Source organism: Pyrus communis, chromosome 5, assembly GCF_963583255.1.
Source record: "Pyrus communis chromosome 5, drPyrComm1.1, whole genome shotgun sequence".
Classification (NCBI taxonomy): domain Eukaryota; kingdom Viridiplantae; phylum Streptophyta; class Magnoliopsida; order Rosales; family Rosaceae; genus Pyrus; species Pyrus communis.
Window position 1 is genome coordinate 16,690,087 of NC_084807.1, and position 144,179 is coordinate 16,834,265.

General features: G+C 37.6%; 7 protein-coding genes and 1 long non-coding RNA gene across 12 annotated transcripts; 6 read left to right on the top strand and 2 right to left on the bottom strand.

Annotated features, from left to right (window-relative positions):
* Positions 1 to 36,885: 36,885 nt before the first annotated feature.
* Positions 36,886 to 38,776, top strand: LOC137734997 (uncharacterized). Its single transcript, XR_011068596.1, has 2 exons — positions 36,886 to 37,125; positions 38,104 to 38,776. It is a non-coding gene; the product is annotated as an uncharacterized lncRNA (long non-coding RNA).
* Positions 38,777 to 39,871: 1,095 nt separating this feature from the next.
* On the top strand, positions 39,872 to 45,564 carry LOC137734995 (C-terminal binding protein AN-like). 3 transcript variants are annotated; one of them, XM_068474346.1, is made up of 8 exons: positions 39,873 to 40,611; positions 41,440 to 41,608; positions 41,702 to 41,832; positions 42,488 to 43,279; positions 43,414 to 43,461; positions 43,563 to 43,676; positions 44,624 to 44,716; positions 45,033 to 45,564. In XM_068474346.1, exons 1-7 carry the CDS (start codon positions 40,009 to 40,011, stop codon positions 44,696 to 44,698), a joined length of 1,932 nt encoding a protein of 643 aa, XP_068330447.1. In that variant the 5' UTR covers positions 39,873 to 40,008; the 3' UTR covers positions 44,699 to 44,716; positions 45,033 to 45,564. The 3 variants fall into 3 exon arrangements, 2 of the variants coding, with proteins under 2 accessions (XP_068330447.1, XP_068330446.1); XM_068474345.1 differs by lacking the exon at positions 45,033 to 45,564 and having other exon boundaries at positions 44,624 to 44,968; XR_011068595.1 differs by lacking the exons at positions 44,624 to 44,716; positions 45,033 to 45,564 and having other exon boundaries at positions 39,872 to 40,611; positions 43,383 to 43,461; positions 43,563 to 43,600.
* A 6,681-nt stretch (positions 45,565 to 52,245) lies between these two features.
* LOC137734314 (uncharacterized) lies at positions 52,246 to 52,590 on the bottom strand. Its single transcript, XM_068473604.1, has one exon. The coding sequence runs from the start codon at positions 52,588 to 52,590 to the stop codon at positions 52,246 to 52,248; it is 345 nt and encodes a 114-aa protein (XP_068329705.1).
* A 5,514-nt stretch (positions 52,591 to 58,104) lies between these two features.
* LOC137735608 (protein REVEILLE 3-like) lies at positions 58,105 to 66,659 on the top strand. 2 transcript variants are annotated; one of them, XM_068475041.1, is made up of 9 exons: positions 58,105 to 58,568; positions 59,754 to 59,811; positions 60,852 to 60,975; positions 61,058 to 61,231; positions 61,354 to 61,482; positions 64,691 to 64,800; positions 64,946 to 65,005; positions 65,909 to 66,025; positions 66,105 to 66,659. In XM_068475041.1, exons 1-8 carry the CDS (start codon positions 58,267 to 58,269, stop codon positions 66,014 to 66,016), a joined length of 1,065 nt encoding a protein of 354 aa, XP_068331142.1. In that variant the 5' UTR covers positions 58,105 to 58,266; the 3' UTR covers positions 66,017 to 66,025; positions 66,105 to 66,659. The 2 variants fall into 2 exon arrangements, with proteins under 2 accessions (XP_068331142.1, XP_068331143.1); XM_068475042.1 differs by having other exon boundaries at positions 61,064 to 61,231.
* Positions 66,660 to 67,082: 423 nt separating this feature from the next.
* On the bottom strand, positions 67,083 to 74,171 carry LOC137735607 (uncharacterized). Of its 2 annotated transcripts, none has more exons than XM_068475040.1 (11): positions 73,793 to 74,171; positions 73,167 to 73,275; positions 72,940 to 73,038; positions 72,590 to 72,789; positions 71,581 to 71,774; positions 71,250 to 71,355; positions 70,817 to 71,121; positions 70,010 to 70,435; positions 69,509 to 69,587; positions 67,767 to 69,401; positions 67,083 to 67,408 (listed from the first exon to the last, which is right to left on the bottom strand). In XM_068475040.1, exons 2-11 carry the CDS (start codon positions 73,232 to 73,234, stop codon positions 67,245 to 67,247), a joined length of 3,276 nt encoding a protein of 1,091 aa, XP_068331141.1. In that variant the 5' UTR covers positions 73,235 to 73,275; positions 73,793 to 74,171; the 3' UTR covers positions 67,083 to 67,244. The 2 variants fall into 2 exon arrangements, with proteins under 2 accessions (XP_068331141.1, XP_068331140.1); XM_068475039.1 differs by having other exon boundaries at positions 73,438 to 74,171.
* Positions 74,172 to 80,164: 5,993 nt separating this feature from the next.
* LOC137735037 (large ribosomal subunit protein uL5c-like) lies at positions 80,165 to 82,645 on the top strand. The gene is made up of 3 exons (XM_068474397.1): positions 80,165 to 80,479; positions 81,081 to 81,281; positions 82,152 to 82,645. The coding sequence occupies exons 1-3, from the start codon at positions 80,231 to 80,233 to the stop codon at positions 82,482 to 82,484; spliced, it is 783 nt and encodes a 260-aa protein (XP_068330498.1). The 5' UTR covers positions 80,165 to 80,230; the 3' UTR covers positions 82,485 to 82,645.
* An 813-nt stretch (positions 82,646 to 83,458) lies between these two features.
* On the top strand, positions 83,459 to 87,123 carry LOC137733953 (sphingoid long-chain bases kinase 2, mitochondrial-like). The gene is made up of 12 exons (XM_068473174.1): positions 83,459 to 83,710; positions 83,807 to 83,883; positions 84,527 to 84,580; positions 84,671 to 84,730; positions 85,073 to 85,150; positions 85,330 to 85,376; positions 85,465 to 85,505; positions 85,622 to 85,706; positions 85,804 to 85,918; positions 86,021 to 86,143; positions 86,275 to 86,375; positions 86,595 to 87,123. Exons 1-12 carry the CDS (start codon positions 83,515 to 83,517, stop codon positions 86,722 to 86,724), a joined length of 1,107 nt encoding a protein of 368 aa, XP_068329275.1. The 5' UTR covers positions 83,459 to 83,514; the 3' UTR covers positions 86,725 to 87,123.
* A 45,650-nt stretch (positions 87,124 to 132,773) lies between these two features.
* LOC137735017 (probable serine/threonine-protein kinase At1g01540) lies at positions 132,774 to 135,968 on the top strand. The gene is made up of 7 exons (XM_068474369.1): positions 132,774 to 133,484; positions 134,355 to 134,459; positions 134,545 to 134,667; positions 134,779 to 134,949; positions 135,054 to 135,183; positions 135,279 to 135,488; positions 135,577 to 135,968. The coding sequence occupies exons 1-7, from the start codon at positions 132,931 to 132,933 to the stop codon at positions 135,604 to 135,606; spliced, it is 1,323 nt and encodes a 440-aa protein (XP_068330470.1). The 5' UTR covers positions 132,774 to 132,930; the 3' UTR covers positions 135,607 to 135,968.
* Positions 135,969 to 144,179: the final 8,211 nt, after the last annotated feature.

A 144,179-nucleotide genomic window follows, 5' to 3' on the forward strand; every position in this document is an offset into this window, starting at 1 on the left:
ATGACGCTTTAATCAATGAAGCCCTGGTATTTGTTGCAATCGTCGGAAAGCTTCGAAATGAAGAAAGCCATTGATGAGGACTCGAAAAGTTTCTGGGTTGAGAGTTTTTGGGTTTTCTAGGATCGAAGGCAAAAGGGCAAGATGGGTTTAGGATTTCTGAAAGCATAGAAGTTTTGAGTAGAGGATAACAAAGTATTTATAGGTGTTTAGGTGGAAGATCATCAGTTTTTTGAAGGGTAAAACGACTGGAGGATTTTATAATCATGATGAGAATTAAAAAAAAAAAAAAAAATCCAGGCAAAGAGACCAAAAAACTCGCGGATTGAGGATGCACGTTTGCATGTGATGGTGAATTTAATGGTGAAGAGACATTTCAGTGTTCACACATTTCAAGGGTCATTATTCATGGCAGACAAGTAGGCTTAGGAGTTGCCACGTGGCAGGGCATCTGACAAATTAAGATCGTGCAATCGTGTTTTATAAATGCACCTGAGTGATGGGATATTCGTGACTTTTCGTAGTCTTCCAAAGATAAGTTGAGGGTTTGATTTCACTTCTTCAAGGTCAAAACCCCGCCAAATGGTTCTTGGCTGAAGACCTCAGAAGCGAGGGGGTAATGTTTGAGCCCAAAATATTGGTGTGGGCCGAGTTAGGAGTTGTTCTTGGTCGGGCAATATGGTTCTAGAATTATCGCGAATTTTAGTGGGCCATTCAGTTAAGATTGGTTGAGTCCTAGTATGAGACGGACTGATGGAAAGTCGAATCTTAGCATAACAAGGAGTCTCAATGGGATGAGGATGTTGAGATTTGAGAAATGAATGTGGCCGGATAAAGAGTTTGGTTCAAAGTCCTAATGGAGGAAGGATTGGCCGAGACTTGGTTGGATCAGGATAAAGAATCTTAATCCGAGTATAGTTTTGGTTCGGCCATGATGAGATTGGCTGCTATAAATAAGAAAGGGGTGCATCATTCTAAGCCCCCTCCAATTCAACACACAAACTACCCTGGGCAAACTCTCGCTCTGCGTGAAACCTCTCAAGCACCTTGAGATTTTTTCTTTTTTGCCAACACACCTTCAGTTTGGATAAACAGCATTGTGAAGGCAACCGGCGACACCTTCAGTTTGGATAAACAACATTGTTGTCGTATAATTAGCCGTCCACGGAACACCTTTAATTTGGATAAACAGCATTGCGCTGACGCCTACTGATTACCTATCCAAGTCTCGGTCGAGTAGGATTTTCGAATCCTTATTGGCAGAGGTCACCTCATTAGCCTTCTCGGCGAAGTGAGGTGTTATAGATTACTAGGCTCGGTACATTGAACGTCGAGTTGTTTTATGATTGGATACTCACAAATAAGTTTTAGAGTTCGACATTCTGACGGCCGAACCACATTCACTATCAAGACATATATTTCTTTCAAGTATTTGTGTCCATATAGTCTAGTGCCGATTCAGCGTGCTTATACTCTCACAAATATAATCACTATGACCGAACTCGGTGCTGACGATCCGTGAACTTTTCAGAACTCGCAGCCTTGTCTTCAGGCTTGAGAACCCGAAGGCCGAGACGTGTTCCTTCCTCGGCCACAATCGCAAGGTCAAGAAGTTAGCAGCACGCCTAACGCAACATCAACTCATTTTACTCCCCGGCCAAGCTTGGCCGACGAGTTGGCACGCCCCGCACACAATCGAAGGACATAGTTAGCTTATTAATTACTCAGTCTGCGCGCCACGTAGGCTTGGTAGTTTTTAGGGTCAACAACTACATTAGTATGAATTTAAAAACTATCATAATTATACTTTTTTACAAAATTAGATTACGCGTAAATTGAATTGTGTAGTGTTAAACTTATTTTTATTGTTTTACTGTGCCTGAAAATCATACCATTGAATTTGTTTGAATAAGATCTTTAATATGAGTCCAATATTGATTATTAAATATTTTTATGTTAGTACTTGAAGGAGATCAAAAGTGCAACATTCAACAAACTTAGAAAATTGATCTCCAATGGCTAATTAATCTGGGTTGTCCATTTGGCTTAAAAAATTGATCCGTTGACAATTTAAAAGAGTGAGTCGTTGGATTCTTTATAAACAGAACAAAAAGTTGTGGAACTCAGTTTATAAGTATCACACTCGTGAACTCAATATATTAGTATCACAATTAAATTTTATGACCTATTGTATGAGTTTAATAAATTAGTATCACAATCAAAATTTTCACCCACCAATGGTGAATCCAAAATCTATTATTTGAGGAGTCAGTAAGAATAGCGCACACAGTGCATAAATTTTTTTTTTGACATAAGGTGTTATATTATCGAGTCTTATTAGGCATGAGGTTATTTGTCAAGTCATATTGTACACCTATCAAGGTCTCATCTTCATGAGTAACTCACATGTTTCAAGGTTATTCCCATATGAATGCTTACTAAAGGAATACACTAACAAATTGATTAATCTCATAGCATCCCGTTAATACGTTTGTCCAAAAATGATGATACTTTGTTCATTCTATGAGATTACCATTTCATTTACTTTGCATGTTTAGATAGTCTTTTACTTCATTTTTTTTTCCCTACAATTGTGATCACAACTAACAAACAAGGCCAAAAGTAAACAGCATTAGAATTAGACTGTAAACCAAAACTGACACACCACGATCGAAATCAAGGCGTGCTGGCCATCACGACCCCAACCGAAATCAAGACGTGTTAGTCACACCTTGATTTCGTTCGAGGTGTGTCAAAAAATTTCGGCCAACTAATAATTATAAACAAGTAAAAGGATTAATAATAAGAGAGGAAAGGTCGGCAAGCATCACAAGCGTAGCGTGCAAAGCATCCCTGAGCTACACGTAAATTCAAGTATCCCCTGCTGCCTAGCAGTCCAAGCTCCTCTTTGAGACATTTTATAAAAAAAATTGTAGGGCAATATGTGAAGGGCAACTCCACCTTCAAAAGGGCAATACTCAAGTCATCTATGGAAATTCACCGAAGTTCGGTGGGTCAATTGACTCCCCTTGACCCTAAGTGGGTCCGCCCTTGCCACCCACTATAAGAGTGTAATTCCTATATGATGAGTTCAATATATTGGTATCAAATTCACTTTTTCTAGCTTAATGTGGAAGACCTAAGGGATGGAGGAAATAAATTTGTATTAAACTTGTCATTCACAATATTCGAATTTAAGACATTTCATTTAATGTAAAGAGAAATATCACTAAACCAGTGACAAAAGTCTTTTAAATTATCCTTACAAAAAAATCCAGAACTACTATTTGATCCAAGTGTGACAAAATAAATGTCTATAAACATCAAAATGTTGTATCAAAAGAACGTAGTGACATAATGACATGCCCTTGCATATCTTAGTTTAAAAGTTGGGCAATGGCTGAACTAAGCTAGTAAAAGCACTCTGACAACTATATGTTTTATACAAACTGTTTTAAAGAATTCATTTGGAGTAAAAAAATGACTAACTCATCTTTCTTATTAGTGCGAACTTCCTTTGTCTCCCTTTGTATTGATAAGACAAAATGGTATTTGTGTAATGTCTTACGGTTGAAAAAAATAATCGAGAGGCCATTTCAATTACCAAATTTAAATACTCTTAAGATTCAGAACAAGATAAATGATAGATTGTTGTTGATTCGATTTTCATTTCTGTTAATTTGAGAAGCAACTGTGGTTTGCTATGCACACGTCTCCTATTCTTAAGCTCCTTAGTTCCCTATTTATATGGTTCTAATTTTTTTTTACACAATTAACTAGCCTCATTAGACTAATTTATCCATAATTAAGCATGCATTGACCCATAATGTTTCCAACAACTTCAACATGGTCAGTTGCCTATGCCTGAAACGTTTACAAGTTCTAGATTCAAACTTGAATCCGGTGTAAGCATGGTATGGCAATATAATAAAGAATGATGATAATGATAAGTACCTAACTATAATTTCTTTCAGAGAATAAGCACCTAACTATAGGTGATAAGCACCTAATTATGTATTGTAAGTAAGGGGTAGGTTTGGTATGATTCCACCCTCAAATTGAAACGGAACCAAAAAATATTAGCGGTTCGGTTCGGTACGGTTCCATTTAAATTTATTGAAAAAACCGTACTGCTCAGTTCACGACGGTTCCGGTTCAATTCATGCTTGTTCTAAATAATGAATCATTTGAATCTTTGAGACATATATTTAGAGCACATAAAAAAGTCATAAGATTTTTATAATAAAAGATAGTAAGTGGATCACAAAATGAAGAATATGCATGACCAATCATAAAGAATGACGAACTACAATAGAAGAAGATTTAAAAATTAATGGCACCAAAACTTTACAAAGTTGGTGAATATTATTCGTATCAACAATTCACAAAAACAAACACATAACTAACAAATTTAGCTTACCAAACTCATTCTAGTTATTAATTTAACAATCTAGTGATAGGAGCATATTTAGGTGACTTAGTTGGCTTGTTTTCGTGCATTAATGTTGTTAGTTCATAGTTATTTTAGTAGTTTAAGCTATTTTCATGTGTTTTTAGGTTCACATGGCTAAGGAAGCAAAAAGGTGCATTTTGGAGCAAAATTGGACTTGGAATGGATAGCATATGCTTGGAGCAAAAGGAATGGACGAAATTGAAGACCTAAAGGTGTGAGGATTCCTAATCACAAGAGGATTCCCAATCACAAGAGGATTCCTAATCACAAGAGGAGTCCTAATCAAATGAGGAATCCTAGTCAAAGAAGGTTTCCTACTTGAAGTAGGAAAGTTAAGCTAAGGTTTCCTATTTTGGTTTAACCTTTCCTAATCTTAAATGTCCTTAAATTCCAGCAAGTTTGAAGTTACCTTATGTATTTTAGGACACAAATAAAGCTTCCCTTGCAACCCAAGTGCCTTGCCGTGGCCTTCCTTAGTGTCTCCCTTCCTTGCCGTGCAAAGGAGGTCCATTGTTGCCTATTCTAAGTCATTAAACCACATTCCTATTTCACCCTAGTTAATGCCGCACCTCACATACCTTTTTTTTATCTCAAATCCTTGCCTAATTGTAGCATTTAAATCACATTCCCTTTCTTGCAATCCAATGCCCCAGGTGACCTTCCCTTTCCCTTTGATTTCTGACTTTGTGTTTCCTTTTCCTTAAGGATTTGGGGTTAAATCCTTTCCTAAACTATGTAATAAAACCTTAGGATTCTTTCTTCCATATAAATACCAAGGCCGCACCTTTCATAAATCCCTAATCACTATTCCATACAATCTGCCCTCACACACACAGAAACCCTTCCTTGCCGCAGCCTTCCATCAATCCTTCCACCATTCTCCTACTTCCATACCTTCACCCAAGCCTCCATACACCATCCCCAACCTTTGCCGCACCACCCTACCATCCTAAATTCATTCAAAAACCAGAAAATCATCCACAAACCACCCTAGACCTCTTGTGCTGTGACTTTGCAAGGAAGAAGAGAAAAAAGAAGAAGCCTTGGACGTCTGTGCATTCAAGTTGGAGTGTTGGAACGTTTTTAGGTGTAATCTATCTTTTGTTTTCAATGTTTAATTCTATTTTCCTTTGTTTTGTTATGAACATGAGAGGCTAAACTCGTTTTAGCTAGGGGAGGCTTTGAAGCCATGATTACGTTTATAATATGAGTTGATTAAGTCCAGTTGTGATTTCATAAATCGTGAATGCAATTTACTTAACCGTTTGATGGATAACTTATTCTTGTATGTTGATTAGGGAGGCCTACTTAATTTGCATGCTTGAATTTGGTGCTAGAATATAATGGAATTTCACATAATTGTCACAAACTTATATTCACAAGTAGTTAAGGTTGTTTTCACAATCATGTTAAGTAAATTCCTAGCATGAGTATCATGATGTCATAGTTACAAGTGCTTTGTCAATACTTATGATTTCCATTGAACGTAATGATCTTTGATTGTATCTCTATTATGATGTCATGTAGGGAACTTTTGAAGAATGCTTTGGGTTGTCGTATGATGTCATCCAATCCAATAACTTAAGGGAAATCTGAGGGTTAATTAGTGATGTCACGGTTAATCTGGGGTATAGAGGTTCATGGTTTATCGGAAAAGCAACTGGAAATCAATTTATGTTGAATGTATCATGTGCGGAGAAGTATCCCTTGGCTATTTAATCATCCATTGATTTTTCCCAAATTCGTCAAAATCTGTTTTAAGTCTTTAATTTACTTGTTTTTCTCTTAAATTTGTCCAAAACCAAATCCCTTTTACTTACTTGTTTCAAATCTGTCCAAAAGTGTGTTTTCGAGTCTTTTGAGTCAAAATCAATTGTATTTTCGTCCAAATTAAGTCCTAGAGTCTAAATTGAGTCTTTTTGATTGTTTTGAGTTGTTTTGAGTCTTTTAAGTTTGTTTTGAGTCATACAAGTTTAGTTAAGAGTCTTTTGAGTTTGTTTATGTGTTTTGAAGCTTATTTTTACTTCTTTGAGTCAATTTTCATTAGATTAGCAATCCCTCCTAATCCCCGGCCTAGAACGATCCCTACTTATATCTATACTACAGTTGTCAAAAAGAGAGTTTAATTTGAGTGCTATTATTTATCACATCATCTAGAAACGAAAGATTGAAGCACTTTTGTTAAGAAATGGGATCAAACGGTTGAAATTCACAAAATTTTCATAACCCAATTAATTATTTGAATTCATGGTTTGGTTCAGTTCGGTTCTAAGCGGTTCCGCTAACATGAAAACCGAAACATGAACTGGTAAGAATGGTTCTATCCGGTTCTTTAATCTATGTTGATTTTTTTTGTCAACACTGTTTTTTATAGTTTATTTTATTGTGGTTTGATTTGGTTTCGCGTTAACACAGTTTTTATACCCACCCTTTGTACGTTTCAACAAATAATTTTCTTTGGATGGATCATTTTGTATATAGCCTTTTTCTCACTTAGAGGTTCACATGTTATTAGAGTTTACACTTTAGATCTCCATTTTTTTTAGTGGTCAAATTAAACTTTAAACTAAATTATAAGGACAATTATTCATCTTTATATATATTATATTTATATTATAAATATTATTATAATATAAAACCAACAACCCCTTTGGGGTCACAAGCTTCACCAAAATTTTTAGACAAAAATGTCTCCAAAACAAAAAAATTTAAAAGCAACCCAAAATAATGTAGGGGTATTTTCATCATTTTAACAGTGTTTTTTCAATCATTAATTCTTTTTGTACAATTTTTTTTTTAATTACTACCTCACAATAGGCTAACAATAATGTGATTCAATCAGTTGTTCATTAAATATTATTTCTCTAGTTTTAAACACGTTCAAAACATCTTAAGAGCTGTGTAATGCTAGTTATAAAAAAAGGTATTTCCCACGCGAATAATAATGTAATTAAATTCGTTGTCAAATATTTTTTTTGTTTTTTTTTAAGCAAACGATATTATCTACACTAAGGGGAAGGGGTGGCTTTATCCTCACAATGAGCTAGCATTAATGTGATTCAATCAGTTGTTTACTTAATATTATTTTCTATATTCTTAATGTAAATTCAATAGAATGTAGATGGAAATTGACAGACCGATTTTATTATATGAATTCAACTTCTTAATTAGTTTACGAGGAGTTTCTAATATTTGCACTCATGGATACGTAACATGCCAACTCACTTTTTCACCTATAAAAGTTTTGTTCCCTTGTGTCACTTTTAACCATCTTCTATAATATATCCAGTTTTACTTTCTCAAAGTTTCTTATTTCGGGTTACTATCCTCTTCGGATCATATTTTTCCCAATCATCCGAATCAACCAACTAGCAGCAGCTCGGCTGCAAAAGGCTTTCTTCATTTCATGAAAATTTAAAATTTTCATTTCCTCAATTTAGTTTCAATTTTTCAAATTTTTATTTATTAATTCATGTTAGCACAATTATAATATTAATTCATGTTAGCACAATTATAATATAAGTGCCAACATGGCTGGAAAAGCTTATCCGACAAAGTTGTCAGAACGGGGCACAAATGGACCACTGTTTGTGCTTGCCTCTCTGGCACAAACACACCATTGTGCTCTTTCAGCCAAGGGCACGCCCAAAGAGGCACATATACAATTTTTGTTGCTGCACTGTTGCTATTGATCTATGGGCACAATTTTTAGGCCTCTAATGGCACAAATAACTTTTTGTTCACAGTGCCCATATTTTTTGTAGTGTTAGTTGACCATAATTTTTAGTTTTAAAGTTTGTATTGGTTTTAGTAATAGGTTTGCTTATTGACAAGTGATTTTCACACATCATTTTAGCCTTTCAGACACCTCTCTTTATTTTTTGACCATTGCATTGAATAAAATCAAACGACAACAACGGCCAAGATTAAATATAGATATCTAAGAGGCTAAAAAAAGTGTGTTTTTACCATTTCTCTTGTACAATATCCAGAACAGAAAAAATAATATTTTTTTTCAAACAAATCTTAGCATTTTCTTAAAAATTATATTAAGGAGGACTCATTTAAAATTTTTGCACAATACCCCCAAATTTTCAGAAACATCCCGAAAGAATAATTGAGACTCCACGAGTAGAAAAAGAAAGCGTTACACGATTACATGTTTAAACAATCCCACCCACTTAGCCCAAAAGAAAAAATCCCACCCACAAATTTATTTATGAAAGCACATTATAATACGTAACTATCATATACTTCAGCCAAAATCTATCTTCTTCTTATCTATCTTCTTCTTATTATTCTTCTTCTTTTCATCATTTTACCTACCAATAAAAGTAGTCGTCTGGCGTTCAAAAAAAAAAAAAAAAAAAAATATTAGTCGTCTAGTAATAATGAGATTATTTAGTCCAACCTCTAGCCACCCAGACCTAATCAAAATCGAGTAAATAAATCATTGATATATGTTACCGTGGATTCAGATCCTCCTCGGACCTGTCTCTTCGAACTTTCTAGCTCAAGTTATCTTGGTTATTGATTAAAAATTATGTGACCAGGAATTAAGTTTAATTTTTTATTTTATTTATTTTATTACGAGTAGTGCTACACTTATCATTTATTTGTATCATCTCTCTAATGAAGATTGGGTCCACATGTGTTTTGTGGGTCCTACCTTTGCTAAAGATATGTTACAAACAATGATACAAATAGATGGTAAAAATAACATTTTCGTTCCATTGCAGACCTCTTTATTCCTCTTTCTCTTGATCCTTCATATTCACGCCTCCATCCTTCTGTCTCTCTCTCTTGTTTTTTGAATTCTTTCTCCCAATTCTCACAACATCGTCCATTGTCGAGAACCAAAGAGCTGAAAATCAAAAGACAATACTTAATGTATGTGGATCTTATCTCTATTAGAGAAAATGTACATATAATAGTACAATTAGATAATAAGAGTAGTATTTTTGTTTGTGGATATGATTCTCTCTAATATTAAACTTCCAACAAAAATAAATTTGCGCCACGTTTAATTTAGTTGTTTTTGTGTTGCAAATTCTTCTCTCTTTACCCTTCTTCTCCGTTCCTCTCTTCCAATTTGTAATCAGACCAATCAACAAGTACTAACGAGGGTTTGGGTGGCAATTCAAAGAAAAAAGAAAAAAAAGAAGTTAAATGGGCTTTTTTGAAATCATCAGGGCACTAGAGAGGAATAAAAAAGAAGGATATGAACAAAAAGAGGAGGAAGACAAAAAGGTCGCTGTTGCATCTGACAAATGAAAAAGAATTGCAATTATTTTAGTCGCACGATCTACTTGAATGGCTAGTTGTAAACGGGCTGCGGCTTCTCATAAAAAAGATTCTGAGAGGAATTAAATCTTATTATAGTAACTTATGGAGATCCTAAAAAAAAAAAAAAAAAAAATTACATGAAATGAGTTCATCGTCATGTAACGTTTTGATTCAATAATATTATCAGATAAAGAAAATTTGCACGTGATAATACATTATTTGATAAAAAAAAGGCTACGTGATAATGAATACGTTTTATAAATCTTTCTTATATAAAGAATCAAACGTCATTTGCTTGATCCTGCAGTTGGTGATGGGCTTCTATATAGTCTAGAGATTTCTATATTCTATTTTGTTGATGTCCCTATAATTTGAATATATATTTGCTTCGATAGCATTTTTTAAAATTATATGATGAAAGGTGATTATTTTTTTATTTTTTATTTTTTGCTTTGAATTATTTATCTTTGTTTTTTGAACCAATAAAATTTTATATTATTTTCTGCTGCAGCTGTGCATTCTTGAAAATTCGGGTGATGACATTGGCATGCATGCAGCATGCACATGTATGCCACCACTACGGCACTACTTGGCCCTCTTTAATTGTTGTATCCGGGTAAGCAATTCTTTTAATTTTCTCTTAATTCTTTTAATATCATTGACATTCTTCTGAGCAATAATGTTATGGTGACATCTGTTTTTCCCTTTGATTCAAGCGAGGGAATGAAGTACATCCTTTTTTTAATATGCTCTGACATTGACTAGTAGTTGGCGGGTAGAAGGGCCCACAAACCCTCTGAGGTCCCAATTTGACTATCTACCTCCGACACGCGCCACCGAATTGCGAGTGTTGAGATCCGGGAGTGAACTGAAAATTAGAATGATACGCAAGCGAAGAGGCGGCCCACACACTGCGTCAGATCGTCATTTTCATAGCGGCCCTTTACAGTAGCAAGACTGAATTTTTCGCTGTTGTCGTTGAGAGTACTTTTTACCCAATTAGTAAATGGGAATTGCATATTTTTCCGTTTGTAGGGTAAATAGTGAAGGGTAAGCTATTTAATACTTCGATTTAGTAGTTTTTTTTTTTACTTATAAATGAGAGATTTTAAGTTTGATTCTCGTCAAAAGTGAATTTGAACCACATTATTATTAGTCAATTATGAGGCTAAGCCCACCCCAACTCTCTAATGAAGATAATATCGTTTGTTCAAAAAAAAAATAATGAAGAATAATGTTAGAGAGACCAAATTTCTAAACCAAATTTTGTAAACCAAATGATATGGATGTAAATGAATGAATTATTACTTTAATGATGATTAATGTGCTTATTTCTTATTAGTGACATATAATTTGGTTTGCAAATTTAATTTCATCTGATTTGTAAATTTAGTTTAAAATTTGATCTTTCTATCATTGTCCAATAATAAATGCTTACGATATATGAAAGGAAGGGGAATGATATGCAAATGATTTACTTTAAAGAAATGGCATACAAAATGAAAATTATTTCTTTGAATATGTAGCCAAAGACCATCATGGCGATTGGATTGTGGACAGATGGTTTTTTGAAACAACACGGGATTGTGTGCTCAGTCCTGCTGTTTTCTTATCTCATTCTCCTCAAAATTAAGTTTGGGGGAAGCCGTGATTTTAATCTGCTGGGTGTTGGGTTTTACGGCTCAAAATTAAGATGATGTAAAGAATTAGGTTTGTGTTACTTATTTGGTTTTGGTGTCCTATTTGGGTTTGGATTTTGACTTCTTAGTTGGTTTCCTTGGTGGAGAGATTTTGTTAATTACCTATTTGATTAGGATTTGTATTTACTTCTTATTAGGATTCTTACTATAACCTAAGTCCTATGCAATATAAATACGACCTTAGGTTTAGTGTATTTTGTGTGCCTCACCATGGCTTAGAGAGTTTTCTCTAATTGGGTTTTAGGGTGGAGGTCACCGTTTGGAATCATGAGTGCGTGGCAAACGCGTGGCTCATTCGTGTGGTAATTTCGTGAGAGTCAATTTGTGAGTTTGTGAGATAGAGAGCAATTTGGGAGAATCTTCTCCATTTGTTTGAGTTCTCTACTCATTTGGTTTAGGGTTTGTAATTTGTGGGATTTGGGCTATAAGAGTTTAAACGCTTTTTATAATCTCCGTTTGTTTAGTGAAATTCCTCACCGTACTTTGCTCGTGGATGTAGGCTTTACGCCGAACCATGTAAATCTCTTGTGTTAGTTTAAGATTGTTTGTTTTAGTTTTCACCTACAACATTGATATTGATACTTTGTTAAAATTCGCTTCCGTTTGCGCATAAAAGTACAACACTAGGGACACTTTCAAGTTATATTGATAATATTAAAACCTAAATTCCTTTATATATCACGAAAACTATACATTTCAGACATCAAAAAAAAAAAATTGTTAACATTTTGTTTTGGGCTAAGAAAAAAATGACCCAATAAGAAAGACCACGATTTTCGACCCAATAATGATTCCTCAAGCTAATTGGCTCCCAGCCCAGTAGAGCATTAATTCAACCAAGTCCTAATAGTAGTAGGACTGTTAAGGGGTCAGACTCAAGCGCGGCTCGGCTCAGTCGAGTCCTAATTGAATTGAGGTTGCTAAAGATTAGGCTGAGTTTTGATAAGATTCACATCTTTCTAAGGATCATAACCTATGGTTGACCATATAAGAATGAATTAAGTGTACAGAGACACTAGGTTTAGAATCCTAGTTTAAGTCAAAGAAGCCAAGACCATATAAAAATTGAGTTTCGGCTAGAGAAAGGATTAAAGGGATAAAGAGAGGATATCTAATTGATTGCCAAGTAGGCATAGTCCTATCATGACTCTACCTTGGTAGACTTGAGTATCATGAAATTCACTCCTGTGAATAGAAGTGGTTTTGCAACATAAAAAGCCCTCTTCAACTAAACAAACTACTCAAAAAGCTTTATGCGAAACATTTCTCACAAGCTTGAGAAAAATACTAATTATCATAACCCTCTAGTCAACATATCTTCAGTTTGGATAAGTAAACAACACTGTGTTGACAACCACTAAGCACTGCCTACATGTGCTACTTTCTACACAAGCTAAACTCTTACAATGTTCATTAACGAATATCAAGTCTTTACAACCTTTGGAACAACTACACACATCATGAGATCGAATCAGAGGTTCCAAAGATTGTAAACCTAATTCATCCGTTAGTACAAATTTATTACTTTGTACATGTGTTTTTGTTTGATTCATTGAAGGAAATTTCATGTTTACAAACAGATCTAAGAGTGAGTCAAACAACAAATAATTAAAATATTATTTAATTTTAAACATTTTTCTAAATTTAGCTAACAACTATTCACATAATTATTTTAACTTGGACAACAATTGGGTACTGACCACCTATCTTACTCACTATGTTATGTGGCCCAATAAAATTTTAACACATGTCCATTTAATACTCTCTCGAACTCTTCACTATTTTGATAAACAAACACTAGCCTTCTCCTACCTTTACCCCCTCAATCCTCTGCCATGACAAATATACAAATCCCAAAAACCTTCTCCTCTTTTTACTCTGCCCTTCCTCAGTCTTATCCCCGCCTCCTCCTTCTCCAACCTTCTTATAACCTCCCTCATTCGTTGACCCCATCCTTGTCTATTCCAACCTATCTTCTCCCTCATTTCCTTCCTCACCTGACCCTCAAATTAAACATTGTTTTCAAACTAAATTTAGGCTCAAATCGAGGAAAAAAGGTTGGAGAAAGGAATGGATGTGTGCTTGACGAGGACAAGAAACGTTGACAAAGGAGAGAAGGATTGGGGATGAGGGTTGAGATTTGCGACGTTGGCAGGAAGGGAGGAAGAAGAGAGCCTGTGTTTAGTTACAAGAGGAAGAAGTGAGGTTGTGTTTGGTCGCAGGTTCAAAGGAAAAGTTAGTGTTTGGTTACAATACTTCGAGAAAGTATAAATGAACATGTGTTACAATATTACTAGGGCACATAATATAGTGAGTAAAATGGGTACTGACCAGTCATTACTTAAGTATTGTCGTTTTAACTTGAGATATGGCAAATCTCCTTGGAGCACGATTTTTTGTGATTCTTAGGAGTATGTCCAATATTCATACTTAACCGTTAACTATAAGACTAGAAAATCATCTTATACGATGAGCGTCTTTTAGATTCCTATTGGATTTTTTTTTTTTTTTTTTTGTAATGAATTGGAGAGTATAATTGCTAGATTCTGGTGGCCTAAAGGTGAAGGCCGAGGTATTCATTGGAAAAAATTGGAAATTCATGTGTAAACACAAAATTGATGGAGGAATGGGTTTTGGAGAATTATCATGTTTCAATCAAGCTCTTTTGTGTAAACAGGGATGACGTTTGTTGGAGTTTTCGAATACGTTGGTTGCTAGAATGCTTAAGGAAAGTTATTTTGTAAATTCGGATTTCATGTCAGCATAGTTGGGCTTGGGTCTATCTTATACGTGGAGATCAATTTTATGGGGGCAAGAGTTGCTAGAGAAAGGTATGCAATGGTGAATTGAGGATGGTAGGCTAGTCCATGTTAATGGTCATACTTGGGTATTGCGGGATTATAATTTCTATGTAACTGTTTGGATCCAAAATAATACTTTGAGCCGAGCCCATGATTGTTCTAGGTCCAGTAAAAAGTATCTAGAATATTCCCACCTTAGGCCTGGCCTAATAGACTTCAGCCGAATCTTATCAGAAGATGATTTTGTCTCGATAAGGGTGAAGTGGTCAAATCCTAGTACAATAAGGATTCTTCAGAAGCTAAGGATCTTTCGATTCAAAAAAGATGCCGAGAGTCAAAGGTTGAATCTAAGTGATTTAAGATCTTGGTTCAGAATCCTATAGGAGTTAGGATTGGCTGAGACTTATTCAGATTAGGTTAAAGAATTCTAATTCGAGTGAAACTCTACCTTGGTCATTAAGGAAATTGCTACTATAAATAGAGAAGGGAGTGCGTCATTCAAGACCCCTCTAAATCAACACAAAACTACCCTATACAAACTCTCGCTCTACGCGAAACCTCTCAAAGACCTTGAGATTTTTGTTTTCCTTTTTCTCGCCAACACACCTTTAGTTTGGATAAACAACACTATGGAGGCAACTGGTAACATCTTTAGTTTGGATAAACAGCACTAGAGTCGTAGAATCAGCTGACCAAGGAGCACCTTCAGTTTGAATAAACAGCACTTCTTCGAGACTGATTTGTTATCTATCCAAGTCTCAATCAACAAGGAATTCCGAGTCCTTGTTGGTAGAGGTTATCTCATCAACCTTTCCGGCGAAGTGAGGTGTTACCGGGTTATTACATTTGGCATATTGAAAGCCGAATTCAATATTGAACTTTGTAGAAATAGAAACCTTGTCTTCAAGCTCTAAAACCCAAAGGCCGTGACGTGTTCCTTCCTTGGCCGCGGTCACAAGATTCAGAAGTCATCAGTGTGCCCAACGCCACATCAACATTCATTTTACTCCCTAACCGAGTTTGGCCGACGAGTTGGCACGCCCAGTGGGACCCAATGCGAAAGCTACAAAATTCATGACCATTGAGAGATGCTCAATAAAAAAGAAAACAACTATGGGTAAATCTACTTCTTGTTTAGCACCTATAGTTCAAAGTCCAGTCCAAGGTAATGTGTCATAGGCACATGATCTCCCTGTTGTCGTGACACCTTTTTTTTTTTTTTTTTTTTTTTTTGAAAGGGTAATATTTTGTAACCAAGGGCAGAAAATGCCATAACATTCATTAGTCCAAAGGCAAGCTCAAAGTGAGGGTCTCTAAAAAACCTTACCTGGAAAAAACCAATTGGGAAAAATTCCAATGAGGGAAAAGAAACTGAGCAAGCCAACAAAGACTACATCAAAACATTTGAGTAGTTACAAATTTTGAAATTAAAATATCAGTGAGCCACAGTAGGCCTACTTCATTCCAAAAAACGAAATCTTGTTCATGGATACCTTGTTGCGCAATCTGATGTGCAACTCCATTCCCATGTCTGGGGATGGCCCGAGGGATCAGACATAGGTTCTGAGATAGCTATCTAATCACATCCACAAAGAACCCTTCAGGCACCGCATGGCTCACCTAGGGTAATAAATTGGATGGCGATTTGCCAATCTGATTAAACCAATAAGGGGAAACCATCCTACATCAATGGCAAGCTCGAGCCCCGTTTGTAGCCAAAACAGGGACTAGGCATAGAGATAGCCCCCTTAAGACCACCACGAGAATCACGAATAATTGCACCTACACTATTCCTACCATCAGTCAAGTTCACTGCACCATCCACGTTTAGCTTGAACTAACATCTTAGTGGTGGGAGCCATATAGAACTCTGAACTTGTAAAGGAACGCTCATATGATGAGAGAGAGAAACATCTCGGAACTCCACGACATAGTCCTTCACATGTGATGCGAGAATTATACGCACACAAATTAAACCCTCTTTTTGACAATTGTAGTATAGATATAAGTAAGGATTGTTCTTAACCGGGGATTAAGAGGGATTGCAAAATCACTTGGAAACTGACTCAAAAACGTAAAATAAAGTTTAAAACACTAAACTAGACTCAAAGAATGCAAAACTAAACACTTAAAACACTAAAACAAACCAAAAGATTCAAACAGCACCCAAAACACTCAAAACTGCCTTAAAAACACTTTCTGGGCAGTTTTGAGCACTATGGTGAATTTGGACGAATTTGTGTAACAAATTGAATCAAAACACTTATAAACACAAACTAAGACACTTTCTAACTAAATTGGACACTAAAGCAAAGGGGGATTGAGGTTTTGACGAAGTTAAACTAAATGCACAGATTGTAATTTAAAGGCAGAATGTAAATATGAATTTGATAGAATTGAATGGATGGGAAGCTAGCTAAGGGGTTCATCTCCACACATGTTATACTTGCATATAAAACGATTTTCAATTGCTTTTCAATAAACCATGAATTCTCAACGCCCCAGATTAACCGTGAATTGCACTAATTAACCCTCAGATTTTCCTAACGTTATTGAATTGGATGATTGCATACGACAACCCAAAACATTCCCCACAAGTCCCCTACATGATTGCATAATAGAGATACAAGCAAGAATCATTAAGTTCTATGAAAACCATAAGCATTGACGAAGCACTTGTTACTATGATTGCATGAAACTTATGCCAAGAATTTACTTAACGCGATTGAGATCATCAACCTTTACTACTTGTGAATATAATTCCATAACGATTAGGTGAAATTTCCTTATATCCTAGCATCCAATTTATGCATGATAATTAAGCGTGTACTCTCAACCAACATATACAAATCAATGTAATTCACATAGATAAGTAAATTGAATTCACAACTTATGAAACACAATTAGAAGTAATCAAATCATATCGCAAGCATAAACATGTATTTCGAATCCCCCCCCTAGCCAAGGGGGGGTTTAGTTCCTCATACGTACAAGACAAAAAGAATTGAAATTAAACATTGAAATCAAAGGAAAAGAAACACCTAAACATTCCAACAACTCAAACTTGAATTGTATGAACGTTTAGGCCCTCTTCTCTTCCTCTTTGTTGCGGCACAAGGTCTAAGGATAGGTTTTGGGGTGGTATTTGTATGGAGGAATGGTTGTGTGATGGTGTGAAGTGTGTATGAATTTCTGGAATGGTAGAGGAAGGCACGGCACAAAGGGATTGTGTTGGTGTGAATGGCTGATGCACGGCTAAGGAATTCTAAGGGGAAGATGGTGTGTAATGAAGGGGTAGATACTTAGAAATGAAGGGGTAGTCACGGCCAAAAGCCAGTCCTCCTTGTTGGTGAGGGAATGCATGGTTTTATAGGGAGAATGGGAGAATATGTGGCTGAATGATTAAGACTGCATGTGGCTCAATGATTATGGGTGCATGTGGCAGAAATAATGAAGGGAATGCATGTGAGATGACAGCTAGGTTGCTTGGTGGAAAGCTGGAATTGCCAAGGTTATGCACGGCAAAGGCTTGTTTGGGTGCATGTGGCTGATTTAAAGAATGGGAAAGCATGTGGCTGCAAGCTAGGGTGAATGATGATGAATGCATGTGGATTAAAGAGGGAATATGGAAGTGAATATGCTGAAATGATAGAATGGGAAAACATGTGGCTGCAATCATGAAGATTGAATGGAATTGGTGGGTACGACTGAGATGGAATAATGTTATGGTGGTTGCTAGGGTGATTTAGGGTGAAATAAAATATGAATGAAAGTGAATAAATCATAATAGGGCTGCAAGGTTAAAGGGCTAGGGTTTAAGTGCATAAAATGGACCCAAAATGCTCCCCCTTGCACGGCAAGGGAAGGGAAATAGGGTTAAGCCCACAGCAAGGTTGTGTAATTGGGCTAGGGCCATTGTTTTGTGTCCTAAAGTGCCTACAAAGCCTTCAATTTCGTCCAACACTTTGGCTCCAAGCATAAGCTATCCATCCTTAGCCCAAAAGTGCTCCAAAAGGCTCCAAAATGCACTTCTTTGCTCCTTTAGCCCTTAGAACCTGAAAGCATACGAAAATAACTTTAAAAGACTTAAAGAACTAAGAAATAACAACGTAAATGCACAAGAACAAGCCAACTAAGTTGCCTAAATATGCTCCTATCAACATGCTAGATTAACACCTCAAGATCAACACATTGGGATTCAAACAAGAGTTAGTTTCTAGCAAACCAGAGCCACCAAATTCCAGTTGCAAATAGAGGAAGAAGCAGGGGAGGGGATGAAGCCCAAACATCCATCAACCAATCAATAGTCATATCTGTACCAGAGCACCACACCGACCTAGGGAAACCCAATGTCTCCCAGAACTTCTTTCAAAAGCTACAATCATAGAATGCATGAAGAGTAGTTTCCAAGGCCAAGAGGCATCAGGGACAAGTCACATTGCCAACAATTTGACGCCATCAGAGATTTTGGCGTGAAGGAATACACTCATTAGCGACCCACCAAACAAGGTGAGAGACTTTAGGCATAATTTTCACCTTCCAAATTTGTTTCCAAAATTGGTCCAAGGATGTCCTGTTATGTGTCTCTACTCCATCAATCAAGTCTCTATATACAAGGGTCACCCAATAACCACTTTTAACAATGTACCGACCATTTGAGTTAAAGTGCCAAATCTGGTGGTCATTCTTGTCACCGAGCAAGGGAATTGACAATATAGCATCTGCCTCATCTTGATCAAAATTTTCATACACCATAGCCATATCCCAAGGGCCATTATCTGAGATAAAAGAGCTAACCATTGAGTGAAGTGGCAAGTAACGGTAATTGAAGATCCAAAATTCTAAAATTCTAAGCAACATGGCTCTATAAATATAATAATAGATATGAAATTCTTCCATACAAATACAAAATAAGAACCGGCAATGGGGGCGTGACAAGGGCAGGGCCTTTGAGGTTACGGAAACAAAGAGAACAAGGCTCTAAAAGCTGGTTTGGTATTGCTGTGCTTTGAAAAAAAAATTGTTTATGTTGTGCTATGAAAATAAGCAACTATGAAACAAAGCAGTAGAGTGTTTGGTAAACTTTTTCGTAAAAGTGCTTTTGGAAAAAAAAAATAATAGTATGATAGTGTTTGGTAAAATTTTATGTAAAACAGTTGTGACTATGTGAAATGACCAAAAAATATATAATACTAGATGTGCCATTAATTTAATTTTCTTAACAAATAAAGGTGAAGTACTAAATATACTTTATTTTTTAATATAAAAATATTTATAAACTTTATCTTAAATATTTATAATTAAGAAATTAAAAAAAAAAATTCACATGTGAGGATAAGATGGTCATTTCATCCCCTCAATTTCATCTCTTCCGTAGTCACTCCCCATTCACAAACAAAGACATCATGAACTGAAATTGCATCTGGGTGCGCAGTTGAATTCTTTGATTGAACTGCTCTTTCTTCTTGATTGATGCTGCTCCTTCCATCTTTCCATTTCGGTTTTAGATTTGGTTTTTGTTTTGGATTTTGATTTTAGATTGATGCTGCTCATCATTTATCTTGTAGTTTAGGAATAGAGGTTGAAGTGTTGGATTTGTTATGGGGATTGGATTAGCAATTCTTAATTTAAGGACTTAGATGGATAATGTTTATCCTCTTTCAACCAACAAATTGAGAAATGGGGGAGATAGAAAGGTTTCACAATATATAAGTAATCCAACAAAACCAGAAGAGCCCCACCATGGTTTCACAATAATATATCTCTCTCTCTTCATTTTAACAAACAAACGATTCCCCTCCTGAAATTTCTCAATCCTCACCCACCTGCGTACCCTTCCCCTCTCCCTCGCGTTTCGTCCCCCATATCGAAACGCACATCTCATTTGACGGGGAGATCACCTCGCAGCTCAGAACATTTGCAATTGACTCACTCCTGTCTGGCATTTTGGTCCTTCAAAACAATTTGAACGTCATTTTGTTGTTTCTGGATCGAAGAAAAATGTTTTCTTTGTCTCACTGCGTCTTCGATATTGTACCTTTGAATCAAAGGATCAGTGTTTGTTTGGTGCGATGGTCAAGGTCAGATCGTCATCATCAATCAGATTGAAGTTTGTAACCCGACGTGTTACCAAGTTCATTTATTTTTTACTGTTCATCCATGTTTTACCAAAATAAGCTGTTTTGCAGCTTCTGGTTTTCAGCTTTCTTTTCACCGATAACTTTGAAAAAAAACTGATTTAAAGTCTTTACCAAACACTTAAAATGCACCAACTTTTTTTCATACCCACTTTTTTAAAAAGTTAAGCTAAGACAAATTAGGGCTAAACCGCTCCAATATGAGTTGGGTCGGGTCGACTAAACCAGTCACTGAGAAACTTCACAGTATGAATTAACCAAAAATCCATCATATTCATATCCATAATTGCATGCAGGGATGAAAAACAAAAATGTAAAATAAATTCAAAACTCAAATCCATAAGCAACGAGGCGAGATACAAAATATATATGTCAGATCTCATAAGATATAAACTCGAAACGAAAAAACACGAACTCAAATATGATGCATGGGTGGTGTTGGTGTTTTTCAAAGAAAAAAAAAACAAAGGAAAACCCCATATATGAGAGGAGTGATAGAGAAAGGTATAGAGAGACCCTAATCCAAAATCCCTATTTTAGAGACCGTTTTCAAAAGCCCTAATTCAAAACCCATATTCAAAATCACTAACCGAATTCAAAATAAAACAATATCCATGAACTTTGGTTGAGTTTATTGCATGAATTTCTTACCTTGTGCAGTGAGGAGGAGTGAGGACTAAGACCAAGAGCTCGATTCAAGCGAGGTGGTGAGGATAGTGGGTGGAATTGCGATTCAGGGGACGAATTCACAAGTGAAGATAGGTTGAGGACTGGTGAGGGTGGAGTCACGATTCAGGCGACAAATTTGGGTGATCCCACTAATGTGGGAGGATAAAGGAAGGAGGAAAGCTCGATTTGGATTTGGGCGGAAGAGGCGAATCGGGTGAAAGAGACAATGAGAGTAAGGTGAGGTGAGAGTGAGGTTACTAGGGTTAATTAGAACAAGTCCAGCGGGGGCTCCAACCCGATAAACCGGCGTCATTTCCTACCCAATAGCCCCAGCTCCTTACTCCAGCCCATGCGGGCGATTGGGCTGAGAGGGGCCCAAGTGAGAGGCCCGGCTCGAATCGATGGTCCGAGAACCTAAGGCCAAATGATGCATGGCTGACGTCACATTATAAAATTAATAAAAAAATGTAAAAAATTAATAAAAAAAATTAATAACAAGTGTAAAAAATGAAAAAAAAAATGTAAACAATTAATAAAAAATTTGAAAAAAAATTAAAAATTAAAAAAAGAAAAGGATTTAATTTTTCTATAAATATCTTATCATTATATTCCACCTTACACCACAATTTTATATTTTCTCAAATACTTTGGGTTGTAATTTCTTATTCAATGAAACGTGGTACAACGAGACCGATTAAAAATCATATCCGAAATTTGAAACAAAATTATTTTTTATTTTGTTATAAAATAAAAAATACTAATATTTTATTGCATATTGTCATGGCTATTTAGTTTAGGAGTGAAAATGCAAAACGCAATTACTGTTCATTAAAGGTAGTTAATGTTTACTGGAGGCTATTCAATAGGAAGTTGCCATAGGGGGCCTTGATACGCTGAAGTTGCTCTTATAAAACAACGATTTGAGATTTAAATCTCAACCAATCCAACGATCCACATAATTTTAAAATTAAATACATATAATGTATATGTGTGAGACCGAAGTAATCCATTTGGTAAAGAGAGAAACGGCTGGAAGAGAGAAGTGTGTGTGGGTGTGGGTGCGTTAAGGGGGGAGAGAGAGTGTGTGTGGTGGTGCGTTAAGGGACCCCGGGGGGGGGTGGGAGAGAGAGAGAGAGAAAGTAAGGTGTGAGTCATAAGTCTTTGAAAAAAATAATATAAAGAAAAAACTGTGTCTTTTGAAGTAATATGACATAAATAATCTATTTAAATCCATTGTTTTGAAAAGGTTGAGAGAGAAAAATATGTGTGCCAACTTTGTAAATAATGGGCACATTAGTTTGTGCTCTTAAAGGCCATTTTTTTGTAGCGTAAGAAACACTCAAGTCAAATTCATAATAGCCGTAAAAACATAAAATTCTTTTCCCTATAGGTGGTATGAGTGATTTTACTGACTTAATAATAGTATTATGAGTTACGAACTTGTAGGTAATATATGAGAGTGAAAATCACTTACCTTTCCACTATGTGGGCGCATGTTATTTATATTTTTACACAAGATGGCAAATAATACTTTGTCAATCAATTTATAAGAGTACAAATATCATATCAGCACTTTCTGGGTTGGGAATAAATTTTAGGCCCATATTTCACATGACACATCCTTAGTTTCTAGAGTTCGTAAATCACATGATGGTGATCAAGGAATACTGAAATGTTTTTGTGAGTCTTCCCAACCTCTGAAATGATGAACTGTCATGACAAAACCATCATCTAATCCCCTTTTAGAAAAGAAAAAGAATAACATTATCAGCAAGTTCGTTGTATGACATTTATGCTGTGTCGACACAAAATGAGACACTAGTGTGAGGTTGTATGGGTTTTTTTTATCAAGGTGTGAGGTTTTACGTTGTTTGCACGAATAGCGGAAGGATTTGTAGTGGCAATATTTTTTAGACTTGCATGATCATCTTCTTTTCTAGAGGTCTACAAATGTATCAGTTTTATGCCTAAATTATATTATTGAATAACAAGCAGAGTAAAAACTAATAACTGCTCTTGTTCTAAATATTTTTTTAATGTATTATACGTGATATTAGGAGAAATAATAATCAAACACATGACCTCAAATGCATGAATCATGAGTGAATACTCTTATTTACCAGAATTCCGAGTTGAACTTAATGTTTGCATACATGTTGATAAAGACATCTATAGAATGAGAGCAAAGTATGAGGTTACTATCTACGGTTTAAGAAAACAGTAGCAATTCCAATTGGAACAATGGTCTCTTGATTAAAAATTTATGACCATTGGTCCCTTAACTCATCAAAATGTCCAGGTATGGTCTTTTTCGTCAACTCCATCAAAATGAGTCATGTTGGAAGGACCGTTGTACATTTGGGTTAAAGCTGAGGGACCATCGCTCTAATTGGGTTAAAGTTAAGGGACCATTTGTCCAAGTGGGTAAAATTTGAGGGACCATTGCTACAATTATTCTCATTCCATTTTCTATATTTGCCCCTTGATTTAGCTTCACGTGCATGACACGTGACTCATTTTGACGAAAATTCTAACGAAGTCGACGAAAATGATCATTGTTGCACGTTTTGATGAGTTAAGAGACCAACAATTACGAATTTTTATTTGAGAGACTATTACTTCAATTGAATTAAAATTGAGACTATTTACACAATTTCTTCCTACACATCAAGGAATTGCATTAAGATGGCACAATAAAAATTAATTACACTAGGTAGCTAGCTTAATTAGGAGTTAGTTGTTAGTGTTGAGTCTGTTCCACTACTTTTGAGCTAACATTTCGGTACTTACAATGTTATTAGTGTTGAGTCTGTTGACTGCCTGTTCTTTTCTGGGAGTTTTGATAGAGTGTATTTTTACTCAATATTATTTAGTGTGGTATATATTTATCATTTTATTTATTATTATTAGATGAGTTTGAATTTTGAAATTTGTGCTTATCTACTACATGACGAATCTTAAAATTCAAACTTATTTAACAATAATAAATATAATGATGAGAATACATCACTCTAAAAGTAGTAAACAAAAATACTTCCGTTTTGATAAGGTGACAATCGATGTGTAGGAATCTTTTGCTTTCTAATCAATCATGTAAGTTTTGACAATTCTAGACTAGGCTGAGTAGCCGCCCGCCTTTTTTGCATGGCTGCCTACGTGGAACTTGAGGTGAGGTCCGTGCCTTTGCGAGGGTCCTAAATATTTTCACAAATATATATATATATGAGATGGATCTAATTAAACTCCTCCAATACTTGAGTTAATTAAGAGTGTTTACTCTTTCATTAAGATTCCGAGTTGATTTAATTTATTTTCTTCAATTATGGTTTTGTATAAAGAATCAAATAGCTTAAATCTCATGTTTGATTTTATTGTGAGTTCAACAGGCAATTGACGTGAAATGACTCATTCTTGTCAATAACTTTGTTGTGGGCGAATTTTGATGCCTTTCATGTAATTTTCTTTTATCTCAAGTACAAAAATTGAAAGCTAAAAATACAAGGTGGGACCACTATCCTATAAGACTATCTCCAATGGTTGGACTAAAAGCTAAATATTTTAGTCCGAAAAATTTAGCTTTTAGCCTAGAAACAACTTTTCTGTTCCAACCGTTCTAGTCTAAAATTTTAGTTGGGGATTATTAAAGAATGAACTTAGGCTTTTTTTTTTGTTAAATTAAATTTTTTTAAATAAATATGTAGACTATCGTAAATTAATTTTATGAACATTTTAATCTAAAAAAATTTAAATTCCGATACATATTGGGTGAAGTCTACTCCGATTTCTGGGCTAAATTTTGGAGGGAATTTGGCCTTGATTTAGCATTTAGCCCAAATTTTCCCCTTGGGTTGGAGTGGGTTTGGGGGGAAATGTTGGGGGGTAATTTGGCTTTTAGCCCACCATTAGAGTTGGTCTAAGGAAATAAGAAAACTTTGTTGTCTTTGTTATAATACTATAATTTTTGGGGCCGTTCCTTCTTTAGTTCCTCGTTCATGGGATCTTCTTTCAACTCTTTGATTCCTTATTTGTTAAATTTTGTGTACAACAGACGCCCAATATTATGGTTAGTAGTATTCATTTTTACTTGTAAATGAGAGATTACCAAGAATTATAGTATTATACCAAAGGCAACAAAGTTCTCTTTATTTCCTTATAAGATAGTGGTAATAATGTCGTTCAAATCAAAGGCTATACTTTGTTGCCAAAAGCAAGGATAGTGGTATTATACCAAAAGCAAACGATATTCCTCTTTAATGTCGTTCAAATACTATACTTTGTTGTCCTTGGTATAATATTATAGGTTAGTAATAATGTTGTTCAAACTAACCCATTATGAAGCTTACCCTACTCTTCTACTCTCTTAATGCAGAAAATATCGTTTCCTAAAAAAAAATAAAAAAAATAATTGCTGTGTAACAAACACTTACCTTGATTTATGAATGTATGTGGAGTGGGCATTGGCTTAGCAAGGCAGGAAAGCTCATTAGCAGCATGGTTGGGCCACATATGGGCTTCGTTCTATATCAATTCATACAAACAAAGTCCAATGGGCCTGCCAACAACCTGCCCATTAAATTTGGGCATGGATTAGCACCGCTTTTAAGCACAGTTCATCGTGAACGAGATAATGAATGCTGGAACTTTGTTTAATGTTGTCTGGAAGAATTGGGAATACGTAACTCAACAATAAACAAGGGTCTCAAGTTCTTGGAATTGGCGACCTCGCCAGGCCATCCTTCTTTGAATAATATTTAGAGGTTCAAAAAGACGCTAGGTGCTAGTCAAACGGTGGGCTGGAGCGTAGTGTCTAGGTGGCTAGACGGGTGATGAGTCAATTTCATATTATATATTTTACCGTATTCTTAGTATGTTTTGGTAATTATTTTGGTAGAATTTTAATACTTTGTTTTATATTTTTAATATAGGACATTTGAATTTCTCTGGAGCAAAATGTGATCAAACAGACGAATTTTATAGTGATTCACGGTGAAGGATGTTCATGTGTCTCTTGGCATGTTCGTGTCAAAATTTGGGATTTTTCTACCAAGCGGTTATTTTCTGGCGATGGAATAAAGGAGCAGTATGCACTGTTGGAAATGACGTTTCTAGGCTTAAATTGCATTTTTAGAGCCCAGGATAACCTCTAATGGGTTCGTGGCCTTCTGGAGAAGTGTTTAGAATATTCCAAACTTTAAATCCTGCTATATTGGGTAGGTTTTGGAGTAGTTTAGGGGTCCAAAACGTGGCTGTTCAGATTTTAGGTGAATTTCATCATTTAATTTAGGGTTTTGTTTCCTATTTTATTCTAGTATTTAGTTTCCCAATTGGATTGGAAGACCTTTGTTTTAGGAGGATTTAATTTTTACTGGGTTAAATAAGCTTGGCCAGCCCTATTCCTAGTGGCTACTTCTTCTACGTGCATTCTGAAAGGGAGGAAATTGGCCAAGCGTAGAAATTTTCAAACTTTTTCATTTAAAGTGTTTTCGATCTTTTATTAATTCAATAAAGAACTTTGTGATTTTTATTATGAATATGCATAACTAATTCTTTTTTTGCTAGGGTGAGGCCACATGCCTTAGCAAGAATATGTAGTTTCTCTTCAATTTGCTTATGATTATATGCATGTAGGTTTTCGAATAATTAATCACTGGTTTATACTGTCTAAGTGTCTTGATGATTCACGACCATTAGAATGTTTAGAAAATTAATTTGATGCAATTTTGGTCTGAGGTTGGTACTTGAAAAGGCTTCTTGTGATTAATTTGTGTAAGTCCACTTAGGATGAATACCATGTCTTAAGGGTTGTATAGCTTTTCAAAAGGTTTCACAAAACTTAATGAGTCATTTATGTTTAGATTTGATCTGAATACCACAGACGGATTGCATGCTTGATATACGCTCTATATTGGGGGTCCAAGTAGGCATATATTAGGAAAACCTAACCTTTGAAATATGCATGTATAGGTCATAAGTAATTGGGAGAACCATATAGGATTGTTAAGGTGACGGCGGATCCCCAATGCTTTCTTAATTTGATTTCTACAAAATTGTTTCCTTTTTCCTCATCTTTAATATTGCATATTGGTTTACTTTTATTAATTAAATTCGTTTTTATTAAATTAGGTCATAAAAATCATCTCAACTTTATGTTTTACAATAATTATTTGGAATTTTGTTTGCTTCGAATTATTTAATAATCCATGTGGAGAACGACCTTGCGAGATTCATTTGTACTACAATAACCTTGTCATTCTTGCAAGTATTATAGGAGTTTTTAACCCTTTTGCGTGTGTGGTAAAATCCCTATCAACATGCCTAGGAGGAATTTAGTAAATTTAATATATATATATATATATATATATATATTGTATATAAGTGTCTATTTGTACATAAAAGACACATAATTGTATACTAAATCGCAAAATAAAATGACATGTAGGTTATAAATAGAACATATTGAAAACATGGAAACAAGTATATAATTAATGTTTACCCAAGTATTCAACAAGTCTCATACATTTTATTGAAAAACTAAAATACAAAATGAAAGTTATCAATTTTCTATCTAAGTGAGAGTCAAGACCCAGGTGGCACCTAAGTGGGTTTAGGTGCAATTTCTTAATTTTCAAACGCATAGGGACTAATCATGGTGATGGCCAACCGTCTAGCGCCTAGGTGGAAATTTTTAGAACAATGCTCAATGTTCTTAGTTGATGTGGCTCAGTAAAAATTGCTATGTGTTCTTTATTTTCTAAAGCTGAAAAATAATAATAACATGTTTGTTATTTTTTTAAAAAGTGATTCATTTTGGCGACTAATTTTGTTGATCTATTTCTCAGTTTCAATGATAACTTGGGCAAGGTTAGCCTCTTTGCTTTTTCTGTGTTGGGTCACTTCCCGTTATTTTATTCAATTGTTCATGTTGGAGCAAGGTACTTTAATTCTCCATCAACAAATAATCTTGAACACATTAAGCCTTATACACCATCTTTGCTTGTCATCATAAGAGCAGGGGGACCTACAAGAAAGCACTCTAATGCTCAAGTCAGTGTTCGCTCAAGATGCTTGTGAAATATAGAACGATCTCAAACCTCCCCATTGTTTCTCTAACACACCCTTATGCTGGTGGGATTATTAGCCTTTCATAAACATTCAAGTCTTGGGGTCCAAGTTCCAATGTCCTTCTATTTCTCCATGTTCCATGCAGTGGGTGCAAATTATGTTGCTTGATTGTAGCTCCACTCCTCGTGTGTGGCATGCTAATGGCTTGTTTAGTGGAGGAATAATAATAAATAACATCATAAGAATATGTGTGTGCACAAATAGGGATATATGTGCGCATGAATAAGGATATGTGTGTGGAGGACGGATATATATATATATATATATATATATATATATAATACTAAGTAAATGTGAAAGAAAAATAATAAATAAATAATTGGGAAAAGTGCCAGGGAGCAAGCTTAGAGAATTGGAAAAGTGATCGATAAATGCTTTGGTTTTAGCAGAGTGATGTTGTGTAAACTGAGCCAATTTCGGTGCAACTTGTCTTTTTTTTTTTCAAAAAAAAAAAAAAAAAAAAGGGTGTCAAATGTCTTTCATAAGTTATGCAAAGAGTGTCAGTCGGCTTTCGTAAGTGAGGCGAAGAGTGTCAGTCGACTTTCGTAAGTGAGGCGAAGAGTGTAAGTTGACATTCGTAAGTTAGGCAAAGAGTGTTAGCTGGCTTTTGTAAGTTAGGCAAAGAGTGTATGTTGGCTTTCGTATGTTAGGCAAAGAGTGTCAATCGACATTCAAAAAGTGTCAGCTAGCTTTCGTAAGTTAGACAAAGAGTGTCAGTCGACTTTTGTAAGTTAGGCAAAAAGTGTCAATCGGTATTGTAAGTTAGGCAAAGAGTGCCAGCCAATTTTCGTAAGTTAGGTTAAGAGTGTTAGTCGACTTTTATAAGTAGGCAAAGAGTGTCAATTGGACTTCGTAAGTTAGTTAAAGAGTGTCAGACAACTTTAGTAAGTTAGGCAAATGGGCAAATGGCTTTAGAGAATTAAGAAAAGAGTGTAAGATGACTTTTGCAAAAATGAAAGTGTCAGATGGCTTTGGAAAATTTAGTTTTAGTAAATATGACTTCAGAAAAAGTGGCCATAGTAAATTTGGCTTTAGTAAGTAGTTTGGCTTTAGTAAAAACGGCTTTAGGCTTTAGCTTGGCTTTAAAGAATATTATTTCATGGGCCTCATGTGATCGAAATCTCAATTTTCCCCTATTTTACACACCAATAAAAAAGGGAAAAAATGGGCATTATGGGAGGATGAAATTCGGTTTTGACTCATAGGCCAATACCAATCATCTTAAGAGATGGTGTTACATAAGGCAAGCCTATGATTGTTAGACTAAAGAGAAAACCCTACAAGAAACATGATAACCTGGCGTGTGCCATGACTCCTCACTCTTGCATAGGAATGAGAATTTGTATGACGTTGCACGGAGAGCTCGAGAAAGGTAGAAGGAGGCAAATAACTACCTCCACTATGGAAGACCATTAAGAAATAGTGAGTGAGGGACATGTTGTGGTATTTGCTCTCCAAGCGTTAGAATTCTATATATGTGGAGAGGAGAAAAAGAGTAAGGTATGCAATCGAAACCCCTAACTAGAGAATACAAATTCAATTCATTGACTTAAGCGTTGGAGTACCTTTTGCAGGTACCCTCCCCCACCTTAACGAAGCTTTGGAGAAAAAATATTCAGGGTCGCTTCTCGACACGGGATTCGACGAATGAGCAGATTATAGGCAAAGAAGTTGTGGAGGAATTTCTTCGTGTAGGAAATCTTTCTCCAACAGTTCACCTTCACCTTCTCAATTTTTCCTTTTTAATGAGTAATGTTAGGTAGACCAAATTTTTAAACCAAATTTGCAAACTAAATTTAGCACGTTAATCAACACTTAAGTAATAATTCAATCATCAACCCCCACATAATTTGATTTAGAAAATTTGATTTAAAAATTTAACTCTGTTGCAGTCCTATTAGATTAGGAATGTGATCATGTAAATCCTATCATATCTGGGATATCCTTATGTGATTCTACCAGATCTCTTAGATTAGATATTATCCTATTAGTGTTATAATCATATTGGAGTAAGGAACTTATATTCCCTACTACTATAAATAAAGGCACAATGAGGTGGAGTAACACACACCTCACAATTACACTTCTCACTCATTCTCTCTACTGTGTGGCATCCCCTCTCTCTATGTTATCTTTATAATGTTTAGTAAATTATGCTTATAATACGTTATTAGCATGCTCTTGACGCTATTAAAGAGAGTTTATTCTTCAATCTGGGGAGTATTACATTTTAATCATTCCTTTTATGATTAATTTATTATTTTGTTGAATTAATCTAAATGCTATTGATTCAATTTAATTTTTCTTTGTTGAACGTGATACAATGCATTGGATATGCAATTTCGGCTTTCCAAGAAAGATCTTCTACAAATTCAAAGGCTTTTGTTGTTTTCTGCCAATCATGTACACTCAAAATAAAGGAAGAAATTTGAAACGACCAGGAAGCATGAAAACATTCTCCATGATTACGTCCATGAATGAGTACGATTCTAAAGTTTATAAATCCAATCGAATTTTGACTGGAGAATACTTTTCCCGTCCCTCTATGTTTCCAACTTGCTCCTAAAACGGTAGCGTAGAAAACAAAAGTTTACCAAATTCTCGAATCTGATTACTACCACAAATGTGAGAGAAATGTATAGATTCAGCTTCAGCTTGAGTATACCGAACAGTATAGACCCAGTTTGGCTGGAGTTTACCGAATAGTGATACCTAGTTTCAGCTAGGGCCCACCAAAATGTATTTTCTGCTTCGGCAGAGGCGTACCGAACTGACCTCTCCAGCTTCGGCTGGAACCTTTCAAACCCAAGTCTAGGTCTGTCACTCTCACAAATTTCGAGTTTGTTACAATATATGGTAGAATCAAGGCCTGCCAAGGTGTGGCATCATGCCTGAACCGAGATCCTTGACACCTAAGACTTAAAACTTAAAGAATAAGGAATAATGTTCCTGAACCTCAACCCTGTAGAATTTACATTTGTTTTGATATGAGAGATCATTGGTTATGCACTTCTTCTTGCCCCTACCAATGTCATTGAGGAGTACCATTCTCATAGTCAATATGCGAGACTAATTTTGCTCCACCAAACATCATTGGAAGAGCAGAATTTTGATATGAATGGCCTTGTTGGCCAAATCCCCCTAGTAACTTTGGTATACTTTGTGAACATTTTTCTATGTTCTTGGGTTATGGATAATCTAATTGATATTGTCCTCGAATATAAGTTAATTGAATCATGTTTCTAATACATGTGACCGAATTCAATTAAACATGTGACTAGGTACGAATGTGGGAAAGTTAGTTGTATGGATGAATACAATACTATGCGCACGAACTTTATACCTAAGTCACATCTCTAGCAATGACTTTAGGTCTATCCAACCTAATTAAGAGCATTGGCATACTCCTCATTGTATGAATGGTACTAAATTTGGATCATGTGCTACAACGCATCTCCTTGCCTTAAGTAAGGATCATGTGCTTACAAGCACACTTTGCCAAGCCTGCTCGTTGGGGAAATTGATTTTCTAAATCATCTATAACAAAGATACGAAATGACCTTATTTTCCTAGTGGATTCAAGGGAATATATATGGACTAATCTAACCAAAATACGAACAATATAAATACTTATGGCTTTGGTTGATGAATAGACAAACTGGTCTCATATTTATCCACACACATTGCTGCTAAACTTCATGACCGATTTAGGGGTTCACCACCCTCATTATCCCATAAAGTTTGGAAGATTGGATAATGCCAAATATTTTATGTCAACAGTTTTCGATAAAGTATTGCATGTCTTTTGGGATAATTGAACATTGAATTCCCATGTTCACCTCAAAACAGCCTCGCAGATTGATCATAAAGCGCAATTTCAATGATCGCCCGAATCTTAGTGAATGCACCAAGCTTTCGGTTTCTGCCTAGGGTTATGCAATCCTGTACGTATCTATGTTGGTCCACCTCGAGACCCATTACCACCCAACGTATTTCGACATTACATTTGGTTACTGGGTATGAACTTGACATTTCGTACTTATGCATTTGGGTGTGCATTCCATGTGCCAAGTTGCGCCACCTTAACGTACCAACATGGGTCCTCACATAAAGTTATGAATCTTTGTCGATTATGATTCTCCTTCGCACTGACTCTCTTAAAGCCTTTTCAAGCGATCTCTTTACCACTCATTTTGTAGATTCTCACTTCAATAAGAATGTCCTCCCACTATTAGAGGGAGATAAGAACATCAACATTCCTGTAGAACGACGCGAATTTGCGTTGACGTTGCCCACTATGTCTCATCTCGATCCCTCTATCGCATAAGTATGATAAGTAAATGCAATGTATTCTAGCTTTCAGAATATTGCTCCATACGCATTTATCTGATCTAGCTAAAATGACGAGATAATATACCAGTTGCAAACATGCCTACAAGGATAAATGTACATCTTATAAATCAAATTTCTTTCCCTATATCAACTACTCAACCAAATATAATTCTCAATTATTTAAGGCTGCATCTAACCCTATTAGACTGCCTACGTACCTTTAGTGGGATCAAGCCTTTCTAAGTTCACAATTCAATTCCAACCCAATTCCGAAAATAAACAATTAATCGAAATATCCAACATTTGTGTTAATAATCGAAATACGTTAAATAGATACCAAAAACATAATTAGAATAATGAAATTCACATAAAAATGCAGTATCGGCTCACTGGCCATGCGTCACCGTAGGCGTGGCCGTGCATGGTGGTTTCTGGTAAACGGAAACCCCAAATTTCGACGAACTCTAAAAATTACCAAATTTTACAAGGTTGTAGAACACAACAAAGGGAAGAACTTTTATACCTGGGCCGAAACCTAGTTTGGCCAAGAAACACCTCAAATTGCCCTCAAACCGCCAAAAACCCTTGATTGTGGGTGTTCTTGATTCATCTCCAAAACAGCTCTGACGCCCTAAAAAATGCATTGGCTTTGTTCTTGAGGTTAATGGGAGTCCATTGATTGTGGTGATCGACGATAACCGTTGTCGAAATCACTGGAAAAAGGGGAAAACCGCAGGAAAACCGGGGACTTTAAGGCTGTGATTTGTAAAATTGGGTTAAAAATCGAGAAATATAATACCACACGGATGTTGGGCTCGCCAAGAGCTTTCCATAGACATCAAAATCACCTCGAACGGATGTCGGATGTGAGAGAAACGACAGGGTCAAGAAACCGAATCGGACTACCCAATCACCCTTAAAATGGGTCGAGAAAAAAGGGCCTAGTTGTGTGTTTCTCTTCCCCCTCCTTTCTCTCCCTCCTCCTTTTTTTTATTGGGCCCATTTCATCCCTCATTTTCCTTATTTCTCTCATTTCTCTTCATCACAACCGTTCATCTCTCTTCTTTCTCTTCTTTTCCTTTCATCCCAGCCACACACGTGGCACACCTCATTGCTCCAGAAAATCTGGAGTCTTCTAGATTATGGTCAAATGACCATTTTGCCCTCAACTTTGATCGTTAATAACTCATTCGTTGTAACTTCGTTTCGCAAACGGTTTTTGGCCTACACGCTCATAGGGTCATCCTCTATTCAAGTATATCAAGAAATACGATAAAATATATGAGGATAAAAATAAGTCCTCATATAATTACATTAAGCCAGCTAGGGGCATTTTCATCTTTTCCACTTAATGATAAATTTTACGATGTAATTTATAATAATTTTCGGAAACAAAACTTTAAAAGTTCTTAATTCAATTTTTAATACCCATAAATTGATTTATTTTCTATTTTTCTTCACATATTCATATATTTAAATTTTCAGGGTATTACAGGTATGCCGCTCCTAAAGGACGGTTTGGCCGCCCCTATTGGACGGTCTGATACCCCGGCGGATAGCCAATCAACCTATCAATCTGAAGTACTACAGATCACTTAGTTCATAGGATTCACTTCCCTAGAAGAGGAAGATCATGACGCAACATGAATCCATACTCGATCTCTGTCTCAAGGCATTTCCATCTCATAAAATTAATCCGGATTACTCCCGAGACTTGAAGTTCTTAGTCCAGTATGCTAGTTTGGATGAGATAATGGAATTAGAATGAGATTATCATCGATGATGTTTTCACTTACATGGTAGCTACCGGCATAAATGAAAAGCAACGATATCGAACCGTGTTCTGTTGATTAGTGACAATGTAGAAATGATTAGACAATTGAAATTACAATCCAAGTTAAATTCCTTACCAAAGTGTGTTTGTACCTATCATTCCTACATTGCCCAAGTAACCCTGTTATGTTACAAGTAGGAAATGAAGCGTAATGAGATGAATGAAATAGTGCGATATGATGCACGCCTTATAGCACAACGTTTCTCTCAAATGCCATGTGATTGACAACAACATTATGAAATGTGGTTAGTGTTTCTCCATGGGAATATTAATACGGAGATTTACATGTAAGTTCTCGAATAATTACATGTACTGGTTCATATAGTTCCAGACCACAGAACACTCTCTCAACTTGTTTGAGGCGTTCACTTACGGATTGAAGCAATCCCACAGATGTGGTATACCCGTCTAAGTGATTATTTGATTAGTTAGGGATATCCATTACATGGATCTCACTACGACTTTAGAAGAGCTTGAAAAAACTACCTCACACCTGAAGAAGGAATTTGAGATGAAGGATCTTGGGAAAACTCGTTTATGCCTTGACATGAAGATGTTACCTTTGAGTATACCTATGATCTTCCATACGCTATATCCAAATGAGACCTTTGAAGAGGTTATGGAATCTGAAGTTCCATATCTGAGTTCAACTTTGACCTTTTTTGTACTTAGTTCATTGCGTTAAACATGACATCTTCTTCAATGTTGATCTATTGGTAAAGATGCAGCTCCGCGCCATCATATAACCCCTGAATTGGTATTCAAGATGTTTTTCCGCTATGCTAAAAGATACTATGGATTTGGGCTAATCCCAACGCATCCCGAGCGGATCCGACCCCCTGATCCTAGGAATGATGTTTGCCTTATTTGTTATGCTGATGCATGTTACTTATCAAACTCGCACAAGGCACATCCTTATGTCTTTACCATTAGGGATATCGCAATATCTTGGAGGTCTAAGATATGACCTTAGTTACGAAATCTTTGAATCGTTCCAAGACTTACTACACTTCAAATTACCACTCGTGAGACATGGTTGAGAGTTCTTGTTGAGCATATTTGAAGTACTTATTGTTTTCGTCCATCGTTGAGTCCCAACAACGATCCATGAAGACTATGTCACATGAATCCACCCGACGAAGACATGATACATCAATGAGATCAACACCAAGACATATTGCGTCTACATCTACATCAGCAAAGCATCAGGAGATTGAAGTCATGCAAACCAATCCCAGACAACCTTGTCGACCTCTACACAACGTTATTGCTAAAGTTAACCTTCTAGAAGCTTGTCAGAGGAATTGGTATGCCTAACTATTCATATGCAATGCTTGTAGTTCTCATTTGGAAGTTTTGTCAAACTCAGGGGGAGTATCCAGAAGTATACTCACTTGACCTTAATGTACTCTTTTTCCCTAAGCTTAAGAGCATTTTTCCCACTGAGTTTTGCTATCTAACTAAATTTTGACAAGGCACCCATCCTGGGCTGGTCATACCCTTGTGAGATTCTTTATTTGCGTCCAGAAGATGTTTAGTTTTGATTTAATGCAACTTCTCACTTTTCTCCTTAGTCTATGTGTTTTCCCCCACCTTGGGTTTTACTATAGCGAGGTTTTGTGAGTTTTACCTTTTATGCATTATTCCGTTGTTTTGAGACTCACATTCGCTCATTGTGCCGACGAATTTATCAATTGTACTTACTTCATCGTTGAAGATCTGATGAGTCATTTGTTTGACTATTTACACATTCAAAGGAAAGTGTTGATGTCCATTAGATTAGGAATGTAATCGTGTAAATCTTATCATATCTGGAATATCTTTATGAGAGTCTACTATATGTCTTAGATTAGATGTTATTTTATTAAAGTTGCAATCCTATTGGGGTAATGAATTTACCTTTCTTACTACTATAAATAAAGGCACAATGAGATAGAATAACACACCTCACAATTACACACTCTCTCAGTCTCTCTACTATGCCGCACCTCCTCTCTCTCTATGTCATCTTTATGTTGTTTAGTAAATTATGCCTACAACAAACTCCCTATTTTAAACTACAATTTTATGCTTCAATTCTATCATATATTGCCAGTATAGCTTAATCGTGAACTCAAAACTAGATAAGTCCAACATATCCACTCTAATTATAGCTTAACTGATTCAAAATGCAAAATACGATTCAGCACGAACCACCAAAGCGAAACTAAAGAGTACCCAACATCACCGTCACTAATACAACCCTAAACCCTATTTGCCACAATCATCTCTCTCTACAATTAAAATCTGACATTAACATCCGAAATCAAGCAATTATTTTTCCAAGATCATACATAATAAAAAAATAAAAATAAAAAAGAAAAAGAAAAAGGTACAAATCCACCTAAAAAAAACGGAGAAACGACAAAGATTTTTCATTTGTTTTAACGACGTGTCACGCACGGATGACTCCTGCATGCATGCTGCACCCATCTTTAGCCAATCACCTCACAAGTACAAAATTCCAAATCCACGTCATCAATCTTTCCCATGGATTGCTACATGGCCGCCTCGATCAATTCGGGTTCTTCCTCGTTTTTTTCTGCCGAAACTCGGGTCTCCGCCCCGTCAATCGAGGTTTATATCGCCGGGTGTTGCTCCGGTGTGCCTGTGATATTGACAAAAAACATACAGCTGAGTCCGAGGAGGAAGGCCCCCCAGGCACGCTGCGCTCGATGCCATTCCAGAGGATGAGGAGGTTGGGAAGGAGCACATCAAGGGCTGTAATGGGATGATTCACCATCGGAAACTTCAGGTATTGAAATGTTGCCATTGATTTGTAGTTGAAAGTTTTGTTCTTTATTTGGATTGAATTTAATATGGTTTCGGTAATCGTTGGTAGCTACCTTGTGAATTTGTGAGGATTTTGGTGGTGGCGGTTGTAGAGAATTTAGATTTCTGATTAATTTATGTAGGTGGGAATAATTCATGTCAAAGGATGCACAAAGCATATATGGCTATTGTAGATGGGAAATTGTGTTTGCAAGTGTAGGTACATGTGTATGAGGCTCTTAAACTACGCTTTTGATTTTGATTGAATTGCAGTGTTTTGAGGCTCTTCAAAATGCTCCATGAGTCGCTGTTCTGTCGAACATACTTATTTAAATTAAGGGAATGTTGCTGGTAAGTGGGATGATAGTATAATCCGCCATTACAGCTACAGGGGACCGAAACTTTGTAGATAATTGTTGTGGATCATGTATTTAATTTATTGCTCTCAAGTTTGATCCAGTACATTTCAAAACCTGTCGGTTCATATCTCATAGATTATTTATATCACTTGGAAACTATCCATTTTGTGGTTTTCTAAGTGAGGGAGAAAGGGTTGCGTTAGGTTTTTCCCCCTCTAGATATGGTTATTGAAGGTTTCTGTTAGGATGGAAATGTTTGTTGTTTCTTTGATAACTTACCTCCCATTCTAGGGTCCTTTACTTCAATTTTTTGGTGCACGTACACACGCGAAAAATATAGCTCATTGGGGGAATTGCAGCTAGATTAGCTTCATTTTGCAAATGCATTAGTAGCGGTATATGTTCTTTTTTCAGTGCGTTTTTCTGAGCATATGATTCCCAAGCTTTTGTTGGCGATTAATCTTCCTGCATTTGTTATCGTTTTGGGTTGGGTTAGGCTTTAGCCCCATTACTTAGCCAAGCCTCTGCACTGGAGGAAAGAAGCATATTTATCATCTGTAGTTTTAACTGACTTGGAGTCCTTGATTGGCGATCGTATGCAGATTACAGACTCTGAAATTGAAGAGTATGAGTCAGAAGGGAAAATTGGACATCATTTCTACTCCGATGAAATGTACACTGGTGAGAACGGCCAACTCACATGGTTCAATGCTGGTGTTAGAGTTGGTGTTGGAATTGGCCTTGGGATAGGGATTGGTGTTGGATTGCTCATGCGTTCCTATCAAGCGACTACCACTAATTTCCGGAGGAGGTTTCTCTGAAGTTGATAATCAGAAATGCTTTTGGGAAAGTCAAGGGGAATACAATAATGAAATATTGAAGATTGTGAGGAAGAGAGAACGGCACGAACACAAATCTGTTGAGCATGAGTTTTTGCAGTCAGGTTGGAAGTTTACTTCACTCCAAAGGCCGGTTACTGGACCATTGAAATGTTGTTTCAATGAAACATCGTCACGGTGACAATGTGGAGAACCAGCTTAGCCTTCCGAGGCAGGAAAAAAAGCTTTGAAGATCTGAGGGAGCTGTAGGTAATAGCGAAGACTTGTTTAGCAGCCGGCACAAGCTTGTACAAGGTTTGACTTTGCTTTCTTGAAGATGCATGTATTTGTCTATTTTTTTCATATCTTGTAGAAAATTTTGCGGTCCTTGGAGATGGTTGGGAAAGTTCATATCATGGATGTTTTTGTAGATAAATGTAGAGTTGCTTCACTTGTACTGATGTGTTTTTATTTTCTCGCTCATTCCTCCGTTTAATAAAATTCGATGTGAGAAAGCAGTGCGCAAGCTGTTGATGAATAATTGAATTGTTTCTTCTTGCTCTGTAGCCTGTAGGTAGTAGATACATATGTTTTGTGATGAGATTTTGTATTTTACATGAGATTATCATATGTCATTCATGAGACTTCTTGTGTACAACTGTTGTACGCAATGCCTTTTCTGCGAGGTGTTAGTACAACCATGATTCAGAACCCAAATTATGCAAGATGTGTAGCAGCCAAATCATATTCCCCTCTAATCCAATAGTAATATACCAAACGAAACAAACTAAACCAAAGTTGTACTACAATTACTCACCCACGCTCGATCGCTCTCTTACCAAGACTCCGAATGGGTTAACTTTCTCAATACCAAACTACTTAGTAGTCCACGTGCTAAGCTGGATTTTCTTTTCTGGTGGATATGCATCTGGTCATTTTATAAGAGAACTGTTATCAACACTTTCGCGAGAAAAGTATATAAAAATGTAAACTGAAAATTTTAGAGTATTAATAAGAATTCTTTTTGTTAGTAACGGGCAATAACCAAAATAAAATGTTGGAAATAGTAATTTCAAATTAGTCAAGCCAGATAAGGGTATATTCCAAATCCGTAAGCATAAGCTCCATACTTCCCATGACTAGGACATTTTTATGGTGCTGCTGGCCGGACAGGATCCTCTCCTAATGGATCCTCATAACCAAGCGATATGGGCTGTTAAATGAAAATTCAACGGCTACAAATATAAGGTTCATTTAAAGTTATAATAATTATAACTGTTGGATTTTCATCCAACAGTCCACATCCCTTGATTATGAGGATGCTCATTCTTAGATTAGGAGAGGATCCTGATCCTGCTGGCCGTGGTACGTCAAAAGATACTGCATTCCTTTCCCTTTCCTAAATAAGGGGAACAAAACAAAACAAAAAAAAAAAGTAAAATCACAAAAAAAAAATTTAAAAAAAAAAATAAGTGTTGGGGACATGAGGGGAATTTTGGAAAATGAGAGGGGCAAGTAGTGGGTGAACAGAGCGGCAGAGCCAAAGAGGAGTAGGGGGGTGCAAGGATGGCCACTCGAAGCTCTCAACTCTCCAGCAAAGAAATGAGAGCCATCACTGGACTTAACCCCAAGAAATGCCCAAAATTACAAGCGTAAAACCCTAATCCACCATCACCACCACCACCGACCATGAGCACCACCAGATCCCCTGTGACAATGCCCCACCGTAACAGCCCTACCACCTCACCCTCATCGCTTCCCTTGGTCATCACTCTCAATTGCATCGATGATTTTGGGATGGAGCAGGACTCCTTGTCCGGCGTCGCCGCCGTCGAGCACGTGCCGCTCAGTCGCCTCGCGGAAGGCAAGATCGAGTCTGCCTCCGCCGTGCTCCTCCAGTCCCTCGCCTACCTCCCACGGGCCGCCCAGCGCCGCCTCCGCCCCTACCAGCTCATCCTCTGCCTCGGCTCCGCCGACCGCGCCGTAGACTCGGCCTTGGCCGCAGACCTGGGGCTCCGGCTCATCCACGTAGACGTATCGCGCGCCGAAGAGATTGCTGACACGGTTATGGCGCTCTTCCTCGGGTTGCTGCGCCGGACGCACATGCTCTCCCGCCACACACTCTCCGCTTCGGGATGGCTCGGCTCGATCCAACCGCTGTGCCGCGGGATGAGACGGTGTCGAGGCTTGGTTTTGGGGATTATCGGTAGATCTGCGTCGGCTAGGTCTCTGGCCACAAGGAGCTTGGCCTTCAAAATGAACGTTCTCTATTTCGATGTTCAAGACGTAGAGGTACTGATTCGATCAAATTTAGTTCTCGGAAACTCATATTCAGCTAAACTGAACTAAAAATCGATGTTTAGTGGCTCGAAGAGTGCATCTTTTGAAGTTTGTGAATTCATTTTTAAGTTTTAACATTTGAGTAGCTGAAATATGTGACATTTGAATGTGCGTTTTATTGTTCATATTGATATTGCTGAGACAGTGAACTTCTTTCTGATGTTTATTGAAGCATATTATGATGGAAAATGTGGAAAAGTTTGGGTATTCGATCCTAATCTACGTTCCCAACCTAAAATGTAGTATAACTGTATAATTGACTATGAATCTGGTAGCGGAAAAAAAAAAAAAAAAAAAAAAAAAAACCGAGAGAGAGTAGATTTGGTTCATTTTGATGTTTGAAGTTAAATTGTGGTTCATTAATATTTTCTTTTCGGATTGGAAATGGGTTAGGTTTATTGGAGCAGAATGCATTACTTGTCGAGAAATTGTGGACTTTTAGTTTTTTACGTATTTAATTGTCTATTGGGGTGGTGGGTACACGTTGATGTTTTAGTTGCGAAGTACTGCTTCCTCGTATCCTAAAGATTATATGAATTCTGGAAAGTATAGTGTCTTGAAATGGTTTCACTATATATTTTTCAAATTAAGCGACTTGTAAACTTAATGAAACTTCTTATGGAAATAAAATTGTTTTTGTCACTTTTATTGATGGAAATTGACTAAGAATTGGCACTATGTACTTTTTAGTTTGGAACTAACTTTAGCGTCTCATATTTGGTTCTTCTGGTTGAATTTATTATGTACTGTATAAACGTTTTGCCTGATACAATATCTCAGGTGAATGGAAAAGTGAGCAGGTCTCACATAAGCTTTCCGCCTGCTGCCAGAAGAATGGATACACTTAATGATTTATTGGCTGCAAGTGACCTCATCTCACTGCACTGTGCTCTGACGAATGAAACAGTTCAGATTCTAAATGCTGAATGCTTGCAGCATGTAAAGCCTGGTACATTATTCTTCATTTTGATCCCTGTTTAAGGAGTTTTGTGGTCCTTGTATTTTATATTAGCATGGAATGATTTTAAGTCTTGTTGTGCAGGTTCATTTCTGGTAAACACAGGAAGCTGTCAACTATTGGACGATTGTTCTGTGAAAGAGCTTCTGATTGATGGAATTTTAGCTGGTTGTGCTTTAGATGGTGCTGAAGGGCCACAATGGATGGAAGCATGGGTATGCTAACTCTTTGTGGGCTATCTATATGTTACCATAGGCTGTGTAACTGTGTCAATTTCTGGCAAATACTTGTGCTTGATTGCTTCAGTGTGCTTTTCATTATATCCAGTTAGTCTAGTTCCTCTTTCACTCCGTTGCTGGAGTTTTTGCCACTTTCTTGCCATGTTTGAATGTCAGGACTTGCTCATAAAAGCTTGGGAGCTTTCAACTATTTATAAACCATATTCTCTTGCGAACTGTACGCATTAATAGGCAACTTATTTGTATGTCTGGTTGTTTTCTTTCTAGCCTCGCCCATCTTCTCATTGATTGCCCACTTGGTATCTGAATTATTAGATGTAGATTTTTCTTATAGGAGTAGGAAAAAAAAATGCACCTACATTCTTAGCATAAATTGTCCTTGAACTAACATGTGGCTCTGTAGCCTTTCTTTGAAACCACATGGTGTTTTGTGTGCTGTTAAAATGTGATAAGATAACTTTTGGGCATGAAAGGCAGAAGGGTATGGAAATTTCACCTGCTTCTGGATGATAGTATATTCTATGTATTTTTCGTCTTTATTCCTACACATGCATGAATGATGCCCATCAGGAGCATCTTAATTCGATATACCAGGTTGGTGCTAAGATATCTTATCATGGGTTTACTTCAGGTAAAGGAGATGCCCAATGTGTTGATACTGCCACACAGTGCAGATTATAGTGAAGAAGTATGGATGGAGATAAGGGAGAAAGCTATCTCCATATTGCAGACATTCTTTTTTGACGGGATTGTTCCAAAAGATTCTGTATCTGATGAGGAGAATGAAAGTGAAATAGGTGATAAAAATGAAGAGTCGGATAAGCTGGACAGAGAAAGTAACTTGCAGCTATCCGTTGTTGAGCAACCAACTGAAGTCAATCATGCAAGTTCAGAAAGCTCTCAGAATAAAGAAGCTATTAAATCCAAGGGGTCTCTTAGCCAGCACCAACTTTCAAATTTATCTCAAAGTGCCACTCGACCTGATGTAAGACGAGGCAGATCAGGTAAGAAAGCCAAAAAGAGGCATGCACAGCAAAAAACCCGGCAAAAATCAGATGATCCTTCACGAGAAATAGAAAGTACCTCGCAGCAGGAGGAAGATACAGCTATGAGTGGAACTGATCAAGCGTTAAGTTCAAGTTCTCGGTTTGCCTCCCCAGAGGACTCGAGAAGTAGGAAAACTCCAATAGAATCAATGCAAGTATCTCGTTCCGAACAGCTTCAAAAATCTATTAAGAGGCTCAGTGGAAAGCCTGGTGAGCTGTTGAAGGATGGGTATGTTGTCTCTTTGTATGCAAGAGATCGTCCCACTCTCCATGTCTCAAGGCAAAGAGTTAAAGGTGGTGGTTGGTTCCTAGATACTATGTCAAATGTAACAAAAAGAGATCCTGCAGCGCAGTTTCTCATTGTTATTAGAAGCAAGGTAAGTATGCAAGAACTCACTTATTCTCTTGGACCTAAAGACCTAAATTGTAAGCCTTTTATTCAATCTATGCTGACTACTGTGTTAATTGCAATCTGGTTAGCTGATATGAGATAATCGATTCCTTATTATAGGACACAATTGGTTTGCGATCTTTCGCTGCTGGTGGAAAGTTATTGCAGGTAATATTACTTTGAATGAGATTAAAAATTGATCTTAAAAGTTGACTACCTGACTATTTAAACATCTGGGATTAAAATCAAGTGCTACATTAACATTGCAGATAAATAGAAGAATGGAATTTGTCTTTGCTAGTCATAGTTTCGATGTCTGGGAGAGTTGGATGTTGGAAGGTACCTTGGAGGAATGTAAGCTGGTTAACTGTAGAAATCCTTTGGTAAGTTCCTTTACTAGTTATTTTATGTAGTTGCATTGCATTCTGCTTTCAGGTATTTTAGATTGTGAATTTGACACTACGTACATATTTTTTGAATGTAAAAAACACGTACTTGAGTGTATTTTTTTTAAATTCCGTTTTTCGTACATGTCTTAATGATTTGTTGAATTGCACTTTTTAAAAACTCCAACGTATGATACAAGTAGGTACGTACTTTTCAAGTTTAATACTCTAGACACATTTTTCAATAATACATATAAAGTTCACGTATTTCTATATTTATTTTTAACATATTATTGGAAAACAAACATAAATAAATATTAAAATGTAAAAAAAGGCCAAATTTTCAAAGTATCGTTTTAGATAAGTTGCTGAATAATACATGTATGTATTTTTCACGTACTATACTGTTCTGTAGTTTACCAACTATGGTGCACAGTGAAGAGCAATGGTAGTTCTATAACCATAGGTGATTAAGTTTTCTTTGGACGAACATCTCTCTTCCCCCAACCCCGAGCATAAATAAAGAAGAAAACTCTCCTGTTTAAATCTTTGGTCTCCCGAATCTATTATTTTAAATTATTTTGTGCTTGCTTTATATTTATTTTTAAGGGTTATACATTAACTGACCAGGAAACAATACTATAAAAATTTGCCTCTTGTTCTCCAGACTCTATGTTGTAATTCTCTGCCCAAATAGTAGTAGAAGTGCTAAATTGTGAGGGTTTTGTTTGGCTAATTAAGTCGAGCTTATTATTCAATGAAGGACGAACTTATTGTTCAATGAAGGATAATTTTCTGATGATTTGCTCTTATGCCTCAGAGTGAACATTTTCTGTTGTCAATACTGCATATGTTCATTCCATGTGAATTTCATAAAACTATAATTATTGCTGCCAATTTCATCCCTCTCATCTTCCGAATGCTTCATTGATACAAAACTGTAGGCTGTTTTGGATGTAAGCATCGAGATTCTGGCCACCGTAGGGGAAGACGACGGGGTTACACGCTGGCTTGATTAGACTGCGACAGGAAAAAGAGTAAGAATCCTAACTTTTTCATTCTGATTCTTTCCTCTTTCTGAGGCTTGTATCATTTTAAAACAGCTTGAAACTTGTAAAGCGTTCTAATTCTTATTATTTTTGGTTCTCTACACTTCCTTTTTTCTCTGTTTTTTCCGGGTTTTCCTCGCATAATGTTATGAGCTGGTAGAGGATTTGTGTTGTGGGTTATTCAGCCTCCAGACATGAGGTTCATGTATTGTGTAATGTATAAGTGATATCCTTTGTTCCGAGGGATGGCGGTTGTATAACTCATCTCTCAGGGAAGTTTCTCCATCATCGTACCAATTTGCAGATTTTCGATGTGCTTATTGTGCGGAATCCAGAGCTGTGACGTGATGCAGCATTAGCCTTACTAAAAATCTGTTCGATGTTTGTTGTCCACAAACCATATCTGCCTTCCTGTTGGAATTGCTGTTATGTGCTCGAATTCATTTGAGACACGAGCAAAACTCGTGCAAGTACTTGGAGTAAAGAGAAATTTCTGTTGCCCTTTCACTTTGACCCACATTGCAACGATAACCATTCAAATTTTGAGTGCAAAGAGAGGAACTCACTGCTCTGCGAAGTTTATGTCCGCGGTTCTATATTATGGACGGGGTACGGGGGTAGTACAACGAACTCGGGTTAAAAACACAAGTAATCAATAGTTTTGTTACTGAATGGCCCCTATAAGCAAACTAAATTGCAATTTTCTCTTCGTTTTTCTATTATATTTGTCTCTTTATCTCTCTTTTTGTATGAAATACTTTAGTTGAAAAGCCTTGGTTGTCTTTAACCGTACCCATAGTATCATGCATCCACTCTTGACATATATTGGCATAAACTTTGGGCATATGTCGACATAAATTGGCAGGTGCCAACTAGGTGCTTGATGAAATAGTCCAATGAAGCTTTTTGGTTAATATTATGACCCTATTGTTTGAAAATTATGACTACGCCACTGCTTACAAATATGATAATCAAAATGCCAACGACTAAACCACATGGCTTTTCTTAATTAACCATGCAGTTTAGTTTGACCAACTAAATTAATACTCCTTCCAAGTATGTAAAATTGAATCAAGATTCTCTCTTGAGCTTAAGAGGATTAGCCTCTTGAGCAAATCACACGGACTGTTGATTTTTTATCCAACGGCTATAATTGTTATAACTTTTAGAGGGGCTCCTTGTTTGTAGCCGTTGGATCAAAAATCAACTGCCCATGTGATTTGCTCAAGAGGCTCAGCCCTAAGCTCAAGAAAGGATCCTGATCCTGTAAAACCAACATGTGGGTGCAAATTTCTTCATCCTTGTTCTTAGACAAAATTGCACCTACAAAACAAAAACATCTTTGGTCAAGGCCAAGAGCCTCACGTGCCCACAATGAATTTAAAAGGGGGGGGGGGTGGTGGTGTGCGCTTTGGCCACAGAACCTCCGATGCCAAAGTTAGAATTTTTGGGGAAAAGTGTTTGAAAAATTTAGAGAATTTTAACAAGAGAATTGGAAATGAACTTTGAGGAAAAGAATGAGGTTTAAATAGGAGAGTGGCCGGCCTCCTAGGGTGAGAGAGGACCGGCCACCTAGCCTTGTTTGTGGGCTAGGTTCTTGATTTGTGTTAATTTGGGAGTTATGGAATAATTACCTAATCAATTAGCTAATTAATAGAATAATTACCTAATTGATTAGCTAATCAATATAATAAAAAGGAAGATTTTGGGAGTTACATTGTGGAGAATATTGGATGAGGATGGATGAAATAGATTTTGAATTGTTACCTATTTTGGGCACTTTTGACTTGGTTGTGGGATGATTGCATGCTGCTCGCGCGTAGAAATCCTGGTATGCCTCAAGGGTATTTTTGTCCTCTTATATCCAAAAATCCACGTGTCACCTTGTGATTATTTTTGGCCCCATAAATGCCCCCACACCTGTTGGGCTGCTCGTAGGAAAGGGCAACATGTGTAGAGATCTTCCTATTTTAGGAAACTTAGGACTGCTTCCTATTTTGATGTAGATTCCTTTTTTAATAGGAAATTAGATCCTTCTAGGAAAGGGAAATAAATTTCTCTCAAGGCTTATTTAAGTCCACCTTAAGTGGGTTATTACATTAACTTTGAAGAGCGATTTATTCTATCCTACAAGAGAGAGAGCTCAGAGGATATTTGTTCCCCCTCCTCTAGCAATCTTCTACATCTTGCTCGTGCAAAGGACCGTCTGGCGTTGCTTTCTTTGTCTTCTCCATGCCGCACCGATGTAAGAAAAATTTAATTTTTCTTGTCTTCTTTTTGGATAGTGCTGTCGCAGGGCAGCCGTCGAGGTGGTGTGACACGTTGGCTGGCAAGGGCCAGGAGTCGGTTCGGCATGGGCCGAGGATGTGTTGTGGCAGGGACCACTGTTTTAGGCTGCTCGACTTGGCTAGAGCCAAGGGCAACTTGTGCGGCTAGGGTCATGTCCTTTAGGCTCTTAGACTTGACACGGGCCAGGCCGGTGATTGGGAGAAATGAGGATGTTGCGAGCCTCATGGGCTGCTGAAATGCTGGATATGCAGGCCTCCTGCCTACTAGTCTGAGAGGAAAAAAATGAAGGAAAAGCCAATATGGGTTGAGCTCTCCTGCTGAGTATCGTGAATGGCGTTGGCTGCTTAGTCATCTTCGTTGAGAAAATGTGGGCTGCTCCCGAGAGAGGAGATGAATAGGATCAAGGGGATGCATTGGCTCGTCCAATCGTTGTTTATGGATCCCGCTGTAAGTGAAGGTGGGAAAAGAGATTTTCCCTGCCTGCTCAAGAGATGCCAACTGAGAAAAAACCAAAGACTTCTTCCGCTGCTTGTGAAGGTCCGCCTACTGCCGAGAGGCTTGTGATTCACATGATTTCTTCCAATGGAAAGAAAAATGAGGCTGCTAGATCTGAGCATGTGGCGTCTGCCTTGTCGAGAATGGCTTATACAATTATTGATAGGACTGCTCAGCGTAAAGGTCCTATCATGCCCCTAGTGCTGAAGTCTATACCAAGACGTGCATTGGGAGCCAAGTCCAGTTCACCTTTAGAGAGGTATGCTATTATGAAGAGCTATAAGGTAGACTCTGCTACTAAAGTGGAGCCAATGCCCACTTCCTCTATTGTTGAGATTGATTTGCCTGTTGGGAAGGAGGAGACTGCTCGCATAGGCAGCTGTGAGAAATCCACTAAGCCTGTTTTAAGGAGGCTGCTAAGATCTGTGTGCTCTTGAAAGTAGATCTGCTTAAAGACATACACTTGTGCCAAGTTTGTTGATGGCATTAGAAAGGTTTGTTTGCCCAAGTTCATTTGCGAAGCATACAACCTAATATAGAAGGACTGCTCTGCTTGCTATGATGCAGATATAGCAAAGCTGCTAATGACGTGGTGAAGACTATTGCAGCTTATTCCTCAGCCGAGGAGATCAAGAGGTTGGACTCTGAGCTCGTTGCTTTGAAGGGGTCTAATATTTCTGCCCCTACTTCTCTGCAGCTTGAAACCGCTTGCTAAGAGATCGTTGACTTGAAGGCTAGACTTGACGCGATCCAAGTTAAGTATGAAAGTGCAGAGACGAAGATTGGATGTTACATACCTTAGATTCATGATATTGAGTTTGCAATTTTTGAGCTTCATTTCGTTGCTTATGTAAAGGATGAAGAGTTGATTATTGCTTATAATCAAGTGATCCACTTTAAGAAAATCGTCGATAGGCTTGAACCCCAAGTGTTGGAACTTCAAGGTGTACTGAAGATCAACGAAAGTCTAAAGAAGGAAGTGGATGAGCTACAGCGCGCCTATGTTGGTTTGCTCGAAGAGAATGTGCAGCTGAAGGGTGAGAAAGATGGGCTCGAGGTTTCTAGACCTTCTTTATTCCTCCGAAAGACTTGCTTGCTTTTACTTTTAAGGCTTCCATTGGTGAAGTAGTTGAAGAAGTTGGTGTATAGGCTAAGACAGCCGTGGGTGAAGCACTGGATGATGATGCTGCTAAGAGCGTCGCTGCTGATGAATGTGTGGTGACTGAGTAGTCGTGGGATGTCCAAGCTACTAAAATGTAGTTTTCTAGGTAGCTTTTAGGATTTTCTTTGTTTTTCCTTGTAGTTCTTGTTTTTCTTGAACTCCTTCGGCCTTTGCTAGTTGTTTATCAACATGTTTTCCTTGATTTTCTTCATCTTTGCTTATTTTGTTCATGCCCTAACCTTTAGACTTTATAGACCAGTGGCAAGCATGCTACTTTTCTATAAGCAGATAGGCTCGCATAGCCTATGCAGCCGTAGGTGTTAGTGTAGAACTTTGCAAAGTTGTTAGCCATAGGGTTGGCAACCGAATGTCTTACTTACAAAAGCAGACAAGTCCGCGTAACCACTAAGCTGTTAACCTTGGCTTTCTCCAATTTCGTAGGTTGTGTAGTAAGTATCACAACACTTTAGAACTTAGTGTAAGTTGTTCCGTGCTTGGCAGAGGTGAAGCTTATCGACTACGTAGCATGTCGGCAGTGGATAAAGTTTCGTATATGCACGCTAGCTTGTTTAACATTTCACAAGAATGTGCAGTTGTATAAGTCTAGCGTGGCTTTACTGCTCGAAGGGCAAGCTGTAAGCAGTCTTCTGGAAACTGTAGGCTACCTTAGTGCACTCGGTAGTAGCTTTAGGGCTCTAGGGCAGCCGTCCATTGGATGTACTGCGTAATGTGCCCCCTCCGTCTCTAGGGCCCAGTTCTCCACAGATTAGGCCAAAAGACCCAAAATCCTTTAATTAACTAAGCCTTGAAAAAGACCATTGTGGCTACTTCTAGGAATCCCAATGCAAGCCATCGTGCATCTAGTTATACTAGGGCAGCCAGGCTCATCCACGTCTGGATATTCGGAGTGTAGAGTTCATCCTCCCGTCTTGGAGAGTTGACCCATGTGGGTGTCGAGGAATTTGTTTACCCTTTCGCACTGGAGAGCATGGTTGGTCCTTCGAGAGGCACAATTCCTGCGATGAGTCCCTAAAAAGGGCATGGTCTTCTTTTGCAGTGTAGGAATGATCAGTTGTTATAAGCATGCAGCTAAGCCAAGTTGTGATTACTTCTAAATTCCTCATTGAAAAAGAGTGAAACAAACCAGAGCTTAGCTATAAAGTAGAAACTGCATACCAACTGGATAGTCCTCGGCTTGTGAGGTGGTGCTCGTCGAGCTGCTTGAGTCTTCGGGCTTTGATGTAGTGCGAGGTCACATATGGTACTTCTTCGTATTGTAGGCGCTCCACTATTTTTTTGATCTTTTTGTCGTTTCATGGTGGTGATGGTGTAATTAATCTTGTCGCCTACTCTGCTGATCTTGTACGGACCTTCCCAAATGGGATCCATCTTTTTGGAGCTTTTTCTGTGGGCAGTGATGAAAGCTTTTCTTAGGACTAGATCTTCGGGCTGGAACTACGGGATCTTGGCCCTTTTGTTGTAGCTGGAGAGGAGTTGTTGGTAGGCTGCAATACAGGTGATGATCTGCTCGCACTTCTCCTCTGCTAGATCTAAGCTTGTGGCCATCTCTTTATTGTTCTGCTCAATGCTTGGTAGTAGAGCGATGATACTTGGCTTAATGGCATTGGAATGAATGATTGCTGCTGATCCAAATGCCAAAGAAAAATGAGTCTCACTGGTTGCTCATCTTTTGGTGGTGCAATATGCCCATAAACATCTGAGGAGTTCGTCTAGCCAATTTCCTTTCTTGTTGGTGAGGGATTTCTTGAGGCAGTCGAGGATCATCTTGTTGGATACTAAGGCCTGCCTATTGCCTTGAGGATATCTTAGTGTGGGCATGTGCTACTTGATGCCATACTTTTGGAAGAACTTCGCCATATCTTTGCCCACGAATTGCAGGTCGTTGTCAGTGACGATGGATTGAGGGATGCTAAATCGACAAATGATGTTCCTCCATATAAAGTGCTCTATGTCCGTTTAAGTCGTGGTCGTCTTGGGCTATGCTTCTACCCATTTGGTGAAGTAGTCGTTTGCCACGATCATCATGCATCTGCCCCCAGTAGCAGGTGGTATAAGTTTTACCAGGTTGATTGCCCACTGCATAAACGGTCAATGACTCGTATGTAGATGTAGCTCGCTAGCAGGCAGTGCTGGTATAAGCTTATAGCGTTGGTAGCAGTCGCACTTTTATACTAACTCCTTAGCATCTTGGTGCATGGTAGGCCAATAGTAGACTGCGTTAAAAACCTTCTATGCTAAGGATCGACCTCCGAAGTGATTTCCACAAACACTTTCGTGGATTGAGCTTAGAATCTTCAAGTCATCCGGAGCCGCTAGACATCGGAGATGTGGTCCGGTGTAGGATCTTCGAATGAGAATGCCGTTCCACATGTAATAGCGTGTTGCCTTGATTTGGAGCTCCTAGACTTCAATCTTTCCGTGGAGAATGTGCCATTGACCAGGTAGTCTACAATGGAATCTTGCTAGTTTGGAGTTGTACTAACCTGTGACACCTCGGCTACTGGCTTTGCCTCTATGCTTGGCTTGTCTAGATATTCCTTCAAGATATAGCGTTTAAGTTGGTGGTTGAAGGCAGAGCCTAGGCCGGCTAGTGCATCCACGTGAGCGTTGTCTGCCGTCAAGTCTTTTGCCATTCGAAGGCCTGCTAGTAGGGTTTCATATTTTGTTTCATTGTTGGGTACTTTAAAGCCTAGAGTGATTGCTTGTTCGGGTATCGAATCGTCTAGGGTGACAAAGACTACACCTGCTCTCGAACCTTTGTAGTTGGATGAGTCGTCGACATGCAAATGCCAAAAGTCTCCATCGGGTAGAGCAGGTGCGGCTAGGGTGTGCTCGGTTGCCTTCGAGGCGTCATTAGGTCGCTCTGTTGCGTTGTGAATGCATGACAGGGAGTCGTGGAGTTGGGACCATGTTACACATAGCAGGAGATGCTCAATTGCCGGTATTGGACCATTTTAAAGCTAAATTAGGGTCAGTTAGGGCCGTGTGACGCGCAGCTGGAGGTAGTGCTCAACTGCCGATACATGTTGCTTCTATGTAGAATCTTTTGGGGCGACGAGGACAAAACTTGCTTCCGAGTATGTCTTTCCACTGTTCGTATGCCATTGGCGTGTCTTTTGGGCCGAGTTGTTGTGTTCATCAGAAAACTTTGCATCTGCTAGGGTCTACGCCTTTATCTTCGGGCGTCTGGATTGAGCGAAATAATGCATCATGAAGATGATTGCATGCGTTTGAAGGTAAAACTTGAGCTTTCGGGTTGCAACAACTATCGTTAAAGTTAGCTTTTGAATTTCTGATAGCATCGAGAAGAGTTTTTGAACTGTGGAATATAGGTAGTCGGGCTTCCACGTCTTCTCGTATGATGGTAGAGCTTATTGCTGCTTCAGATACCATCAAACATATGAATAAGTCCTCATCTGCTTCCAGTTTGGATAATATAGAGGTGATGTTGGGTACTTCTTCAAGTCCTTGAATGTGCATTGGCGAGCCTCGTCCCAAAGTGTATGCTTCTCTGCTAGAGCGAAAGAGTCTGCTAGAGTTAGATCTTCTTTCATATCAATTTTCTTAATAGCAGGTGGTCTGGTGGAAGTCCTTTTTGGAATGCTACTCTAGCTATCGAGTCGTTGCACCCAACTATCATTGCCTTCTCTGCTTTGAACCTCTTCACATAGTCACGAATCGACTCTTTTGGGTTCTTCTTGACGTTGAACAAATGGTCGGACTTCTTTTTGATCGAGCGATATGATGAATATTCTTTGGTGAAAACCAAAGAAAGTTCGTCTAAACTCTGGATAGATTGTGGTGGTAGGGTGTAGAACCAATCTTGTGCCTCGCCTTGTAGAGTGGTGGTGAATATCTTGTACATGAGATCATCATTGTTTCGATAGAGGATCATTGCGTTTCAGTAGTGCTTTAAATGTCTATCCGAGTCTTCATCCCCTTTGAAAGATATGAAATATGGCATAATGAACTCGCGTGGAGGCTCTGCTTGCTCGATCTTGTCCGTGAAGGATGACCTACTTATGTTGGTCATGTTCCGTCGTAGTGCCTCGTCTGCGACCTCGTTGCATTGAAAATTACGCAATCGCTCGGTCAAGAGTCTCTCTACTTCTTCTTGAATTTGCCTTTGTTGGGGGTAGTAGAGTTCTCGGCTGCCTTCAGCCGTAACTTGCTGGTCTAGGCTGCTCTTCCATGTGTTTGGGTTGTATATACTGCGGCTGCTGGTTAAGCTTGAGCCGGATTGAGTGACTGCTTCTTTTTGTCCGTCGCGCTGCCTACTCCGATGTAAGGTGAATGATGCTCTTTTTGGGCTTAGCCGCGAATAAACACTTCGCCTAGAAGGTTGTTCATGTTGACTATCAGAGTGTGACCCCAATCGTGAATGTACGCTCGTATGTGGGCCTAGTTGAGAGTGCACGCTCCTCCGCGCTCTAAGATGGGAGTATACACTATCTCGGGGGCCCAATTGGGAGTGTACACTGCTCGAACGCTCGGTTCGTGGCTGGTTGAGTGGCTGCTTGTCGGGACACTGCTGGAAAGGTTCTTTGTCTCCTTTGTCTTACTTCAGGACACCTCGTTTGGGGCACGTTGCATCTCAGTACGCTGTAAGAGCTGGTTCACCAAGGTCGTCTGCTGTGCGTGGGCACTCGTCAACTCTATGACTTGTCAAGACAAGTGTTGTTTTCCATTTAAGTTAGAATAGCTTGGAAGGAATGCGTCTCCTTAAGCAGTGGAAGTGTGGTAGACTCCGGGCACGAGATTTGAGTTAGGAAATGTCAAATCCGCAGAAAAATATGGTGAAAATGCTCCCAGTTCGATTGTCAGTTTGGAAATTTGGAGCCAGGACGGTTGAACTAATCTTGGATCAATTTAGGTCTTGGAAGGCCACGGGAGCAGACTAGGCCTTAGGAGTAGGCTGGGCCACGGGAGTGGGCTGCTCGGTGAAAGCAGGCTGGGCCACGAGAGTAGGCTGGTTGGAGAGAGTAAGATGGGCCACGGGAATGGGCTGCTTGGCATGTGGCACACATGGGTGCGAGGCTAGAGCTCGGCTTGGCAACGCGTTGGGCTTGGAGTGACATGGCTTAGGCCATGGTTTTGGTGTGATGGGCCTTAGATGGCACGGCTAGGGCTTGCTTAGATGGCATGGCTTGCGCCGTCGTGGTGGTGCCATGGACCTCGCCGCAGATGGTGGTTGTGGTGGCCACCGCAGTGGTTGCCATGGTGGAGCCCTATAGCGATGGTGTGTCTCCACCTATGATCACATTTAGCCTCGTGGATCACCACAGTCCCATTTCTTGAATATTGGAATTTTCACTTGTGGAATTTTCTAAATTTCTAGCCATTGTATTTCTCTTTTACGTTTTATCAAAGAATCTTTGCAAATAAAAATTTCTAATAATAAGAACGTACGAAAAATATACAAATGGACAAGAAAAAAATAGAGAAAAACCTTTTATGCAAGAGTCTTTTACGAGTGTGTGTACTTCAATTCTCAATGAAAGCACCAATTTGTGGATGCAAATTTCTTCCTCCTTATTCTTGGACAAAATTGCACCTACAAAACAAATAACACATTTGGTTAAGGCCAAGAGCCTCATGTGCCCACAATGAATAGAGGGCTTTGGCCGAAGAACATCTGATCCCAAAGTTAAAATTTTGAGGGAAAAATGTTTGAAGAATTTAGAGAATTTTAGCAAGAGAATTGGAAGTGAACTTTGAGGAAAAGAATGAGGTTTAAATAGGAGAGTGGCCGGCCTCCTAGGGTGACAGAGGACCGGCCACCTAGCCTTGTTTGTGGGCTGGGTTCTTGATTTGTGTTAATTTGGAAGTTATGGAATAATTACCTAATCAATTAGCTAATTAATAGAGTAATTGCCTAATTGATTAGCTAATAAATATAATAAAAAGGAAAGATTTTGGGAGTTACATTGTAGAGAATATTGGATGAGGATGGATGAAATAGATTTTGAATTGTTACCTATTTTGGGCACTTTTGACTTGGTTGAAGGATGATTGTCTGCTGCTTGCGCGTATAAATCCCGGTATGCCTTAAGGGTATTTTTGTCCTCTTTTATTCAAAAATCCACGTGTCGCCTTGTGATTATTTTTGGCTTCACACAACTAATATTAATACATGAGTATTTTGCCCATTAAATTAATCGTGTGGTTAACATTTGATTTGATAATTAAGTCGTTAAACTAATCGGGTTTACTGGTTTAGTAGTTGCCGAATGGATTGGGCTTCTCTCGACTATGCTGGTAAGAAACTCTAGAGCTTTCCTTCCATGTCTTTATCTTTTGGAGAACAATATATTATATTTGAGAGATACTGACGTCATCTCAGCATAGCCCTTTGAGTGAAAACAATAAAATGTTTAATATTATCTTCTTATATAAAAAGCCGACATGTATTTTGAATAGTGATTTTTGTCATTTTAATAGTGTTTTTTTAATAATTAATTGTTTTGTACAGTTATTTATTTATTTATTTATTTATTTTTAATTAGTACTTCACAATAGGCTAGTAATAATGTGATTTAATCAGTTGTTCATTAAATATTATTTTTTCTATTTTAAACACGTTTAAAACATCTTAAGAGGTGTGTAATGCCGATTATAAAAAAAAAATTTCGCACCCGCATAATAATATGATTAAATTAGTTGTCAAATGATTTTTTTTTTTAATTTTTAACAAACGATATTATCTACACTAAAGAGGAGGGGGTGGGCTTAGCCTCACAATAGGTGAGCAATAATGTGATCCAATCAGTTGTTATTAAATATTATTTTCTCTATTCTTAATGTAAATTCAATAAAGACTGATTTTATTATATGAATTCAGCTGTTTTGATTAATTTCACGCGCGTACATAAAAACTACTTGTTACTAATGAGGAGATATTATCTACATTTGAAAAGGCCACCAAAATGAACTTATTTATTATGAAAAGTTAAATAAAAAAAGGAGGGCTAATAAAGATTTTTTTTTTTTTTTGGGTGGTTACACAATGATATGGCAAGAGAAGATTATTACCTTGCTTGCAATTTTTTTTTCAAATGTTAAGAGCAACTGGTGGTGGAAGGCAAGGACAAGGGCATATAAGTTGTCTTTTGTGCAACTTAACTAGTTTTAAAAGAAAAAGAGCTAGGGCAAGTAAATATTTATTTTTTATTTTATTTTTATACTTTGAAAATAAAACAAGGGGCTTTTGGATCTAGGTCCAAAAACTTAGGTAGTTTTTGAGACCGAGTCCAGTTATTCAATTACATATTTTGATATCAATTTTTCCCTTTCAGATAAAAATATTTAAATTCTTTAATTTTTTTTATCATTTATTCAGTTTTTAAATTTTGAATATTTAAATATTCAAACTAAAATATTATCTAGTAACTACCTACTATTTATGAAGAAAACAAAACAAAACCAATATAATCTAGTAACTACCTACCTATTGTCACATCCTGGCTCAGGGTCCACCACATCCCGAGCCCGCTCCGCCACCGTAGCACGATATTGTCCGCCTTGGGCCCCGACCACGCCTTCACGTCTTTGTTTCTGGGAACTCACACAAGAACTTCCCAGTGGGTCACCCATCATGGGAATGTTCTCGTGCGCTACTCACTTAACTTCGAAGTTCCCATGGAACCCGAAGCCAGTGAGCTCCCAAAAAGCCTCGTGCTAGGTAAGGATGAGAATATACATATAAGGATCACTCCCCGGGCGATGTGGGATGTTACACCTATTGTATAGGAAGAAAAATGCTTTATACCTACAAAACAGATATAATCTACCCGCAAAACAAAAATAAAGTACCTATTGTATTGGAAGAAAAATGCTAGAAACCCACATGGCGGAACATAGAAATATAAATATGATATAATATACCTCCATTAAAGGAACGAATTTGGAGGGAAGAACACAAAAATATCACCCATGAAAAGAAGAGACAAAAAAGAGGAGGATTGATAGAGGGAATTGTTTGGAAGAAGGAAAAAAGGAGGGATGAAACGGACTGGGGGTTGAGGTGATTATATGGCTATAACTAATCCTACAATTAAGGGATTAGTTAAACCACAAATAATCTCATAATTAAGAAATTTTGTATATTTACTACAATTCGTAGGCTTAAGGGGTAAATATGGTACAAACTACAAATAAACATACATGGAATCTCAATTATTGGACCTATTTCAATGAAGTGGACTAATTCTACTAATGGCTCACAAAATTGGATCTATATCAAGTTACCCCATAAAACAATTGTATAATTCTAATAAATTATTTCAAACATAATAAATTTGATGAAAAACATATAACCAACTAGAAATTGAAACAACAATATAAAAAAATCTAATTTTGAATTATTTTTCCCTATTTCTTTTTTTTGAAATTCTTTTCTTTCTTTTTTTTTCATTTTTTCAGATTTTTCTTTTATAATTTTTTCTTATTTCTGGTTTTTTGTTTTTTTTTTATAAGTTTTTAATGTTAGATCAATCTTAGGCGTTAATTTGAAATCAGATGCACCAAATTGCGCCACATGACGAACCGTTAATATTTTTAAATTTTTTTTACTGTTGGAGCAATCCACGTCAGCTAGTTGTTGGAGGTTTTGTGATATCTGATACAACGGGGCCCACCACTACAGGGTTTGTCGGGTCACTATCCTTTTGGGCACGTGTAACACATGTGTCTGAGATAAAAAATAAAAATAAAAATAAAAATATTCTCTGCCGTCATGCTACGTCAACTTGTTCGAAGGCAACAAGCCTGGCTTGAGAAGGTTGGGCATTTGGGCTGGCAGTAATTGGCCGACCACTTGCTCTTGATTTTATGGACTGCTAGAGAGATTTTTTTCTAGTTAAAAAGCAATATTGTTGCTTTTACCCTTATCTTTTACCAACAGGTGAAAATGCGCTATTATTTTTCCATTACCCAATGGTAAGGTGACTGAAGACTATTGCCCGACTCTCCACGTTTGCCACCCTTGAAGTTGAAGCTGCCCAAAATCTCTCATTTTTCGTTTTTAATTTATTCTAAACTATGACCAATTACATCGTTAAAAAAAAGGGGAATTTTTAAATGAGATAGCAAGGGCACTTGCCACGTGCCACTCCGAGTATGCCCAACACATACTTTGATACCATATCTATTTGCCGCCACGTGTCCGGTCATACCCAAGTTGGTAATATCCATATTTCAGTGTCCCTGCCTACCTCAACATCAACGAATGCAAATATTCATATTTCTTCTAACTCATAATTTACACTTTTATTTCAACAAATGCAAATATTCATATATATATTTTAATATAAAAAAAAAATCTCAATAAAATATTATCGTTAAACGGTCAATATCCACGTATAAATATGAGAGCAAAATGGCCCAAAGGCGGTTACATTCTAAACCACATTTCATTTCCTACCAAAATCACAAGGCAAAGCAAAGCAACAAAAGCCACCACAATTCAGAGGGAAAATTTCACTTTTTTGTGGTTTATTTACAAACTTGATAGCTTTCACTACTTGTATTTGATAATTTCAGCTTTCGGCTTGTAGCTTTTAGCTTCTAGCTCATGGTGTCTGTGAATCCAAACCCACCTCAAGGTTTCTACTTATTCGATCCCATGAATACCAATATGGGTCTTCCGGGACTCAGTTCTATGCCGCCACCGCCGCCGCCGACGACTGGTGCTGCTTCAGCTACGGCGGCGACCAGTACGACTGCTGCCTGCACGCCGTCGTCCGCGGCCGCAAACGCCGCGTCGATGTCGGCGGATGATCAGAGCAAGAAAATCCGGAAACCGTATACGATTACCAAGTCGAGAGAAAGCTGGACGGACCAGGAGCACGACAAGTTTCTCGAAGCTCTTCAGCTGTAAGGAGTTGGCTTTTTGTGTTATTTGTATTGTTTCTTTGGTTTCTGTTTGGTTGCTAGGAAATTTGGGACAGGGTATGGAAAATAGTTGAAAAGGCTGCTTCTTTTTTAATCTAATTAAATAAGAATTAAATGGAAAATCTTTTCTTTCAGTTAATGGCGGAAAATTTGGGATTGGGATGGTGCTTTTTGTTCTGTAAAGGATTAGCCCATTTCTTATTAAACAATTAGAGAATTGGTGCCTATTGAAGGTCCTTCAGTTTTCGGATATTTGCTACTTGTAATGTTTGATAATTTGATGGGTTTTGTATGTGAACTTGTGCTAATTAGATTAATTTTGCTAAGTTGGAGCTAAAATTTTGTCCAAGGGATGTCTTTACGGGTTTGTATAGTGAGTGAGAGATCAGGTGCTCGAGTGTAGGTAAAGACTTGCATGTTGTCGAAGAATGTTGTTCTGAACATTAGGCTGTATCTAAATTAAAAATCTTGCTCTAGTCGATCCAGTTGATTGGATTTGTTCATTCCAGTGGAATGTTATGTTATGTAAGTTGCTGATCTTGGAATTTGAGGAATTCAAAATCCCAATTTGGAATTTACAATTAGGTCTAGTTCTTGATATTTGTTATAGGTTTTACAAGGTACTCATTACATAGTTTGCTATCCAAGAAAAATAAGATCAACGAAAGGTATCAGGTCGTACTGAATATAATACGATTCATTATTTTATTTCCGTTTTTAGATTTGTTGAATAGATGCCTTGCTTCAGTAGGTTGTTGAAAAAAACTAAAGAAAAGAGACTAGCAGAAAAGTTAAGTGTAAGTTATGTATGTCAAAGGTGGCAAAGGCCAATTTGAGTCAGTCCCCAGTGATTAACGACAAATGGATAATCTTCAAAATGTATGTGTGTCAATGGAATGTCTTTATAGGCCGTTTTTATCAATTTGGTATTTAGTTTCTCTTCTTCTCATGGTCAAGATGTATTACTGTTGATTGTGACCACTTGACATAACTGGTTTATGTTTAGCACAATATACATGTTTGCATGAGTATATGTGTCTATACATCTTTTATATTTGTGTGTGAGGTGTGTGCATGAGCTACTGCGCATGTAAGCTTTTCGGTTTTAATTCATGTGAATTGTTCCTCCATTATACATTCTTATGTTGTTTGCTTGGGTCGACTCAGATTTGATCGTGATTGGAAGAAGATTGAATCATTTGTTGGCTCAAAAACAGTTATCCAGGTGACTACTTATCATAGTCAGATATATCATGTATCTGCGTATAGCAAAAAATAAAAATACAACAATATGCTTAATTTTTTATTTGAATTCCTTTTTGCTTTAAAGTTTGTATAATTACTTAAAGAGTGATGCTAGATGGTTTTTGTTGTTTTACATGTGTATAGTGAAACGCTTGTAACTTGTAAGTGATCTCTTGTGGGTACTAGAAGGATCTCTAACATTTTTATTGGTTCCGCAAATTTCATTTTGTAGTATTTTTGTTGATTGAAGTTAGATAGTTGAGGCAGAAACTGATTATCCTTTGAACTCGTGGATAGTGAACCAATATGGAGAAATTCTAAGTTAACAAATTGTCAAATGACATAAAAATAAGGGCTACCTACATTTTACACCCTCTAGGTTTGAGGTGGTATTCAAGGGCCATGAGGTTCTATTTTCTCACATTGCACCCTGAGGCTTTGAAATTATATCAAAATATACCTTTTGTCTCGCTGAACATTCAATCCTCCATTGAATTGATGAGTTGTTTTTGTCAATATAATGCAAATATAGCTTACACGTTAGTCCATATAAGAGTCTTAAGCTCACCATGTCGTCAATTTAATGAATGATCCAATAATCAATCTGACCAAAGGCCGACATTGATACATTTCGATACCTTGTGGTGCAAAGTGAAAAAATTGAAATTTCATGGCCTATTTTGAAAATCATCCAAACCTGGAGGGTGTGAAATCTAGTCAGCCCTAAAAATAACATCCTTTTAATCATGTGTATGGATTTCAAGTTCACTATTTCAAGCATGGGGTTTGCTTAGCATAGAAAAATAATTAAAACGAACAGTTTGGACAAGGTGACAGAGAAATACAGGCCTCTGCAATTCTTATCTTCTCTCCTCCTAGAATTTAGATACCATCTGAGAAATTGTGTCTTAGTAGGCCCTGTATCTACTCTGTCTTGTAATCTTTCTTTTGGCTGCATTTGAATGCATATGTGAGTCATGTCTTCGTTGTACTAAGGGCAAATGATATTCCTGTCTTCAGATCCGTAGTCATGCACAGAAGTACTTTTTGAAGGTTCAGAAGAAAGGGACAAGCGAACATGTACCTCCACCTAGGCCAAAGAGGAAAGCAACTCACCCATACCCTCAAAAAGCTCCCAAAAGTGGTCAGCATAGTCAACCATTGTTTCTTGTCAATGCTTCTTATGGTTTTGATTGAATTAATGCTCATAAGTTAATATCTGGCAGCTGCAGTTGTATCTCAAATAGCTGGGCCGTTTCAATCTTCATCTAATTTGCTTGAACATGGATTTGTCTACCAGCCAGATTCCTCATTTGTGCTTGGAACTCCAGTTAATGCTGCAACGTTATCTTCTTGGAGTTGTAATTCTGTGCCACCAGTCAACATGTCACAAACTAAAGGTTTCATTTTTTTTTCTGCCTGCCTTAGTGATCTAATCTTGATCAATTTGACCATAATAAGTTGTTTTCCCTATCTTGTTAAAATGTTACTTTTTTCCTTTTTTATTATGCTTTTTTCTTAGACGAAGGAAGGTTATCTGGGCCAACTGTTACACATAACTCTTGCTACAGTAGTAGCAACGAAAGCAACCCGATAAATTGCAAAATGCGTGAGACAGTTGATGGAGTAGGTCCTGGCCAGCCACAAAGAGGTAAAATTCTCCCTTTTTTTTTTTAATGCCTCTTTTAGGTGCTTGAATTAAGAAGTCTTAGGGCTAGTTTGGGTTGCTGTGCTTTTCTTAAAAAACTACTGTGAAAAAAGTAGTTAAGTGTTTGGTAAATTTTAGTGCTAAAAGTGCTTTTAGCAAAAAAAAAAAACAGAAAAAAGGTTATTGTTTACCTTCTTTTTGCTGTTTTTGACCCATGATTTTGAAAAGAAAAAAAAACGACTTTCTTTTTTCATTTACCACACAATTAAGATCCCAACTTTTGTAAGAAACTACTTTTAAAAAAATTTAAGCAATCCCAAACCAGCCCTTGTTGTGGTTAAAGTTATAATAGTTGCTTAAGGAGGCTCTAAACAACCTAAAGGCTTGGCCTCATCCCGTTTGGAGAATGACCCTTATGGCACGGCGTAGTCAATTATTCTTGCAGTTCAGATAAGATTCGGACCGCCACTTCTCTGAAAGCATGGTTCTTGCCTCCCTCTCTCCTCCCTCCTTGGAGCTCGTCCATTCGTTGAGCGATCCCTTGCTCTCACGTTCGAATGTTTGCTGGTCGTTTAGGCCGGTGAGTGAGATTTCTGCTCATTGCAGTCACCTTCGGGGTTCTTCGCACCTGGATAGTACCAGGATCCTTGTGCCCCGGCCCTTGATCAAATAAAGCTGCCCGCCCTATGACCCACAATTTAAAATGAGCCTTGCGACGAGACGCGGACATTCCCCATGTTGCGGTTCCCTCCGGTCCGTTCCCAGGTTGGGTTAGGGGAACATCCGAGCGATTGCCTTTGCGGATCCAAACGCGTTCACAAGGCGCACAATAAAAATAAGACCAATAGAGACTTCATAAGGGATCATTTGAGTGGCAGATCATAATGCTCCTAGAAAGGCATATTCTGAATATAGAGGAGTGAAAGTTCCCAACAATCAACGAGTTGATCATACCCTTCTTTGAACCATACGAGCATGTCCTCTGCCAACCCCCCCCACCCCACCACGCTTACGGCTCTATACCCCTACCCAACTTGCCCCGGCCCCCGATCTTCCCTTTCTGTTCCTCAAGGAGCGGATCGTGGGAGCATGGGGGGGAGGGGGGTGGTATCTGCTTTTGACTGATAGAAAGCATCCCTTTTGTCTCTCCTGACCCACAAAAAATAACAATTGAAAAAGTTGCTCTTGCCGCGTTGGAGACATCTTTATCTGAGGAGGCGGCTTCGTCGTCCGGCTCCACATAAATGATATTAGGATCGGCCGGCTCATCCTCGGAATCCGAAAATAAAATAGAGACATAACGGATTGTTTCAGTGACATCTAATCAAACTGAATAGGATTTGAAGAGTTGTCACGGTCATTCACATCAATTTCAGCAGGCAGGAAAGGCGCGGAAGCTACCGTTTCTAGAATGCAAGCAAGGTAGCTTGCTTACTCTCCTAGTAGTGTACGTTGGCGGCAAGGAAGGAGGCATTGGGACCATACTAAAGTAAAGAGGCATTCGGGAAGCGACTAGTCACTTCTGGTGAAGCTTCTAGAAGGCCAACCACAGTATCTAGAGAGATCCATATACCAGTCATGGGCGATAGTGAAGCTTAGAAAGGCTGAAGTAGTAGCTTCTAGGACAAAGTCAAGCCGATACGATAGTCAGGCGAAGGGAGCGAGACCAAGCCGAGCCACTAGTGGGGTGGCGAAGGAGGCCTACTATACGTATACTGGATTAGTAACCAGTAAAAAAAAAAATCAGTGAACTATTGAAGCTATCAATGTGATTGATTAGACAAGTACCAAGGGCTTTCGGTAGACTTCTTTCATTTCTGAATTTGCTTGCAAAAAGTCCTTGCATTAGTATGAGTTCGTTGATCACGTAAGGCCGATCTATCTTGATGACGAATTCCACGATAATGAGAAATAGAAATTAATTGTTCGATGTCTGCCCATTCTCCCCTCTTCAATTCCCAATGAACAACATGATCTTGACCTATCATTTGTTCAATTTGGTCGATCTAATACTTAGTTAACTCTTTTATCTTTATGTTCCCACCAATGTTTTAAAAAACTAGCCTCAGGGCGCGCCTAGGGCGCCTTTAAGGCTGGGCGCGAAGGCCAACGCCTCTGTTTTGAGGGAATGGGCAGAAGGCGTCACCGGAGCCGCCTAGGCAAGCCTTAGGGTTTTTTTTATTTTTTATTTTATTTTCTTACTCCCAAACCCAAATTTTCGGTAGGTTTTAACTGCCTCATACCTCTTCCTTGCACCATCGTCTCTCTGCTTTTTTCTGATTTTTATTTTTTTTATATAATGGATGTGTGTGTTGTCTGCGTGCATTGTTATATGTTTTCTCATTGTGCTTTTCATCCTCTATTTTATATGTATATATAAAATATAATAAATGTATATATATTTATAATATATGTGTGTGCTTAGGTTGATTATTGATTAATAATCTTCTTGTTTTTAATATAATATATGTGTACGCTCAGTGTATATATTAAAAAATTTAGGTCCCGTGAGGCTTCGCCTTACGCCTAGGCCGGGCTAGCCCTTGGAAGCCTTGCCCACACCTCACGCTTTTAATACACTGGTTCCCACTGATACCTAATCAATAATGAACCTGAATGGCTTTTCTAGGTCCAATTCCATCAATTTTTGCTGAGGCAATTCTTACTTGTTCATCGGCAACTGATCTAGCTCCTGAAATATATGACATTCTGGATCCTTCCTTTTACTAGTCTTCTCGGCTGGAATAAAAAATGGGCTGTCTCCTCTCTGACGATCTTTTCTATAGGTAGAACTGCAGTGAGCGGTCTAAACTTCGACCCCTATTTCTTTCTTTCTTAAAAAAAGTAAAATGAATCTAGCCAAAAATAGACTCTTGCAGAAAAGAATCAAAATAATATGATGTGCTCCTTCTTGTCTATAGATCCTTGAGAATGTATTACCTGCTTCATATGGTTTGGCAATATTTTGTCATTTCCTATAACAGCACAAACCATGGAGGATAATCAATGTTCCTAGCTCTGTGATGTCCATGTGATGCTTTTAGATGCCCCATACTGTACACGGGTCCATAATCTTCTCCTTCGGCATGTTCGGAGTTGAAGATGATGTTTACGTGCAATTGATATGTTCCTTGGTGTTGCAATGTTTATCCTGCGTTTATGACATTTTTTGCAGTTCTGTTGGTATTAACTATAGTTCCTGTATATGCAGTTTTGCCAGATTTTGCTCAGGTGTATAAATTTATCGGAAGTGTGTTCGACCCCAGTACAACTAATCATATGGAGAGGCTGAGACAATTGGATCCCATAAATTTGGAAACAGTAAGTCAATTTTAGAATCTCTGTAACCATTATTTTTGGCAATCATATCATCAAAAGGGTTATTAGAGCCCTATTTCTAAAAGAGTTGGATGGTCTTGCTCTAACCGCTAAGTTTACTGAGGTGTTCTATTTTGCTCCTTCCCAGGCATTTTTGCTGATGCGGAACCTCTCCATTAATTTGACAAGGCCTGAGTTTGAGGACCATGTAAGTATTCGCCGTCTCAACTTCTAAGATCCAATTGTTTGCACATTTGCACAAAGAGGCAACACTCTAATTGTTTGTCTTCTACGGTCTTAAAAAATTTCCAAACCTTCGCACCTCCCAATAACATTTTAATTTTTGTATGACAGCTGTAAACTGAACTTTCATCGTTGCATTAAGAATAAAATAACAGTCTACTTCATGAAAATATAGTCGTATGTCAACTTAACTCACAAAAAGGTTAGTGTGTGGTGGCTTTACATGGTAATAGTTGATTGGTATTATTTCATCATGGAGCTCCAGAATCTGAGGAACCGATGTGTCTGATAGAGAGAGGTTCAATCAGTTTAAGAATGGCATGTTCAGCCACTTAGTACTACGGTCTAGTGTTATTCTTTTTACTTGTAAGTGAGAGGTCTTAAGTTCGATTCTCGCCAAAGGCGAGCTTGAACCACATTATTGCTAGCCCATTGTAAGGCTAAGCCCACCCCCTCTCTTTTAGTGTAGATAATATCGTTTGTTGAAAAAAAAAAAAATGGCATGTTCATATCTTTTGTCCGTGATTGAACTGTTGCAAATTATACCCTATTCTCATTGGCAGGCAGTGGTTGCCACTCAAGTCCATGATCTACTCTACTCAGCTGAACTTGTAAAATGATTATAGGAAACTATAACATCAATTTTGTTGCATAAGAAGATCCAATAGTTTGAGCATGCACGCTCTATCCATCTGAAAAGTTCTTTAATTTCTGACTTCAGGCAAACTTCTCCGTGCTTTGCTTGTGTCTGTGAGCCTTCTAGGACGCATCACGTCAATACTTTTCACTTTCTAAGATTGGTCTCTTTTCTAGCTTCGACTATATAATATGGTGTATTTGCAACTAACGGTTCTCTTTATCTACACAGAGAAAGGTAATTGAATCGGATGGCGCCAGCTCAGTCAAAACTAAATCCAATGGCAATTTCAACTTGTCTCGCATTGTCAAATCAGAGAATCCCATCCTATCTTCTTGAGAGATGAAGGTAAAATGGAAATTTTAAACTCCTCAATATTTACAGCGAATATCCGACCCATGCTGACTCTTTTACCTACGGATTTCAGGGCAGAGTGTTGAACGACCAAGTTCGCTAACAGTTAATAGCGCAGAGTGGCTTTGTATATATGTAGAATACACGGTTTTGAATACATGTAGCTTGTGAGTGGACCAAACCCAGTTTTGTGTGCAGACCATACTTGTAATTTCGTCATGAAGGAATGTGGAATGATACAGCCAACTCCAGTGTTTGTTCCGGAGGCCGTCTTGTATAGTGTTTCGAGGATGTTATCGTTGATTGTGGACTCTATTTCGTTGCAATTGTTGTTTTTCGGTTTTACATAACTGGAATAAAAGTAGGACCTCAAAATGGTGCCAAACAAGGGAAACCTGCTACTGTTAAGTAGTTTCCCCGTCTCCGTCTGAAACAATAAACATTATGCAGAAAGTTCATACCTCTGGTCTTTTTGACGTTGAAGCTTCTCCGGTTATGTCCGGTCTGAATTTAGATTATAAGCTTGTTTGGAGGTGATTTTAAAATGGCTGAAAGCGTTTTTGATGAAAATATTTTTGGAACCAATTCTTAGTAAATATGCAAATGAATCCCGAAAAAAACACCTAAACTGCTTCCTGGAAGAAGCACTAGTGTTTTTATTCATTTTTGCCATTCTATTTCGTTTTCTGACGAGATGAACGTTAGTGTGGAGACGGAATCGTGAGTTTTAGATATTGCTAGTATGTTTGGGTAGCTGAATTTTCATATTATCAACGAGAAAGGCGTACATTTGGAGGTTCGGGACTGCTTCAGTAACTAGCATTCGTTAACCCAAAATTTAAGTGCTTCTTGAAGTTGCTTTTTCATAAAGCGTTTCTACAATCTAGGAACAATTTAGCCTCTCCCTAGAAGTCCATTTATTTTCTTCATTCAATTCGTGTTTAAATAGTGGCATACAACAACCTAAGACCCAGATATATCAGTTTGTCACCCTTATGCTCTTCCTTGTGGCTTTCGGAAATCAAATAAGAATATGAGAAACATAAGGTCATGAAAAATGCATTAATTACACCACCTGCCCTCAACATATCCCATTTCAAAGAAGCAAAATATTAAACACATCGCCCATTCCTTGAGTTGCACATGCCCATTCAAGAGGACTCTGAAATCTGAGTACATTGAATATACACAAGTTTCAAGACATCCGAGTGGCCTATCTATACCCGAAACCCATGTCAAGTTCGTGTCCATGCGTCCCTTGAGTGTGTCCACTAGCAGGAAACTGATGAATCTGTTTCGGGTTTGACCGTAGTTCCATCTCAATAAGCCTTTGGAGCGCCTCTGGATGGTGGTTGCTTCCACCGGCAGCGTCAGGAGCTGAATTAAAAGGAAGTCAGTGTACTTCATGAAATTTCCAACATCACAATATACCATTTATAGTTCAGCCAATGTTTATGAGGGGTAGAAGATTTCGACTTAATGTTGAACTAAATAGAAACGAAAACAAGAAAAAATAATCAAGCAATTTTTGGAAGTTGAAGAAAGTGGAACATCAAAGAGCTACAATTGTTGCCGGCAACTTTGGGAGATTTAATCACTCAGAGTAATTTCTAAGGAAAATACAAGCAAAATTTGCACAAGCCACTACGTGAACACATTAAAAACAGAATATCAGGCAAGACACAATGAAATCAACCAAAGGCACCAACAAAAGATGCAACGAGAAGTGCCTTACCAGGCAATGGCATTCCATGACCACCAAAGTTGGGCTTCTGGGGACCAAAGGGGAAGCCTTGCATTGGGTTCAATTCTTGCACAAAAGCCTGACTGACTGGTTGAGCAGGCAGAGTTGCACCCAGATTGGGATGAGGATGCTGGGGTGGAGAACTGGTTAATCCTTGTAGGAGGTGAGGCGGAGGAAATTTTCCTTGCATACGCATCTGTTGCATCATAGGGTGATGGGTGTGAGCATCAAACCCAGATTGCCCAGTGTTAGAATGATGAAAAGGTGGACGAAGCATATTTGCATGAAATTGATGATTTGGAGGCAGATCACTTCGCAAAATGCCTTTTGGCCCCAAAAAACTCATTTGAGAGTTGATGTTGCCAGGATGAGGGTCTAACGGGTGGAATGGGGGACCCACATGATTCAATTGAGGATGATGGAGCTGTTGAGAAGGTGGTTGCAGGTTCTGATATGGATTATCAGGTTCTCTCATATCATAAGGACCACGACTACGAAGAAAAGGAGGAACTTCTTGGCTTCCCATGCTTCCTTCATCTTTAAAAGCAGAATTCATAGCTGCCAACTTTTCAACAATGTCAACCTGTGTGTTCGGGGAGGAGAACAATTTGCTTTTCACTTGATTCCCGGAAGACATAAAATTTTGGATGTTCAACGGTTCGCTGGGTGCAATCAAGCCATCCTCCTCAGGAAGTCGAAAATCAGGATGCCCCTCAAAGGCCCCAATCTTAGAACCCAAGTCGGTTCCAACCTGTGATGATGATGAACCTAGTTCAATATGAGGATTATTGAGACCTAGCCACTGCTCTTCGATCATATCTGATTTTGTTTGCCTCCTCCGATTTGCTGTTAAGTCACTACTACTATGACTGGTTGAGTTGGGTACAATTTGAATTGCAGGAGGAATTAGACTGTTATCTGTCACAGGAAAGGGCACGCTGTGAGGCTGCATAGGATCTACTCTTGCAGATCCAATTGGGGCCCTCTTAACAGAAACTGGCGCTCCAACTGTTTTTAACTCTTTCATAAAAGCAGTTCCAAGCAGTGTTTCAAGAGTCAGGTTCTTCCCTGCATCAGAAACATTTTCAGAAATTTCATTTTTTGAAATGCGGACTGCATTGCCAATAGTCGCTCCTTCAGTGTCGTGTAATTTTTCAAAATACATTTTTTCTTGATTATAGGATGGTTCCATATCTTTCAAGCCTGTTCCCTTCTGCAAAAGTGAAAGTAAGTGCTGGGATGCATTATTATCAACATTAGCTTTCAGCTGCTCAGGCTTTCCACCAGCCCCAGGTGGACTCCACTTTTGAACAGGGGGCAGCAAGGTCAGACCATTTTCACTAATTCCAGACAGAATTGACTGTTCAAGGTCTTCACATGTAAGGACTGTCGAAACTGCCTCTGGTTTATTACTTTTGGACAATTGCTCAGAGCTACCAACTGTAGGAGATACATCTGAATTCATAACCCTGTCCGCAGGTTCAGAGTTTTGAGAAGAAAAACTAGGAAACCTGTGATCACGTATCTTCCCAGCAGTAATGCCGGATCCGCCTTTTTCACCACTAACGATCAATGAAAGTAAGTCATTTTGCCTTCCAGATGAGAAATCATCACTGGGTTTCCTTTCTGCAGTAAGATAGAACCAATTAGAACTTAAATGTAATTTCTAGTTCCAAGCATAAACAATTTAAGTTGGAAAGCGCTTTAACTCCAAGATATCAACAGCAGCAGACCTTCATGAAACCAACGAGCAAATTTGGAAGAATGGGCAGTGTCAGAGCTCCGTGTCTCATCATCTTTACTATCTTGATGCTATAAAAGCACAAAAGAAATACATGAGATTCATAATTCAAACTAATGACTTTGTTTTTCATTTAAATGAGAAGAAAAACACAAACATTTGAAAGACATAAACCATGAATTGCAGTTAAAATTGATTTTAAGGGGAAATATGTAGATGGATGCTTCAGATTAAAGCTGAAGCAAAGAAATTTGTTTTCACACTGACATTGGACCCTATAGGCAGAAGGTCTCAGTATAGTAATAGCATGGCATATGCAGGCACAAATAAAAGAAGCAAGATAGAGTGGAATCCATTCACTGTATGACTTTATAGTTATAAAAATTAGAACGAATCAAGACCCTGGGGAACCTAACTGTCCTGAGTAATAATCTTTGCAAGAATTTATCAAAAATCTATATAGTAAAAGAATGACATTGGACACCACAGTTACCTCAGCGATATTAGAGGAGCCAACTCCATTTAATGCTACAGCACTGGTAAAAAGCTTTTCCAGTATTGACGCAGGAGGACCTTGATTGGATTCACCAACAATCTTAGTCCTCATCACCTTTTCAGCATTAAGGTCAATTACTTCACTATTTCTGGAGACTTCTACAGGTTGTGATGTATTAGCTATGTTATAGAGTTGACTCTCAATGCCAATTATCTTATTCAAGGCACCTTGAGGTGGTGACAAATTTTGATTCTTCTCACTCATGCCATCAACTGGGACATCAATACTTGCACTTCCATGTTGTTGCTTGCTCAAGATCATTTGTTCAGTTGATTGTTTCTCCACTTGGTTATCAGAAGTCCCATTTAAAACAGGTTTAGTTTTGGCACGCAAGATATTTTCCTCAAGTCCAGAACTCCCAACCTATCAAAAAGAAGGAAAAGATGTATTCCATTAATAGCAGAACGCAATTGATAGAGCATGAGAAATAGGAAGGTTCAAGCTTGGGTTGGCACTACTACATGGTATTTTAGTGGCAGTGTAAACTATCTGTTGCAGAGATAAGAAAAATCAAATCACACAACATTGAAAAATGTTGTAAATATTAACCTGGCATCACATACAAGTGAATGCACACATGAAAAACCAGCCTTCCACAATATAACCTCCTAGCACTTCAGGCAAGATTTTTATCATTTTGATTCAATAGATAACATGACCTATATAATACATTAGGAATTCAAACCATTATAATCCTTGAATTCAGCATCTTCATCAACGGTTAGTGAAATGAACTATGGTTACCTCAACTTCACGGGTATCGCTCAAGGATTTTGGTCCAAGATTTCTTTCCAAAACTGTGGTAGCAAAACCTGGGGGTACAAGAGGTCTGGGTGCAGCAGTTTGCAAAAGAAAACTAGATTTTTCAGAATCAGTATTTGCAGCTGGTGGTATGAGAGGCTCCTCTACTTCACTGCTTCTATGTCTCCTCTCATCTTTGGAATCATCCACCAGCGTAGCAAAGTCAAATTCACCTTTATTCTTCTCTGGCTTCAGCTTCTGCTCTTGAAGTGCTTTGTGCTGTTCTTTCCTCATTAATTCAAATGAAGCTGGGAGGAAATCCATCAACTTTCAAACTTGGATTTAAATGAGCAGAAATATACTGACCCAAACTAGATACATATGAAAGACAAATAAAAGATAGAAGAAAAAAAGTAAAAAACATTCCATCAAGTACCTCTTCTCTTTCTTTCCTCTTCTGCTCTTTCCTCACTTGTCAACTCAGATGAACCAAACGTTTCATCATTAACAGAGTCAGTATCCCTCCGTGAGTGAGGTGCTGCCTACAAATTACAGGATACGAGGAAAGAGATAATTGGAATGCTTTAGATTCACATTATACAATTCTTTGAGATAGAGAAAAATATCTTATCAAAAAGAAAACGAAAAATAAACTTATGCTGCTCCATTTTAAAAGTCGCGGATACTTAAATCCACTACTGCAGGCATTAAGCTTCGGATAATTGTTTACAAAACATGTCAACGCCACAAATAAGCACAAGGTATACCTTGTAAGGACGGGGAGGGTGATATGGCTCATTGGTTCTATTCAACTGGTACGGTTCGTTAGATCGAACTTTTGGTGCTGATATCCCTGCAGTAAACCCAGCTGGTCTAGGAAAGGAGCCACTTCCGAGTAGTCCATCATGCTCAGGAACCTGCAATGGCCGCCAAGACTGGTTCCCAAAATGCCTTCCGGAATCTGATAGTGATACAGTAATTCAACAGGACAGAAAGTACAATACTTCAGAGATTAATTTATCTAGAGAAACAGTATAGCAGGGTAGAATGTAAGATGATATTGCCACAGAAAGGAACCTGACACAGAACAAGGACAAAAAGTTTTTCAATCAGAAATTAATTTCTTAATAGTTTCAAGCCAGAAAATGAACAATGGTAGGATTTTAACAATCACCACAGGGGCACCAGTCACCAATTCTATATGCTAATCAATGTTTTTAATAGTAGATCCTTCAATCTCCTCACAACAAATATCAGCTTCTCCACAAAGTATTTGTCTCAGATCTAAACTCCAATGGCTCTCCTAAACAGCATAATTTGGACATCCATAAATGAATAATCCAGACATCCGTAAAAGCATAATCTGGACATCCCTCACAATCCCTAAGTACTTTCACATAACCCCATAAATATATCTTTTCCTCCTGCGAATGTAAAGCATAATCAATCTTAGCCCAGTCCTTTGGAAAATTGAAATGTAATTTGCATTGCTTGGTCAACGATGAGAGGGTAGGTAGAGGTCTGGGTAAAGGCTAAAAAATTCATAAGTTTTTTCTGTCAAATGACTGCATATCGAAAAGATGTAAAGAAGATGCAAGGCAACAGTCCTGCTTAGCACGTACTTATGGAAGACTGCTGAAATCGCTGTAAAGAATGCTGCCAACCTCTACCACAAGGAACTAACAATCATGTGAAACTTTTTTCTGAAACATGCATATTCAGCTACATTTGCAGTTCTACAGAGAAAAGCATATCAACAGATTAACAAAACCGTACCAGAATCCCTATCAGATTGCGAGTCACTATCCCTGTCACTCCGTCCAGTTGAACGACCTTCCCACCTTCCATGGATTGGCCGTGAATAACCAGCTACATCCCCTCTAGTAGGTGGAGATGAACCATACTCGTTTCGCCTGAAACTATAAGCTGACAAACCACTAGTTCTCTGTCGATCTTTGAAAGCATCCTCGAATTCACTGATTTGAAAAGGGAAACACGAAAATATCAGGCCTAACATAGTAGATGAGTAAAACAACCATCTAAATCGGGCATCTCAAGCACAAAACTACCTTCAGAAACAGAAGCTATAGATACAGCAATCAGACCATTCAAAATAGGCATCTAACCTTATTATTGACTGGTCGAACCCACTTGGTAGTTTCTTGCAAGTATCTAATTCACTAAACGACAGTAGGAATTCTCTCCTATATGATATTTTTGACTTCCTGGATCACCGGAGGAAAAAATTTGTTATAGTTCACCAATAGCAAAGCAATGAAATATGCATGAATACATATAAAACAGAAACTACATCTACTAGTAAAATCAAAAATGCCAAAAACAAATCTTTTACTTTTGCATTTCGTGATTCGTTTCAGTAGGCTGATCTGGGAAGTGTGGTTCTTCATTCTCTAAGCTCATTCTGCCAACCGTCGATGCAAATAGTATATCCGAACTAGGACCTAATCAATGTAACCTCTCAACAGTAAAAAATAAAAAAATAAAAATAAAACCACTCTTCAATTCAATAGTCACTACTCCAAGCTCAGAAGGCAAAGCCCAGAAACCACATCAACATCGAAACCAACACAAGAACTTCCACTAATTGGTACACCGATTCTAACCCGAAAAGTCAACTGGATACAGGAAGTTGTACAATTCAGTGCAAGAAAATCAGTAACCCCAGCTCACCCATCACCTGTTACCATATCCGAAATCGAATTTCGCAACTCCCCAGCAACACAGAACCAGCAAAAACATCTAACCCACTTCCCACTAGACCCTAAAAACAAAGCAAATCCATTCTGTGATCCATCCAGCTCAATCTACAACAAAAAACCCAAAACACCAAATATTTCAAAAACCCACCCCCAATACTCTCCCTAAAAAAATTTGTCCAATCCAAACACCAAAGCACACACATATACATACACAAATACAAGTATGTCAACCTTTTTCTGCAAATCAAAACTCGAATACCGTGTAAATTTCAACAAAAATTCATCAAAAAATCCTCAAATTTTGGATGAAAGGGCTCCGGAATAAGCATCGAACGGGACAACGAGCCTAGGGTTCCATTCTTTAATATTTTTTAAGATCTTCCAAAAACTAAGGTATTCTTGCACGGAGGAGCTACGGGGATCCAAATGAAAAGAGATGTAGAGCGAGAGATTGACTGGAATTTGGGGGTTTGATCTTCTCTGCCTTGTTCTCCTTTCAATCGGTATGTTTAGAGAGAGTATTAGTGAGAGGATTTCAGAGCGCGAGAGAGTTGCTGGGAGAGAGAAAGCTAGAGAGAGAGAGGGACAAGACTACCTTCACCTTTCACATCGCTGAAGGAGAAAATAATAGTAGAGAGGTGTTTGCCAATTTCCGTCTTGAATTTGTAATTCTTTATCAATTTACCAATAAGCCTTTATTGTAATTGAATATTCCTGAACTTTTATTAATGGCCGATTATCAATTTGATGTTAGATTTCTAAATTTTTCATCCATTTTTCCGTTAAGGTTATCATGTGCCGAGCACATGCTCCACAAATAAGAGGAAAGAGTACACCCAAGCCCTTTGCACATTCGTCTTCTTTCACTAGAAACCTTAGGTTGTCTCCAAGGGGTAGTGGGAAACAAAAAAAATCCAAATTCGGCCCAATATCTCTCCAAATGGTGTATTTTAGAGTCAAAATTTTGGGATTTTGGTTTGGAGATGGGAATCTGAGACTGCAACCCACCCATGATGGATAGAGTCATAATTTTGGGATTTTGGGTTTGGAGATAGGAATCTGAGACTGCAACCCACCACCGATGGATAAGAAAAGCAAGTCGCGGCATAGACCCAGCTTGTTGCTATAGCACGTGATGAGGGGGAAAGGCAAACCCTGTGCAAGGCAAAATGATCATCTACAGGCGAGTGCACCAATAGCAGCCTTTCTACGGATGGGATTGTTGTGCCATTGGAATCCAATGGCTAGAGTGCATTCCTAGGTTATGATCCAATATGGTGCACCTTACCCCCACCAATTTCCAACGGGTTTTTATTGTGTAGGGAAAATTTTTTTACCCTTGCTCGAGCAATCAATTTTGAATGATTTTTTCAACGGTTCTTTTATTTTTAAATGCAATGGCTTAAACCTATGTTAATCAATTTTAGCGGTAAAAAAAAGATCCAACGACTCACATTTAAATCCAAAGGTCAAAATAATATTATTAATTAAAGTAAATTTAACCAATCCACCTTTACATTAGTAAAAAACAACTTAAAGTAAATAAAAACACACCATGACTTGATTCCAAAAACAAAAAATACAATCAAACATTACATTAGTAGAAGCACTTCGGTGTTACCCATTCATCATCCACTTCATCATTTGATTCAACATCTCCTCGTCATTCCTAGGAGAGTGGTGAGCATCTGCATTTTGAATCTTATTATGCTGATTATATAATCGTATGCCTAAGAGAATTGTGTCACGCCTGATTCCCAGATATGTTCAGGATCGACATGAGACACTATAATGTTGAGTGTGAGGAAAACGAACAAAATACAAAGGAATACTAAAACTGAAACAAAGAAAAATATGCTAATGGGGCCTCTCCTACAAATATATTTAACAACTGTACAACAAAATGCACATAACCATCGTTAGGGTACCATGCCCATAGGCTAAAAAAAAATGATAATCCAAAAGAAATGCAAAGAAAGGTACAAGCGTAACCCAGTCACTTCAAGCACTCTGATCTATGCACTGCTACCCAAAAAGCACCTCGTGCCTACTAAACCTTGTCACCTGCATAATCGTCATCTACATCGTGGGAAGGTGCACTGTGCAAAGAAAAATTCATATAAGCTGCGAAGCTCGTGTGCGTGACAATAATTCAACATATGTGATAGCAATAATTCAACGTATGCAACTCTAAGTTTAGAAACATTATTCATACATCATACATTATAACCAAAACTCGCTAAGTTCCAAAGGAATCACACAGACATCCATCAACTTTTCTAAATTGATTCACAAAGGTCCTTAAATCTCTAGTTCATAAATACGCTGAAAACTAGAGATAGAGTGACACAATTTGGCCGAAGCCTGTAATTCTTAAGATTCCTCATTCTAGTCTAACTCAAAGGAACCTGACGATTGTAGGGATCTAGTTCCAGACCAACTCGATGGGATTAGGAGATGGGATTCCATACCAACTTAATGGAATCCATAACAAAACCGAATAGGAAGTGGGATTCTTGACCAACTCAATGGAATCTAGAATACAGGGTCCTGGACCAACTTAATGAAATTGAATAGGAAGTGGGGTTCTAGACTAACTCAATGGAATCTAAAGGAATATAGGGTTCCAAACCAACTCAACAGAATCGAATCGGAAGTGAGATTTCAGACCAAATCAATGGAATGCAGATGTTACAAGGTTCTAATCCAATGCAATGGAACCAAATAGAATTCTAGGAATCTAGTTCCAGACCAACTCAATGGAACCAAATATAAATAGGATTCTAGACCAACTCAATGGGATCCATAAGATACAAGTTCAATGTCACATCTCTCATGGGTACTATTATACCACATATATTAAAGTCACTCATCTAGAGTTCGCGCTATAGCACCCTAACACAAGGATAGAAGCGCTCATACACGATCAACGCCTAGAACAAAACACAAGTTTCATCTTAGAACTTGATAAATTATGTAATTCTAGATCATATAAGCCGTAACATTCAAGAATGATTTGGGACATGTTGACCAAAAGTCAACCCTTAACCAAAGTGGTCCCTGCTGAGGTCAACAATCCTAATCAGTCCAATTCAAAAGATCCGCACATCGGATTTTCAATCCAAGAGTTCCTAAGGGCATAACATTACTTTCACAACAACATATTACAATTTCAATAACAATCCAACAGTTGTATCTTCCCATCTTACAAAGGTCAAGCGGCAATCATTTACAAAACTAAGATCAAATGATTGAATCTCATCAAACAAACATGGATTCAAGGCATCGCAATTAGCTTAGGCAAACAAGGTAGGGTCATTTGGCCACGTGCTGCTGCACACTATAGTTGCCGGCCATAACTCCCTGGAATCTAACCAATACCAAAATCGACCCATAATATATCAAATTGAAGCTCGTGAAGAGTTAAGACAATTTCTATACATAAGCCAAAGTTAGAAAATGGCTTAAGGTAATCAAATTTCATTGGGAAGTCGTCGAGGCAGCGTTGAAGGTGAGCAAAAGGTGCAATCGCATAGGGCCCCCAAATTTGAAGGGCCCCCAAAATTTTTGGTATCTTATATTTATATGTAATAAAGTTATATATTAAAAAAAATTACTTTTATTAGCACTTTAAAATCTTATAGTGCACTTTTATAAGTGTAAATTATTTTTTCTTTCTAAATATAAAAATTTGGAGTGCACAATGAGATATTAGGAGTGCTAATAACAACACCTTAAAAAACGATTTTCTTTTCAATTTTATTAATTATATAATAATGCTATATATTCAAGTGAAACTCTAAAGTTAGAGTTTTTGAAGCTTTTATTTTTTATTTTTTTCCCTTTGATTGCTTAAGATTGAACTGTTTTTTTATTATTTAGTGAATGTTATGTTTGCAACTCTTTTTACTTGTTTAATGACACTTGTAAACTTACAATTAGTGAGTCCTAAATGTTGTTTTTGATTTAAGTTATTATTTTCTAGTACCAATATATTGTCATACTTTGAAAAAAATTATATCTTAAAAAGGGGCCCTTTTATAAACTTCGAATAGGGCCCCCGAAATCTCAAAGACGGCTCTATAGTCGGATCGTCAGAAAATTGTGTACCTCGCTGTGGACTCGTTGGAGCTTCAACGTCCAATGTGAAGCTTGGGTTTTGTAGTTGGGGACACAATGAGTCAACTGGCGGTGGTGATTAGTGTTGAGGTGAACAGAGATATGAGATCACCGACGTAAAAATTTTGAAAAAAAAACTTGAGCGTTGCTTCACCGTGACAAGTGGTCAACCAAAAAGATTCTTGGGTGAAAAAGGATGTTGGGGCAGCGCTGAGTCGGATTCGTGGTGGTGGGTAAGTTCGGCGTCGTTGAAATTCACTGGAATCGGCATTGGAAAATTTGCCCAGAAAACGAGTCAAAGTTGAGAGTCAAGGAAGATATTTGGGTCAACTCACGAGCCAGCTTGCGGGTCAAAGTTTCAAAAAATGGTAAGGCTGCTCGAATTTTGATGGAGTCTTCTATATATAGAAGTCCAAATGACGAAAATGCTTTTGCCTTTGCTTGCTTATATTTCCTTTGTTCAAAATATGTTTCATGAATGGTTTTCGCGTACGCGTTCATGGGATCGAGTTTTATCCGAAAATACTAAGTATGGTCTCGAAAGGGCTATGAATTTTTAATGGTTGGTGAAGAAAAGTCGAACTTAAATAACTAGTCAAAACCTCTAAAATTCACAAATATAAAAATAAAATCGGGAAAATACGAATTACAGAAATCAAATAGTGAAATCTGGGGACGGAATTTCACAAGTTAAAGTATGACATACATGAAAACCCAAAATATAAATTAAAAAGATACTTTTTTTTGTGTGTTTTCTTATTTTACCATTTCTTAGACCAATCCAATGGTTGGGTTACAACTCAACATTTGAGTTTTAAAACCCCCAAAATTTCTCCAATCATTGGGCTTAAAATGAACTTGGGTTAAAACTTATTTTTGGGCCCAATTTAGCCATATAAAATGAGGCAAGTTGGACCGTTGAATCAACCAACGATCCAACTTCAAATTATTTTTCTTATAAAAAATCAAATTTATAAATACATTAAATCCAACATAAAAAATTATTATTATTTTTTTTATTTAAATCAAAATTCACCTAAAAACTCTATAAATACCTATGTATTTGTTCAAACATCTACAAAAATTCACTTTTGACATACAATTTTTCGTTTTTTTTTTCCTTCTATCCACCCATGTATTTGTGTTTAAGAACGGGGGTAGGTTGTGTGGTTTTCAATGTTCTTTCATGTGGTGCATATGGGTCAGAATGAGGTAAGTTTAGTGATTTTTCATTATTTATCATAATTTAAATATTTTAGGTTATAGGTTGTTGAGCGGTTGGAAGGTTGCAACAAGTAGAGTCAGTTTGGGGGATTGAATCCAATTGCGACATAGATGAGAATGCATGCTATGAAAGATTGAGCCAAGTCTGATACATCAAATGTCTAGTCAATATCCTTCTATAAGTCCACAATCACTACACGAGATGAACCTTGGTTTGGTGAATCTAAGTTGACCTTAGATGTAATAAGGACTACCATTACTGTGCATGATTGTATACTAAGGTACTCCCTATCGTTAAGCTACATAAATTTTATTTTTAAAAATGTCACTGAAAATAAAACTAAAATAAATCATCTTTTAATAATCTCGGGCTAAAATTTTAAGTCAAAATCGTTAGAGGAAAAGAGTTGTTTCTGAAATAGAACTTAAATTTTATGGGCTAAAAGTTTAAGTTTTAACTCCAACCGTTGAAGTTGGCCTTATGGTAAAAGTAGTAGGATCTTCCCCAATTTTTACTTATTTATGCTAAAAAATTCAGGCAACACAATTGTGTTAGGGTTGGTTTGAGATTGTGGTGCTTCTAGAAAAAACAGTTTATTAAAATTTTTTGAAACATTAAATGTGTTTGGTAAAACAAAAAAAAAGTGTGTTTTTTTTAAATGCTATTAATGAAAGTAGAAAAACATAAAAAAGCAGAAACTACCATGCTTCTAAAAAAAATGTTTTTTTCTTCCTCAAAAATGTTTTTTTTTTTTCCTCAAAAATGTTTTTTTTTTCAAAGCATAACGAACAGTGCCCATTTAATGAAATTTTCAAACGACAAGTATGCCCAGCATATTGGAAAAAGTTACAATCTTTGTCGTTACATTATTCTTTTTGACAATTATTACATCACATCCAATACCATATCATTTTTAGTCGTTTAACATATTCACAACCATTCGATCAAAAAGAAAATATATAACAACAGTTTTATATAAAAATTTATCAAACACTTACAACTTTTTACAAAAAATTCAACAACTTTATTTTAAAGTTGTTTATTCCCACAATACAAGAAAAGCAATTTTTTTTAAGAAAAATGCCAATGCCAAACTTGCCCTTACTCTTGGTTAGACAGATAATACGTCATTTTCTCCTAAAGCGCGTTACCTTATCCTATTTCATTCACAGAGAGCTATGTCCAACAACTACCCCTATTATTAACCAAATTTACAAAACAAAACCTCAACCTTCTCTCACAGCCATTATCGTAAATAAGTTCAAATACGAGCCCCTTCCACCACCTCCCTCCCTAAACCCCTTCCCCCTCAGCTCAAAAAACAAACGGATACTGGAAAATTTAGACACAACAATGGCCTGGCCTTCGCTCTTCCGCTCTGCCACGTCGTCGTTTCACGGCCAATTCCCAGTTGCGGTTTCACCTCCGCCTTTTCGACAGTCGCACGGAAAACCGAGGACTGTGGTGGTGCCCGTTAAGGCCGCGGAGGTGGCGCTGGTGGAGAAGTCCGAGGCAGAGAAGGTCAGCCGGCTCAAAACCGCTTACCTCGAAAGAATCATCCCTAAGCTCAAAGAAGAATTCTCCTACACCAACATCCACCAGGTAAAAAAAAACCCGCAATTTTATTTCTAAATAATTTTTTTGTTCATTAATTTTGCTAATTTTTATTTTTCTGGGCATTGTTTTGTGATAATGAAATGGGGTTTGCTTGTTTTGGTGGGAAAATGAATTAAAACCTCTAATTTTAGCAGAACTTGATTCGTTTTGGGTAAGCAATCAAATTTTGGATTTAGCTGCAGTGAATTTCCTTTTACTGAAATTAACTTTGAGAGCTGACAGTGACAATGTGGTTCAATTTTGGTGTTATGATACAATTTTCTCAATCATAAAGACTTTATTTTTTGTGTTAATACCTTCCGAAAGTGGAGAATTTCGTGTTGAATTTGATAATTCAACCCCCATTGCATTGTTCCCTGAAGATTTGTATTATCTATACTGGTCAATTGGGTTGGGTGCAAGATACATTCTTCTTTGCCTTGTCCGGAGATTTCCGGGATGCATTATCCTTGTAAGCAATGGAAATACTATTTTGTTGATATTCTTGTCCATATTGCTTTCGGTAGTTTTGTTATTCCGCCATGGGGTTCAGCAGTTTAATGGAGTGTTATCTTGCTTTTGTTTCTGCACCTGGGAACTTGGGTAGGTTCCAAAGATTGAGAAGATTGTGGTGAACTGCGGTATTGGAGATGCTCAACAGAATGCTAAGGGATTGGAAGCGGCAATGAATGACTTAGCACTCATTACAGGGCAGAGACCCATCAAGACACGAGCAAAGGTTTCCCTTGCTACCTTCAAGATCAGGGAAGGCCAGCCACTTGGGATTGCTGTCACACTCAGAGGAAATGTGAGTTTGCTTTTCACCCCTAAAAGTGAATCTTATCTTCTGCATAGATACTAACAAGACTGTTTCTTTTTATTGCTCTTGAGCATGTCTATTGTATACCCTTCATGTTTCTTATCATCTCCATTTCAATACTTAAAATGTTCATTAATCACGATTTAAGATAACACTTCAAATTACGCGGCGCCTTTCTGGAAGTTCTGTAGGTTATATGATGGTGACACAATGGTCATATCTTTTTTTCCTTCTTAGTTTGGTATCATATCAATAATGCTCAATAACAATTTAGTGCGTAAAACGTATCATTAATGATGTGGTAGTTTGGTCTATAAGGTCTGATCATAGGCAAAGAGTGCCTTTATTTACAGTGTGGAATTATATCCTGATGAGGTAGTTGTTAGACTGCAGTCGTGGTGGCAAGTTGGCAACAGCGACCGAATTTGTAAGTTGTTTGGTAAATTGATGTTCAATGGTGAGGGTGGTTAGCGGTTTCTGCAAGAGCAGCCATGATTTGTGTGCTGAGTGAATTTTGGTGTTTGTAGCAACTCTGCATTGGTGATGGTGAGGATGAGAAATAATAAGTAGTTGCAACAGAAAGAAATAGTTTGATGAGAAGCAAAATTCTTTCCCCTTACAAAATCGTACTCAAGAACTGTTATGTGGGTGAATCTTTTCTTCTTCCTTCCGCTCAAAACATTTAATATTGCATTGTTAGTATTGATTGAAGATGCATGCACCATAATGTCTTATCTGTCCTCGAAAAATTCTGAACCAGTATTTCCTATGCCAATAGTTTTGAAAATACTTCTGTTTCTCTGATACATCCCAAATGCATCCAATCTCATGCACTACGCTTACTGTTCGATTTTGTAGGTGATGTACGCATTCCTTGATCGTCTCATTAACTTGGGTCTTCCTAGGACAAGGGATTTCCAAGGTCTAAACCCGAATAGTTTTGATGGAAACGGAAATTATGCCCTTGGGGTTAAGGAACAGAGTGTGTTCCCAGAGATCCGCTTTGATCTTGGCAAGGGCAGGGGAATGGATGTGTGCATCAGAACAACTGCCAAAACAGATAAAGAAGCTCAGACGCTTTTGGCTCAGATGGGAATGCCGTTCAGAGAGACCGGCCCTGCATCAGCGGTGCGCAAGAAGAAGCTCAAGTCTCACCATTTCAGTTCGAAGGGTGGAAGAGGACGACGGTGAAAGTTTGGAGGTTGGAGAGGATGACATTTTGATGCTGTTTTGTAATTTTGCCAAGTTAAAACCACCAACTGTTTTACTGTATGTTCAATGAAAATGATCTTAGTTCTTCTTGTGTAAATTATGCAGCTGTAAATCACTAGTGGCTCATTGATTAAAACGAACTAATTGTTTGATAATTTGTTTTAATAAGGATGAATAAAATTAATGGTGAAAAGTATAATTCATGTCGCTATCGATTTATACAATAATTATGATCAAAGATTCCAAGTTTAACGTATCACTAAATCCTAATCAAATATATGGATCAAGAAATAAACAGAAAGGTGTCGTCTACCAACAGATTAGATAATGACGTTGATTCCCATCAGAATGATTTTGTGTTTAGTATTATAAATTCACCCAGCGATTATTTTACTTTAATAGTCCGACAACTAATAATGTTAATGGGAATCACTTAAAAACCTAGATAAGGCTCGGTTAAGTTTTGAATGCTGGTATAAGAGTTTGGTCTGTCGACTCAGTTAGTACTACGTACTCATTGATATTCTCTTTTTACTTGTAAATGTAAGATCTTATATTCGATTTAGGCCTGGTTTGGTATTGACGTGATTCTGAAAAAAGTTGGTATAAAAAAAAGCTGGGAGCTGTTTTTTGTGTTTGGTAAACATTCAACTTCAGCTTTTTTTTCACAGTTTTGGTGAAAAAAAGCCAAGAACAAGAAGCTGAAAAACCAAGTTTTAAAAAATCGATTTTTTTTTCACATCTGTTTTACATAAAAATTTACCAAACATTATAATACTGTTTTTTTTTTCAAAAACACTTTTACAAAAAAATTTACCAAACACTCTTACTTTATTTCACAACTGCTTATTCTTAATCACAGCAGAAACTGGTTTTTTTCAAAGCATAACGATCCCAAACCAGTGAGGTGAGAAATCTGATTAACCAGTTGAAACCCTGATTTCCTCTGCAAAGTTAGGCAAATCGGATAACCGACAGAACCAAAACCGAAGCTTAAAAAAGAAAAGATATGGGCATTAATCTGATAGCATTCGGAGGCGGTGGTGGAATAACAGTAGGAGGAGTGAGATTTTCAATGGCGACATCATGGGCTGTGAGAGCCGAGCTCCCCAAAGCTCCTGATCTGTGCGCTGACCGCTCCATTCTGCGAAATGGGTCTTCCTCCTCTCGCCGCCGCGACCTCGTTTTCGTCGTCAATCCCAGCGGTCTCTCTCTCTCTCTCTCTGTTTCTGTGTTTTTATAAGTTTTGTGGGTGTGTTTTTATGATTATTGTGGGTTATTGAAATGGGAAATTGGAGCAGGTGCGAATGGGAGGACAGGGACGGAGTGGAAGAAGCTGCTTCCGTATCTAAGGTCTCGCCTTGGCGCTGATTGCAATGTGAGTTTCTTACCCAATTTTCCTCTCTTTGGTTTTTTCCCAATTATCCAATTTTGGTTTCACAATTCGTTAGAGGTTGGAGATTGAAACCCACTAATTTATGTTAATTTTGGTTGTACTTGCGTTGCTTGTATTAATCTTTTGGATTAATTAATCTTGCTTGGCAAGACAATTGGAAATCCTATGTTATCTTAGATCATATGTTTTTTTTGGTTGAAATCTTAGATCATATGTATATCCATGAAATTCATGCTCTTTTGTAAAGCAATTTACTATGTTATTGTTTTCACTGTTATACCTGGGAATCGTTTTCAGTGTTTGTCCCAAGTGCTCTGCGGTTTGGAATTTCTTTTTGTTTCAATTTTTGGGTCTTGCTGTACACCACAAGTTTTAACCAATCACTTCACCAATTACTATTCACCACGCTTGTGTAAATTTGTAAAAATGTAGAACCATTGAATTAAAGGCTTGCAGTGGATTTGGTGATCTCCTCTCTGTCTGTCTTCCCCACGCTTGTGTATGCAATTGAACAGATCACTCTTATCCAATTATTTATTTGAAGTCCGTGTTGTATCTGTTTTGTTTCCCCATTGAAACACACATGTTGAACTTGTCTAATTTTACTTTCTCTTCTTATCGGCAGATATGTGAATCTTTGACATCAGGTCCTTCTCATGCGATTGACATAACGAGAGAGGTGGGATTTTGTACTGTTATTATTTGAACTTGACATAAATCTAGTTTCCTTAGGGAAGATTGGTTTAAAATGGTTTCTTATGGTATGCAGGCTATACGGGAAGGAGCTGATGCTGTAATTGTGGTGGGAGGAGATGGAACTCTGCATGAGGTAAATTTCATCGCACAATCGTGTTGATTCCCCTCAACCCCCGCGCCCACCACCACCCACACCGACCCCCCCCCCCCCAAAACACCAAAAAAAAAAACATGGGTCTTCATATTATGCAATTGACTATTGTTTTTTATTATTTACGATCCTTATGATGAGTCATTTTGGTTTGATCACGTGACCAAATCTTTTGTCATCAGACAAAGGCTTCAATGAACCCTTGTTTTAAAGAATTTCTAAGTGAATGCTTGGTATTAATAACCGTCAGTATTGAGCTATGTTACTGATCTAAAAGTATCTGATAAATATTCTCACTCGTCGACATTGGCTTATGATAAGCAGGTTGTTAATGGATTCTTTTGGGCAGGAAAACCTGTTACTAATTATGATAGGGATGCCACCCGTTCAACTGCACTCGGTGTAAGTGATTACTACGAGAATCCAGTAATTTCAATTTCCAACTGTTTATTGTGTATGTAAAGGAAACTTCAGTTATTGCATCGGTGACATGTTCAGTTGATCCCTTTACTGCCTGGTTTGGACTTTGGATGTTTTGGATTTCTGAAGGGAAGATGTAATTTATTTTTTGCATTCCACAGCTCATTCCTTTGGGGACAGGGTCAGATTTTGCCAGATCATTTGGCTGGTTAGTTCATGCGTTTCAGTCAGTTATCATTTTCTCTGAGTTTTTGTGTATACTTGTTTTAGATTGTTAAGTGTCTGTTATTTATCAGGAAAAATGATCCTTGTGAAGCCATTGACCGCATTGCCAAAGGTTCTCTCTCTCTCTCTCTCTCTCTCTCTCTCTTGATTTTTTAGGCTTTTTTTTTGTTCTACTCTTTTTGTATTTGCATTTAGTTTGTCATTTATATTTCTAATCGTACTCTGCAGGGCAGAGATCATGGATAGATGTTGGTGTTATTAGTGGAGAAGACGGAGAACCTCATTATTTTGTTAATGTTGCTGACATTCATTTGTAAGGTGAACATAGAAATTTTGTCAATTTAGCTTCAACAAAGGCACATTCTGATCTTAGAAAGTCGTATGGCCAATTTTTTGGGGATATGATGCAGGAGTGCAAAAGCAGGATACCATGCTTCTAGTTTCAAGAGATTTGGAAACTTGTGCTACGTTATTGGTTCTTTAAAAGCCTTTGTTGGGCACCGTAATCAGGACCTTAAAATCAAGGTCAATTTTTGTAATATGTCACTAACAGTCTGTATGTCACATGCATGCTATTTTCCCTCTTGTACCATTGCTTTTGCTTAATAAGAATGTTTTTTAGTTTAGGTCAATGAAGGGGAGTGGGAAGTGTACTCTCAAGTAACAGCCCTTTGTGTTGGAAACGCAAAATTCTTTGGTGGTGGTATGAAAATTACACCAAATGCTGACCCTCGCAGTGGCAGTTTTGAGGTGGATTTGTTTTTCTGCACATAACCTTCCTAATTATTTGCAATAATTATTTTTTTTCTTAAAAACGAAACATTATAATTGCAGTGTCTTTGCCAGTACATTTGATCTTTTTTATAAAACTTTCTTCGCAGGTTGTGATTCTTCAGGACTTCAAGTGGTATGACTTTATTCTGAAGCTACATAAGCTCTATAATGGGACACATCTAACAGTGAAAAATGTATCTTCGAGAAGGTATGTCTTACCTGGTGGAGTTGCGTTACACAAACAGACGTGCATACCTATTTCTCCTTTGTTTCTTTATTTGTAACCAACTGCACTCATCACATCAGTATGCATAACATCACGATTCAAATGATTTGAATTGGTTGCCCGAGAGTTAATTCATCCGCAGCCATTACATGTAGCGATTGGTCTTTGGATCTCATTTATGTATTTTCGTTCTTTTTGCAGTGTGCATTCTATTGAGGTGGAAGACATTTCAGGTAGTGGCAACATTTATGTTCAATCTGATGGCGAACATTTAGGATTCCTGCCAAGGAAGTTTAGTATATTACCTTCTGCAGTCGAGATGATATGCTGAAACGAACCATGGAACTTGTACTCGGCACCTTATCAAAGAAATTGACAAGTCTGCGGAGAGCGCGAAGCATGAGGATTACTCCTCGAATGAAAATGAAGCGGAAAGTTTTTTCTCATCGAATAATGAATCAGACGGAGAGACAGCGTTTGTTTATAAATACAAGCAACTAACATAACTGAAACTCAAATTGTAATAGAAGTGTAGCTCAGCAAAACTGATCTCTAACTTCTAGTCTTGTGGTCTGGTCAAACCGAAGCAACTGCATCTTGCTGGTGTTTTGTATGTTAGACTACACTCTCTTTTGCTCCATTCTCGAGTAATGTCCATTTCCGGCTTTGATAGTTTCTCCGTATGTCTCAACTCCTCCCTTAATTTGAAGTAAGAGGATTTTTGGCACTATTTGTTTGCATCAACTTCGATTGAGAGGATTTTTGACATCCTTTGATTGCATCAACTTCGATTGATTAATTGTAACAGAACAAAGGTAGCCTCAAAGGAGACTAAAAACTTGGTGCATCAATGTACATTTACCTTTGTGCTCGTGTCTCTCGTCACGTGATGTGTGAAGCAAGGTGGGAGATAGGCACGAAGGGTTGTATGCCTTGTTGCACCCAAAGCTCTCGGTGAGGAAATCCGGCTTTAGTAAACTTTGGAGTGATGTAAACAGGCTTATTTTTAGTTACGCTCTCTATAACTTGATTTTGCTCTCATTTTGTCTTTTGTAATTCAAAAGTCACTATTTTACTCATTGAAACTCAACATTCCCGTGTTTCTGTTTTTTCTGTCAAATAGCCGTTAAAGTTGCTGATGTGGATGGGTACAATTGTAATGTCATAGGCTTATTTTTAGCTATGCTCTTTGAAACTAGATTTTGATCTCACTTTATTCCATGGAACTCGAGTTTGATCCCACTTTGACCCCTGAAGTTCAACTTTGTCTTGTGTACTCTCTCTCTCCTCCTTGAAACACATGTGAGACCCACCATCCAATAAGACTATGCTACATGTGCCGATAAATTTTTTTATAGATCTAAGTCGCCATCTGGAACATATGCAGGACCCACTATCCAATAAGACTATACCATATGTGCCGATGGATTTGATTATAAATCTCCATTATGTGTTAATATTCGACAATTAGAAAATATTAAGTTCAAAAAAAAAAAATCTCCATTATGTTTTAGATGCCTAATTGACGGTAAATTAAGAGATAAATGAAAAACAATACAAATAGAGAAAATGGAATGTAAAATCACAACCTAATTGATCATACCGAATTGATCGGACCTACACTATATAGTACCTAACTGACCGTACCGAATAGATAGAACCTAATTGATAGTACCTAAATGAACAATTATGTATGTAGAACAATATAGTGTACCTATATTCTCAATGCATTCTTTTTTGTTTTTATAGTTTTGGATTCAATAAATTAAAAATTAATCCTGAGATAAGTGAAAAGAACAATTTTGTATGTAGAAAAAATGGAATGTGAAATCACAACTTAATTGACCATACAAGATTGATTAGACCTAAACTATATAACATACCTAATTTATCAGACCTAGTGAACTAAAATAGAAAAAATACAAATCGTAACAAATTGACCGTACCTATCTATTGGACCTAAACTATATAACGTACTTAATTGACCGTACCGAAACTATTGAACATAAATTAGTGCATTCCCCACACAACATAAAATTTGAATAAATATAAAAAGAAACAAAACAAAAAACAAAAAAATAGATAGTTGTTGTAGGCATAATTTATTGAACAATTATGGAGGTCAGAGAGAGAGGGAAGGTGCGGTAGTAATAGAGAGAAGAAAGAGATGTGTAATTGTGAGGTGTGTTCTATTCCACCCCATTGTGTCTTTATTTATAGTAGTAGGATAGGTAAACTCCTTACCCTTTTACAATTACAATTCTTAATGGGTAATCAAATCCTTACCCTTTTAGAATTACAATTCTTAATGGGTAATCAACTCCTAATAGGAATATAAGAGATATTCCTAGATCTACTAGGATTTACACAATCACATTCCTAATCTAATAGGACTGCAACACTCCCCCTTGAGTGTAAATACTCAAGTAAATGGCGCATCAGATCTTCAGCGATGAAGTAAGTACAGTTGATGAAGTCGTTGGCACAATGAGTGAATGCGAGTCTTAGATCAAAGGAAGAATGCATAAAAAAGTAAAACTCACAAAACCTCGTTATAGTAAAACCCAAGGTAGGAGAAAAACCCATAGACTAAGGAGAAAAGTGAGAAGTTGCATTAAGTCAAAACTATACGTCTTTTGGACGCAAGTAGAAGAGCTCACAAGAGTATGATCAGTCCAAGATGGGTGCCTTGTTAAAACCTAGTTAGGTAGCAAAAACCGCGGTGGGAAAAAATGCTCCTAATCGTAAGGAAAAAGAGTACCTTAAGATTAAGTAAGTATACTTCTGGATACTCCCCTTGAGTTTGATATAACTTCCAAATAAGAACTACAAGCATTGCATATTAGGGCAAGGCACAGGCCGAACCGGGGTGGGTCTAACAAATTCTAATACAAGAACCGGACCTAACTCGGCCTGTTTGAAACGGGCCGGGTCCATGGGTCCTTTTTTTTATTATTTTATTATTTTTTATCTTCCTTTCTTCTTTAGCTCTCTCGAATCACAATCGTTCTAGGAGATGTCGGAAAAAACAGAGCAATCAGGTAGGGTTGTGATAAATTAACAAATCCAAATTATAACAATCAAATTGAACAACAAATTTGAAAATTACAGGAGCTGGTTTTTAAAACTTAGGTTGCACTGCACATCAATTCACACACACACACACACACACATACTCACACACACAATCGATTCAAATTCAATTTAATTTAACAGAAGTTTCAAAGTCAGTCGATTCAAATTCAATTCAATAAAACATTTGAAATTGGAACATAACAGAGGTCAAGGTTCAAGAACCCAACCAAATCCTTAAATCTAGAAAACCCTAATTTAATTTTCAATCCTAAATCCCTAAAATGTAATACCTTAAAACTGAAGAGAACTGAGCAAAGTCATGAGCTGCAAATATGGGTCTAAGGAGATGCTTGGGAGTGTTCCCAACCACCTCACGCTTCACCACCTCTGATGCAAGATTGGGGTATCGCTTGAAATCAACGAGACTCGGTTTCGACGTCGGACTCGGCCTCGCTCATGCTTCGTCGTGATCGAGTCGATAATGAGTCTTCAGAGGTGACGTACGTTAGCACCGACAGCGTGAAGGTCACCGATGGGGTTGAATTCGAGGTGTACAAGAACAATGACATGGTTCTGTCATCTGTGTTGGTCTCTTGAGCGGATGGAGGATATTTGGCTCAATGGAAATGCCAGGGGATTGGAGAACGAGGTGGAGTTAAGATGAGAGATCGAGCTCTGAGATTGAGTCAAATGAGAAGAGTCGGGACTCGGGATGAAAGATCGAGAAGACTAGGATACTCTGTGTGTGTGTGTGTGTGTGTGTGTGTGTGTGTAAGATTTGAGTGTGTGTTTACTGGATACGGTTCGGGCCGGGGGCCTGTGTATTTAGAAAACTGGATTCGCCCCGCCCTTATGTTTACTTGGACCTATCCTACCCCATTTTGTATGTAAAATAATATGGACCCGCCCTATACTCACCCCGAACCGCTAATACTCGCCCCTACCTGCGGGTTTATGGCCCGTTTGCCCACCCCTATTGCATATAATAGTTAGGTATACTAATTCCTTGGACAAGCTTTTGGAAGGTTGACTTCGACAGTGACGTCGTGTAGAGGTCGATAAGGTTGTCTGGGATCAGCTTGCATGACTTCAATCTCCTGATGCTTTGCTGATGTAGATGTAGACGCAAATATCTTGGCGTTGACTTCGTTGATGTATCATGTCTTGGTCGGGTGGATACATACAACATAATCTTCATGGATCGTCGTTGCGACTCAACGATGGATGAAAAACGGCAAGTGCTTCAAAATATGCTTAACAAGAACTCCTAAGCATGTCTCACTTATAGCATAATGAAGTAAGTCTTGGAACGATTCGAAGATTTCGCAACTAAGGTCATATCGTGGACTTCTTAGATATTGTGATATCCCTAATGGTAAAAACATAACCATTTGGGGATTTTTCCTTTTGCGGGTCTGATAAGTAACCAGCATCAGCATAATAAACTAGGCAGCCATCATTACGAGGATCAGGGGGGTTGGATCCGCTCGAGATACGTTGGGATTTGATTTGCCCAAATTCGTAGTACCTTCATGGTACGTCTTTAATACCAATTCAGTGGTTGCGTTTAGGCGCGGTGCTGCATCTTTACCAATAGATCAACAGAAAAAGAGATGTCCTATCTTAATACAATGAGCTTAAGTACAACGAAGCGCAAAGTTGAATTTAGATTTGGAATTTTAGATTCCATAACCTTTTCAAATGTCTCATTTGCATATAACGTATGGACGAACATGGGTATAATCAAAGGTAACACATTCAGGGTGTAGTTCGACTAGTAGACTAATGTACCGTTAGAACAATGCTTGAACTTTAGGTCAAGGCATAAACGAGTTTTCCTAAGATCCTTCATCTCAAATTCCATCTTCAGGTGCGAGGCAGTTTTCTTAAGCTCTTCTAGAGTCTTAGTGAGATTCATGTCAACGACATAAATTGTAACTCTAGCAATTCAGAATAAGACTTCATAGTTGAACACGTAAGGGCTTTCATTCATATCCCTGACTAATCAAATAATCACTTAGACGGGTATACCACGTCCGTCGAATTTTAAGTGAATGCCTCAAACAAGTTAAGAGGGTGTTCCGTGGTTTGGAACTATTTAAACCAGTCCATGTAATTCTTCGGGAACTCACATGTAACTCTTTGTATCTATATCCCCATGGAGAAAACACTAAGCACATTTCATAATGTTGCTATCAATCACATGACGTTTTGAGAAAAACCTTGCGCCGTAAGGCGTGTATCATATCGCAATATTTCATTCATCTCATAACGCTTCCTTTCCCATTTGTAACATGACAGGCTACCTTGGGCAATGTAGGAACAAAAGGTCCAAAACATACTTTGGTAAGGAATTTGACCTAGATTGTAACTTTAGTTGTCCAATTAGTTCTATGTTGTCACTTAATCAACGGAACACGGTTCGATATCGTCGCTTTTTATTTATGTCGATAGCTACCATATAAGTGAAAACATCATCTATGGTAATCTCATTTCAATTCCATTTAGCTCACCCAAACTAGTATACTGGACCAAGAACTTCAAGTCTTGGGAGTAATCCGAATTAATCTCATGAGATGGAAATGATTTACGACCAAGTATGGATTCATTATTGTGCACTGTCTTCCTCTTCCAGGGAAGTGAATCCAATGAACCGAGTGATCTGTCGTGCTCCAGGCCAAGATAATTGATTGATTATCCGTCAATGTACCGAATTGTCCAACAGGGGTGTTTAAACTGTCCAACAAGGGTGGCACACCTTCCAAAGATGTTAACTCGACGTCCGTTAAGTACGTTTATCATTGCAGGCATGTTTGCAGCTGGTATATGATCTCGTCACTTTAGCTAGATCAGAGGAATGCATCTGGAGCAACATTCTGAAAGCTAGAATACATCACACTTGTGCGGTACGGGGATCGAGATGAGACATAGTGGGCAACGTCCATGCAACTTCGCATCGTTCTACAGGAACGTTAACGTTCTTATCTCCCCTTAACGGCGAGAAGATTGTCTTATTAAAGTGACAACTCGCAAATGAGCGGTAAGAGATTGCGTGCAAGGGCTCTAAGAGAGCTAGTGTGAAGGAGAATCATAATCGACAAAGATTCCCATCCTTCTTAAGGACCCATATTGGTACGTTACGGCGGTGCAACTTAGCACATGGAATTCACACCCAAATGCGTAAATACAAAAAACGTTAGGTTCGTACCCAATAACCAACTGTAACGTCATATATGTTAGGTGGCAATGGGCCTCAAGGCGGACCAACATAACTGCATACAAGATTGCATAGCTCTAGGCAGAAACCGAAAACTTGGTATGTTTACCAAAATCCAGACGATCATTTAAATTGCACTTTATGATCGCTAGGCGAGGCTATTTGGGGTGAACATGGGAATTCGATGTTCAATTATAAACCCAAAATACATGTAGTAGTTTATCGAAAACTGTTGATATAAACTTTTCGGCATTATCCAGTCTCTCGGACTTTAAGGGATAAGTAGGGTGGTGAACTCTTAATCGGCCATAAGGTTTAGCAGTAATGTGTGTGGACAAACATGTGACCAGTTTGTCGATTCATCAATCAAAACCATAAGTATTTAATGGTTCGCATTTTGGTTGGATTAGTCTATATTCCCTTGAATCCACTGTGAAAAGGGGGTGATTTCGTATCTTTGTGAAGAATGATATTGAAAATCAATTTCCCTAATGAGTAGGCTTGGTAAAGTGTGCTTATAGGCACAAGATCCTTACTTCGGGTAAGGGGATGCGTCGTAATATCATTGTTTGACCTAAGTGTCCCAAATGATCATGCCAAAGCAAGTAAACTACTCAATCACCCAGCTCCAGGGCGCCCATATGTGGCGTGTTTCCAATTGGGAGGCAGCTGATGCGAGAATTATACGCACACAAATTAAACCCTCTTTTTGACAATTGTAGTAAGTATGTAAGTAGGGATCGTTCTGGACCGGGGATTAGGAGGGATTGTTAATCACTTGGATTTGACTCAAAAACGCTAAAAAACACAATCTAAAACACTATACTGGACTCAAAGAATGCAAAACTAAACTTTAAAACACTAAGACAAACCAAAGACTCAAAATGCTTTAAAGCATAAACTAAATTGATTTCTAACTAAATTGAACAATAAGGTAAAGGGGGATTTAGGTTTTGATTAAACTAAATGACAGATTGTAAATTAAAGCATAAGGAAATGAAGTAAACACAAAATGAATGAATCAACAGCTAATAAAAAGAGATAGCACAAATGGAGAGGAAGCTAGAGATTCAATTTCACCATTGCTAAGCCAAGTCCATGCTTGTTAAGTCAGATTATACTCATCCCTCTACTTATTTCTTGGGTTTGTTTCACTTAGATATGATCAGCCATATGATGTGTGGATTTGATCAAATGTCTCTAATCATGAGCCTAATTGTGATGTGCAACTTTGGTTCCTAATCAAGATTATGTAGTGCACAAGAAACTTTCACAAAACCAAAGGGAACACTCGGCAGGATGTTTGCAAAACATTCCCTTCATTCATTTACATATCTACCAAGATTATGCATGATGTGTGCTTTAATCTTGGCTAAACAACCTGTGGTTAATTCAAATGATGATCAAGCATTAAAATCAACACACTAAGTCACAATTAAATCGGAGAATGAAACAAGAAATAGATAGATTAAATGAGAATTCCGAATTAACTACATGGCAATCTTGCAAGGCTACATCGAATCCCTAGAGAGAGATTAGTTACACTTCATGTTTACAAAAGGTTTGACATAAAAATATATAACATGAGTGAACATAGGATTAAGAAGAAAGAACCCTTGAAGCAAAACTGATGTCGAAATCCTTTAAGAAATGGGAGAGTGTATCTAATGGAATGAAGCCGAGAGGAAGTTCCTCATGGTACAAAACAAAGAGAATCAAAGAAACACCTAAACATTCCAACAACTCAAACTTGAATTGTATGAACGTTTAGGCCCTCTTATCTTCCTCTTCGTCGTAGCACAAGGTCTAAGGGATGTTGTTGGTGTGTTGAATGGATTGGGGAATTATGGAAATGGATGAGGAGTGGTGTTTGGATTATAAGGGAATGGTAGCTCACGGCAATGAAGGAAGATTGGATGTGTTTGTGATGTGTTGTGTATGAAAATGAGATGATATTTTTGTGTATGAATGCATGGGTTTTTATAGGGGGAATGGGAGAATATGTGGGTGATTGTTTAAGAGTGAATGTGGTTGTTATGATTGAGAGTGCATGTGGATGAAATGATGAAGTAGGAAGGTGGAAATGCATGTGTTGAATTGGTGGTGCAATGATGAAAGAGTAAGTGCATGTGTGTGTGAATGGTGGTGCAATGATGAAAGAGTAAGTGCATGTGTGTGTGAATGGTGGTAGCTAGGGTGAATTATGATGAATGCATGTGGAATAAAGATGGAGAAGGTGGTGTAATGATGAAGGATTAAGTGCATGTGTGTGTGAATGGTGTTTCTTGATGGTTTTGGGGTTGTGATGCATGTGAATGCATGTGGCTAAGGGTTGTTGATTGGGCTAGAGGTTTTGCATGGCTCAAAGGATTGTTTGATTGGGCTAGGCCCTTTGTTTTATGTCCAAAGTGCATACAAGGCTTTCAAATTCGTCCAACACTTTGGCTCCAAGCATATGCTATCCATTCCAAGCCCAATTTTGCTCCAAAATGCTCCAAAATGCATCTTTTTGCTTCCTTAGCCATATGAACCTAAAAACACACGAAAATGGCTTAAACTACTAAAACAATTATGAATTAACAACATAGATGCACGAAAACAAGCTAAGTAAGTCGCCTAAATATGCTCCTATCAGCAGCCCATTGGCCCTAAATCAAAGCTTCAGGCTCATTTTTGGAGGTGGTGCAAAGATATTTCACTCTATTTTCTTTAGTGGTTTCATTTGTGATCATTAACATCTCAAATATCCTTAAAAACTCAATGACGGGGAGAATTTAAAGTCCCTTAAATGATAATTCAGTACCATTCATACAATGAGGAGCGTGCCAATGCTCTTAATCAGGTTGGATAGACCTAAAGTCGTTGTTAAAGATGTGATTTAGGTGTAAAGTTAGTGTGCGTAGTATCACATTCATCCAGACAACTAACTTCCCCACATTCCTACCCAATCACGTGTTTAATTGAATCAGTTGCATGTATTAAGAAACATGATTCAATTAACTCATATTCAAGGACAATATCAATAAGATTATCCATAAGTAAAACAATCACCAAATGTGAATCTAAGAACATGAAGAAGATGTTCACAAAGTAAATGGTTTACTAAGGGGATTCGGCCAACAAGGTCATCCATGTCTAAATTATGCTCTTTCAACGGTGTTCAATGGAGCAAAATTAGTCTCATATATTGACTACTAGAATGGTACTCCTCAACAACATTGGTAGGGGCACGAATAAGTGCATAACCAATGATCTATTCTATCGAGACAAAAATAGATTATGCAGGGTTGAGGTTCGGGAATATCATCCCTTATTCTTGACATTTTTGGTCTTAGGTGCCAAGGATCACACTTCGGGCATGATGCCACCCCTTGGCAGGCTCTGATTCTACCATATGTTGTAAAAACAAACCCGAAATTGACGAGAGGGACAGACCCCGAATTGGGTTCGGTAGGCTCCAATCAAACTGGGTATAGATCTATACCTTTCTCTCATGTTTGTGGTAGTAATCAAATTCGAGAATTCGGTAAACTTCTGCGTTCTACATTGCTGCTTCAAGAGGGAGTTAGAAATATGGAAGGACGAGAAACGTATTCTCTTAGTCAAAATTTGATTGGATTTATAAACTTCATAATCGTACTCATTCATGGACGTAATGATGGTGTGATGCAGGCAATGTCTTTCATGATTAAACGGTTCGTAAGAGCGAGCCAAATAGCCATGGAATCCTCGTTCGGGAGGTATTTTCGTTTGTAATGCTTTGGGCATAAGTCGTCAAATGAAGATCATGGCGGAGGCTTATTCAGCTTTTCCTTGCCATTGTTGGCTTCAATGGTGTCTCATCTTCTTGATAGTCAAGGGAAGATTCACTCTTGTACCCCACATGAAGTGGTTTTTATTAGAAACATCCAAATCAGGGAAAATCAAACTCGTGACGGTTCAAGAATCCACTAAATTGGAGGGAACAAGATTGTGATTGGTGCTATGGGAATGAATCATCCATAAGTATCAAAGTTAGAACATTCGAGTTCTAAGCTATGGTTTTCATGAAAAAACATCGAGTTTTCATGGGTGTATTGTTTTATGAAAACTTAGGGTTTCAAAGGCACTAAATTTGAAACTACAGGTTCAATTTAGTTTATGAACGTTTAGTTCATAAAAGAGAAGTTCTTGTAAGAACACATAATGTAATATGGCTAATGTAATTGTAGTGGATTTGAGTTGCTTCAGGAACTCAAGTGTGAGTGCTTCGGAACCATGAAAGTGTGAGTGCTTCGGGACCACGAAAGTGAGTCAACAGTTCAAAGAAAAGAAATAAATTATTGAATCGATAATGTCCAAAAGTGATATTTAGGTCAATAATTTTGGCTTAATTATCAGATTAATAGACTGTAGGTCACTTTTAATTAATTCAATAGATCATGACCATTCGGGGTCGATCGTAGAAGAAAAATAATGACATTATGGTCTTATTAGCTTCAATTAGCGGCTAGCCAAGTGATAAGTGAATTATAATTTAATTAGCGTTAACCAAAAAACATCTGAAAAATATTTGGGTATCGTTAAGAAGCATAGGATGGCAAAATATGGCATCGGGTCGAAAAAAAACCTAAAATGGCAGGGCCTATCACGTGTGGGCTAGTTGTGTGAGGCATGGCCCTGCAGCAAAAGTTGCATGCCTTTGGGCTCGGGTCGGGTTGTAAAGCAGCCCAGATTGTTGCATATGGCAGCAGGCCAAGAGGAACAGCCCAGCAGAGTATTTAATGGCTGTAGGCCAGGGGCCAAGTGTTGGGAAGAGCTCAGCAACTTAGAAGCTGCTGGAAGTGGGGTGAGCAAAAGCCCAGCATACGCTGGCTTTTAGTTCAAGGGCGGCGTGAAGCCCAATACCAAGGACTCAGGCAATATGACCTGGTCCAATTCGAGAGCGGCAAGCCGAAGCCTTGCAGTTGAAATGTAGGCCGAGTCATTTCAACTGTTGGCTTGTCAGATGACAGAAGCCCAACGCATGGTCTTTGGGTTCCGTACATAGCAAAGCCCAAAAGAAGGCTGCTGTTTGTGGTTTAGTTTGGTGCGTGACTTGGCTTGAGGCCAGCTAGGCGCAGCATGGCTCACAGTTTTGGCTTAAAATCTCAGATTTTTTTTCGAATTCTAGGGTTTAAAAAACCCTAATTGCTTCTAATTTATTTTGATTCTTTAACTCACAAATTCCATATAGTATAATTACGTAATGGATGAAACAAATATATGAACGTATACAATATATATATTGAAAGGAAAATATAAACATAGAGAGTTCATGCATCATGATGAATGTTTTTATGTTGTATGATTGTTTCAAACATCTTCCTTTATTTTAAGTGTACTTAATTGGCAGAAAACAACAAATGCCTTTGAATTTGTAGAAGATCTTTCTCGGAAAGCTGGAATTGCATCTCCAATGTGTTATATCACATTCAACACAGAAAAATTAAATTGAATCAATAGCATGTAGATCAATTTAATAAAATAATAAATTAATCATAAAAAAATGATTAAAACGTAATACTCCCCTGATTGAAGAATAAATTCTCTTTAGTGTAGCATTAAAAGCGTGTTGATAATGTGTTGTAGGCATAATTTACTGAACAATTATGGAGACCAGAGAGAGGGCAAGTGCATCAATAGTAGAGAGAAGAGAGAGATGTGTAATTGTGAGGTGTGTTCTATTCCACCCCATTGTGCCTTCATTTATAGTAAAATCCTTACCCTTTTAGGATTACAAATCTTAATAGGTAATCAATTCCTAATAGGAATATAAGAGATATTCCTAGATCTACTAGAATTTACACAATCACATTCCTAATCTAATAGGACTGCAACAATAGTTATAGACAATAAAGATGCCATTTTTCAGATAATGAAGATGAAGGTTACTTTTATGGGTGATAATGATGTAACTGTTACATTTTTCAAATTTTTATGGTGGAGGTTACATTGTAGACAATAGTGACGGCAATCTTGTAAATAGTAGTAAAACTTGTGGTTTTATTATAAGTGATATGTCATGATGCACGAAAATGAAGGATCTTATTTAGACATTGAAAACCTTCCGGGTTATATTCTAAAAAATCATCTTTGACAAGCTCTTATCTACAAAAACATGGTAAAGTGGAGCGAGTTTTGAATTTTAGTGAGTAAAGTGACGACTTTTAAGGTACAGGGGGTAGCTAAAAAAAAAACCCTGCAACCATGCAAAACTACAAAATAATTGAAGATAGAACTAAGAGCAGTAAATAGACAATAAGATGTACTTATACAATACCATTTTATTTTGTATTATTACTGTTTAGTGTCAATTCAGTTTTGTTTTTTTTTTTAAACTCTAGTTGTTTGGAAATTTTTTATATTCCAAATAATTTAACACTTCGCCCAATTGTCCGGAGTGTTGTAGAATTTTTGTTGTTGATCGTTCTCTTTTTGTAATTATATATGGCTCCCATTCACTATAGTCTTTAGGCCTGGGCAAAAAATACCTAGAACAGAACTGAACCCGTACCGAACCCGGTCAGTTCAGTTAAGTGCTTAGTCGGTTCGATTTCAATTCTAGGTTTGGTACCGAATCGTACTGAGTTAGATTTTAAATTTAAAAAAATTGTTGTCCACATGGCTTGTTTCCGTTGGTGCTTATCCGAGTTCTTTATTTTATAAATTAATAAAAAATAATTTACTTGTAATTTCAGATAGGATTTTTTAGCCGATCTCGTCACGCCACGTGTCATTATCTGAAAGTACAATTTTTGGTGATAGATTTTGATAAGATTTTTAATCTTGCCACATGTTGTTACCTATTTAGAATCATTGAGGATAGATTTTTGATAAGATTTTTAGCCAATCCCTTTGCACCACGTGCCATTGTCTGTTTAGAGTCTTCAAGGATAGATTTCAATAAGATTTTTAACGAATTACGGTGTGCCACATGACATTATCTACAACCTAATCCTTTCTTTTTTTCTCCATATAACCCGCAATCCATCCTAAGAAATCACACATCAAAATTAAAATCTCTATCCTTCTTCATAGTTTATAAATTTTGAGTTCTTACAATGTCTTCTTCAATTATCTTGTGAGAAATCGATGAGCAAGAGAAAGAATTGTTTAAGCAAGAGGAACAAATGTTCAACCTCTAGGAGGGAGAAAATGAGATGGAAGACGAAGAGGAGCGTAGAAGGAGAGATGACAAAGCAAGAAGTGAGAGAGCCTCACATGAGTCATTCAAGCTATGACTGAGATCTCCAAGCCCAAGTGTTCCGCAAACATTAATAGAACCAGGCAACGACGAGGTAAAGATCTCTTGGATGATTATTTTGACTGTAATAGTGCATTCCTTACTGTGTACTTTTGTCATGCCCCGGCTCGCGAATAAGGACTATTCATGAGCTAAGGTGTGAGCCATATCTTAGCTATAGAAATAAATTCTACAACCAACATATGTTAGAAAATAAAATTATAACGATTACACCATACATCATATAACCAATTCTTACATAAAATTTATCGAATACATAGTGGAATAACTATAGTGCACAAAATACTTTACAACCGAAACTACTAACAAAATAATAATTAAAATGTAACAATTCTTTCAAATGCATAAAGTATATGCGAATGAGATACATGAATGTACTCACTCCCTTTTAACCCCGCTATGTCATATACCATGCTTATACCACTTGGCTCCAAATACCTTAGAATATGAGTTAACTCCTGTTCATCCCTTAAACCCAATTTTTATAATTAAATTCCCAATTTCACTTTGTTATATAGGCACTTCCCCCAATGCCCAATTGTATATTCAAGCCTATCCCCCGACGTCTGACATATACAAGATTTCATTATTTTATATTCAAGGCATTCTCCAGCCCTTGAATATCTTCACAACTTAAACACTTTACATAAGTGAGCACTTGACATAACACAACTCGTTTTCTTGCTTTGCAATGCATATGTATATGTACTGCACATAAAGATTAATAATCACTTACTCACCATATATAAATATGAGCATAGATCAAACTAATTAGTAACCAATGTAATAATATTTTATACTATCATTTAAAATATTGATCCTTTACCACTCTAGAATTACCATCATCTTGTTCACTCTCGTCTGGCCGGTACCTGTTATTATTTAGACAAGAACTAGACGTCCATGTTAGTGAAGACAATCGAAAGTGAAATAAATGTCTTAAAAGCAACAAGGCATGAAACCCTGTTTCTAGCATTTCCCCTTCCAAACCTCATCGTTTATTTTTATTTCAACCCACCACTTCTACTTCGTCTAATCTCATTTCCCTTATTTTCTCACCCACAAACCCGATCATTTTCTTCCACCTGACTCTCTTCTTCCTTCCGCATAACACTTTACCCTTTAGTGTCTTTTTATCATCTTTTTGCTTATCCTTTTCTTTCAAATTTCTGTATCCTTTATTTTCTACAAATCAACCCCCCCATCATCTCTCTCTCTCTCTCTTTCTCTCCCCACAAAACATCCTTCATCAACTCTGTCTGTCAACTAGTTAATGGTGTGGTAATAGACACTTTGGCTGGAACGAATGATGCACATGGAGTGGTTCTCATGAGTTCTTAGCCATGACATTGTCGTCGTCCTTCATGGCTGCCATTGATGAGCTTGACTGGCCAAGGGCAGCGTTGTTTGTAGCGTTCGAACAACGGTGAGGAGACGGAGATAGACGGTTGGTTGCCTTGATCATTTTGGTGTGGAGTTATTGTTGCATCCAATTTAAAAATCCAGTTTCCTATGAATTATAGTTTACGTAACTAAATTTGATTTGGGGTTCAAGTGAGAGAGGAAATATAGATTCATGGTGATTATTGGGATTTCATTTCTTTGGTTGTAGGTTTTTTCTGACGAGATTTCCATTATTGGTTGAAGGTGATTTTCATGGCAATGGTCTCAAAATATAAGTATAAAAACACGGGATTTAAGTGGTTCGCCAATTTGGCTACGTCCATTAGGATTGTGTTTGTATTTGTAATTCACTAAAAATGAGTTTTACAAAATACAATGAAAGTAGCTTGAAAAGCCATTACATAATCTACACAAATTGGATGACAAAGAAGGAGGGATATGAGAAAAGGAGGATTTCTTCTTTGCTGGCTTGGTGTCCTTCTTCCCCAAACCTTCTCCTTCATTTATAGAGAATGTAATCATATCTCTTGTTGCTACTCGGCCACTTACGTCCCCATTGACGTTTGAAACTCATTTGTTATCATATCATTGGAACATTTGAAGCTTGATAGAGTTGCATTGGAGTGAGAATATTGCCCAAATGATTAAGTTTCCTTTAGATTGATGAGTAAGCGCTTCTAATACCTCAAAGTGTTTCCACTTGCGTGCAAATAGACTAACATATACATGCTATAGAGTCCACATCTTCACCCTAATCATTAGCTTCTATTAATTACCGACTTCCACCTCATCCTTTTGAGAAAAATGAATCAAGCAAAAACACTCAAATAATCCCACCTTAAGCTCGGCTATAGCAATGATAATTGCCATTAACAAATAAAAACAACTTTAAGGCCTACCAAAAGCAATCTAATACATATATGAGTTATGTACAAAATTACAAAACTACAATGAGGATGACAAACATTGGAAACCTCTCTAGTTGGAGAAGTTTGAGTTTAAAAGTACTAGCTAGGCTTAGATACATTCTTGTAGTGAAAGAATCTCTACTAACTTACATAGTATAAATACGAGTTTTTTGTACTCATAGCGTATATAAAGGAACCCAATAAAATCATTACATTTGAAATAAAAATAGTTACTTATACACGCATATATATACAGTCCACTTGATTTTCATTAACAAATTTTGTTGTGTTTTAACAAAAACGCTTTCAGCAAAAAGGGCTATGAGTAGAAGTTTTTTCTATAAAAACATTCCAAACGAGCACATACTAATGCCTTTGTAATTTGCTTAGCACTCCCTAGTACCAACGGTAAAGTGTGTGCAATCTTTCTATGTGACTGACCAAGCTTATTGAACCCATATCTTTATAATCCCAGTAATTTTCTATAAATTTGTCATTAAGCTTATTGGTGTATCTGAGACTTTGCAGGTAATACCCTCTCAAGTTGTTTTTTCATGACTTCCATCAGTTTGTCCAACTTAATAGCCATTGCTTTTTGAGTTTGAGGCAGCATGCTGCAACTCTTGATTTCTTCCTTAAGACATTCCACCATTTTTACACGTGTATTCATTTCTTGTAGATCACGTTGAATCACATCCACTCTAACCTTGATTAACTCAATGTCATTCCTCATTTCATCTAGATATGTAAGAACTCCTAGAGAGATGGCAGCAGATGATGATGATGCATAAGTGATTTCTTTCTTCTTGAAGGTTTGCAAATCGACTTTCAACTCAGCAAGGCACTACATAAAGCCATTTGGCAGAGTAGGGGTTTGAAGAGGAGCCTGAGATCCTGCAATGTGTTGTTTTGCTTTTAAGGTATAAATGTGATATTTCATCTCTTGCACCAAAGTAATGATCTTAGTTGGAATTTGCTAAAAAGTGGAAGCTTCAGGTCTAAGAGTAAGGTTCTTCAAGAAAGGTTGGTCCTCTTCTTCATTAACTTCCCTATCAGCTATAGCCCTCTTAGTCTTAGACTTAGGTACACACTGTTCTTCAACTTATAACCAAGTCCATGCATTTTTTTTATTAGAAAAATTACTATGCTTGTTATTCACACTACTACGTTTAACATTTAACGCAACGAACATAAATTGGTCGTGCAAAGCTTATTATCGTTGCACAAACATATGCACGACAAAAACTTCGTCATGCCGAATCTGTCATGCAAAGATCGTGAAGAAAGACTTTGCATGACGAACTAAAACATTGGTCACAGAAAATAAGGCGTGACGGTTTGTCATTCGTCGCACCAAATTTTAAGGAACGAATATATTCGTTGCACAAAAGGCCAAGATACAAACATGGGACAACTAATCTTCATCTCTAAAAACTTTGCGCGACGACATGTTATTCTTGCGTGACGAAAGTGGGTTATCACAAAAAAATATGCACGACGAAGCTATTCGTCGTGCAAAAAAAAAAAAAAAAATTTAAATTATATTTTTTGATCTAGATCTAATTTTATAATAAAATAATAAAATTAAATTGGAATAAAAAAAATGTAATGAAGAGAAAAAACTAATTGATTTAAAATAAAAATAAAATGTATGTACAAGGAAAAGTTTTAAAAGTAAGGGAGTAAACAACTAAGAAAAAAAGGTGGAATAATCTATGGGGTTGTCGTTCGCATGCGGTTGGAAAGATTGGGGCAAGAAGGGCTTGGGGTTGAGGACGGGCTCAGAGGTCAAAGGGGCGGAGTTTTGGGCATGATTGGGTTGGAAGGGCTCGAACGTCGACGGAGGACGAATATCCGGGTGACAAATGCCGGACTAACTGAGGGCCTGTATGATCAGTGACATTTGGCTCTTGTATGAGGCGAGCTCAGTACTAAGGTCGGCCACCTCTGCTGTCAAAACTGTTACCTCGTCCTTCGACTGTGAGGATGAAGAGGCTTTAGGTTCTCGCCGCCAGGCATTCCCCATCCCCCTACGATAAGTCTTCGGCCTCCGCCCAAGAGTCTGATCCAAGGTGTTTGTAAGGATTTGAAACCCCGCATCATTGGGGGGGATCCATAGACTTGATCAGAGTCTCGGAAGAAAGCTGGGGGGCGAACTCCTGAAGAACCAACTGCCATTTCTCCATCATTGTTGCCTGTGTAATATAACATGAAATATTAATAATAACCATGATACTCGAATGCGTAAGATAGTAATTACAATTGAAGAATACTTACATGAAGGGACTCGACCAACTCATCCCCAGGTCGAACATAAACATCTACAAAGACATCGATCTCCGGGAATTTTGAACCCCCATGAATAGAACAAGATAAGAAAAATGTTAGTACGAAAAAAAAATTAATATTACTGACTTATTAAAAATTGAATATGAAAAGCTTTATTATTACCTGCCGTCGCGCCTCTGTCCTATATGAGAAGGGCCTCGAACCCAAATGGTGGAGAAGAGTCTTCTTTTCCCGATTGATCTTGTTGGCTTTCGCCTTATTCTGTTATACACAAAATAAGTGTATTAGTTGTAATTTAAATGAAATATAAAAAAAATAATAAACATTAGTAAGAAACATATAATCCTTTTAGACTTAATAAAAAAAACGTATCACATAGCCGGGCTCCTGAAAATGACTGCAGAGCCATACCCAATTTTCTTCCCGGTCTTCAAATTCCTTTGGGCAACCCTCCTCAAGAGCAACTTGTGGATCATCAAATGTTTGAAAATATTGGTGCAGGTCGTTCTTCCATTGCGTGTACCGTTCAACGAAAAGCCTGTTGACGTACGCCAACATATTGTCGTTGCTGTTGTCGAAATTGTAGTTTGTCTGCAATGTAACAAATTAATTACATACATTAACTAATATAAATATATAAAATTTAAAGGAAAAGCAATAAAAAGTCAGGATACTTAACGACAAATAATCGCACACCTTCGTCCTCACCTCGTCTAGCATCGCCTTCCAAGACTTCCATCACATAGGGCAATAGGTCCGAACGACGATGTGACCAATGTCGTGGGCCAATGCGCTATGCTGCTCCGACGTTGGTGTAGCCCAATGCCGCATCGTATCCGATCGTGATACGTTCGTTGGTCACTCGGGTGACCTTCAACTGGCGACAAGGTCCCCAGGTATTTTTCTTTGCTAAAAAAAAAATAAAAAACAGTCAAACAAACACTACAAATTATACCGAAATTTTGGTAGAACCTCCCATAAAGTTAGAACATTTCCCAAACCCTGTACATTGTAATTAATAATATATGATATCCGCACAACAGTTGATGCCAAGTGAAATGTTACATAGTAGAACATGGGAATTTAAGCAGCAAATTCAAATGCTATTATGAATTGCTTCAATACTTGAAGACTAACGGTCTAACGCCTACCATGATCATTCATATGAGAATGCTTTATATAAAGGACATGCAAAGAAAACTAAATTATCAGCTTTACACGTTTTCCTTCTACTTACCTAACTAACAAACTAAAGATCGAACTTAAAGCAGCTCCAGCTCAAATTTTGAACAAAAATCAGTGGAACTTAAAGCATGAGTTGTGCGTATGACCTCTAAACATATGAGTAATGACCATAAAGCATATGAGTAACTTCCACTGGCTTAAAGCATGAGTTGTGCGTATGACCTCTAAACTTATGAGTAATGACCATAAACCATTTGGTGATCGACCTCTAAACAACCATTTGGAAGTTAGGCCACTGCCTGGGTGTTACTCATATGACCTCTAAACTTATGTTACTTATATGCTCTTTTCATATGTGCTTATATTAATTAAACAAATTATGGGGAAAGGCACAAGAGACTCCATGTATTTATTTATTAATTAAAGAGTTTCTTATGGGGATGTTGTTTAAGAGGGAATAGTTAGTCAAACAAGGTCAGAAGGTGGTTCCTGCAGTCTTTATGAAGTATTTTAGTTTCTCAAAAAAAAAAAAAAAAAAAAAAAAAAAAAAAAGAAGAAAGAAGCAATTTCATGTCACGCGTTAGAATAAGAGCATTCAACCTAAAATTAATTAATAATTAGTAGAATATATGCTTAACATGATGCATGAGCTTCAATAGAGGATTGTAAACGAGCCGAGTAAAAAAAAAGCACATATAATTCTCCAAAAGTAAAATCTCAAACATGAATTTTCATTTCAAGCGAATAAAATCTACATAGAGTTGTTTCATGAAAAAAATATCAACGTGTAAGATTGGTTGTTTCTTTCATGAACCCTAACTAAACTGAACACACGTTTCAATTGTTTTGAGCCGACTTACAATTCTAGTTTTTGTTTTATATACACAAAAAATAGACAAGCCGGGGATGCACCCCACAGACCGGCCAAGAAGCATTGAGACCTTTCTTAACTTAGAGCGTTATAGTCAAAGTGTTGAAGTGACATAAGAAGCATACTCTATCGACCTAGCATGAGTTAGGTCATCTCCAACCGAATAAAGCAAGGAACGGGCAATGAAACTTAAAGCATATGAGTAACTAAGGATTGAAGACTAAGTAGAAAAAAAAAATCAGTGAGCTTTTTTCAATCCAGAGATCGATTAGAGCATAATTTAATTAACCAAATTAATTAATCTTACCTAGCAGCAAAAATCAAACCAAAAAATTGAACAAGTAATCGAATTAGATAAATGCACGGCAGCCACTGACCTCAGGACCAAATAAAATTGAACAAACATTTTTAGAGACACTTATTTCGTACAAAGAACAAATGACCACCCTCCTAGCATCATTAGGCAATCCAATATCACGTAGAACAGTCTATATGGAAAAAAATCAGTTATAAGCGTGCGGGGCGTTATTTAACTTTACCTTGTTGTGACCTTGAGGCATTAGTAGTGGATGTCGATGTCGTGTTGGGCGTGCAGCGGCAGCGGTGACCACGCCTGGCGCTAATAGGTAGCGCCACTGAAGAGGCTGATGACGTTGGCGGCTGGGAGACTCGGGGACCAATCGGATCAACCAGATTAACCGGCCTGGGGTCCATTTCTGTTGGAGCAGTGGCGGCTAAAGTAGGAGGTGGGGGAATCGAACGGGGTGCAGTCGTCACCGCCTTACGACTTTTAATAAGCTGCGATATCTACACAATTAGAAAAAAAAATCATGCATATATATGTTGTTATATGGAGCAAAATCCAACAGAAATTCAATCCAATCACAAATGATATGGTTTCGGGGCTGCTCAAAATACCAATGCATAGAAGGTTTTTTTCTTTCAAAATACCAACACCCCTTTCTTTCTGATTATATAATGCACATTTTCAAAAATTAACATAATAACATTTAATAGTTGTTGGAAAATTTAATAATAATAATATTATATTAAATTTATTAATTGAATGAAAATTAGAAGTAGAGCCTTTTGGTAGAAAGATATGTCTATTTAAATGAAGTGTTGCAACTTTTGAGTCTTTATGAATAGTCACATGCTTTCTAAAGAGGTATCTTACATTCTATAAATAAGGAAGCCCTCATATAATCACAAAAAAAAACAAAAAAAAAACAAAAAAAAAAAAAAAAAAATTCATTATCTACATAATCATAGATCGAGTACACTTTAGAAAGTCTCATTGAGTCCATATGAGAGAGTTTTCAACACAATCGTGGTTCATGAAGCCTTGTGATTTGGAGTGCTACTATTACAAGAACATGATCGTTGTATCTTGGGAGACATGCGCCGAACAACCATGAGCACTGTAGTGGGGCATAAACTTGTCTTAAGGACAAAGTGTCCAACACTTGCCTCGACCGTATTTTCTAGGTTTTTCTAATCCATTATATCATGTTCATTTAACATTGGTTACTCATGTGCATACATTACTTTGATATATAAGTGCATTAATTATTTCTTGATTTTTCATGTGATTTAATATAGCAATTAGACCCAAATTTTTCCAACAATCTTAAGACAAGTTCATGATTTATTTGCTATATTTATGGTTGAATGAAAACATGAAGAAACGATATGTTTATTGGTTTATTTGGTATATTTATGGTTGATTGAAAACATGAAGAAACAATATATTTATATTTGGTTAAAGGGGACACATTTGCGTCCTGGGAATTTTGCTTAAATTGATTCATTTTTCAAGTTGTTAAGATCTGCATGTCGCTCTATATGCACATATATGTCTCTATTGGTTCATTTTATTGATATGACTTTGAGAGACACGATATTTAGACAGAAGTATATGATACTTATTTTCAATTTTGTTTATGCTAGTTTCCAATTTATCTACTTAGTTTCTGAATAACCGCACGTGACTGTGTTGAAACTACAAAGTTTGTTTCCTGTTAGTAAGTAATTTACAAATACACACAGTGATCAGGAATATAAGAATATACTCAAAGTTTTCCAGCCCTTTTCATTAGTTTTCCTTTATAATATTCTTAAGCGATTACATGTTTATGAATTTTCAGAACGTCAGTTATTTGGTTACTCAATGCAGAAACTATATGCGACTTCTGACAGTCGCACCGTTTCGTAGTGGGAACTAATTTGGAATGGATGCTTCTTTTGAGTTCTTGCATTGCATGCAGATGTAATCGTACAGATTGCACACGGATGAACTGGAAATGTAGATTTAATTCTAGCGACTCTAAGAAGAGTCTCACCATTTCAAAGCAAGACCACTTGATTAAGAACTTTGAATCTTGATCCATTTGTATCTCTATGCCAGTACGGAAACGAATTGGTGAACCATTTGGTCACTGGTTATGTGTAGAGATGGCGTGGTCACTGGTTTGGTTCTTTTCAGATTGTGACCATATCGGTTATAGTGATAGTGTCGTTTTGGATTTTGAGTGGCATAAGTTGATTTTCTTTAAACGTGGAATGCCACTATATGATATTAGTAGCATAATTGAAAATAAAAATGTATATAGAATGCATTCTAGTCAAACGGTTCTGCTTTTGTTCCCAAGCACATAAATTTCTGCTAATTGAAAATAAAAATGCATATAGAATACATTCTAGTCAAACGGTTTTGCTTTTATTCCCAAGCACATAAATTTCTGCGATGCTGCAGATGCAAAGTGTACAAAACCCAGGGTCGTATATATGTTGGATGAATTTGGGAGATTAATAGTTCAACAAATTATTTGAGAATGGTACAATGTCTTACTGCAGACTGGCAAAAACTATTGTGCTTCATTTGTATGATACCACTTAGAAGAGGCAAGTTGATCACTATGACATATGTGCATTCACCTAAAAGGAAACACAAATTCTTTGAGAGGTGAAATAATGTGATGGCCATCACCGAAGTGTAAAGTGAGTTTTGCATAACTCATGATTGGTCATAATATCATGAAGTTGTTGAATGGCAGACACAAAAGCATTGTTGAATGGCACCAACAAGTGTTTTTCTTAAAAACACAAGTGGCTTTTATAAAGCCTATGTGAAGATACAAAGAGATTTTATCTTTACGAGAATTCTTACCTCTTAATATGAAATAGAATTTATTAATAGCGTTAAAAGCAACCACAATATGAGATAATTGTGGGGGTGACTTAGCTATTTTTGAGAAATGGAATATACTTAAAAAGAATGTAAAAGTAATTTGCTTTTAGAAAGAGATAACAATTATCTCTTATAATTGAAGTTTTAAGGTATTGAAAAGTTGGAGATATTCTAGCAAATACCTTAAATATGGGGGAATTTACCCTAGTGTTAGCAAATTACTTATCAAAGTCAAATGCATGTTTGGAGTAATTATGTTGGAACAACTACTCTCGAATGAAATATAATTTCATAAATAGAAGTGCACACCTTAAGAGATAGTTATCAACTTAGTGGATCCAATTAATTAAAGGTTTGACTAGGCAGTAAGTTGTATCATTGAGGGGAATGGGTTAAAAGCTGACATCTTAAGAATCACCATAATGACAACCCAACCTAGCTGACTGGAGATCCCATGATCTAGGTTCAAAAGGACAACCGAATTGTGGATAATTCAATGGGAGCATTGCGGAGATAATCTCCTACCCATGTCCTATGATGAAATAGTGCTATCTGCAACGTATTTCGGATAAGTTTTGCTTTTAATGATTCCTATACTTGGAAATAACAAGTGGGGTATTGCAGGATACTCTTAATGGGAAGTCACCTATGTTGAGTAAGGAATGGGGCCGTTCCTGTGAGAATTTTTTGAAAGACTTAGTTCTCTAAAAGTACTCATGAGAAACCAAGAATTGTTCAGGGCAAAAATGAACACAACCGAGCAACCACGGGGTGTCTGGAAGGGTCTTGTGTGATTACTATTGTCTTGGTTTACATAAACGGCTGAGCAGTTTAAGACATCGCGTTCACTGATTAGCCAAATAAATCCAACAGTAATTCACTACGGAAGGTTCAAAGCCAAAAGGTCACCTACCCCGATACGGTACTTTTCCTACTGAATTCTCTCTCTAGTGTCCGCATTGTCATTTGCATAGTATTGAGTCAATTTCCATTCATGTGGGGGAGTGTTGGAAAATTTAATAATATTATTATTATATTAAATTTATTAATTGAATGGAAATTAGAAGTGGAACCTTTTGGTAGAACAATATATCTATTTAAATCAAATGTTGCAACTTTTGATTCTTTATGAATAGTCAAATGTTTTCCAAAGAGGTATCTCACATTCTATAAATAGGGAAGCCCCCTATAATCACAAAAAAAAAAAAAAAAAAAGAAAAAAAAACCATTATCTACATAATCATACATAGAGTGCACTAAATATTAGAGAATCTCTTTGAGTCCATATGAGAGAGTTTTCAACACAATTGTTGCTACTATTACAAGGACGTGGTCGTTGTATCTTGGGAGACATGCGCCGAACAACCATGAGCACTGTAATGGGCCGTAAGCTTGTCTTAAGGACAAAGTGTCCAACACTTGCCTCGACTGTATTTTCTAGGTTTTTCTAATCCATTATATCATGTTCATTTAATATTGGCTACTCATGTGCATGCATTACTTTGATATATAAGTGCATTAATTATTTCTTGATTTTTCATGTGATTTAATATAACAATTAGACCCTAATTTTTTCAACAATAGTATCCAAAGGGGATTATTCAAGACAGCTTCAATTGAGTAAAATGAGAGACACTAATAAGATCTTAGCCTCCAGTTATTTAACATGAGTTCAATCCATAGCTCGAAAGCAACAGATACCAAGAAATCTTAACTCCTTCAAAATGTTAGCTGTATATCCATAAATCCAGACAACTACAGAGAGAGCATTGCATCAGCCAACATGAAATGACGTCTTCCTTAAACGAGAATCTATGATGACATCCTTCCATAGACACGATCCCTTTAAACTCTATACAGTTTATGTGTTTGCATCCTCATCATGTCCATAAAATCTTTAGCCAGTGTACAAAAGAAACTTGAACCTTAAACTTAGGAGTGCTTCAGACCCAACGACATCATCACAAGTTTTCCTATAGGACTTGCTCTCGCCTTCCACTCTCTTACACGCATTATGCATGGTAACAAAAAATACTTATGTTGCAGACTTCGATTTAGACTATTTACTTTGACATGTTACCTCAACCTCAAGTGCATGCAAAAAGTGATTGAAATCATGGATACTTGAAATGAATCACAGAATTCACCATTTTTCACCAAGAATTGAAGAAAAGGCAATCTAGGGTTTTAGAGAGAACATACAGAGAAAGATGAAAGACTGAATTCTCATTTTCAACAAGTTATTGTCATAATTACAACTGTACAGGCTACGCTTATATCCTATAGGAGCTATCATCTACAAGCTAAACATAATTAACTAACTGATCATGAAAATTGTCCTAACTAACTATATACAATTATATATCTTAACCAAGCAAGCACAAGCTTTAGAACAAGATAGAATCTGGAAGGGAATTCTGTCATACTTTAACATATACTTCTCCTGATTCACAAACAAGCCTTGTTGATAATGGACTTGTAAGCTTAGGAAATAAGAAAGAGATCCAAGATCCTTCGAAATCAAACTTCTTTCCCATTGTAGAAATCAGAGAGTTAATTGTATCAGTGCTGATGATTGTGAATCATCGACATAGAAAAGTACATAGAGACCATGACTACTAACAATCGTGACGAGAGAGTGCATGAGTGAACCCTTAGCGATTGAGAGATTAAAATAAGCCAGAATACCACAATAACTTGCAGGAAAAGTACATAGAGACTTCCATATCAAACAAGAACAACTAACTTTACACGAATATATCTTCAATTCTACAACAAAAGACACTATTTGTATTCATAAATAATTAGAATTATGTACTTCACAAAATTGGAATAAAGGCAGATAACTTCCATCAAAATTTCCAAAATTGGTTTTCACAAGCAGTTGAAATTGAATAAAAGAATCTCCAGATTAGAACCCTAATCTAGGTCAATAATCATTCCCATGTTGTGCATATACAAAATCAAAGCAAATTAGAACCTAAAATAATTCTAAAATTGTGCATATACCTCGGCTGTCGAAGGAGGAAGAGAGAGTCCGAGGTGGCAAGCGGGCGAGAGGGTGGGAGGGTGACAAAGATTTAGTGAGATAAAGGGTTGACGGAGGGAGAGAGGGTTTACAGAGACGAAGAGCTGAGGGGAAAGTGTTTGCGATTTCAGTTAAATCTCCATGTTCTTAAACAACGAATAGAATGATATTCGTCGCGCAAAAAATTCAAATTTTCAAGAAATTATTTTTGTGCCCGCCTAGAAAGTCAAATTTTTAGCTCCTTGCTCGACAAAAATGAATTTAATCGTCGCGCAAATAGCATTTGCGTGACGAATATACCTTCATGTTCGTCGCACAATAAGTTGAAAATATAATTTACTCGGGTCAAATTTTTTTTTTAAATTTATATTTATTCAAATAAAAAAAATTTATTTATAACATAAGATAAATAAATTACAAAAAAAATTCATTTAATATGTTTTACAGAGCAAGTCATAAATAAATTGCATTATTCATCATCCGAACTATAATAACTTTCACTATCATCACTTTCTGTCTCCCATTCCTCCTTCTCGATAGGTACTTCACTGTCATCGTTCAGGCCCACTGCACCATCGTATTGCGGAAGATTACCGAGGTCAATTGTAATTGACTGAATCGGTATTTCGATTAAAGCCACTCATTGTATCTGGAACGGTTCTTGGATAAGAATTGTATCTCAAAGTGTTTCCGCATCATTTTCCATTGAAGATTCAAAACGTTGGTCAGCGACGTTGTCGATGTCATCGCTAGTAGGGTCTTGTTCTGGTATAGCATACACATTCCTCTGATCCATCTTCTGAATAACTTTCCAACCTCTCCCGACTTTAGGGTCATCTAGATACACAATCTGTTTTGCCATGTCTGCCAAAATGTAAGGGTTGTCATTGTACCAAGTTCTGTTAGTGCTCACAGATAGTAAGCCATGGTCGATTTTAACACTTCCCTGCCTATTTGGGTTTGTATCAAAGCATCCACACTTAAACATGATCACTTGGCATCGGTCTTTGTAAAGCAATTGCACAACACTTGTTAGTTTGCCATAGAAATCAATGTTTGTACTTTCGCCTCCACCTGGGACATGGACACCACTATTTTGCGTACACAACTTGTCATCTCATGTAGCCACCAAAAACTTGACGCCGTTAACATGGCAACCTGAGAACAATTCAACGTGAATCGGTCTGAACGCCAAGTAATATAACTCTTCACTATAAGACCACCTCCAATGGTGGGCTAAATGCTAAATTACCCCCCAAATTTCCCCCCAAAACCATCTCCAACCCATGCTAAAACATTGGGCTAAATGGAAAATGTTAAAGTTGGGCCAAATATCCCCCACCCAGAATTCCCCCCCTTCCCGCGCGACTGGACTCGCTGGCCATTGGGCCAGTCTCGGCCCATGCACGCTCCAACGCGCCCTACGTGGAACGCCTGCAATTCGTTCCCGACAGGGTGGGCCCCGCTATCAGCGGTTTGTCGACCACCCAGACCACCTCCAATGGCTACATTTTCAATTCGATGGCTGCTTTTCAAGGACCGTTGGTTGATCAAACGGTCTAGATTCAAATTGGATATTTTTAAATATGTTATTTTAAAATACATTGAATCCAACGGCTGAGATAGAATATAATCAAATCTAACAGTAAAAAAAAAAAAGATCTAACAGCCCAAATTTAAATCCAACGGCTAAAATAATTTATAAAAATAATTTAACTCAAAATTCACCCAAAAACTCTATAAATACCTATGTATTTGTTCAAACATCCACACAAAACTCAAATTTCTCTTACAATTCTTCCAATTTATCTTTCTACCATTTCTTTCCATTTCCAAATTGTTCAACATGGCAAGAGAGCATATTAGAGGTCGTAATTGGACTTGTGAGGAAGATGTTGCTCTATGCTTGGCATGGGTTTCTGTTAGCGAAGATGGTGCAATTGGCACTAATCAAAATAAGAAGGTTTTGTGGGATAAAATCATTGCAAAGTTTCAAGAAAACTGCAATGGAGACGGGCGGGATGGTTGTGGTGTTTATGATCGATGGAATAATATCAACAAAGATGCACTTTGTGGAAGGGAAGCTTGGAGAGAGCCGTGGTTGGCATGGCTAGTGGGAGGAGCGCCACAGAAATTGTGAGTTTTGTTCTTAATATTTTATTTGTCATATACATAATATTATGTTGCAACTAATTATTTTTATGTATTTTTCGCATAGGGTGACAAAGCAATGGAAATTTACAAGACGAGTAACACCAAAAAATCAAGTTTTTAAGTTGCAACATGCTTAGGACGTCCTCAAGGATTGTCCGAGGTGGGGAACCGATGCGGACCAACAATGGGGAAGATTATTTCAACGTGAAGTTGCATAGACAAATGCCGGAGATGAAGGTGTCGATGAAATGACCCCATCTCCTTCTTTTGCAAGGCCCCCAAGAAGAGATAAGCAAAAGGAAGCAAAGACAAAAGGGAAGTCCCAAGATCTGATGCGTGATCAACAAATATTGGACATATGTTTATATAGAGGATGATTGATGAAAGTTTGGTGTTGAACAGTTGGTGAAAGTTGAAAGTTTGGTGTTGAACGGTTGGTGAATTGAAAATTTAGTGTTGATAGGTTGGTGAATTGAAAGTTAGCCCAAGGTTGAAAGATTAGTAAAAGTTGAAGGCTTGCTTTGTGGAAAATTTAGTGATTTTTCAATATTTATCGGAAGTTAAATTTTTTTAGATTAAAATGTTCATAAAATTAATTTACGATAGTCTACACATTTACTTATTTTTTTTAATTTAATTTAAGAAAAAAATAGCCTAAGTTCATTCTTTAATAATCCCGGGCTAAAATTTTAGGCCAGAATGGTTGGAGCAGAAAAATTGTTTCCGGGCTAAAAACTAAATTTTTCGGGCTAAAATATTTGGCTTTTAGCCCAACCATTGGAGATGGTCTAAGTGGGGGAATTTGATGCTTTCAATTGATTCTTCTAACATTATACAAAAACGTACACATGTTAGTTTTAGAAAATTAAATACTACAATACATATGTCAAATACAAAACAATTATAACTTACATATTCGAGAAACCAATGTGGAAACAATTCACGGTGTTTATTGGCATACAAACGTGATGGATGTTCTCGCTTCATCATCTCTTCATGCTCATCTAGGTATGCCATTGTCTCATCACAATTGTTCAGTATGAACCAATGAGCTACCTCCATATCATTTTTGGAAAACGACTCCCCTCGTACAAGATCTCCAAAGGGTCGCGCGTTTTGGGCAAAAACAGAAAGTTTCTCCTTTCTCACACCCCCATCATTATTAAGTTGAGGATGAGTGAAAGTCATCTCCACATCTTTTAAATACATTCCACAAAATGTAAGTGACTCATATTGAACTCAAGCCTTTATAATAGATCATTTGGGTTTCGCCTTGTTGCGTACACTTTTTTTTCAACTCCCCAAGAAGCCTACCAAAATAAAACAATACGATGCAAATCAGTAAACGTCAGTTAATGATGAATAAACAAATGATGAGCATTATATACCGTTCTATTGGATACATCCAACAATAGTTGACAGGACCTACAAGCAATGTCTCTTCCAACAAGTGAAGTATTATACATGTGGAGAAAGCTGGAGGAAATATCATCTCAAACTTACATAGGACTTGGACAATGTCAAGGTGCAACTGATTAACGTTCGTCTTTTGCAATGTTATTGACGTCAGCTGGGGAAAAAATCTGGACAACAACATGATTGGCTTTACTGCATCTTCTGGCAATAGGTGTCGAATACCCACAAGAAGTAGGCATTGCATAATCACATGGTAGTCATGGCTCTTTAGTCCAACAAATTTACTCCCATCAACATTCACGCAACGCGCGATATTAGAAGCATACCCATCGGGAAACTTTACAGGCGATACAAACTTTAAAAACTGTTTTTTGTCATTCGGTTTCATGGAAAAAAACGCAAGATCCCTTCTGGCTTTATCACTGTCCCTATTCATCCATAAACCCCTCTGTATTCCCATTCATTCCAAATCAAGACGAGCTTTGATCGTGTTCTTTGTCTTGCCCTTGATATCTATAATGGTGTCTACCAATGTGTCAAATACATTTTTCTCAACATGCATAATGTCGAGGTTGTATCTCAATTTTAGTTTCGACGAATACGTAAGCTCAAAAAACATAAACTTATGCGTCCAGTTCATATGGCCTGGTCCTACTCACTATTTTCCAAACAGAGCAAAATCTAAACGGTTAAGCTGTTCCAAAATCTTATCACAGGAAACCATTGCATATGTGGGAAAATCGTTCATAGTCCACATAACTACTGCCCTCAAAGTGAACATCTTCCGAGTACACTTATCGTACGTGCGCACACCATTTGTCCATAAATCCTTTAACTCATTAACCAATGGCCTTAAGTAAACATTGATTGACCTACCAAAATCCTCAGTTATCAAAAGAGTCACCATCATGTTTTTTTTTTCATGCATTTCCAAGGCGGAAAATTATATGGAAATACGAAAATCGGTTAAGTGCTGTGGTGTACGTTTAGAGCCCCGAACATATTGAATCCGTCAGTGGCAAGTCCTAATCTAACATTTGGAGGATCAACAACAAACTCAGGGAACGTTCGATCGAACTCTTTCTATGCTTCCCCATATGCAGGATGCCTCATCACATCGTCATCTACCCGTTTTTCCTTATGCCATCTTATGTAGGTGGTAGTTGTAGAATTATCAGAGAGATAGGCCATACGGCCCACTTCCAACAACACCGATGTTGTCCTCAACTTGGTAATTACCACCTGCACAATCCGTTAGGTGTGGGATTTTATCACAAAAGGTCTCGGTATTAGTTGGAGTGGGATTAGGGTATTTAAACTATTCTTTTGTCATTGATACAGTTGATGTGGGGCATTTCAACATGCCCCCTCACGTGGGACCTAATTAATAGGTCATACATTTGAGATCCACACATCAACAACCACGTGGAGCCAAGTGGACTCACCTTACATGCGGGGCCAAAGGACCCACCATCATCACGTGGGACCAAGGGGACCCACCCATCACGTGGTAATACGGTACGGGTTCACTCCCTGGCTTTGATACCATGTAGAATTATCAGAGAGACGGACCATACGACCCACTTCCAACAAGACTGATATTGTCCCCAACTTGGTAATTACCACCTGCACAATCCGTTAGGTGTAGGGTTTTATCACAAAAGGCCTCAGTATTAGTTGGAGTGGGATTAGGGTATTTAAACTATTTTTTTGTCATTGATACAGTCGATGTGGGACATTTCAACAGTAGTATGCGTCAACATATACAATCGCTGCAACCTAGGTTTTAAAGGCAGATAATGCATAACTTTTTGTGGGATCTTAATCATTCTATTCTATGATGTCATTTTGAACCTCGACACATTGCATACAGGGCATTTATCCAATGTTTTTTTCTTTTTGTATAATAAAATACAATTGTTTTTGTAAGCGTGAATTTTTTCATAACTCAATCCAAGACCATTTAACACCTTTTGCACATGTATATGGTCTTTCGGCAAGCAATTATCCTTTGGAAGCATTCTCTTGAAAACCCCCAAAAAGTAATTGAAACACTGGTTCGACATACAATACTTTATTTTTCCGTGCATTAGTTCCACAATAGCATTGACAACCGAAAAGCTCTCGCAACCCGGGTATAACTCTTGGTTAACATTTTTTAATAGTTTTTCCTATTGTTCAAACTCTACACTATCCATTGGTGCAGGCACGTTATCTTCCCCTTCCTGATTGGTGTTTGTCGATGCAAATAGAAAAACTTCATTTATAATATCCATGACTTGTTCATTAGGATCCACATTAGGTTCAACATTGCCCACTCTTGTGGCGTTTGAAAACGAAGCATTGTCTAATTGTTCCCCATGATGGTTCCAAGTATTATAGATGTCTACCATTCCATTCCTTACTAAATTAAATCGAACATTTTCAATTGTGTCCCTTAACGTGTTGTTACATTTCCTACATGGACATCGGATTCTAGTTGCACCCGGGTTGTGTGTATGTGCAAATTCAATAAAATCCTTGATTCCATCCAAGTATTCATCTGCGCATCTATTCGGGTTCTGTATCTATGTTCTATCCATAATTCCTGCAACCACAATAAAAGTACAACAATCACAACAACTTTATACAAATGATATTGTCACCTTATGCCTCTGGAAAAGGGCCCTATCCCATTCAGGAATGCAAAGTTATGTCACGTAATTTATGGCTACATCATATTAGATTTCAACGTGGAGGAATTTCGGCAGCATCTCAGTACAATTCTTCAGATGGATGACGTAGATATGAAATACCTATGTGCCACCCAAAGAATGTACAGAGATGACATCAAAATCCCCATAACCGAAACCTAATCCTTTAACCATAAATTATGCACCATAAATGTGCATTCCCAAACTGTCCAAATAATGGGACAATTCAAGAATCAATTGGACCGCAGTCATGCTTTGCATCCATGCGCGAAATCCAACTAATCCTCGAATGGGAAACTAAGTTTTACTATAAAAAAAAAAAAAAAAAAAAAAACCAAGTACGAAGTTAATTACAATTAACTTCGTACATCACAACACATATTTTTACGTTACATACAAATTTAACAACATAATATAAATTTAATTTCACAACACAATATAAACATAACAACATAATTTAATTAATTTTATATTTTTAAAAAATAAAACAAAGAAAATATCGCCTAAATCGTTCTCCACCAATCGCTAATCACACACAATATCCATATAGACAATGAGAATTTCATGTTAGAATGAATTTACAATAATACTTTTACCCTAACAAAAAAAACGCTTACCAAACAGATCGAGATAGCTCGATCAACCTCGAGAAGAAGATGGAGGGAGTATTAGATGATGAAATTGAGAGAAAACGAAAGTGACGAATGCCGGATTGAAGAAAAATGAAGGGGAGGAGGTTCAGGGGCTGAATCTACAGCTCTGCCTCTGCAGCTGAATCCAGATTATAAAGTTTACTTTTGGACAATTGATTTTGCACGACGAATACTGTGTTCATCATGCAAATATCCTTTGCGTGACTACTATATCATTCGTCGCACAAGTCTACATATATTTTGGTCACCCAAAATGTATATTTTTTATTTTATTTTAAATTTTTTTCCATTTTCTTTTTAACTAATGTAAATTTTTATTTTAATCTAAATAAAAAAAACTCAAACCTAATTAAACATTACAAAAATAATTAATAAAACTAATTTATTATCCCAAATACATATTACAATTAATGTAAATATTAATAGTCATCCATATAACATAAATTTATTAATTAAAGTCAAATATAACGTCCTAAAAATCTTATTTCATAAAATAAAAATAAAATAAAATAAAAAAAATAAAAAAACCATTCAACTTTAATCCTCCTCCTCCGGGGCAACATCACCTCGCTCCACATCCCACATCCCACAACACATCAAACTTCCATTGCCAGAAATGCTTCTTGAAAAGGTCATCCAGATACTTCCGTTACTTCTCATTAGTTTCATCAACATCCCAATAAACCTATATTCATGCCAATAACAATTAATTAGTAATTTAAAAATTACTACTTTTTAACAAAAATAATTATACATTATTTAATACAAACCTACCGATAATTCCCTCACCATGGACTTCTTCAACTCCTCAAGTACCTTTTTCCAAGATTCAAACTCGGCAGAACATTGCTTCCGCACCAAACCTCCAATATCAAATCTAAGTTCAACTTACACATTAGCCCTACTTTTGTTTTCAAAGTAGGGCACTTGCTTATGCCAGTACCTCTCCATTCGCAATACACCTTTCCTTTCGTGAGAGCCTTCTCTCGAATTGGCCATTGCCTTTGAAACAAAACCTTTGAAACTTAGGGTTCTAAAATTGTGTTTATATAACACTTGGAACACTTTGTGGGACAAACAACTTCGTCTCACAAACTACTTTGTTCGTCGCACAAAACACGTTATAAATGCGCACAAAATGGGAGCATTTGAAGGGCATCTAATAGTTTCAGTGAAACATTGCGCGACGAATATGTGGAATTTTTTGTTGCGCAAACATTTGGCGGCAAAATTTTTTTTTTCCGTATTTTCTTACGCAAAGCTAACAAGTGTTCGTTGCGCGAAGTATATAATTTTTTTTTCCCTTTCCTGCCAATTTTGTGCAATGAATATTTTTTTCGTCGCGTGCCTCTTAGGTCTTTCCTACAAATTTTGTGCAAGGAATATTTTTTTCATCGCACAAGTGCCTCTTAGGCGAAAATTTGTTTCGTCGCGTAAGATGTTTTTTTCTACTAGTGTTAGTCTTTCAGTTTCAGCATCTAACTTGACTTCAAAATACTGGCACAACTTAGCAAACGCCATTCCATAAGGTAATGATATTTTTTTTTCCTTTTGGACACATCATTCATTTAATGAAACACTATGAATGGAAAGTTCAACTTTTTTTCCATTTGTAATAGCCCACATCACATACACATCAAGACAAGAAACATTGAATCTCCGCCAAATCGGGGCATAAGAATGTTTATGATCATATGGTTCAAAAGTCTAAATTCTGAGGTGAAATCAGATGCCTCAGGCCGCTACCAAAAAATTTCTTCCCTTCTAATAAACTTTTCTACTCTTCATGAAAGTTAAAATCCTCAATAGACATTCCTTCGTGAGTTTGGCAATGTTGCATACCAGACACATGAATTGAATAAATCATAGCCAACACAGAAGGATTAACAACAATATCAACACCATTTACTTTAGAAGTTAGAGTTGTACCTTCAACGTTTATACGTAAGTTAGCATTGAACATCCTTAACAATGGTGTATACAACTTCCTCTATTTGCACAAAATCACTTAGTAATTGATTGTCGAACCAATTCTTGAAACCAAACTTGAATTTCTTAAAGAATGAGTATTGAACAATCCTACCTAGCACAAAAGGCTGAATGTTGATAGGGTTGGTGTATTTCACGCTGCAGTCAGCATTTTTGAACAAAATCTCATAAAAAACAACCACTTGCTCACCAACCATTGTGAGGAGTGAGAATGGGGATTGGGTCACCTAATTTGCCTTACCCAATCTTCATTTTCGTTCCTCACACATCTCAACCTTTTCAATTTCCCTTATTCTCAATTTTTGAATCCTTCAGTCGACCTACTCTACCTTGACCCAATCCTTACTCTCGCTTCTCACAATGGTTGGTGAGCAAGTGGTGGTTTTTTATGAGATTCCGCTCAGAAATGCTAACTGCAACCTAAAGTACACCAACCATTTCAGTAATCAACCTGTTGTGCTAGGTAGGATCGTTCAATACTCATTCTTCAAAAATTTAAGTTTGGTTACAAGAATTGGTTCAACAATTAGTTACTAAGAAATTTTATGCAAATGGAGGAAGTTGTGTACACACGGTTAGTGATGATGTTCTATGCTAACTTGCAGATAAATGTTGAAGGTACAACTCTATTTTTGAGAGTAAATGGTGTTGATATTGTTGTTAATCCCTATGTGCTTGCCATGATTTATTCGATTCCTTGAGTCTAGTATGCAACATTATCAAACTCACAAAGGAACCTCTATTGAGGGTTTAATTGTCATGGAGAGTTGAAAAAGCTTACGAGAAGGGGAGAAATTTCTCAGTATTGGCCTAAGGTTTCTGATTTTACCTTAAAATTAAGACTCTTACACCATATGATTATAAACATTTTTCTGCCCTAATATAGTAGAAGAAAAAAATGTTTCTTATCTTCATGTGTATGTGATGTGTGCTATTGCAAATTGGAAGAAGAACTTTCCATGCATGATGTTCATCACATGAATGATGTGCTCAAAAGGAAGAAAACGTCTTTGCCTTATGGAATGACATTGACCAAATTGTTCCAATGTTTTGAAGTCAAGTCAGATGAGGAAACTAAAAATCAAACTGCCCAAGCGTAGATATTTTTACATTAAAGAAACAATCCATAGGCTGGGATATAAGTTGAAGAGTAATTAGTGGGTACCTAAGTCTAAGACTAAGAGAGCTATAGTGATAAGAGCATATTTATGCGACTTTGTTAGCTTAATTCCTTGCATTTAGTGAGTTAGTTTCTATTTATTATAGTGATTTAAACTATTTTTGTGTGTTTGTAGGTTCAATTGGCAAAAGTGGCAAGAAAAGGCAATTTGGAGCATTTTAGAGCTGTTTTGGGCTTGGAATGGTTAGCACATGCATAGAGCAAGGTGGATGGACGAATTTGAAGTTCAAGAAGGGCTAAGTATATGCTAAAGAGATGGAAGAATTAATTCAAGACAAAGAAGATATGGAGCTCAGCAAGAAAAAAGGAAACAAGAGCTAAACTAACTTATTTTGTTTTAGCCAATCCTAATCCTACACTACCTAAGTTCCAGCTGTTAGAGGGATCCCTAATTATATTAGGACATTTAAATAAATAATTCTAGAAGGCCTAATCCCATTCCTAAAGGGAGCCACACCTATTTCTTCTCAAAAACCCTTTCCTTTGCCGTGCAAGGCATTCCCCTTTCCCTCTAGGTCCTGCAGCATATCCCTTTCCCTTTTCCTCTTGGATATCGACATTTATTTACCCTTTTTCCTTGAGGATTTGGAATGAAAATCTTTGCCAAAATCTAATTAATGCCGTGCCTTTTCCCTTTTAAAAAAGATATGTTTCTGCCGCACAAAGGGAACAACCATTCATCCATCATTCAAGATAATTCACACATCCATCATACACAAACAGACCCTTGTGCCGCAGCCTTGCAAGGAGAAAGGAGAGAAGCTCCTTGGAGCCGTGCCCCGCCATTCAAAGTTTGGATTGTTGGAACGTTCTTAGGTGTATTTTATCTTTTGCTTTCATTGTTTAATTTAAGTTATCTTTGTTTAAGTGCGAACATGAGGAACTAAACTCGTTTTGGCTAGAGGAGAATTCAAAGCCATGAACATATATGTGATATGAATTGATTTCATCCAATTATTGTTTCATAAATCGTGAATGCAATTTGCTTAACTGCTTGATTGATAACTTATTCTTGTATGTTGATTAAGGGTGCACACTTAGTTTGCATGCATGAATTTGATGCTAAAATATAAGGGATTTTCACCTAATCGTTATGAACTTATATTTGCTAGTAGTGGAGGTCGCTAGTCACGACTGTGTTAAGTGAATTCTTGGCAGGAGTATCATGCTTTTCATAGTTACGAATGTCATGTCAATGCTTATGATTTTCATATAAATTAATGATCTTTGATATGTATCTCTATTATGCTGTTCATATAGGGAACTTGATAAGAATAATTTGGTTGCGTCGCTAAGTCCAATTCAATGAAATTAGGAAAATCTGAGAGTTAATTTGTACAGTTCACGATTAACTTGGGGCATTGTCATTCATGGTTTATTGAAATAATAATTGGAAATCAATTTGTATGCATATGTGTCATGTGTGGAGAAGTACCCTCTAGCTAGCCTATCAACCATCAATTCACCCAAACTCGTGTCAATTTACTTTGTCTCTGCAATCTGTTTGTTTAAGTTTTAAATTCGTCAAAACCAATCCCCCCTTTTAATATTTCGTGTTTACTTAGTTAGAACCTGTTTAAAGTTGTTTCTTTTAGTGTTTTTGAGTCAAGTTAAGTAAGAATTTGTCCAAAATCACCCTTAGTTTCTGTTTTGAGTCAATTTGCTTTTTTGTGCTGTTTTGAGTCATTCTAGTTTGTTTTTAGTCATTAGAGTTTAGTTTTTTGTTTTTGAGTCTAGTTTAGTCTTTTAGAGTTTAAAATTGAGAGATTAGCATCCTTTCTAATCCCCTGCCTATAAAGATTCTTACTTATCCATACTACAACTACATAAACAAAGTTTAAGTTTGTGTGCTATTTTATATCACTGATGCGAAAATTAACTTAACACACAAATTAACCCTCTTTTGACAATTGTAGTATATAAGTAAGTAGGGATCGTTCTTAAACCAGGGATTAGGAGGGATTGCTTGTCACATCCCGGCCCAGGGGGGACCACTTCCCGAGCCCGCTCCACCACCGTAGTACGATATTGTCCGCTTTGGGCCCCGACCACGCCCTCACGGTTTTGTTTCTGGGAACTCACACGAGAACTTCCCAGTAGGTCACCCATCATGGGATTGCTCTAGCCCCCTTCTCGCTTAACTTCGGAGTTCCTACGGAACCCAAAGCCAGTGAGCTCCCAAAAGGCCTCGTGCTAGGTAGGGATGAGAATATACATATAAGGATCACTCCCCTGGGCGATGTGGGATATCACAATCCACCCCCCTTAGGGGCCCGACGTCCTCGTCGGCACACACGCGACCAGGGTTAGGCTCTGATACCAAATTGTCACATCCCGGCTCGGGGGGGGACCATTTCCCGGGCCCGCTCCACCACCGTAGCACGATATTGTCCGCTTTGGGCCCCGACCACGCCCTCACGGTTTTGTTTCTGGGAACTCACACGAGAACTTCCCAGTGGGTCAACCATCATGGGATTGCTCTAGCCCCTTTCTCGCTTAACTTCGGAGTTCCTACGGAACCCGAAGCCAGTGAGCTCCCAAAAGGCCTCGTGCTAGGTAGGGATGGGAATATACATATAAGGATCACTCCCCTGTGCGATGTGGGATGTCACATTGCTAAACACTTTCAACTAACTCAAATGGATAAAACTAACATTTAAAACACTTAACTCAACTTAAAAGACTCAAAACAAGTTCACAAGACTCAAAATAAGCTAAAAACACTCAAAACTGCCTAAAAACACAAACTAGGCAGATTTGACTCTAAACACAAATTTGGACGAATTTTGGTTCTAACTTGACTCAAAACACTTGAAAACACAATCTAAAACAGATTTTAACTAGTTAGACACTCTAAACTAAATGGGGATTTGGTTTTGGACGAAAATAAAGTAAACAAAACAAGAATTTAAACTAGGCAGATTTGCACGAATTTGGTGGAATTAAGTGGATGATGGGCTAGCTAGGAGGTCTTTCTCCACACATGACATACTTGCATACAAAACAATCTCCAGTTGCTTTTTCAATGAATCATGAACCTCAACACCCCAAGTTAATTAGGTACGCTTAAATTAACTCTCAGATTTTCCTTAGGTCATTGAATTGAATGGAATTAGCGCATTGCAATCAAATTATTCCTCAAAAGGTCTCTACATGAAAGCGCATAATAGAAAAACAATCAAAGATCATTAAATTCTATGAAAATCATAAGTGTTGACGAGGCGTTCGTAACTATGAAAGCGAATGATACTTATGCCAAGAATTTACTTAACATAATTGTGACTAACAACCTTTACTACTTATGAATATAAATTCCCAACGATTAGGTGAAGTTTCCTTATATCCTAGCATTAGATTTATGCATGCAAATTAAGTGTGCATGATGCGAGATTTATACGCACACAAATTAAACCCTCTTTTTGTCAATTGTAGTATAAGTATATAAGTAGGGATCGTTCTGGACCGGGGATTAGGAGGGATTGTTAATCACTTGGATTTGACTCAAAAACGTAAAAACGCAATATAAAACACTAAACTAGACTCAAAGAATGTAAAACTAAACTTTAAAACACTAAAACAAACCAAAAGACTCAAACATCACCCAAAACACTCAAAACAGCCTTAAAATCACTTTCTGGGCAGTTTTGAGCACTTTGGTGAATTTGGACGAATTTTGGGAAATAAATTGAATCAAAACACTTTAAAACATAAACTAAACAAAGTCTAAACACTAAAGAACAAGAAAGTAAAGGGGGGTTTTAAATTGACGAGAATTGAAATAACGAAACAAGTTAATAAACTAGACAGAATGTAAAGATGAATTTGATGGAATGAATGGATGATAGAATAGCTAAGGGGTTCATCTCCATACATGTTACACTTGCATAATAAAACGATTTCCAATTGCATTTCAATAAACCATGAATTCTCAACGCTCCAAGTTAATTAGGTCCGCTTAAATTAACTTTCAAATCTTCCTAACGTTATTGAATTGGATGATTGCATACGACAACCCAAAACATTCCCTACAAGTCCCCTACATGATTGCATAATAGAGATACAAGCAAGAATCATTACGCTCTATGAAAATTATAAGTGTTGACGAGGCATTCGTTACTATGGAATACGCATGAAACTTATGCCAAGAATTCGTTTAACGCGATTGTTTATAAGCAACCTCCACTACTTGTGAATATAAGTTCATAACGATTAGGTGAAACTCACTTATATTCTAGCGTCATATTCATGCATGAAAATTAAGCGCGCATTCTCAATAAACATACATAAATAAGTTATCAATCAAACGGTTAAACAAATTGAATCCACAACTTATGAAACGCAATTAGAAGTAATCAAATCAAAATGCAAGCATAAACATATATTTCGAATCCCCCCTTAGCCAAGGGGGGTTTAGTTCCTCATAACTTTGAAATCAAAGAAACACCTAAACATTCCAACAACTCAAACTTGAATTGTATGAACGTTTAGGCACTCTTCTCTTCCATTCCTCATACGTACAAAACAAAGAGAATTGAATTTAAACATTGAAATCAAAGAAACACCTAAACATTCCAACAACTCAAACTTGAATTGTATGAACGTTTAGGCACTCTTCTCTTCCTCGTTGTTGTATCACAAGGTCTAAGGTGAGTTTTGGGATAGTGTGAAGTGTTTTGGAGGGATGGGGAGTGGTTGGAGTGGTGTTTGGATTAGTAGGGAAACTCACGGCCAAGGATTGGTGTGATGGTTGAATTTCTGAAATGGATGAGTTTATGAATGAGTGAATTATGTATGAATGTTGTGTGAAGTGTGTATGGTATTTATAGGGAGAAAGAGAGGAACATGACAGCTAGGAACTTGGTGGAAATCTGAAATGGTGATGGGAGATGCATGTGGCTGATTTATGCATGTGATTAAAGGGTGGGAATGCATGTGCAATGAGTGTGGAGTGAATGATTGAATGCATGTGGATTAAAGAGAGAGAATGTGGTGTAATGATGAAGTGGAATAAGTGCATGTGGATGTGGCTGATTTGATTTATGGAAGATGCATGTGGATTAAAGATGAGTGAATGATTATGGGTGCATGTGGATGAATGTGCATGTGCAAGGTTGTTGTGATAAGTGATAAGTGTATGGTTATGATAAGTGTATGATATGATAAGTGAATGATAAGATAAGTGAATGATATGATAAGTGGATGATAAGATAAGTGAATGATATGATAAGTGGTGAATGATAAGTGGTGAATGATATGTAATGATATGTGGGAGTGTGGCTGAAATGAAGGAGTGGAATGTTGGAATGTTATGCACGGCTAAGGATATAGGAAAGGTTTAAATGTCCTAAAACTAAAGGGAACAAGGTTCCAACACTTTGGTCTTCAATTAGGTCTTCAATTTCGTCCAACACTTTGGCTCCAAGCATAAGCTATCCATCCTTAGCCCAAAAGTGCTCCAAAAGTCTCCAAAATGCATCTTTTTGCTCCTTTAGCCCTTTGGACCTACAAACACACGAAAATAGCTTAAAGTACTAAAATAACTAAAGAAACATAACGTAAATGCACGAGAACAAGCCATTTAAGTCGCATGAATATGCTCCTATCAGTGCACTCTCAACCCACATACACAAACAAGTTTTAATTCAAATAGATAAGTAAATTGAATTCACCATTCATGAAATCACGACTGGAAGTAATCAAACCATAATGCAAATATAGCCATGGTTTCGAAATTCCCCTTAGCCAGGAGGGGATTAGTTACTCATACTCACAAAACAAAGATCATTGAATTTAAACATTGAAAGTACAAGAAAGATTACACCTAAAACGTTCCAGCAACTCCAAGTCGAATGACATGCACGTCTAGGGCTTTCCTCCTTCTTCCTTTCTGCAGCACAAGGTGTGGGTGGTGGTTTTGGGGGTTATGAATGATGTATTCTTGCTTGGGATGATGAATTATGGCTGATTATGGTGAAGGGTTGCGGCAGGTTGTAGATGGAAGTGTATGGAGTGAATGAATGAAGGAGAATGAAGGCTAGGGCATGCGGCAAGGATTTTCTGAATGGCATAAGGGGTTCCTCCAAATTTGTGGCTGAAAATATGTTTATGTAGTCCTAGGGTTAATTAGATTAGGGTTACACTTAGCAGATTTATTGGATTAGGGCAAGTTAAAGTATTCAATTTATCAATCTGCTTCCTGTTTCACTCACTAAATCGATTGTTAAATTTGTTTGTTGATTTTAATATTTGATCACCATTAGGGGTTAAATACAGATCATTTAATCAAGATTAGAGTAAACATCATGCTTAATCTTGGTAGACATGTGAATGAATGAAGAGAATGCTATGCAAACATCCTGCCATGTATTTTCTTTGGTTCTTTAACGTTTTCTTGCATGCTAAAGACTCTTAATTAGAAACCGAAGTTGAACATCCCAATTAGGTTGTAGATTACGAGAATTTGATCAAAACCACACATCATATGGCTGATCATATATATGTAAAACGAACTCAGGAAACAAGTTGGTAGTTGAATATGACATAACTTTATAAACAGGGAATTGGTTTTGTAATGGTGAATTCGAATCCCTGACCTCATCTCCATTGCTTCTACATCAATATATTATTTGCTTCTACATTCTTGCATTTTAATTTAATTAATTTTACAGCACAAAAACTACTCTCAATTGGTTACTTTCATTCTTTAGTTAGGGTTCTTTCAAAGTTAGTGATTTATAGAGGTTCAATCAGTCCCTGTGGTTGAACACCTTTACTTGTGCCATTATACTAACCATATTTTTGCACTAGGAAGGAACACAACATATAGACAAGTATAACATTTATGGAAATCTTGATGGAAATATAATGGTTTATTTTGTAGGGCCGATCCAAGTGCACCATAACAAAATTCTCCACTTTGGAAAGTCCAAACAAACCCTTGGTTTTGATAGACCTGAGGAAATGTTGGGATGATTCAGTGGTGAAGGGGAACTATAATAAATCTATATGCAGTGGTGAAGGGGGAACTACAATAAATCTAGGGTTAATATCAGTTTACTACCTTAAAGTTTCATGATTTTCAACATTTGGTACATGAAGTTTTTTTCATCCCAAAGTAGTACCTGAAGTTATAATTTTGGAACACTTTCATACATCCGTTAAAGTTGTTAAATCAGTTGTTAACTGGTGACGTGGCACCCACGTGGACAATGACTGGGCACCACATGGATATTAAAAAAAATTTAAAAAAAAATATGGGCCTCTCCTACCTCAACCCCTGCTCCCACCCAACCTTACATCCCTTCTCTCCTCTGTGCCCACCCCACCTGACCCTTCCTCCCTTTTCTCTTCACGGCCGCCGTCGACGTCACTTCATGCCAGCCCTGGCAACCCAATGACCTCCAAAGCTTCCCCAGCAAGTTCTATGTTGGCAGTGTTGCTGCTTTGGCACCTAGAAAACCCAATTACCTCCAAAAAAAAAAAAAAAAAAAAAAAAAAAAAAAAAAAAAACACCCATATGAAATTGGAAATAAAAAACGGGTCGGTTGTTGGCTAGGATGTCTCATATCATAGTGGGTAATTAATAACAATACCCAAGGCGGATAATTCCTGCTAATTTAATAAACTTTTGCAAGAATAGTGTCAAAATGTCTTGCACTTTGGCAAGATCAATTTCAAAATTTTCTACACTACTGCAAGACCAGTCTCAAAATTCCTTGCACTTTTGTAAGATCAATTTCAAAATTTTCTACACGTCTGCAAGACTAGTTCAACAATCTCTGCACTTTTGTAAGATCGGTTTCAAAACTCCTGCATCCAAATCAACCAAAACTTCAAAATCAAACACTTTTAAAAAATACTAAAATAAAAAACCAACAATCTAAAATCCCAATCATTCTAAAAAAAAGCTCATAAATTTACAGAATAATACAAACAAGAAGAAGAAGAATAGGAGGCGGGAGACAAGTATGGTGAAAAAAAGTAGCAGAAAGAGAAAGAAAAAAAGAATGAAGGAGAAATGGAGAAAGAGAAAAAGGTAGGATAAAGAAAAAGGAAGACAAGCGTTACATATTGTCTCTCCTTAAAATAAATAAAAAACTTAGTGAGTGTATTCTATTAGAATTTTAAGGAATTTTACTGAATTTATAAATATGCAGATTTTGATGAAGTTTAATTGATTTTTAGATTATAACGGGAGGTGTGTTCAATTGGGATTTTGAGAGATTTTAATTCTTTTTTACAAATTCAGGAGTATTCAATCAAGATTTTAAGTAATTCTCTAAAAGTTTAAGTATATTCAATTAGGATTTTGAAGGAGTTTATAACATTTCAGATATATTCAATTGAAATTATTTAAAAAGATTTTAAAAAGTTGGAGACTTTGAGGGAAATCGAGAGACTTTGTAGTGTAATTTAAGTAGTCTCGAATCTCACCTCTCCCTTGAGAATTTGAGAGAACTCACTCAACATTTACATAGAATCTTTATAAATCATTTACACTCTATCAAAATCCATGAATTTATAAATTCATTAAAATCCATCAAAATCTCGATTGGATACATGTAAAGTTTTGGGTGCATTCCTTCAATTTCTTAGGGGAGATGTGAGATTTGTAAATGCTTAAAATAAACTACGAAATCTTTCAAATTCCATCGAATTCCTTAACTTTTTAAAATCCTTTAAAATCAATTTCTAATTAAATCACTGAAAATCCTCATTAAATACTTCTAGATTTGTAAAAAGAATTATAATCTCTCAAAATCTCAATTGATTACACCACTTAATTTTTCTTCAAAATATAGTTTTATAATTTGACTCTATTTGTAAATATTTTTAAAACTGATGATGTTAGGGAGACCAAATTTTTAAACCAAATTTTGTAAAGATTAGTTTTTTTATTTTTATTTTTTTTAACAACATGATATTATCTACACTAAAGTCATCTCCAATAGATCAAGCCATAGGGCTATGGCCTATGCTATAGCCCGAACTAAGAAAAAAACCATCTCCAATGAAAGGCTAGGCCAAAGGAGAAAGGGACCCACTGGGCCAAAGAGAAGCATGATGACCAAAAACGACTCAGTCCCAACCATCGGTTCAACTCGCCCGTTCGATGATGTCAGTTATCTGGGCTACGACCCCAGACTCCCCTCCCAATGCTTTGACTCATTTGTCGACTCCCACCCAACCAGGGCTTTGATAGAGGTTTTGGCGGTTTCGATGATTCGATTTTGCCGCCTCCATCAAAGATGTTACCTGAAGAAAGCTTCGCTCCCAGAGAATGGAGGAGGTAGGGTTTTGAATTTCGATTGTTTGCGATTGAACCAATAGTTTTGTATAGCAATTAAATTTTGACTCTTTTGTGCAATTCAGTTGAAAGTTCTTGGTATTAATTTGGTTCGATCTTTCTGTTGCTCCAACAATTGCATGCCTAGTGGGCAGTGATTATATTTCTGATAACAACTTCATCTAAGTTTGAACAAATGGCAACAAGCCTTGATAAAGATAAGAAATATGGAGAGTTACTGACTTTAGTGAGACGTATCATTCGAAATCATATTCCGAAAAATTGTTGAGATTATATAAAGATAATAAATCCGGATACTTATTTATTTAGCGACAAATGACACTCAAAATATGTCTGAAAATTTTATTTTAATACGGTAGTTAAATTTAATTAACCAATAACATAAGACCTCTGATAAACATTAGTTTACAAATTTGATTTAAAATTTTGATTTCCCTCACATTATTCTTTAAAAAAAGCCACCCACCAAAAAATAATAAAGTAGATAAAAAGAAAAAAATAATGACACAGAGACGGATCATTTTTTTTCATATTCATATTTATACAAACCTCGTAACATCTCGAGCTTTCTAAACTCTGAAAATACTTTGCATCGATTCTCCGATCGCCGGAAAATCAAACTCCGGAGACCCAATGCGACAGAACCGACAATCCAAGCAGCGAACTGTCTGAGCCATTCTCTTAGTATTCGCAATGTCGTTGTACGACGCGGCGTTTGTGAACTCGCAGCTCTCGAAACCGACATCAATCTTTGGGCTCCGTCTCTGGGTCGTCATTGGAATCCTTGTCGGTTCTCTGATAGTCCTGATCCTTTTCCTCCTCTCCCTCTGCCTCACCTCTCGTCATCGCTCCCGGGCCCACAAGGCCAAGGCCAAGCCCGCCGCCGCCGACTTGCCCCCTACTCCAGTCAAATCGAAGGAAATCCAGGAAATCGTCAACGACCTCCACGTCGAGATCGGGAAGCCGGAGCACCGGGTGGTGGTGTATTCGGACCGGGCGTCGAGCGGGGAGAGCAGGGGGACATTGAATAGCGGGTGCGAGACGGCGTCGTTTGGGAGCGGGAATGTGGTGGGGCCGGAGGTGTCGCATCTGGGTTGGGGGAGATGGTACACTCTGAGGGAGCTGGAGGCGGCGACGAATGGGTTGTGTGAGGAGAATGTGATTGGGGAAGGAGGGTATGGGATTGTTTACAGTGGGATTCTCAGTGACGGGACTAAAGTTGCTGTCAAGAACTTGTTGAATAACAGGTACTTAGTTTTTATTTATTTTTTACAATTTTCTTCGAAGATTGAAACTTTTTTATTTTATTTTTTATTTTTTTTGTGAATTTAGTTATTTCTGGATTGATTTGGATATGGGTTGGTGGGGTTTTTCTGATTAGACAATATTTGATGATGAATTTTGGATGTTAGATGATGAATTTTTGATGTTTTTATTGTAATATTTGACATTAGATTGATTATTTTCAGTTGAATTATGCTTGGTTGCTGAAAAATAGAAGTTTTTTTTGGCGTTGGGATATGTCTCATAATTGTGATACAATGTTTACAATGATAGAGAGATGGGTTAGGTGTAACAGTATCAAGTTTTTCTGGTCTGAGTAACTGTAAGAAGTTAACTTCAAGGATTTTTTTTCTTCCTCTGTGTGTATATATACACATACATATATGTACTATATATTTTAGTTCTGTTTCTGCATTTTCTCGGCAACCAAACAGGGTACTTCTGTGTGTCGGCGTTTCACTGTTCGGTTATCTATTATTACTGAGTCCCTTTTTTCCAGTTATTCTTGTCTTGCGTTTGTTAGAATTGTGCTGTAAAGTTGCATACTTGCTGAAAAAGAAACCAACCCATCTTCTTTTTAAGTTTCTTGTGCTTAGTCAAGCTTGAATTGATGAAGATGTCATCAGAATCAGTTCCTCACTTTACTCTCTCTTCACACAGCACAATTTGACTTATCTCAAATGTCTTTTCGTTGTCACTGTTTGTACTTTAGTGTGTATGGCTGCATTGCCAACGATTAACTGATCGGTACTTTGTGCCTTCCCTTTTGGATATCCCAATATCTTTTAAGCATGTGAGTTACGCATTTGCTTATGATACTGGCTGATCTTCAGGGGTCAAGCAGAGAAGGAATTTAAAGTGGAGGTGGAAGCAATTGGGCGTGTGAGACACAAAAATCTTGTAAGATTACTTGGATACTGTGTTGAGGGTGCATACAGGTACTGATGTTTTATCTTATAATTTGAGTTTGAGGTTCTTGTTGTGTGTTTAGAGATGTTATATAAGTTCTGGTTTCTTTCGTAGGATGCTTGTGTATGAGTACGTTGACAATGGCAATCTGGATCAGTGGCTTCATGGGGATGTTGGTGAAGTCAGCCCACTAACATGGGATATCCGTATGAATATTATACTGGGAACAGCAAAAGGGTATTCGGATTAAATTAGTTTTGCTCGACTATTCTTTTACTTTCTCAAAAAGAATAAGCTAGATTCATATTGATGTATGTAAGTGACCTTTGGGTTTCCCTCATTGTGCAGGTTGGCCTATCTTCATGAGGGTCTTGAACCAAAGGTTGTTCATCGAGATGTGAAATCTAGCAACATACTAATTGATCGCCAGTGGAACCCCAAAGTATCTGATTTTGGGCTTGCTAAGCTCCTGTGCTCTGAGAACAGTTATGTGACAACTCGAGTGATGGGAACATTTGGGTTAGTTCTCATTTTCATTTAATATTTTATTTACAAATTTATCTTATCATATGCATAGAGTCATATGTGCTTGAAAATCAATCTTATATTTGGTGGTTCTTTAGTTATGTTGCACCGGAATATGCTTGCACGGGAATGCTGAATGAGAAGAGTGATGTTTACAGCTTTGGAATACTTATTATGGAGCTTATATCCGGGAGAAGCCCCGTTGATCATAGTCGACCACAAGGAGAGGTTAGGTTTTGACCCTTCCCCCCCACAACCCCCCTCATGTATCAAGTTTTCTTCCCCTGCTACTAACTGTAATTGAATTTAATGAATATTATCAGGTGAATCTAGTTGAATGGTTAAAAACCATGGTTGGGAAACGAAAAGCAGAGGATGTGGTTGATCCCAAGCTGCAAGAGATGCCTGCTTCAAAAGCACTTAAACGTGCTCTGTTGGTTGCTCTTCGATGTGTTGATCCTGATGCCACAAAAAGGCCAAAAATGGGACGTGTGATCCACATGCTCGAGGCTGATGACTTGCTATTCCGTGATGTATGTACAATTGAAAACTAATCTCATGATTCTTGATCGCTTTCTGTTCTTAATATAAAACTCCTTATCCAATGTCATTGACATGCAGGAACGCCAACCTGGTAGAGATACGTCCTGATCAGACCCTGATTCTCAACAGGTCAATCATGTTGTTGTGAAGATAAATGATAAACACTTGAACGAAAGGATTTCTGATACTAGCGAAGGTTATACTGGTAGGAACCATCACCAACCTACAAGGTGGAGATAATGCCCCGAGAGGATTGCGTGACTAACATCTTTATCTCCAGGTTTCTGAATCTCATATTTCTTCTACCCTGATTTTTGTTGTATGTTCACTAATTTAAATCCTTTTCCTCCTTAATTGCATATTTTTTAGGATGTGCACCGAATTCGGATGCACTTGTACAATTCAAACAATTTGTTCTTCATTCTCATAGGAAATATAATTCATTACTGTTGCTTTGCTTGTAAAAACAAGATATATCATTAGTGTTGCATCAAAAAATATATAATTATATATAAGTGTATGTATGTATGTATGTTTGTATGTATTCTTTCTCAGTTTAGGCATTGATAAAGTTACTTATGTGCATTCCCTTTCAATTTGATTGTCCACACTCCAGTTGCGTTAAGGAATGAATTGTTTAATACTTGTATTGTTCATGTTGGCTTCCAACTTCCTGTCACCATCAATGCCAGCCTCAATGTTAGATGGTGATGAGCTGTAGACCCCTTAACGAGGACGCACAAATAAAAATGGTTGTAAACTTTCAATTTGACTGACACGAAGTCGACAATAAATTGTATATGTAAGGGTTTGTTCCCTTTCATTGATGTCTTAGTGTTTCTCAGATCATTTTTAATTAAACGTTTTGTACAATTTCACGTTTGTGTATACTCCCTATATTAACATGATGTTTAGGTCTACTTTTATAGAAATCACTTTTGGTCATAAGCGATTTTATTAGAAAGTGCTCTTATTAAATGTTGAAATTTGTATTGAAAATCCAAGTACTTTTTTAAAAAGCATGTAGCAAGTTATCCATAAAACACTTCTAGGACCCTTGTGCTTTTTGCTTCACCAATGCAATCGGCTGATTTGTTTTTCTTCTAGTGTTTATATTATGTTAATTGTTTATTTATAGCATGTTGAGTTGAAGCGTTTTTCTTCTAGTGTTTATATTTTTGACCTTTTCAATGCATTTGTTTGCGTAGCGTAAAAGTTAAAATGTTTGACTTGGGCATGAAATTTAATCAAAAAAGCAACGTGCAGCTGGGGCCAATATTCCCAAATAATTGCCTACAATTCTCAAACTTAGTGTGAGATTTACTTTTAACACTTATTAGTAAGCAATGAGTCTTAACAATAGCCGACTCATTTGTGCTTCATGTAGAAGCACCCAATCACTTTTCTCTAACTAACAATGAAAATGACAACTGTTGGCAGTGATTAACTTTGCAAGTTGTGACCCATATTCCTAAATAATTCAACTTGTAGGTTCCACTAGGGGTGGTTCGGTATTAGATCCCAAATTAAAAATGAAATCTCGAATTCCAAACTAAAAATTTCATGACGGAAATTTAAAGATCAATTCTAAATCGAAATTTTGGTATTCCTAATCTTCAGGATTCCTAAAATATTTTCAGCATTTTGGGATGGATCGGAATTGCGTTTTGGCTTTTGGGCTTTTGGTTCGGTTTGGTTTGATTCAAGATTCTTGAACCATTGAATGTGTAATCCTAATTTCCATATCGAATGGTTCGAAATCGATTAGGTATGGATCCCAAAAAATTCGGTACTTTCGGTTTGAGAATTTTTCGGTATAGGATTGGAATTTTTTTAGTTTGGTTTGGAATTTTCAGGAAAATTTTCCAAGCCTAAGCACCATTAACATTAGGAAAATTTTATTTAAACCCATTTAACCTGTCTTTACGCCCAACTTACTTTTTGCACCCATATTATTTTTAATTAAATTATCAATATCTCTTTAAACCCAAAATTTACTACCTAAAGTGTAACGATCCGTCCCCAATTATTATGATTTTTATAATTTTAAAAAGTGAATTTACGAAAATGCCTTTCGAGACAAAGTGTTGACTTTTGTTGACCATCGTGTCATGTCACGTAAGGTTCATTTTCTTGGTGTATTCCGTAGTACTCATCGATATGGACGCGTGGGCGTAAACAGATCGTGATTTGGAGTTATAACGAATGAGATATTAACGTTTAAAGTTAGGGGCATTTTAGTAAATTAGTTATTTTCTGGAATGCTCCAGATTTTTGGAGCAAAATTTGGTGGAGCCACATGTGTGGCCCAGATTAAAAGAAAGAAAGATGGTCAGTGGAGATGGTGGATAAAGAAGAGAAATGAGGGAGAAACCAAACCAATGAGGAAGGGAGAAAAAGAGGAGGAACCTGTGGGAAAAGAGGCAATGAGGAAATGGGAGAAGGTGAGGAACCAGCTAGGTTCCCTATTGACCCGCAACCTGACCGGGTTCGGCCATCTTTTTCGACGGTTTCCATCAGTTTTTCCATCAAATCGTTGCCACTAACCACCTAAGAAACCTTCCATGACCTCCATCTTCCATTTCTAATCAAATTTCACTAGATTTAGCCTTGATTTCAAGAAGAATGGAACTTGTGGGTTCCGGGGGTGCACAGTGAAAATCCGATGATCGTGAAGCAAGGCCAAAACCTTGGAGGAGGTGTCAGAGTTTGTTTGGAAACAAATCAACAACTACCCAATTTTAAGGGTTTCCGGCGAGTTTGGATGAAATTGAGACATTTCCCAGCCAAATTAGCCTTAGTCATAGGTATGAAAGTTACTCTATTCACTGAGATCTTCATTTCTGTGAAGTTTGAGAATTTTTAGAAATAGTTGAATTTTCCGACGAGCCAGGACGGTCGATTGGCACCAGCTGCAGTGTGTGGGGCAAGATGTCCCCTGACCTTCCTTGGCTAAATTTGAATACCCTAATTCCATTGGTGAAGTTTGATTGGCGAATTTCCGTTGTTTGAACTTAGTTCCATTAAGGTCCGCCACTTGATTATTATAGCAATCGACGATCCGACCGTTGGATCGTCACCAAACTTTGATACATTATAATATGTAATATTTGAGGATATTAGAAACTTACGGATCGAGAATCCGACTAATGGATCTTCCCGAATAGGATATGTAAGTTATATGTTCTATTGATAAGAATTCTAAGACATGATTTGATAATTGTTCTAGGCGGCGGTCGTTCGTGACACCTTGATGTTTGTGCTAGAGAGTTATAGCACGGACTCCAGGTGAGCGGGCTTTTGGTTTTCTACATATACGTATATATGTTTTCCATTTTCCCAGAAGTGGTTTTAAATGGATTTACGTTTTTAAATGCCATGTCAATTGTATTACATTTTAGTATATGCATTAGTATAGATATGCATATTATTGCATGACGATGTGGACGCCCTGGTAAGCTTCAGGTGAGTGCATATTGATGATAGTGATTGCAATGTGTATGGTTATGTTTAGATGCATTTAGTGCTCATTATCCTGCACCCCGGTGTTAGTGTTCTGCCTAAGGCCAGGGCCAACCTTCACATGATCGTTCAACTCCCGTACTGCACGCTCACCTTGGATCCAAGGTAGGTGCTAGCTTGTCGTACAGACCATATTAGGTGGTTCTGACTCGTAGGTGACTTGGGATACTTCGCACAGCCTTCACGTGATCATAGCACTTGAGCATATCTATTTACACCCAGTCTATCGTACATACCACATTAGGTGGTTCCGACTCATGTGCAAGAATTGGTTAATAAGCCATAGGTTTAGCCGTACAGGTCATGTTAGGTGACTCCGACCGACATATCATTTTACATTGATTTATTTCACATGCCTTACTTATTTCATTGCTAAGATACTTGACATATGGCATATACTCCGTTTTCACTACTCTTGAGCATGATTTCTATATACATATGTATTATTATTTTCTGGAAAATTATACGGGTTTTACGGCGAGGGGTTATAACGTTTTCAAGGGGTTTTATTAAAAACTTTGTTTCAGGCCCACTCACCCTTATTTTTGCGCCCCTCCAAGTTTTAGCCGCTGAAAGTCCGTATCGATGAGGATTCTTGGCAAATCTCAGTATAGGTGGCTCTACCTCCAAGCGTATGATCCTTACCCACACTACTGTACTTTACTTATGCTTTGACTTCGCGTGTGAAATGGGTTCATCCCCGCTCACAACGCACTTTTGTCTTTAGGTACTTTTAGGTTTAAATTTGTTCACATTTTCCACATCACTACACTTTATGGCTTCGTCACCCTCCAGGTGTCGGCCAGCACAGCTCGATTCGGAGTCCTAATGGACATTCCAGGTCGGGGTGTGTCATAAACTACCATCACAAACCCAATTCAACATGTAAATTTAACTTTTACACCCATATGAAAAATAAAAAACCAAAAAATCAAGGCATTCTCTTCTTTAACGTTATCTTCTTCCAACAGTTACTTTTGATGGAGTCTCCATCACCCTCAACAGCGTTGCTCTCTTAAGTTAGTTCGTACTTGTCAAGACTTGATAGTATTGGTCAATTTTCGCATTAGATTTGTTGAAGGGAGTCCTTGAATTGCTACTTACTCATTCGTTTCATTGCAAGACCCAGTTTCTAATATAATTAATTGCAGCACAATGCATGTTCTTATTTGACATATCCTAGGTAGAATTTAAAGACTTAAGTTGTTAAAGATGTTTTTCAAATTAGGCTTTCACGTGCATCATATGTGTTGCATACAAGTTTATGTTTCCATGTTTTCAATTTGAGATTGCATTAAACTTTATTAAGATTTTTATCTATTTCTTCCCTCAAATTTGTCCAACTTTTAAGGGATTGAATATAATGGGTCTGCATGCACGCCATACCCTCCACTTTTCCTCTGTTCAGAAAAGGAAGAGAAAACTCTTCCCTTTCCCGTCCACTCCATGCATTCCCATTTTAACCGGGCATAGGAGAAGGGGCAGTTGGCTTAGTATAGATTGTCAGTAGTTCAAAATTACTATCCATTCGTACAAAAGGGCTTGTTTTTCACTATAAGAGTGTCTTATGATTTTTGTCATAACAAAACGTAGGAGAATGATACATGATGGTGATGGGTTTTTTTTTTTTTTTTTTTTTTTTTTCCTGAACCAAGGATACAATACCAAGGCACAGAGGCCAGCCAAAAACAAAGAAAGCCGCAAAGGCTAACCCAGCAAAGGAACTAATGACAGAGCAAAGGCACGAGATTACAATAGACGCTGCCACAGCTAGCGAACATGTCATCCCCAAAAAACAAGAGCTGAAGCTAGCTACTTGGAGGGCAAGGCAAACCATCCTTATTTAAAATTCTAACAAGAGAATATGGGGGCCTGTAAGCCCAAACAGAGATGCACATCTCTCGAGTGAAGTTCTTCGCAACAAAGCCCACTGCATAGTTTGCTAATCTTAGAATCCAAGACCAGAAGCAAGCTTGGAAAGCCTTCCCAACCAACCAAATACGATCTCGGATTGGGAAGAGTTCCCAAGCGCAGCTCGAAGAACAATCCTACAAACACAAAGTAACCAGTTTTGAATCCGATTCAATCACCACCCGGGGGAAATTCAGACTCTTCGCTAGAAGACACTCCTCCAAAACTGCCAAGGACTCCGCCATTGCAGCAGAAGAAGCTAGGACCTCCATCCTTCTGACCTCCAAACAGCTACAACTCGAGTCACATATCACTAAGCAAACCATGCCAAAGAAGCACCATGCCTCCAACTCGCATCCACATTAATCTTCAACACAGAAGGAGGAGGAGGAGACCACAAAACCTTACACAAATGGTTGTTCCTAGGCGAGGGAGCAAAGTCATAGATCTTGGAGTTAGCATCAGCAAAGGCCTCTTAATCACTGGACAAATTAAAAATAATGTGAGATGAAGAAGGGGATCGCCCGTTGAACACCGCGTCGCATATGGCTTTCCAAATAAACCAATAGGAGAAAGCCACCTGAGACTAAAACCTTGACTTAAACTCGAATGACCCCAGCTGCAACGAAAATAGGTAAGAGAACCAGTCATCAAAGGAGGAAATAGAGGCGCCAATAATACGAATGCAGAGAGGACCACCAAACCACACAAGCTGCATCTACGAGCATAGGAGCAGCGTGTGCTCAACAAATTTCGAATGAAGAAGACAAATAGGACAGCATGGGTTTTCAGCACTGCTTCTCCTAAACAGGTTTTCCCGAGTAGCAATGGCACCCCTAACGCAACGCCATAAAAATAATTTCACTTTTGGAGGGACCCGAAGCTTCCAAATACCAGCCCATACCTGAGGAAGAACAAAACGAGAGGTCAATGGACAATCAAGCTTCCTAGCAGGAATAGAATTGTGCAGCCACCAATACCCCTAATTTAACCGAGTAAGCGCCAGTCTTAAAAGCAGGCCAAATGAGGCAATCAGGGGACGAATCCCCAATATGAATCCTGGAGATAGCAGCCCCAGCAGCCTCAAAAAATAGATCCCCAATCTCATCCTCGCTCCACGTCCTACGCTCCGTGTCAATGATGGAGGCCACCACCTGTGTCCTGTCAATCTCACCTCCATCCCTAGTAATCAGACGACCGTTAAGGATGCCAGGAACCATATTATCCTCCCACAGATTAATGGAATTCCTATTCAAAACCTGCCATCTAGAACCACTTATGATCAGGTCCCGACCCTCCAGCAGGCTAGACCAAACCCACGGCTCACGCCCACCCCGTTTTGCCGTAAAAAACAAGTCTTGGGGAAATATCTATCCATCAGAAGTTTAACCCAAAGTGACACAGGCTCATGGAGAAAACACCAACACTATTTGGTGAAAATGGCAGAGTTAAAATCTTTCAAGTTTCAGAAACTAACCCTTCATCCCCCTTGGCGCGCCCCAAGTCATCCCACCTCAACCAGTGAATGCCTTGATCCTTGTTTTTATTTCACCACCATAACTTAGCAAGGGCTGCGTCAATCTCCCTGAAAAGACGATCGGGCAGCCGAAATACGTTCATAGGATATGTAGGAACAACTAGGGCAACCGCCTTTATAAGCACTTCTTTACCTGCCAGGGAGAGGAATTGTTGCTTCCACCCCAAAAATTTTTCCAAAACCCGCTCCTTGATTAAAGCAAGCACATCACGTTTCGATCTCCCTCACATTGTGGGAACACCCAAGCACGTCCCCGGATCCTCCACAACTGGCATTTCAAGGATGTCGCTGAGCACATGGGCCAAATTAACAGAAGTGTTGACGCTAAAGTAGATCGTTGATTTCTAAAGGCTTACCTACTGACCAGAAGCCTTACAGTATGCTTTCAATAAACTCGACAAGTTCCTGCAATTATCAAGAGTAGCTTTCAGGAACACAAGCGTGTCATCATCGAAAAGAAGATGGGTTAGCCGAGGACCATTCGCACTGATCCGAATACCATCCAGGAATTGAAGATCAGTAGCCCTCTTGAGAAAACAAGAGATAACTTCACTGAAAATCAAAATTAAATATGGGGATAGGGGGTCCCCCTGACGCATTCCCATTGACGACTTGAAACTTTTTCCAGGCTGCCCATTAAGAAGCATAAAGAACTGGACAAAAGAAACACAGCGTATCATAATATTCACCCAAGCATCACAGAAACCCATTTTCCGCATCACGGCTTCCAAAAGATCCCATTCAACTCAGTCATAAGCTTTGTCTATGTCAAGTTTAATTCCCAGCTCAAAACGATGTTTAGCTTTTCAGAGCTTCAGGAAGTGGAAGACCTCATGGGCCAAAATAATATTATCCTAGATTTGGCGACCATGGACGAAGGCATTTTGACTAGGGGAAATTAGCTCTGACAAAAAAGTTTCAACCGATTGGCAAGGATTTTATATAAAACCTTGTAAGAGTAATTGCAAAGGCTTATTGGTCTGAATTGATTCACGCTTTCCGGGTGCGGGACCTTGGGAATTAAAACAATATGCGTCGAATTTATCAAGTTTGGGCAAGCTCCCCCACTAAGGCATTCAGCAGCTATCCCCATCACATCTGGAGAAATAATATCCTAGAAATTTTGAAAAAATACCCCCTGGAACCCATCCGGACTAGGTGCCTTCATTCTTCCCATCTGGGCCAAAGCCTCCCTGATCTCCCCCTCATCCACCAGCTTCCCTAAAGCAATATTCATCTCAGCAGTAACAATTGGGTCAACACAGTCTAGAATGTCCCCTCAGTATCGACTTCCCTCCGTTGAGAATAACCACAAGAAGTAGTCATCAATTACACGATGGATACCCGAGAGATCATCCGTCCAATTCCCACTTGCATTTTGGAGCCTACCAATATGGTTTGACCGCCAGCGTTAAACCGTAGATTAGTCGAAAAAAGTGGTGTTTGCATCACCCGCTTGAAGCCAACGAACGCAGGGCCTCTGAAGCCAAAATTATTCCTCCTGCTCCTCAAGCTTTTTGATCTTCTCAGTGGTCTCCTTAATCTCATCCATATTTACCCCTCTCCCCAAAATTCACTTGCAGCCTTCCCAGATGTTCAGAGAGGGAAGCAATCTCATTCTTCCGGCCTCTGAAAAAGGCAGTGCTCTACCTCTTAAGGTTTCGTTTAGTTGCTTGGATTTTCCAGTGCCATTTTTTCATCCACAAACCCT

Excerpts from the sequence above, each read along its gene's own strand:
- LOC137735017 (XM_068474369.1), top strand. The coding sequence starts at position 132,931 with ATGTCGTTGTACGACGCGGCGTTTGTGAACTCGCAGCTCTCGAAACCG. Across the intron at positions 133,485-134,354 it reads AAGAACTTGTTGAATAACAG|GGGTCAAGCAGAGAAGGAAT; the intron begins GTACTTAGTTTT and ends GCTGATCTTCAG. Across the intron at positions 134,460-134,544 it reads TGTGTTGAGGGTGCATACAG|GATGCTTGTGTATGAGTACG; the intron begins GTACTGATGTTT and ends TTTCTTTCGTAG.
- LOC137734314 (XM_068473604.1), bottom strand. The coding sequence starts at position 52,590 with ATGATCCTCTATCGAAACAATGATGATCTCATGTACAAGATATTCACC.
- LOC137735607 (XM_068475040.1), bottom strand. The coding sequence starts at position 73,234 with ATGAGCTTAGAGAATGAAGAACCACACTTCCCAGATCAGCCTACTGAA. Across the intron at positions 73,039-73,166 it reads ACGAATCACGAAATGCAAAA|GAAGTCAAAAATATCATATA; the intron begins GTAAAAGATTTG and ends CCGGTGATCCAG. Across the intron at positions 69,402-69,508 it reads TGCTCGTTGGTTTCATGAAG|AAAGGAAACCCAGTGATGAT; the intron begins GTCTGCTGCTGT and ends ATCTTACTGCAG.
- LOC137734995 (XM_068474346.1), top strand. The coding sequence starts at position 40,009 with ATGAGCACCACCAGATCCCCTGTGACAATGCCCCACCGTAACAGCCCT. Across the intron at positions 41,609-41,701 it reads CTTGCAGCATGTAAAGCCTG|GTTCATTTCTGGTAAACACA; the intron begins GTACATTATTCT and ends CTTGTTGTGCAG. Across the intron at positions 43,280-43,413 it reads TCATTGTTATTAGAAGCAAG|GACACAATTGGTTTGCGATC; the intron begins GTAAGTATGCAA and ends TCCTTATTATAG.
- LOC137735608 (XM_068475041.1), top strand. The coding sequence starts at position 58,267 with ATGGTGTCTGTGAATCCAAACCCACCTCAAGGTTTCTACTTATTCGAT. Across the intron at positions 60,976-61,057 it reads TCAAAAAGCTCCCAAAAGTG|CTGCAGTTGTATCTCAAATA; the intron begins GTCAGCATAGTC and ends AATATCTGGCAG. Across the intron at positions 64,801-64,945 it reads ATCCCATAAATTTGGAAACA|GCATTTTTGCTGATGCGGAA; the intron begins GTAAGTCAATTT and ends GCTCCTTCCCAG.
- LOC137733953 (XM_068473174.1), top strand. The coding sequence starts at position 83,515 with ATGGGCATTAATCTGATAGCATTCGGAGGCGGTGGTGGAATAACAGTA. Across the intron at positions 83,884-84,526 it reads GCCTTGGCGCTGATTGCAAT|ATATGTGAATCTTTGACATC; the intron begins GTGAGTTTCTTA and ends TCTTATCGGCAG. Across the intron at positions 85,919-86,020 it reads ATCAGGACCTTAAAATCAAG|GTCAATGAAGGGGAGTGGGA; the intron begins GTCAATTTTTGT and ends TTTTTAGTTTAG.
- LOC137735037 (XM_068474397.1), top strand. The coding sequence starts at position 80,231 with ATGGCCTGGCCTTCGCTCTTCCGCTCTGCCACGTCGTCGTTTCACGGC. Across the intron at positions 80,480-81,080 it reads CCTACACCAACATCCACCAG|GTTCCAAAGATTGAGAAGAT; the intron begins GTAAAAAAAAAC and ends GAACTTGGGTAG. Across the intron at positions 81,282-82,151 it reads CTGTCACACTCAGAGGAAAT|GTGATGTACGCATTCCTTGA; the intron begins GTGAGTTTGCTT and ends TCGATTTTGTAG.